Below are 144179 nucleotides of genomic sequence, written 5' to 3'. Positions count from 1 at the left end.
AACAGAATGACCTCCTCCATGCCAACTGGCATTGATTCTGAAAACATCGATCATGTGAAACTCAACTAGTACTTTTGTCATATGACATACTGAAAGCTTTGGATCAAAGCAGTCAGATAGATGATGTAGTTCTCGATTTCTGAAAGTCATTTGACTCAGTACCACACCTATGCCTATTGTCAAAAGTTTGACCATATGGGGTATCAAGTGAAATTTGTGACTGGATTCAGGACTTTTTTGTAGGGACACAGCTTGTTATCTTGGTTGGAGAGCAATCATCAGAGAAGTAACTTCTCATGTGTCTCAGGGAAGTATGTTGGGACCCTTGCTATTCATGTCGTATATTAATGACCTTGCAGACAATATTACCAGTAACATCAGGCTTTTTGCAGATGATGCAGTTATCTGTTATGAAGTACTGCCTGAAAGAGGCTGATAATTATTCAGTCACATGTTGATAACATTTAAAGTACTGCAAAATATTTGAAACTTGCTTCAAATGTCATAAATAAAAAATTGTGCATTTCACAAAACAAAAAAAAACCTAGTATCATATGAACATTGCTGTTAATGACTCACAGTTGGAATCGGCCAACTCATACAACTACCTGGCTGTTTGTGAGTAAAGCAGGTGGCAGATTTCAGTTTATTGGAAGAATACTGGGGAAGTGCAATCAGTCTACAAGGGAGATTGCGTACAATCACTTGTGCAAACCACTCTAGAATGTTCCTCAAGTGTGTGGAACCCACATCAAAAGGACTAACAGGGAGTATTGAACATATACAGAGAAGGGCAGCAGGAATGGTCACAGGTTTGTCTGACCCATGGGAAAGTGTCACAGAGGTGCTGAAGAAACTGAACTGACAGACAATTCAAGATAGACATAAATTATCCCAAGAAAGTCTACTAACAATGTTTCAAGAATAAGCTTAATTGATGATTCTATGAATACACTGTAATTCATTATGTATCACGAGGACAAGATTACAGTATTACAACATGCACAGAAGCATTCAAACAATCGTTCTTCCTGCATTCCATATATAAATGGAATGGAAAGAAACCCTAATGGCTGGTGCAACGAGTTGTATCCTCTGCCACACACTTCATGGTGGTTTGCAGAGTATACATGTAGGTGTAGGTGTAGATGTAGGCTGTCAGAACGTTTTTGAAATGTTGTTTTCATATGAAGTTAGAAAATGGGAAGAGTGCCACATGGTTCTAAGACATGGAAAAAGCTTAACCACAGAGTATTAGAGCATGAAAAAGTTACCATTGTGAAGCACTTGAAAATTAGGAAAAGCTTAAATTGCAGCTACATAAATGTGAAACAATCGATGATACTGTTCAATTAAAACATCAAAAGTAATTTGAGAAATGAAAATCTGTATTACCAAGAATTCTTGATTGTGTATTGTATTTAGCCAGAAGATCCTTATCCTTGCATTGTCACTCAGATCTTTGTGGAAGTGATAAATGTGGAAATTTCCTTGAAGCTCTCAACCTACTTGCCAAACCTGATCCAGTTTTGAACCACCATCTTCACGAAGTTCAGCAGACAGACAGCTCTGTTGTATCTTATCTTTCTTCATGAAATCAAAATGAATTCATGTCAGAATAGAGATATTTAAGGTAATTTCTAAGGCTAAGAATTTCTCCTTCAAGTTGAATAGTACACCAGATACAATGAATACCAATCAAATGCTTCAAGTAATTCATTATGTACATATTGAAGGTCCAAGTCACAGGAGAGGGGTCTTTTACAGATGTCATTCTATTACATGGGAAATCAGCTAATAAAATTACAGAACAAATTTGTGACAAATTGCAAGATGATTGACATAACTGAAGTATTTTTATGGACGTGGTTATCACAATTCTGTGACCATGGCTGGACAAAGCAGTGATGTTCAGAGATTTATTTTAGATCTGAACCCCAAAGCAGTGTTTCTGCCATGTAACGATCACTCAATCTCACTGTTGTATATGCAGCTACTGTTGGAAGAAAATCAGTGACTTTTTTGGCACTTTGTAAAAATGTATATATGTTTTTCTCAATTGTTACATATAGATGCGATGTTCTCAAACACCATGTTACAATTACTGTGAAGCGATCCTATGATACTAGGCCCGTACAAAAAGTTCCGGAACATTGGAGTGAAATGCGGTTGGCATCCCTGCAGACGCCTGTGTTTAATGGGTAACTGCAGGAAGTTTCATTGCTGTGTGTTCAGTGTTGTACTGAGTTGAATGAGTTTGCGTATTTTGAGATGGCAGAGTTAGAGGAGCAATGAATCTGCACTAAATTTTTTGTGAAACTCAAGAAAACCTTTACAGAGACACGCCAAATGATGCAGAGAGCTTACAATGATTAATGCCTAAGCCATACTTTATGTCACAAATGTTCACATGGTTTCAAAATGGCCAGATGGAAGTTAAAGATGACCCTCATTCAGGACTCCCTTCGACATCTACTGATGATGCTCATGTCAGGAACGTCAACGAAATTGTGCGTGGAGACTGACTCTCCAAGAGACTACAGTAGAATGTCACATTTCAGTTGGATCATGTCATGAAATATTCACACAGCATTTTGGAATGCATCATCTCACTGTCAAGTTCTTCCCACAGTTCATGAGTCAAGACCAGAAAGACCTTTGCCTCCCAATCTATGAAGAGCTTTTGTATCATGCAAATGAGAATGAGATGTTCCTTAAGAGAATCATAACTGGTGATGAGATGTGGGTCTTCAGTTAAGATGTTGAGACCAAGGTCCAATCTTTGCAGTGGGTCAGGAAAGGTTCTCCAAGACCAAAAACGAGCTCATCAGGTCAGGTCAAATGTCAAAGCCATGTTGATAGTTTTCTTTGACTTTGAAGGATTAGTTCATCATGAATTCATGCCACAGGGACAAACTGTTAATCAATGGTACTATTGGGATATGTTGCAGCCCTGCGAGAAATTGTGATAGGGAAACAGCCTCAAAAGTGGTGAGACAATTCATGGCTTTTGCATCATAATAATGCACCCTCACATTCGTCCCTGTTAGTGTGTGACTATTGGACAAAAAACGAAATCACTGAGTTGCCTCATCCTCCATACTTCCCAGACCTGGCCCCTGTAGACTTCTTTTTACTTCTGAAGTTGAAAACCTCATTGAAAGGATGAATATTTGCAATGACAGACAAGGTAAAAGAATATTCACAGATGGGGCTTTGCATGATCCAGCAAGAGGCATACCAAGACTGCTTCTGGAGGGGTAATGGCATTGGGAGCAGTGTATTAATTGTGGAGAAGAGTACTGAGAAGGACACCATGTACAATAAACAAAACATAAGCATAGAAAAATTTTGTGGACAAAGTCCTGGAATTTTTTTAACAGACCTAACACAAGATGGAGATCAAAGTACAAATCTGTACCTGTGCTTGCTGAGCACACTGAAAGCATAATGAAAGCTTTGGAAGTCTTGAGAGGTGGATCAGAAGAAACCCCAGGAAACAAAGGAAATGCAGGTAGTTTGTTGGTTTGCGTTATGACCTATGCTTGCTTTGCATTCTTTATTATCAGAGCCCAGTGATTACTGAAGTGAGTGATGCTAAGATATGCGTACAACAAATAGAAAGAGGATTTGGACTTCACCAATGTGTCCAAAAAACTCTATTTTGTGAAGAAAAGTGCGATTTTCTAGTCACAAAATCATCTGGGAGAGCCATGGAGATATGCAGTATATTTGATATTTCAGCAAAAAGAAGAAATGGAGGATGAAGGGAAATGCTTGGTGAGAAAAGTATCAACTTTGGCTTTTTTCTTTCTTTTTTTAAAAAAATATCCATCATGTACAGGGTGACAATTATTTATTTATTTACATATTTTACGCCCACATTGTAGCACTTTATTCAATCCATGTACATTTAAGTCTTAATACTAGTTGTAGATTTAGCCTTCCTCTTCTGCTCCCACAAATTCATCCTTTCCGACCTGGCTGCCCTTTCTTCATCAGTTATGGTGTATTTTTTGCATGTAAATGTCTTTTAGTTTAAGTCTCATGTCACTATGTTTCAGGATCTTCTTCTCTTCTCTGCCTTCAATTTGTTGCATTGTCAAGCCTAACTCATCTAAATTATCTTGAACTTCTTTCAACCAGTTGCTCTTGGTCTTACTTTTCCAAAAGTAGGTGAACAGTTGTTTCAGTAGCCTGGTTTCTGGTATTCTGGAGATATGGCAGAAAAAAGCAGCCTTCCTTTTCCGCATCGTGTCAGTTATTGACTCATTTTTTTGGTATACAACTTCATTAGGTAATAGTCACCACTGTCCGTCTACTTAGTGATTTTTGTTTATAAGTGTTATAAGGATTCTTCTGTCTGCCTTCTGTGGTTTATTTGGTGTTCATCTTGAACAGTGTTTCACTAGCATAGGTTGCTTCAGGTTTAATAGCAGAGTGGTAGTGTCTGAGTTTTGCGTTTATCAAGAGACATTTTTTCTTGTATACTCACCAGGTGATGCATTGCAGTTGTTTCGGTTTAGTTATTCTGCTTTCTACTGACATTTTCTCATTTGAATTCCAACTTATAACCTCCCCAAGATTTTTGAATTTATTTACAGTTTTAATTTGTTGTTATCATTCAGTGTAATGGCTGGTGTTTCAACCTTGAAGAATGGCATCATTTCTCCCTTTTCAAATGAGATCCGTAGTCCGACTTTTGCTGCAATTTTTTCAATTTCTTCAATTTGGTGTTTAGCCTCTTCCCCACCATTTGGAAGCAGTACTAGATCATCAGCAAAGGCCTGGCAATTGAGTTTGATATTTCTGCCATCTTAATGTTTGGTTGGCATTTCTTATTCCACTCTCGCATGACTTTCTCCAGTGTACAGTTAAATATTAATGGTGAGAGACCATCCTCCTGTCGAAGGCCCATCTAGATTTCAAATGATTCAGATAGTTCCCCCCTAATTTAACTTTTGATTTAGAGTTCTTAAGGGTGAGTCCAATTAGATTAATGAGTTTCAGGTGCAATCCAAATACAGCGAGGATTTTAAGTAATAACTCACGATGAATGCTGTCAAATACTTTCTTGAAGTCAACAAAAGTGGTGACCAACTTCTTGTTTCTCACTCTTTGATGTTCCATGATCCACTTAAGGGTGATAATTTGATGTGGACAGCTACTTCCAGGACGGAATCCTCCTTGATATTCTCCAAGTTCTTGGTCGAGTTGTTCCTGAATTCTTGTAAAGATAATTCTAGACAAGATCTTATATGTGATATCAAGCAGCGAAATCCCCCGGTAGTTGTTTGGATCCGATATATCAAGCTTTTTGTGTATTGGGTGGATCATTTTTTCAGAATTCCAGATGTCTACTATATGCTTATGGAGGTTCTGAAGTGTTTGTTTATTTGCATTCTTCCACAGCTCTGCAACCAGTTGATTCTCCCCTGCTGCTTTGTAGTTCTTAAGCCACCTAGTTGCTTCGAACACTTCACTGAGACCTGGTGGTGTAATCTTCTCTGGATGTGTTTTGTTTTTTGAATGTGGTTCGAAATATAGGTATTCTTTTGGTTCCTTGGCATTTAGTAATTATTTGAAGTGATCAGATAGCATGTTGGCATTGTCTTGATTATTGTGCATTAGCTTTCCATTTTTATTTTTCATCATGAGTGTGGGTGAAGTATACTTTGATTGACATTTTCTGAATATCCTATAGTAGTCCCTTGTTTTATGTTGTTTGAATGATTCCCTTATGAAGTTTAGGGTTTCTTTTTGATGGTCTCTTTTGATTCTTCTGATTTCCTTAGCCGTTTGTCTTCTGGCAATGGTTAGATCTTCTTGAGATTTTTCAGTTTTCTTTAGCTGGTCATTCAGTCATGCTTTGTGCCTTTTCTGTATTGCTTTGTCACATTCTTCATTCCATCAGGCATGTTTCTTTCTTCTTCTAACAGGGGCAATCCCTTCAGCAATGTTTTTCAGTTTATTAATAATCATTCCCAGTTCATCACTTGGAAGTGTTTTGGATCCCTCTGAATACAACACATTATTTATCAAATAGCTGGGGTCATGTTTTCTCCTCCTGGTGGATTTTGATGGTTTATTTTTCTTTCTTGGAGTTAACTTAATTTTTATCTTTGAAATTTAATGATCTGAATTGATGTCTACCCCACAAAGGACTTTATGGTATAGATTTCCTTGTGGTACTTTTTATCCATTGTGACACGATCTACTTGCCACTCCCCCATTTTAACATTAGGGCATTTCCACATCATTAACTTGTGCAGTCTTCTCTTAAATCTTGTAGTTATGAGAATAAGTCCATGACCTATGCAAAGTTCAATTAGTCTTTGACCATTCTTGTTTGTCAGTTTACGAGCTGGCCATTTACGAACAACACTGCGATATTTTCTTTCTTTCCCAATTTTTCAATTGAAATCTCCATGCCAGATTTTAATATGGGTGTCAGGGATGGTTGATATCAGTTTATCCAGTTATTCCCAAAATACTTCTGTTCCTTCCTTATCTTTCATCTTTTTGTCATTTGTTGGGGCATGGACATTAATCAGTGTATACCGGTATATTTTGTTCTGTACTTTGATTGTTAAGGTAGCCATTCTTGTGGAGTTCGATGAGAAGTCCTCCACTGAGCCTATTATGAACCAGAAATCCCATGACCTATGCAAAGTTCAATTAGTCTTTGACCATTCTTGTTTGTCAGTTTGTAGAGATGGCATCCCCCAGATTCAAATTGGTCCTGATCTACGTTTCGAAGTATTTTGTGTTGCTTCATTCTGTCTGTTAAGTGTTTCAGTTTACCAGTTTTCATTATTGAATTTATATTTAATGTTGCAAGAAAAGAGAATTTTCAGGGTTTGCTGAATTTAAGTCTCTGTCTGCCTTTTGTCTGTTGGGTTGCCAGTTGCTCCAACTCACCACAATCTTCTAAGTGACACCCCACTGTAGCTGAGTGGAGTCTTTTCTTGGACCCATGAAGCTCTGTATCCGAGATGGTGGATTCTTTTGTTAGATGACTCCATGTAGAGGTTGACTGTCTGACCAATGATCAGTGTTCTGACTGTGGTCAGGATTTATGATTCCAGGTGTGATCTGGAAAAGTGATAAATGAAATATGGTGGGATGATGAATGATACTGTGGAGTGTATTTAGTCTGTGAGAGCTATTTTATTTCACTCAAGTCTGTCAGCAAGGCTGGTTAGGACCCCCCTATCCAGCCACGTTGGAGCATCACATCTCCGCCTGCTATGACAATGTAGTAGGTTCGTGGAGGGTGACAATTATTGAACAATAGGAAGAAAACATAAATTAGTTACAAAATATGGCATACACAAACTTTATTCAACTTGTAAACATCACTACAGACCCTCAGATTTAGATTGTGACATGTGCCTGCCATCATTGATGATGATGTGGCACAGATGAATAGCGAAATTGTGCATGACTCACTGAAGTATCAGAACTCTGATGCTGTCGCTGACCTCCTGAATGGCTATTTTCAGTTCAGCAATGTTTTTGAGGTTATTGCTGTACATCTTGTCTTTAATATAGCCCCACAAAAAGGAGTCACATGTGTTCAGATCCGAAAGAATATGGTGGACAATCGTTGCCCATATCAGTGGTCTCTGGGTATCCCAGAGCCAGAATGAGGTCCCCAAGGTGCTCCTCTAGGCCGTGAAACACTCTCCTGCTTCGATGGGCTCGAGCTCCATTTGTATGAACCACATCTTGTCAAAATGAGGGTCACTTTGAATAATGGGGATTAAATTATATTCCAAAACCTTCACATACCATTTGGTAGTCACCATGCCATCAACGGATATCGCACTGATTATTCTGTGACTGGACATTGCACACCACACAGTCACCCTTTGAGGGTGAAGTGACTTCTTTATCATGAAATGCCACTTCTCAGTCCCCCAAATGTGCCAATTTTGCTTATTGATGAATCCATCCAAAGAAATGGCTGACAACAACAAGACACATGCACACACATACTAATTCCCATAATGCCCTGTGCCTAACCATGCAGTTTGAACATCCTAACACAAACTGTTCAGAAGTTATGACAATTTTATTTCATATAGTTCAATAATTGCCATCCTGTACATTACAAATGCATATATGTCATGAGCTATTTGCCTTCCTCTAAATTCAAATACTACTGGAATCAGAAAAAGATGAATTCACTGTTTGAAACATTCAGAATTTATGTGAAAAATATTCCGAATTGAATGCCTCAGCTATGATTGCTGATGTACATCATATTAAATGCCAAATTTCTGTATTTAAAGAAATTCATACTGAAGAGGATATTTTTGGATGGACAACTTTCAAATTATTAAGCTGGATAATTAAGTGGGAGATGCAATAGAGTTTATTTAATTTTGTTATGGAACTAAGAACTTTTTTCCCCACAGTCACTGTGTCAAATGCTTTCCAAATTGAAGTTAATGATGAGGTATCAGAGCTCACTATGAGCCAAGAAAAGTTAAGTTATCTTCAAATTTCAACTGAAAGAAAATAAATGTAAATTTTAAACATGTAATTGAACAATTTTCCATAAATAAATCCCGAGGATCTTAAATAACAGCCATTTATATACTAAAATTTCTACTATTTAATATTTTCTCTTTACCTATTTTGTTATACTTGAATTGGTAAATATAAACTTATACAGTTTTGAAATAAACATTAATAACTTTAGAGAAGTAATTTGAGTTTATAATTGTAGGTTTAGAAAACAAACAGTTTCAAAACTTGGATTTGTAACAGCTTACGAGGGTGCGCAACATTTTAAATTGCCCTGGGTGCTTAAACCCCACAGTACTGCACTGGTTTGTTAAAAATATCTCTGTAACATTCTCGCAGTGGCTAAATGACCCTATGATACAACACACAGTTCTTCACTGGATATCTCTCTCTCTCTGATATATTTCTTCTCCTATATATGCATGGACATTCAAGTTTAGAGACATGGCGTCCTGTAACTGATTTTTGAGAGTACTTGGAAAAAGGATTCTTTATTGAAAAAATACACATTTTTGTGCTGTTGACCAACACCTCCAAACTATTGCCCATAGTCTCCCATCCTACATTCAAGACACTGCTCACATCCTTCATTGCCTCTCCCTAGTTCCGGTCCTGTTACCACTTCTTGTTGATCTCTGTGGATGTGACATCTTTATACGCCAACACCCCCTATGGCCATGTCCTTGCGCCATGAAACACTGCATTACCCAATGTTGTACTGATACTAAACTGACAATCTCTTTTCTAATCCTTCTAACCAATCACATCCTGACCCACAATTATTTCACTTTCAGAAACCAAATCAGCAGTCAGTTCTTCCATCTCCACTATAGTACCGTAATCACAGAATCGAGTGCTATTACTGTGAATGCCAGTGATCCCAATTATCAACTACACGAGAGCTGGAAAACTGGAGTATTTAAACAGAGCTAGAGCAAGGCTATGAGGTGAGGCTTGGTTTGTAATGACCATGTGTGTCCTCCATATTCTGCTGTATTCACTTAACAGGCTGTTAACTACTGTGCCGGTTCCTTGCTATGTACTCTTGTGAAAAAGACAGAATTTCTTGCAACACATCTTACAAACTAACAGATACATCTGTCTTCCTTCCTTTGGATTTCTGTCACAGTCTTCTTTCTCCTGAATGCATAGCCGCACTCAACAGACAGAGTTGTAATGTGTCTATGAACTGACGCACTAGAAACGTACCGGCTCGCTTCCTGTTTCAGCCTCTGTCTGTGCCATGATTTGAGTTTGCCTGTGGCAGTGTGAGTGAATTTTAATAATTTTTTTCCTGATTTCTACTGCTTACTATTCTGTGCTATAACAACACTCTTAAAAAGTATGTGGGGTGCTTAAATTTAGGGAATTGTTTGGGCATAATAGTCGCATTTCCCCACAGCTACTCTTCAGCTCTGCAGACAGTACACTATTTCCACTAAACTTTCTTTTATTTAATTCCTTCCTAGTCTATGTTAATTCATCTCAAATTTTCTGCAATTCATTCTCCATTCTACGTGTTTCTGGATAAGAATGAGGTGTACCTACAGACAATTCAATCTTTTCTAGTACTTTAAATCGACTAAATCAAATACATGCATCTCCACACTAGCAAGTATAGGACTTGAAATAGCAGTTGCGTCTGAATCTTTGCTTTGTTGCAAAGCTCTTAACCTTACTTGTGTGCCTTAGGTTTGTTTGTGCTCAGTGTTGTTGTTGTTTTTATTTCAATTTACTAAGCTAGCACATAATTTCACTATGTCAGTACTTTATTGTGCACTAAACATTTTAAACTAAAGCAGCACTTCACCCCACTTCTTGTCACCACAGGCATACAATATCTAAAATAATGTGTGTTTAATTAAACTCAACTTAATACTGTAACAATGCCAGCCACGATGCTGTAGTACATCCATAATTGCTAGTTGTAAAACCAATGGCTGTTTATGCCACAACACAAACACCAACATAATTTTTTTTCCCAAAACTAATCAACTCAACCACAACAGAGGGGTTCTGTTGAGAGGCCAGACAAATGTGTGGTTCCTGAAGAGGGGCAGCAGCCTTTTCAGTAGTTGCAGGGACAACAGTCTGGATGATTGACTGATTTGGCCTTGTAACAATAACCAAAACGGCCTTGCTGTGCTGGTACTGCAAACGGCTGAAAGCAAGGGGAAACTACAGCCGTAATTTTTCCCGAGGGCATGCAGCTTTACTGTATGGTTAAATGATGATGGCATCCTCTTGGGTAAAATATTCCGGAGGTAAAATAGTCCCCCATTCGGATCCCCGGGCAGGGACTACTCAAGAGGACGTTGTTATCAGGAGAGAGAAAACTGGGGTTCTACGGATCGGAGCATGGAATGTCAGATCCCTTAATCGGGCAGATAGGTTAGAAAATTTAAAAAGGGAAATGGATAGGTTGAAGTTAGATATAGTGGGAATTAGTGAAGTTCAGTGGCAGGACAAACAAGACTTTTGGTCAGCTGAATACAGGGTTATAAATACAAAATCAAATAGGGGTAATGCAGGAGTAGCTTTAATAACGAATAAAAAAAATAGGAGTGCGGGTAAGCTACTACAAACAGCATAGTGCACGCATTATTGTGGCCAAGATAGACACGAAGCCCACACCTACTACAGTAGTACAAGTTTATATGCCAACTAGCTCTGCAGATGATGAAGAAATTGATGAAATGTATGATGAGATAAAAGAAATTATTCAGATAGTGAAGGGAGACGAAAATTTAATAGTCATGGGTGACTGGAATTCGAGTGTAGGAAAAGGGAGAGAAGGAAACATAGTAGGTGAATATGGATTGGGGGTAAGAAATGAAAGATGAAGCCGTCTGTTAGAATTTTGCACAGAGCATAACTTAATCATAGCTAACACTCAGTTTAAGAATCATGGAAGAAGGTTGTATACATGGAAGAATACCGCAGATACTAAAAGGTATCAGATAGATTATATAATGGTAAGACAGAGATTTAGGAACCAGGTTTTAAATTGTAAGACATTTCCAGGGGCGGATGTGGACTCTGACCACAATCTATTGGTTATGAACTGCAGATTAAAACTGAAGAAACTGCAAAAAGGTGGGAATTTAAGGAGATGGGACCTGGATAAACTGACTAAACCAGAGGTTGTGCAGTGTTTCAGGGAGAGCATAAGGGAACAATTGAAAGGAATGGGGAAAAGAAGTACAGTAGAAGAAGAATGGGTAGCTCTAAGGGATGAAGTAGTGAAGGCAGCAGAGGATCAAGTAGGTAAAAAGACGAGGGCTAGTAGAAATCCTTGGGTAACAGAAGAAATATTGATATTAATTGATGAAAGGAGGAAACATAAAAACACAGTAAATGAAGCAGGCAAAAAGGAATACAAATATCTCAAAAATGAGATCGACAGGAAGTGCAAAATGGCTAAGCAGGGATGGCTAGAGGACAAATGTAAGGATGTAGAGGCTTATCTCACTTGAGGTAAAATAGATACTGCCTACAGGAAAATTAAAGAGACCTTTGGAGAAAAGAGAGCCACTTGTATGAATATCAAGAGCTCAGATGGAAACCCAGTCCTAACAAAAGAAGGAAAAGCAGAAAGGTGGAAGGAGTATATAGAGGGTCTATACAAGGGTGATGTACTTGAGGACAGTATTATAGAAATGGAAGAGAATGTAGATGAAGATGAAATGGAAGATACGATACTGCGTGAAGAGTTTGACAGAGAACTGAAAAACCTGAGCCAAAACAAGGCCCCAGGAGTAGACAACATTCCATTAGAACTACTGACGGCCTTGGGAGAGCCAGGCCTAACGAAACTCTACCATTTAGTGAGCAAGATGTATGAGACAGGCGAAATACCCTCAGACTTCAAGACGAATATAATAATTCCAATCCCAAAGAAAGCAGGTGTTGACAGATGTGAAAATTTCCGAACTATCAGTTTAATAAGTCACAGCTGCAAAATACTAACGTGAAGTCTTTACAGACGAATGGAAAAACTGGTAGAAGCCGAGCTCAGGGAAGATCAGTTTGGATTCCGTAGAAATATTGGAACACGTGAGGCAATACTGGCCCTACGACTTATCTTAGAAAATAGATTAAGGAAAGGCAAGGTATTGAATAGAATTGGGGAGAAGAGGAGTTTGTGGCACAACTTGACAAAAAGAAGGGACTGGTTGGTAGGACATGTTCTGAGGCATCAAGGGATCACAAATTTAGCATTGGAGGGCAGAATGGAGGGTAAAACTCGTAGAGGGAGACCAAGATATGAATACACTAAGCAGATTCAGAAGGATGTAGGCTGCAGTAGGTACTGGGAGATGAAGAAACTTGCACAGGATAGGGTAGCATGGAGAGCTGCATCAAACCAGTCTCAGGACTGAAGCCCACAACAACAACAACATAATCAACTCAGATTTTATACAGCTCGAATCTCAATGGTATGAAATGGCATCGGGAAGCTGGATTGTTCAGACTGCATTGTCAGACTACACTGCTGTAGGTTGACAAGCTGCAGCTGCTGCTGTGATCTGCAACAACTGCAATACTCTTGTTGTGAGATTAATACATTTCAAACCCTCAATAGTTGTAATAAAAAATTTTCTAACTCATCGACTAGATAGTTTCTTCCTTCATTGTAATTGTAGTCCAAGGATTTAATAATTGTTCATCAACTATTCAAATGTCCTCAAAATTAAATTGCAATGCCGTCAGTTGCTTTTCCATCACAGGATAATCTTGGCTCTTGACCTACATTGCTAAGGACACCTCCAGCAAACCTCTGAACAAATATTAGCAATCTTCTTAAACCATTCATATTTCTGGTAATTATTATTGTTCACTGTCAATTTTATATGTTCCCGAGCCGTATTTGTTCTGGGCTATTGTCATCAATCACAACATGTGAAGTTCCATTGCTTCTTTATCTGATATTGATTGGCAAGGTAAAGTCCGCTTGGGAGCTACAATTCCTATTATCTAATTCTGCTCACCCTGTTATTTCTTCACACTTGCCAATATCAAGAATACAATCCAACATCCAGATCCTCAAAATAAATAGAATGTTTCTCATAAACAATGTGTCATACACTGTACAAGAGTACCATGACCATGTGTAACAAAGTTGGTTTGTTATTCAGAACATCATAAATTCACCAATATAGATTATGGCCAAGATGGTCCATCCCAGTTAACAGATACCAACTGAATATACAGATAGAAGCTTTTCTCTCGTACCCGTGACATCGCAGGGACTGTCGTAGGCGCCATTCTTCCACAGCTCACATCAATCTCTAAAGCTGGACCCAACGACATGGAATAAACCTCCCAACCCTGGTACTGCGAAAGTAGTAAGATTGCTATCGTCATCCCAGCTTGCACACACTCTGTGTCCATCCGCTTCAGAGTACATGAACATAAATAACACACGCACCTGAACAACAGGCTATACCAGTACATTACTGAAATAAACTTTTCATGGTGGCGACTATCATTCGTTGGTGTGGTAAATGCTTGTGCAACATAGCATTTCACCAACATCGTATGTTACATTACAGAATAAAGAAACACCTACCCAAAATAAAAGCAATAGAGAATGATCCAGTGAAAGACAACAAAAATAAATCAGCAATTCCAGAACTGTGTGGCTTCTACTGAAAAGCTATTGCATGACAAACTTTACATGATTGACATCTAAATGCTACACTACTGGCCATTAAAATTGCTACACCACGAAGATGATATGCTACAGGCGCGAAATTTAACCGACAGGAAGAAGATGCTGTGATACACAAATGATTAGCTTTTCAGAGCATTCACACAAGGTTGACGCCGTTGGCAACACCTACAACGTACTGACATGAGGAAAGTTTCCAAGCGATTTCTCATATACAAACAGCAGTTGACCGGCGTTGCCTGGTGAAACGTTGTTGTGATGCCTCGTGTAAGGAGGAGAAATGCGTACCATCATGTTTCCGACTTTGATAAAGGTTCGATTGCAGCCCATCGCGATTGCGGTTTATCGTATCGTGACATTGCTGCTCGCGTTGGTCGATATCCAATGACTGTTAGCAGAATATGGAATCGGTGGGTTTAGGCAGGTAATACGGAACACTGTGCTGGATGCCAATGGCCTCGTATCACTAACAGTCGAGATGACAGGCATCTTATTCGCATGGCTATAACGGATCGTGCAGCCACGTCTTGATCCCTGAGTCAACAGATGGGGACATTTGCAAGACAACCACCATCTGCACGAACAGTTCGACGACGTTTGCAGCAGCATGGATTATCAGCTCGGAGACCATGGCTGCGGTTACCCTTGACGCTGCATTGCAGACAGGAGCACCTGCGATGGTGTACTCAACGACGAACCTGGTTGCACGAATGGAAAAACATCATTTTTTCGGATGAATCCAGGTTCTGTTTACAGCATCATGATGGTCACATCCATGTTTGGCGACATCGCGATGAACGCACATAAGAAGCGTCTATTCGTCAGCGCCATACTGGTGTATCACCCGGCATGATGGTATGGGGTGCCATTGGTTATACGTCTCGGTCACCTCTTGTTCGCATTGACGGCACTTTGAACAGTGGACGTTACATTTCAGATGTGTTACGACCCTTGGCTCTACCCTTCATTCGATCCCTGCAAAACCCTACATTTCAGCAGGATAATGCACGACCGTATGTTGCAGGTCCTGTACAGGCCTTTCTGGATACAGAAAGTGTTTGACTGCTGCCCTGACAAGCACATTCCCCAGATGTCTCACCAATTGAAAATGTCTGGTCAATAGCGGCCGAGCACCTGGCTCGTCACCATACACCAGTCACTACTCTTGATGAACCGTAGTATCATGTTGAAGCTGCATGGGCAGCTGTGCCTGTACACGCCATCCAAGCTCTGTTTGACTCAATGCACAGGCGTATCAAGGCTATTATTAGGGACAGAGGTGGTTGTTCTGGGTACTGATTTCTCAGGATCTATGCACCAAAATTGCATGAAAATATAATCACATGTCAGTTCTAGTATAATATATTTGCCCAATGAATACCCGTTTATCATCTGCATTTCTTCTTGGTGTAGCAATTTTAAAGGCCAGTAGTGTATATTGGAGAAAAACAATTCTTACATGTGCACAGAGTAGTTTATAAACTTGTTTTTGAAGGTTTGTAATCAGTATTTTTACTATTTTGCTCCATTTGGTTCAACTACATGCAGCAGTGAATAAGGTCTATGTATAAAGTTGATCCAGGAATTGGAAAATGGTCCAGAATGGTTACTTTCATAAGTTGTATATTGACAAAATTTGAGAATAATTACATTGTTGGAACAAGAAGCTTTGGAAATTGTGTGGAGACTCAGAAACTTTAGGAAAGTCCTGTGGGAGTACAAAGCTGTTACAAATGCAGATTGTAAAGCCCTGTCATTTTTGAAGAAGCATAAATTGTAGCAGAGTAAGTTACGTTATATGTTCTTTGTATAATTTACAACTTGAATTCCATTACCCCTCTACACCTACCACTTACTTCAGGTACTCACTCCCTCTTCCATGCCACACTGTGTATTCTCTCCTGTATATCTATCTCAACCTGTCCCCAGCCATGCTTCTCAGTACATGTAGCCCCTGCAATACCGTTCAATAAAACAGGTTGATACTACTCCCACAACACACTTGTCATGTAGGGCAGCATATACACCAGGGGCTTGAAAACCTTTTATTTGTCCCTGACTTTCTGACTGCCATGCAAAGCAGGTTGATAAAGCATGTTGATTACACAAGCCGATACTTCTCCAACACGACATGCCTGCCATGTAGGGCAGCCTACATATCGGGACTCGGAAAACCATTTCTTGCTCGTGACATGTAGGTTGCCCTTTAAAGAAGGTTGATTGGAAGGCTGGTACTGTTCCCATACAACATGCCTTTCAAGCAGGGCAACCTATCCAGGAGCTGGATAAAAACACGTTTTTGCCTGTATCTCCACCCCTATTGGACCTAGGAGGTTATAAAGCACAGCTGACACTGGTGAAGCCTGCTGTTTCAGTCCCAAATTTAGTAGAAGGGGCTTTGGCGGGAGATACCATCCATACACACATACATACACTCTGCTTTATATATACAATTCACAGATAACAGTATCCATCACTGTAGATTCCATACAGCAACATTTTGTTTAGGACATGTCATTTGTGATTTCAAATCTTTATAAATGCTAGAATGATTTTGCTTCAAAATTATCTATGAATATGTTAACACTGATTTACTTTCTTAAAAGTAATTTTGCTTAGAAAATGAAAAAAAGAAACAAGTAGTTTCAGTTTCTTAAAATCTCTAGTTGTTAATTATACAGCACATGGACAACAAATTGAATTGGAAAGAACTACGTGTCAGTACTACATTTTTTTTTCAAAAAAATAAAGTCATGTAACATAGCTCCTGCTGGCACTAGCCTCTCCCCCCTCCCCCTCCTAGTTATATAGTATTATTTGGAAACACACAATTAAGCTACATACAAATTCCATTAATAACAATCAATGGGTGGTTTTTTCCCAGAAGTGCCTTTGCAAATTCACACAATTCATGCCCTCTAAACTGGACAAATACAGGCAAACATATTGAATGGCAGTAGATAAAGTCACCAAGTGGATGGTTTCCCATATCAAGGAAAAAATGAAACTGGACCGAGTGATGTGCATCTTGGCAATTTTGTTGCAACAAAATGTATGCAACCTTGCTTGAATAAGAGAAGGAATGTCCCATGTGACTATTCTTTCACCTACTTTGCTCTCTGTGAAACCTAGAAAGCAAATGCTGCGAGTATTATGGCCTCCAGAAATTGATCTCACAGGGAAAGACTAGTGTCTGTCAAGAAGGCAAAAGAAGAGTTATATAGCACAGCACTGTTGATGAAGGAGGACAGCACAGTGACTGCTTCTCAAGAAAGGAACTGCAAATCTGTCCTAATTCTCAACACTATGGATCCATATGTGAAAATTGAGGCTGGTTTGAAAAACAAGCCACCTACAGTTACAGTTTACACCTGCTCTAAACTTGGAGTGGATGTGCTTGACCGAACTGTACACAAATACTCGGTCAAAGCATCATTCGGACATTAGCCTGTTCACGCATTTTACAACTTACTGGATTTGGCTGGGATAAATGCCTAGGTATCGTACAATGCTCTAAATGAGAAGAAGTTGAAATGCTGGGATTTCGGGCTGCAGCGTGGGGGAGGATCTTGCACCGATGCCAGGGAGCATGGGGAGCGACGCCTCTCCCTCCCTCACTCCCAGCTCTCAGGAAAAGGAAAAAAAAAAGTGTAATCAGGTGTTTTTCTTTCAAGAAAATTATTTAAAAGTTAGTATAACATAAATTTTTAACTGGGTTGCTACTGGAACTTTTTTATGACTATTTACAGACTTGTAAGTTCCATCTTACAAACTATCATATATGTGTTCTTACTGAGAGGTACACAGCAACCAGAAAAACTACCTGCATCACTCTCAAAGATATTCCTGAGAGATAAGACAAGCAAACACATTGACTGTAAAGTCTGATTGCAATGGAACAAATCATTTGTAAAGTGTCATATATGTAAAAAACCTGTCTGCAACAAGCACATATCAAAAGACTATTATTTGTGCTCATTATGTGATGTTATTCAGGCAAAGCACCCAGTAAACGTGTGTAAATTTTCTTAATAATAACTGATAATTTGTGAAAAGATACTTTATTTTTGTTGATTTTATAATAAAACTAGCAAACCCGGCAATGCTTCATAATTGCTAATTATGTATGGGAATTGCATATACATCCTAAAATCTGTCTTCCCCCTTTCTCTGTCTACCTCCTCCTCCCTCTCTCTTTGTCCATATCCTCCAAACCTCCCCCCACCCCCTCTCTCACTGTCCATCTTCTTCTTCTCCTCCTCCTCCCAATCTCTCCTTCTCCCTTTGTTCATTTTATCTTCCTCCCCCTTTCTGTCCTTTTCATCTTCACCTCTCTCTCTGACCTTGAGCATTGTTTATTGTTATTCCAGAATTTGGAAAATAAAGTCATTTAAAGTGAATGGGTAAATCGATTGGCATAATTAATATAAGGTGTGCAGGAGAGACCTTTCCAGCTGCTGTATCTGTAAGGATAGTAGCTTTAATGACAGTATTTCTCATAGATTTAATCTGTGAATGGGTAGGATGATTCACATTCCATAGTGTGATTCTAACAGTCAATAAGCCATAAGCACAAGATTCTTCTTTCCTCTTAACATTGACTGTAACATAGAAAACAAAACAGCTCACTGTTGGGTATACAATTTTCATTCAATGTTATGTACAAGGGTATGCCGAAAAGCAGTGCCTGCAAATCTTTTACATGAAAACTCTTCAAACTTTTATGATAAAACAAATATTATTAACATTCTACATCTTTATTCCTCATGTTCACATATTTATTTATCAACATAAGCAAAGTTGTGATGAGCACATTTCTTCTGAGGAGAGACCAATTTGTTGATATTGTCACTGTAGAACGTTTGACTTTGTTGACAGAGCCACAACCTTACCTCTGCTTCCACTGCTTCATTACTATCAAATGAAGTCCTTGAAGGCATTCTTTAAGTTTGGAAACAGATGAAAATGAGGTGTCATATTGCTGCAGCACTTGAGTGGTCTGGCTTTTTTGTACTGAAGGACAGGGATCCATGTGTGGATGAACTCTTCAAATTCGAAATTTGATTACAGCACTCCGTGTCTCATACACTGACATAGTTAAGTTACACACTGCCTTGTTACACACTACAATTTAGAGTCCTCCAGAGGCAGAGGGCTGCAAATATGTAACCATGAAGAAGAAAGATGAAGAACGTTAAAAGCATTTAGTTTTACTTTAAAAGCTTTAAGAGTGTTCAAATATAAAATCTGGAGGCATTACTATTCAACATGCTCTCCTATAAAGACAAATAATATATGTGTTGCCTAATGGTTTAAATGCCCTGATATATAAGTTAAAACTGGCAGCGAGAAGGAAAATGAAACTGTAAATTTTCACAGCACAGCATTTTCTTCCTCCCAGTCGGTTCTAACAAAAGATCTGCACATTGTTGTTTAACACAATACAAAGCCTTTGTCTGCCTGAATGTTAGTAGCAATTTTATGAGAAGGAAGTTGCTGCTCATCTTATAGTGTATAACACTAACATATATCACTCTGAGAGGTTTTTGAAGATTGACTGCACGTATGTCTAATGGACAAAGTTATCAGACTATAATTTGAATCTAGTGAAATTAACAGAAAAACCAAATGGACTTTAACCTTCGGAGTTAATGAAAGTGGTAAAATCATAAAAGAATGAAAAAAAAAAATTGGTTGCCAGCCCAATTAGGCACTTTAAGTTGGAAATCTATGTATAAGAAAACTGAATATCGGTTATTAAAGTTGCTTTCGTTGAGATTTCCCATTGAATAGCAAACAGGATACAAACTGACACAGTGCACTCTGAACTGTGTGCAGCAGCAGTTACCAGCAATGCACACACCAGTAAATTATAGGAAGTAATTTTCCACCAAGCTCATGCTGACAGCTACACTCAAGAGCATTACTTAAACCAAATACTAAAATGTTACTGCATGTAGTGCAGAACTAAATTTGGACATGAGGAGCTTTTATCTTGACTGACATGAAAATAAATAAATAAAATAAAGATGCATAATATCATAAATGCATTGATTAAGCTCCTCTACATATATCAGTTTTCCTTAGCAACAGTAATAGTTCAATTTTTTTCCTAATATGTGGAGAATATGATGGGGACCCATAAACCAGTATAGTTTCGATAGTCAACACTATTTGATTATTACATTAGAAAAGACTACTTCAAAAAGCTAATCATTCACTTCACTTGGAGTAGTACATAATTTACTTTGCAAGACAGTAAAATACAACACTGGTTGTAACAACACCAACGCTATACTATTGTACATATGAAAATTTTTTCTTCTGATTTTCGATAAATTAGTGTAAGCAATGTTTTGATTTCATTTCTTTTTCTTTTCATGTCATTATGTTAAAGAAACTGTAAACAACTTTCGATGTGAATATTAATATTTATGTCAAATTTCAAGCAATGCTATAACAGAATTGAAGTGTAACCCATGTTGAAACTATTGTAAGATGTTAAAATTGTAATTGTGCGTCTGGTCCATATGTAGGCAATGTATTAGGATATGTAGAATGCAAAACCTCTGGTGAATACCCTGTCTGTAGGGGAGCGGTAAAAGGTGGATGGCAGGCGAGCGCGGGAAAATGCACACGGGCGCTGCACGGCATAACGGGCTCAGCAGTAGTAGTCGGAGTTGGGCATCGGTCTGAGTAACACGTTCTGGATCGAGGAGGCTCTCCTGGAAAACGTGATTTCGTTGAGCCTCGGATGTGCCGTTTCCGACGCCTATGCAGCATGGCAGTATTCCATAGGCACTAAACGGAAAAATATTGCGACGCTATGAAGAAGTAAAGTGCCAATACAGCAAGAGCCATAGCTGTGATTGTATGTGTGCTTTGCGCCTCGCCATCTCGCCGCCCGCCAACCACCGCATCGATACGAACAGGTTGAAACTTTTAGTACTGTATTCGTGTGGACCAGTGTTTTTTTTTTTGTTCCTGACTGTTCAATAACAACTTAACTTTTACCAGAACTGTCCTATCATTTAATTATCCTCATCACTAACCTAGACAGGGTCCTTTCCACATGTTGTGCAATCTGAGTGTCCCGAGATGAAGATTTAAAGTTTATGTTAATAATAATTACCTGCAGACCTATCTACGTTGGAATGATGTTTAAAGAACTTTGTTGTTAAAGAATAGATAAGTAAATATTATAGGTCTGACAAAGTTGGAAGATAATGTTGAAATGGGTTTAGTAATGAAGTTTAATTAATTTGAGACAAAAATAATGGTAGTTAAATGAGCAAGAAATAAGACAAAAAGAGTAGTAAATCATATATTGGAATTCTTGAGTGCTTAATGATTTAAATAACCAAAATTTCAGTACAGTGATCATAACAGTTTCAGGGTCCCCCCCCCCCCTTTTTCTTTTCTATTCAGTTAGATTCTGAAGTGTACTGAACTGATTTGACCAGCAAATTTAATGTCAATATAAAACCAAAATTTATTAGTGTTTTACCTTTTTGAAAATTAACATTGTATGTGTGTTTCGAAAGTGCTATTTCTAGGGTAACCTATGCCCGATTTTAATCAGATCAATAGACAGTACGAAGTTTGTAGTAAACATTATAGTGTATTGTTGTGTATTTATGGCTTGTCCATATTAGTACAGAAAGTGAAATTATTAGTTCAGTAGAATTTTGGTTCTAAAAATTACCATATTATGCAGTGTTATTACGTGTTGTTTTGTATAAAAGTACATCAACTTGTACAGGGGAGAAACTCAGTTAATGCCTAATTAGGCTGGCGACCGTATTATTAACAATTTGGTAGCATCTGCTGTGTTGTTTCTTGTCCGTCCTAACGTGTAGTTGCACTTCAGACTTGCTTGACGTATCACTGTTGTTACTGAGTGGGTGAAAGTCTGATTTTGCCTCCATTCAGGTACACGCGGTCAACATATATACCAAAATCCTTTCTTATAAGCTGAAGTCCGTCAACTTACCATAGTACAGGCTTTAATAAGTATCGTGCGCAGTAGCGTAGGGTTACAAGGTCTTAATTAACTTCAAAAAACGAACCATTCATGATAGAAATCAAAACCACACTATTTTTGAAAATGAGCACAACTTATTTGCCTTTCTATCACCTGTGAAGCAGGTATTCTAGACAATAATATTTACACAATCTTGCACTGTAATCCTACAAAACTATATTTTGTAATGAACTAAGGATACTTTAGCAAAACCCTATCCAACTTCACTTTTGTGGTTTTAGCTTTAATTTTTACTACTCCTTCTACATTAGATAAAAAATTACTTTTAAACACTTGAATACAAGAATTGTTCATTTAAATCAGGCTACTCGGTTTTAGTAGCACTTAGGTGATGACCCTGCATAGGTTCGTGATCAGGATAGAAAATATGGGTCCAGACACGAATTTATGATTCGTGATTATTATTAAAACAACTCACAAATTAACTGGTCCATGCCCGTACACTTTACTGAATGTATGAAGTTAGTGAAGCAGTGGCCAAGGTTGGCGGCAAACGACATGGCGGCTAACTGTACTCGAGGCTCTTCGATGTTCGAATGCTCTATAAAATCTCTTCTTGGCATCGGATTTTCAACATATTAGAGCCATTCCTTTATGCCAATAAAACCAAATAATAGCCAGATCCACATCCGAGGCAAATCCTTTCTAAAGCAGCTTCCAACTGCCTCTCTTAGCACCGTCGAAGTGTATCGTGCAACAGCTAGCCACATACTGTGTGCCTTTCACAGAAAGGGGTGCTCAGTTCGACTGCCAAAACCACCTTTTACATCGCGCCATTCCACTTCCATTGTGGGGAGACTTTCCTACAGCTTTTACATGTTACAAATACAAGTGCCCTAAGCATGAACCAGCTTTCAATAAACATTTTCTTTTTTTGAACATACACATATTATAATAATTTATCATTTTAACATATCCTTTTGCTTTTTTTGTATATACATTACAAAACTCTGATTTTCTTGCCACAGATCAAGGAAGTTAAATAACACAGAATACACACTTCATAATTGCAGATACATAGTTACGAAATATAAACCTACTTCTAATCGATATAAGTGTTACAAGTGAAGATGCTGTTGCAGATAGGCACATCATAAAGTGTCTTACAATTACAGCTTTCGGCCGTTAAGGCCTTCGTCGACAATAAACACACACACACACACACACACACACACACACACACACACACACACACACACACACACACACGAGACTGCAGTCACAAGCAACTCAACCCGTCCTTAACATTTTGAAGTAAAATGTTCAAGAACTTTTTGAGATTTCTGCTAACAATATTTCCCCTTTATACGAGGGTAAGTCATTTATTATCTGCAAAGAAGTTATAAAACTTTATTGTCATCAAATAGGAAACTTACAAGAACATCATTTTTTGACATAGTCTCCTTGCATTTCAATGCACTTGGTCCATCATTGAACAAGCTTCCTGATGCCCTCATAAAAGAAGGTTCTTGGTTGAGCTACAAGCCAGAAATGCACTGCTTCTTTCACTGCTTCATCTGAGGCAAGATCGGGACTATATGGAGGACGATTCAGTACTTCAAATTTGAGTTTCTGGAGCATTTCAGCTGTGTGGGTTGCAGTATGCAAACGGGCATTGTTGTGCAACAACACAACACCTTTTCACAGCAATCCTGGGCGTCTGCTTCCAATTGCAGGCTTTAGCCCGGCAGTAAGCATCTCACTGTAACATACACTGTTTACTGTTGTGCCCCCTTCCCCATAATGTTCGAGTACTGGACCTTGTGCGTCTCAAAAAACTGTAAGCACCAGCTTTCCTGCAGACGGTTGGGTCTTTAACTTTTTCTTGCATGGCGAAATTGGAAGTTTCCATTCCATACTCTGCTGTTTACTCTCCGGCTCATAATGACGGATCCAGTAATGATCCTATCTAAGAAGTTGTCCCCTTCGTTACCATAGCGATCCAAATGTTTTTGCAGATGTCCAAGCGCATTTGTTTATGCAACTGTGTGAATTGTTTTGGGACCCATCTGCAACCAAGTCTGTTGTGGATGATTTCATAGGGAGAACCATGACTAATTTGCAGATGTGCCACTTTGTCAATAGTTAATCATCTGTCAAAGAGAATCATTTCACGTGAATGCTCATTGGTTTCTTCATTTGTAGCAGTAAATGGTTGTCCGGCTCCTTCATCATGTGTAACACTTGTGCGACCATTTCGGAATTTTTCAATCCATTTGTAGACACTCCATTATGGCAAAAACACTGTTTCCGTACTGTACCGAAAGTCTTCGATGAATTTCGGCCCCTGATATGCCTTCTGACCACCAAAAATGGATCAGTGAACGTTGCTCTTGTTCGGTGCAGACAGACAGCGGAGCAGCCATGATTAACAGCATAGCAGCAATAACGAAACTAATCTAATACCTTGAAAATTGCAAATATATAACAACAAATAAACAAAGCATGCGATATCAACGTAAAACGACAGTACTATCAAAATAAACAAAAATATAACTAAACTGCAGATAATAATTGACTTACCCTCATATCTTAAATATGTATTTATATATTAGACTACATATATTTAAAAAAAAATACAGCCAATACCTGTCCTAACGTTTATTAGAGCATCGAGTAAAAATCTGAAATAAATTGCTGACAAATGTTCAGAGATTTTTGTGAACATTTCTGCTTCATTCATATTAGATGTATATTTATTTACCACATATATTTAAAAAACATGTTGCCTATGGCCATCTGCAACTTTATATGAGTATCATGTAAAAATAGAAACTATATTGCCCAAGAACTTAGAAATACGTAACATATGTCCATGCAAAAGTGTATAAGAGTATCATGTATAATTTTGAACTAAATTGGTTAAGAACTTTTCGACATATTTTCCAACTACATTTTCTCCTTAAGTATTATATATACAGGGTGAAGCAAAAGTCACACACTTTGGCTTTGCAGCGTGACTCCTCATGTGCCAGGGATAAAAAAAATGTCTGTCACAAAACTTCGTCCAGCAAGTACATCCGGCGGAAAAAGGACATTAAAGATTAGCAATCTGGCAACACTGTAATCATGTGTATGGTAAGTACCTCGGTCAGCACATTTTAGTCGTGCCATACAGTTGGTGCATTGGATAGAGTTTTAGGTTAGCGTTCAGGTGGTCGATGGTTCGATCCGGGGTTGAGGCACGTTTTTTATTTGGTAAATGTAGCCCAGGAGGTGCAGCATCTGACATCTTAATAGTCAACAGCGATTGCAGCAGTCCTCTAGAAAACATTTGCACTTACATACTACAATCGTAGAAATGGAAGATCGGTTAGCTTTCAAAGAAGCTCTTTCCACATCATGGGCGTGAATTTATTGGCACCACTTCATCTACTAGGTGCGAAACCTGTTTTCTTTGTACCCTCCTCCAATGGTCCCATAAATTAGTACCAACTGTTATTCTTGTCTCATTCGAGTCCATTACATTTTGTTAGGGCCTTACGTTACCAGTATCGCTAGCAACATGCTTTGCAAATAATGTCCAAACTTGGTTACTATTTGTGTGTGTTATCACCATGGTCGCACTAATTATGCCTTTCAACACTGAGTCTGGTAACCGCATGCTGTTTAGCACATATCTCAATGCATTATTATTATTATTATTATTACTACTTCTATACTACTACTACTATTATTCTATCAATGGGATTGTGGAAACATCACGTCTAATAGCGAAAATTTCACAATTAGCGGTGTTGGGATGAATCATGCAGAACAATATCTGTCAGAGGGGTAATGCATGTTAGGTGTAACAGTGCACAGGACTGTCGGCATGTTTATACTGTATGCACTGTCCACCAGACAGGGACTAGTTGCGAGTGGAGTAACGCGCCCGTGACAGACTCCAATGTACATGCGTACACGTATTGAATTTTCTCATTGTAAACATTTAAACCAGTGTGGCAGACATATGGCATGCACAAACGATGAATATGTGGATATGCTTCTAGTTCTTGGTGCATTTGAAAACTGGGCTGGTGTTGCTGTTCGTGAATATGCTGCTAGATATCCTCGTTGACGTCCTTCAGGTAAAAATGTGTTTCGTCATCTGGAGCTACACCTTCAGGAGTCAGGTTATCCTTCCACCATCGTGTGACAGAGGTCATCCACAGACTCGCCATACTCCAGCTACCGAGGAAGCTATTTTGAAAGTCATACACCAAGAACCTCAGCGAAGTACGCGTAGCTTACCAAGGCAGCTGCGTGTCTCGCAACAAACACTCGATAACGTGCTGCACGAGCGTGGGCTGCACTCCTATCATTATGCTTTCATGCAACACTTGCATCATACAGATTGCCATCGGTGGATGCAATTCTGTGAATGGTTCCAACAACAGGAAGCCTATGGTGACTTCGTGAACACTGTAATATGGCCGGATGAAGCAGCATTCACTTGTAAGGGTGTCTTCAATATGCAAAATGCCCACCATTGGTGCGAGGATAACCTGCACGTCACCTGCAATCGTGGATATCAAGTTCGCTTTGGGATCAATGTTTGTGCCGGAATATTGGGTGACAGATGTTTGGGCCCTAGAGGTTGCCTACATGAAGGTATCATGCATTCCTCTCAAACTATATGCCTGATGTGCTGCAAGATGTTCTATTACATGTTCGGCAGAGGATATGGTTCCAACATGATGGTGCACCTCCACACTCTGGAATTAATGTGCGACAATATTTGGACAGAACATTTCAAGGGAAACGGCTCAGACGTGGAGGTCCAGTTGTATGATCACGTGTTTACCTGACCTAAATCCCCTTGTAATGGATCTGGGAGATGTGTTATTTTCTACCGGATTTGTCGATACCAAATTGTAAATGTTTTCTTATATTTTTGTCAGAATATTTTTTTTATTGTAATTTGCCTTATTATATGCTAATTTACTAATATTTTTGAGAGTGACAGCATATTGATTACTATTAGTAAATGTGACGAAGAATATCAAAGAGACTGATTACAAGTGGAAGCTTGTGTGTTGTGTAAAATGTCTTTGACGCTGGAGTTGTCTTTGACTGTAGTCAGTCGGCAGTGAACTCTTGGTGTGTGTTGACGGTAGAACAATGTGCAGATCGCCGTTATAAATATTTGTTAGTGAACAGAAAAAATGAATTATGTTACTACTTGTTTTATATAAGCTTTAAGAAGAAACCACATTCGAAGGAATGGTATTTGAAGCAACAAAAATGAGGCAAACGCATTGAACCAGGTCATTTCTGCAGCCGATGAAACTGCATTGTGGAATCATAATTCCACTAGACAAGTGAAGCCAAGACAAATATCATCTTGTAAACATTTTACGGAAAAGGTACTGTCACGAAATATGCCAAATTTAAGTAAATAAAAATAGTGAGCATATTTCACCCTGGATATCTACCTGTGGGGACACCTTCAGGGGCAAGTGTACTTTAGTCCTCTGATGAATGTGCAAGAAGTGGTAGTGCGTGTTATGCTGCTTTTGTTACTGTGGACACAGCTTTGCTGCGAAGGGTCCAGAGCTGTATGATCCAGCGGGTTGCGCAATGTTTGGATCTGCAGGGAGGGCACTTTGAGCATCTGTTGTTCTGAGGACAACGTATTCTGTTGTGAAGGTCATGTGGTCATTAATATGGACATTAATTTCGAAATTGATATTGTTTTTGTAGTTATTCTGTCCTATGACAGGTCATTTGTTTCAATTGTCTATTTCTTATTTGTCTAACCATATATTCGTTATGTTCAGCGTTACAAAATGTTGTAAATCTAGGATACATGTGACCTAACAAATGGTGCATATTACAGTATGAAATGTCAGAATAAAATTAGCAAATAAAAAGAATGCGCCCCAACCCAGGAGCAAACCCTTGACCTCCTACATGCTAACCAAAAACTCTATCCACTGCACCAACTGTACAGCACAACTAATATGTGCTGACAGAGGTACTTACCATACATGTGGTTAAAGTGGGTTACAGTGTTGCCAGATTGCCACTCTTTAATGTCCTTTTTCTACCAGATGTACTTGCCAGACAAAATTCTGTGACAGACATTTTTTTATCACTGACATGTGAGGAGTAGCACTGCGAAGCCCAAATGCATGAATTTTGCTTCACCCTGTATATTTTTATACACCTTATATACCAAAAAATATCTAGCCAATGTGTCTGAATGTTTACTAGAGCACTGTAAAAAATTTGAAGTAAATACGTCACGTAGTTTTCAAGATTTTTGGTAACAATGTTAATTAATGACTTGTCTTTATGCAGTAAGCGCACGCGCGTGCACGTGTGTGTGTTTTTTTAATATTTATTAGAGCACTTTGTAAAAATTTGTAGTAAATCAATCAAGAATTTTTAGGGAATTTTGATAACTTTAACAATGAGTTGTCTTTATATAGAATAAAATACTATATTTATTTAAAAAAATATGTGGCCTATGTCTGTCCAAAGGTTTATCAGACTATCATGTCAACATTTACTAGAGAACCGTCTAAAAATTTCAAGCAAATCGGTCACAAACTTTTAGAGATTTTTGTTAACAATGTTATAACTATGACTTGTCTTCATACAAAAGTGTGTGTGTGTGTGTGTGTGTGTGTGTGTGTGTGTGTGTGTGTGCGCGCGCGCGCGCGTGTGTGTGTGTGTGTGTGTGTGTGTGTGAGTGAAGCCAATGTCTGTCCTAATGTTTATTAAACTATCGTGTAAAAATCTGAAGTAAATCCATCAAGAACTTTCCAAAATTTTTGCTTAAAACTTTTTCCTTTTTATATATATAAACTGAGATGACAACAGTCATGGGATAACTCCTAATATTGTGTTAGACCACCTTTTGTCCGGCATAGAGCAGCAACTCGACATAGCATAGACTCAACAAGTCGTTGGAAGTCCCATGCAGAAATATTGAGCTATGCTGCCTGTATAGCCATCCATAACTGCAAAAGTGTTGTTCCTTCAAATGTTTGTAATTAGTACACAATTACTGATTTTATCCTATAACAAAAGATACTAACTAGCCATAATGGAAATAAATTAGAAAATCAATTACATACATAAAACTAAGCATGAAAATAGATCTGGTGTTATATTCTTTAAAACTGAGGGCCAACCTTTCTCTCTTATGGAAATGCAGATTATACTCATGTATGTTAATGGTAATTAGTTAAAAGAGAACAAATTTAAGGAGGCAGATGGCAAAACGAGGGGAAGTAAAAATATCCCAACTTGCTTTGTCTCAGGCTACGTGGAGTCTGCACCGCACTCAAACCCTACCAACAGCCTTACTAACTGAAATCAGGATTCATCTGACCAGGCCATGGTTTTCCAATTGTCTAGGGTCCAACTGATATGATCACGAGCCCGAGAGGTGCTGCAAGTGATGTCATACTGTTAGCAAAGGCACTCGCCTGGGTCACCTGTTGCTATAGCCCACTAACATCAGATTTCACCACACTGTCTTGATGGATACATTCGTCAAACGTCCCACACTGATTTCTGCAGTTATTTCATGCAGTGTTGCTTGTCTGTTAGGACACACCTCTACGCAAATGTCACTGCTCTCAGTCATTAAGTGAATACCTTTGGCCACTGCGTCTTCCATGGAGAAAGGTAATGTCTGAAATTTGGTTTTCTCGCCACATTCTTTACATTTTGGCTCTCGGAGTATCGAATTCCCTACTGATTTTCATAATGGAATGTCCTATGTATCTAACACCAACTATCTGACTACCATTTCGCATTCAGAGTTTGTTAATTCCTGTTGTGCGGTCATAATCACATTGGACACCTTTTGACAGAAGCTACTACTTAAGAAAAAAGTTGCTGCTTCCCCAGTTATAGTAAGTTACTCCTGTTTATCAGAAGTAATTGCAAGAAATATCAGTCATTTGTGCCATTATCTTCATCGACTTTGTGTCTTTTTTGGTGTCTTCTCTCAGTTTCAGTGTATACTAACAAATTAACATGAGCGGAAATCATTCACAGTGAAGAAATTCTTGATTTCATTACCATAACAAAAGAACAATTGTCAGTGAATAATTCTCAAGCTTACATGAAACTAACTTACTAGATTACAAAACTTACTGCAAAAAAATAGCAATTAATTGCAAAACTTGCTCTTTGATAATTTTACTTGCCTAGATGTTCTTTTTATTGTGTAGTCACAGCTACATACACTTAAAAATCATATCCCATAAGTCATATTTATGACCATAATCATGGGCCTGGAAAGATTTAATAATCTTAAGCTAAACTTTTTAATAATTTTTAGAGGCTATATATTTCTTACAGCAGTTTCACACTTTATTACATATATATGATACAAATATCAGTTGATCAAACAACCATCACAGTTATATTTATTACAACAAATGTGCTAAATGTTTAATTACAAACATTCTAAATTACACATTTGAAACATAACTAAGTCACCTGACTTAGTTTTCTCCTAATAAGGAAACACAGAGATGCACAGAATGTCCAACACACATGTAAATATTATAGACACAACATATCAAGTTTCCTCAAGAACAGCCATGTCATCAAAGAGACTGTCATATTCAGCGACAATTTGAATATCATCATCACTATCCACTTTTTGATCATTTTGTTTTTCTTCTTCTTCTTCTTTAATGTCTGGGAGTATCATCTGAGACCTCACCAGGACACAATTAAGTTTCATTTTTTGGTACCCCTGCAATGAAAATAATGTAAGTATTATGCCAGATTCATTTAAAATACTAAACATGTCTCATCATATGTTTCATTAACTGCAACTGTACTTCAATCACATGAAGAATCTTACGGTTTAATGGTTAATTTACTGTCCATATAAAAGGGAGTTAGAACGGAAAAAAAAATTTCACATTTTCGGATTTTTATCTCATTATAAAATTTGCAATTTTCTGAATATACACACACACACACACACACACACACACACACACACACACACACACACACACATTGTCTGCTTGTGTCTGTATATGTGTGGATGGATATGTGTGTGTGTGCGAGTGTACACCTGTCCTTTTTTCCCCCTAAGGTAAGTCTTTCCGCTCCCGGGATTGGAATGACTCCTTACCCTCTCCCTTAAAACCCACATCCTTTCGTCTTTCCCTCTCCTTCCCTCTTTCCTGATGAGGCAACAGTTTGTTGCGAAAGCTTGAATTTTGTGTGTATGTTTGTGTTTGTTTGTGTGTCTATCGACCTGCCATCGCTTTCGTTAGGTAAGTCACATCATCTTTGTTTTTAGATATATTTTTCCCACATGGAATGTTTCCCTATATATCGACCTGCCAGCACTTTCATTTGGTAAGTCACATCATCTTTTATATATATATATATATATATATATATATATATATATATATATATATATATATATATATATATATATATAGATATATATAGGGAAACATTCCACGTGGGAAAAATATATCCAAAAACAAAGATGATGTGACTTACCAAACGAAAGCGCTGGCAGGTCGATAGACACACAAACAAACACAAACATACACACAAAATTCAAGCTTTCGCAACAAACTGTTGCCTCATCAGGAAAGAGGGAAGGAGAGGGAAAGACAAAAGGATGTGGGTTTTAAGGGAGAGGGTAAGGAGTCATTCCAATCCCGGGAGCGGAAAGACTTACCTTGGGGGAAAAAAGGACGGGTATACACTCACACACACAAACACATATCCATCCACACATATGTCTGCTTGTGTCTGTATATGTGTGGATGGATATGTGTGTGTGTGCGAGTGTATACCCGTCCTTTTTTCCCCCTAAGGTAAGTCTTTCCGCTCCCGGGATTGGAATGACTCCTTACCCTCTCCCTTAAAACCCACATCCTTTTGTCTTTCCCTCTCCTTCCCTCTTTCCTGATGAGGCAACAGTTTGTTGCGAAAGCTTGAATTTTGTGTGTATGTTTGTATTTGTTTGTATGTCTATCGACGTGCCAGCGCTTTCGTTTGGTAAGTCACATCATCTTTGTTTATATATCTGTGTGTGTGTGTGTGTGTGTGTGTGTGTGTGTGTGTGTGTCACGTGTGAGTCAATGAAGGGTGCTGCAAACCAAGCTGTTGAAATAAATGATGATGTGACTGGCATACCAGTAGCTTTTGATGGCAACGGATGGACAACCCACATCCTTTCGTCTTTCCCTCTCCTTCCCCTCTTTCCTGATAAGGCAACAGTTTGTTACGAAAGCTTGAATTTTGTGTGTGTGTTTGTGTTTGTTTGTGTGTCTATCGACCTGCCAGCGCTTTCGTTCGGTAAGTCACATCATCTTTGTTTTTACATATATTTTTCCCACATGGAATGTTTCCCTCTTGTGTGTGTGTGTGTCACGTGTGAGTCAATGAAGGGTGCTGCAAACCAAGCTGTTGAAATAAATGATGATGTGACTGACATACCAGTAGCTTTTGATGGCAACGGATGGACAAAGTTCACATTGATAAAACAGAAAATGCAGCACAGTTGGCCACTAAGGATCCCAGAAAGAAGAAAAAACTTGGAAAAAGATCAAGAGGACGACATTGCTTCAAGATCAAATAAAATTGATAATTTTCTATATAGAAGGCTGTGGACTACTGTGTTATAAAGGTTAAATACTGTGTTTGTATTGGTAGCACTGTCAAAAACAGTATCTTATTATTTCGTAGTATAAACATGCGTTGTATGTCACAGTGCTAATGTTTTGCCAAGGAAAAGTGACAAAAAGATTGGTAAATCTCTCAAAAAGTAAAGTATGATGCCAATACGAAGTGTTTTTAAGAAACATGGGTTTCATGGTAATAGACTTTCGAATAAAGGGAAACACTGTGTTCAACATGTGGCATGTGAAGTTACAGGCAATGAAATACAGGCAAACTTGTCAGTATCTAGAGAAACAGCCACTAGTGCTTCAAAGATTAAAATAAAACATTCTGATACACAGTTTTCTCAAAATGAAAGTGATGTAAATGTTAGGTTAGGTTACGTTCTGATAGATTTACACATCTTAACAAGAGTGTTAGGCAGATGTGTATGTTGTAAAATATGGAGGGCCAGTAGTTTACATAAATACAGTGAGGTATCAAATGGACTAGCCAGGAAACTTATCATTAATTGTGCCAGTTGTAAATATACTTATTCATTTTGGAATTCTATTAAGTGTAAAGATAATTATTCTGAAGTAAATGTTAGGTGGTTTTGTGGATTGAGAGCTATCGGTAAAGGACACACTGCAGCAGAAACAATGTTTGCTGTGACGAATATGCCATGCCCACCTTACAGGATTTATTGGAGCAGCTGTGGAATCTGTCACGTGTGAGTGAATGAAGGGTGCTGCAAACCAAGCTGTTGAAATAAATGATGATGTGACTGACATACCAGTAGCTTTTGATGGCAATGGCAGAAGAGCAGCTACAGTTCTAAGAATTCTGTTGCTACAGTGACCAGTGTGGATACTGGAAAGGTAATACATTTCCAGATTTTAACCAAACATTGCTATAATTGTAAATCAGGGAATGAAGAAGGGCATATCTGTGACAGAAATTATGAAGGAACAAGTGGTGGTATGGATGCCTCTGCAGCTACTGAAATTTTTAGTCGATCTGTGAAGGAAAGGGGAGTGTGTTACACTAAGTTCTTACATGATGGAGACACAAAAGCATATAACAGTATAGTAGTTGCTCAGCCTTATTGTGAGAAGATTATCACAAAACTGGAATGTGTTGGTCATGTCCAGAACAAGATGGGCACCAGGTTGAGGAAGTTGAAACAAAGTTTGAGAGACAAGAAACTTTCTGATAGTAAACCCATAAGAGGCAGGCTGACAGACAAAATGATTGATGAACTACAGCAGTTTTATGGGATGGCCATTACAAATAATACTGAAGATTTGTTGAAAATGAAGCAGGCAGTATGGGCTACCTTCTTCCACAGACTGTCAACTGATGAAAAACCAGTAACCACCTTTGCCCTCCTGGACCTGATTAATGGTGCAATTACCATAATGCCAAGCACTCAAACAGTTCATACAGCCATAAACATTCCATCCCAGCAGCAGTCATGGATATCATAAAACCTATTTACAGAGACCTGACCAATCCTGAATTAATGAAGAAGTGTCTGCATGGTCAGACTCAAAATCCCAATAAGTTGTTCAATAATCTTATACAGACTTCCTTATCAAAAAATTTTTGTTGTTGGAATGAAGACACTGAAGTGGGGGGTCAGTGGTGCTGTTATTGCTTTTAATGACGGCAACACTAGTAGGGTGAAAGTGCTACAGCATACGGGAATTAATCCTGGAGCAAACTGCATCAGAGAACTTGAACGGATGGACAAAGTTCGCATTGATAAAGCAGAAAATGCAGCACAGTTGGCCACTAAGGATCCCAGAAATAAGAAAAAACTTGGAAAAAGATCAAGAGGATGACACAGAGTATGGTGCAGGGTGCTTCTGAGTGACTAAAAATAAAAAATTAAGCATATACTGAGTTACAGTCTTTTGAAAATTTAGAAGTCATTCCTGAATATTTACATTTTCTGTTGCATTTTTCCCTAACTCTCAGAAACCACTTCGAGTAAAGTATTCAAATTTTCAGGGAGTAATAACATACATATCCTGAGTCTACTGAACTAAAAGAAGAACATAATGTTATGTATAATTAAAATTATTTAGGATAACGTACTGTAATATTGTGCCCTGCCCGTGACGTAATAACATACCGTTTTCTTTTCCTATTGAAATATCAAGAGTTAAAGATGTAATTTAACCACTGAGTCAGTGAACTGCGCTGCAAGTCAGTGAATACGTACGCCTAGGATAATGAGAGTGGCATAGCATTACCATCTGTATTTTGTTCTATATAAGTATGCGTGCTTGTCTTTTCTTTCTCTTCTTTAGTCGTGCACCTTTCCGACAGCATATTACTCTATCAGACTCTTATTTTCTTCAAATGAATTGAAATTGTATTCCTGTTAGGAATTTGTTTAATTGTGCCATTATTACCGCCAATTGCGATTACTGATATGACTTTACTATCAATACTTTTTTCTTTCGCCACAGAGTCAGGCTAAGATTATTGTTATTTCAATGTATTTGGCCGGAGTACAACAAAAATTCTTTGTTACGTTCAAAACTGTGAGATGTCAGTATAAAAAACTTCTTTCATTAAATAATAATTATTTAATTTGGCATTTCTGCTTTCATTTCATAGTAACGATCATCAATCCACAATTTATAAATGTTACAGATTTTGCTTTACTACATTTTTTCTTATGTTGCCAACACAATACCCATGAAATTAAATTAAACTATTCTGAATTTTCTCGCGAGGCGAGAAGACAGTTAGTAATTTCCCTGAGATTATAGAAACCCAAATTAAACGTTTTTCAGTACGCCACGACTCTACCGACCTTCACTTCAGACAATAAAAAAGGTAAAAAAGAGTAGAATTAACTAAGGAGTGAAGTGATTTTTTTTTATGTAGTTCTAATATCATGTGCATTTTCTGACAAAAAAATAATTTTCATTATGGAGACTAAGAAAGTGGCGTGTGTGCGTGTGAAATATTTAGGTTCATTTTACTTTTCATTTTGTAGATTTCCTTTTAATTAATTATTTACTTAATTATTATCAATTGTTATTATTACAGAACAAAACAAAGTACACAAAATTTTAACTGTGTAATTAAAAAATTGTATTTCCAAAATCAGTGGCTGAAATGCAATTATTGTAGTTGGGTAGACTCAGAACATCTAGATTAATGTCCTGTAAAAGTTTCATGTCAATGGCTACAGTGGTTCCTGAAATACAGGGAAGCCAAGTCACTAAATTTAACACTGTTGGGATAGGGCGTTCCAACTCTCCCTAATAATTTATTTTTGAAAAGAAGGGCACATGGGCATGGTCAGATAAACGTAATTGTTCTAATATTTGTTTTCTGCTGTTGAGAAAGAGCTCTTGATTTCAAACACTAGACTGACACAGAGTATTTAAGATATTTCATACTCCTTTACAAATTCTTGTATACAATCACAGGCAACATAATTTCACAATAGCAATAATTACAAAGACTTGAATTTTCCACTTAATTTATAGTTCCAGAGTTATACTACATAATCAGTTATCAAGTATGCTATAATAATCTATTACAGCTTGAGGCTGCGGCCAATTGGCATCACAGCGGGAAGTGGGGCCATGGGCATGGGACATGGGGATCCAAGTAATCCAAGCATTCTATGGTCTAATGTTAAATTCACAAAAATTATTACCTGAAAAGAAAGTATATATACCTGAAAACACAGTATAGAATTTCTTTTTCATGAAACCTAATCAGAGGTGGTGAACATGGCCCCAAATAAATCCTCAAATTAGTTTTTCTTAAATAAGTAAAAACTATGACTTTGAGTGAAAAAAATGCTAAACAAGAAAGTTGTAGGCTTTAAAAAATTCTATTGATTGCTTTTTTGTAACTAACAGTTGCTTTCTTGTGTTTCAATATACATAAAAAAAGTTAAAAATCTGGCTCACTATAACTTGTTAATATCCATGTTCTCATACTCCCTATTTGCTGTTAAGCAGCACACGCGTGAGGGAGAGAGAGAGAGAGAGAGAGAGAGAGAGAGAGAGAGAGAGAGAGAGAGAGAGAGAGAGACAGAGAGAGAGAGAGAGAGAGAGATGCATGTGCTCCTGATGATTGGCTAGATCTGCTCAGGGGATGGCTATACAATAACAGTTTCGGCTTATTTTCTTTGCAAAGAGTTTTGCTTTATCAATTGCAATTATTAAAAAATATCTTTGAAAACCTTGCACTTTTGTTGGGAATGTTATTACTAACTATACGAAATAACTTAAAAAAAAAAGAAATTGCTGACAACTAGATATAAAAAAGTCTAGTGAATGGCATTAACATTTTACAGCAATGCCCTTGATGGAGGTTAATGTTGAATACCTACATTTTCAAAAAAAAATACTAGGATATGTTTCACTGATTTTTAGCATTAATTGAGTATAAAGTGAAGCATGTAAGTGTGGAATGTGTCAGCTGCAGCAGGCAGTGGTGTGGGGGCAACTAGCACATGCTTACTTAATCTTTCATATCTTGGCTTCTGGACAATTTAGAAAAATCCTTTAGTACTTACTCTTTGGTAGCTTGAACAAGATAAACGCGAATGTTACAGAAGCAAAATAGCCCAAGAAATATTTAATTTTTATTTAATTTACATTTTATCTATTTTTATCATCATTTTAACAATTTTGTATCTGTATTTTTCAAGTAATAAATTAAATGTTTTGCTTAATTAATGATACTTATGATATACTTGTTGCTGGTTTCTTTAGCACTTACTTCATTACTTCAGTATTTAATTACTTTTAGTAAAAAAATTAAATGACTGCAACATATCAGGATTAGTTTAAAATATTTTATTTATTTACACATATATTGCTTGTTACGTCTCCATATTGCTTGGACTAAAGTTTCTGAGGGGCCAATTAGAGGCCTCTCAGTTTCATCTCATGAGCAGGTTTCAGGCACTGCCTATGTTTGATAAATATCCCAAGCCTAATGCAATTTCTTACCCTATTTCAGTGGAAGCCTCTCAGCCTGAATGATCTAGGTAGTCCCAGAAGGTGAGATTAGGGAGTTCTACCATTAGGTGCTTAATAGGGCCTCTTGGGGATACGCTGTCAAGGAGGAAAAAATCCAGAGTGCACTCTGAGTGCATACAGGGAGGAGACATCCCAGATGTAGAATAGGTGCTTCTGGATGCCTTGAAGCACACAGAGTGCAGCCAGCTGCAGGTGGTGGCTCTACATCTACATGATTACTCCGCAATTCACACTTAAGTGCCTGGCAGAGGGTTCATCGAACCATTTTCATACTACTTCTCTACCATTCCGCTCTTGAATGGCATGTGGGAAAAAGGAACACCTAAATCTTTCCGTTCGAGTTCTGATTTCTCTTATTTTATTATGATGATCATTTCTTCCTACATAGATGGGTGTCAACAAAATATTTACGCATTCGGATGAGAAAGTTGGTGATTGAAATTTCGTAAATAGATCTCGCCGCAAAGAAAACCGCCTTTGTTTCAGTGACTGCTACTCCAACTCGCGTACCGTATCAGTGACACTCTCACGCCTATTGCGCGATAACACGAAACGAGCTGCCCTTCTCTGCACTTTTTTGATGTTCTCCGTCAATCCTACCTGGTAAGGATCCCATACCGTACAGCAATATTCCAGCAGAGGACGGACAAGCGTAATGTAGGCTGTCTCTTTAGTGGGTCTGTCGCATCTTCTAAGCGTTCTGCCAACAAAGTGCAGTCTTTGTTTCGCCTTTCCCACAATATCATCTATGTAGCCTTTCCAATTTAAGTTGCTTGTAACTGTAATTCCTAGGTATTTAGTCGAACTGACAGCCCTTAGATTTGTGCGATTTTTAGTATACCCAAAATTTATCGGATTTCTTTTAGTACCCATGTGGATGGCCTCGCACTTTTCTTTGTTCAGTGCTAATTGCCACTTTTCGCACCATACAGAAATTCTCTGTAGATCATTTTGTAATGTCGGTACCAATGATATGTGTTGGTTCTGAATGGAAGTGATTCTCTCTGGTTTTGGGCTGCTATTTGAAGGGTATAGAAGGCTAGTCTTGTTGGCAAGATGAAGGCAGAGCTCAACATCTGTAGTATTGTCGAAAGGATTAACTGCAGACCTTTGGTACTGAGCTGAGTGGAGGGTCTAAATGAGAGGCTCAAATGGTGCTGCAACTGTGTGGGCTGCAGATTCCTCGACTTGCGCCGTACAGTGGTGGGTTTTCTGATTCCACTTAATACATCAGGGATCCACTAAACACATGGAGAGCCTACACAGGTAGCAGAGGCTATGTGGAAGGGACTGGGTGGCTTTCTTTTTAGGTCAGAGGGTCTTGGAAAACTATAGGAAGGGCGTTAGTCTAAAAGTATGAAGGGCAAACACATGGAGAGGGTAGACCTAACAACAACTGGTATTGCAGTTTAAACTGTCACAGCAGTGTTGGGAAATAACACAGCTCCAAGCACTGGAGCTCAGATCATTATAGGTACCGAAAGCTGGCCAAAATGTTAACATAGGATCTAAGGTGTTAAAAAAGGACAGATTAAATACATACAGTTGATGATGGAGTGTTTATTGCTGTCACAAGTATTTTACCTTCTAGTGATTTTGAAGTAGACAATTCTGTGAGCCAGTATGGGTTCTGACAACCAGAATAACTGAGTATTAGTGACCAAAAGATAGTTGTACTGGGAGGGGCAAATCAAAGTGGCCCAGATCAGTGGATACCACTTTGGCAGCATTAATGGAGGAGGAAAAGACCTACAGTTACTTCCAACAGGATGGAGCAACTGCCCACACAGCCGGCCAAACCTGGAAACACATTTACACAATATTCTCAGTTGTTAATTGAATATTCTCAGTTGTTAATTGAGGTCAGTCTGGTCACAGCCCTAGCTGGTCACCCAGGTCACCTGATCTGTCAGCATCCAATTAAAACTATGTGCCCGACCGAGACTCGAACTCGGGACCTTTGCCTTTCGCGGGCAAGTGCTCTACCAACTGAGCTACCGAAGCACGACTCACGCCCGGTACTCACAGCTTTACTTCTGCCAGTATCTCGTCTCCTACCTTCCAAACTTTACAGAAGCTCCCCTGCGAACCTTGCAGAACTAGCACTCCTGAAAGAAAGGATATTGTGGAGACATGGCTTAGCCACAGCCTGGGGGATGTTTCCAGTGTGCGCTGATATGAAACTTCCTGGCAGATTAAAACTATGTGCCCGACCGAGTTCGGAGTGAAAATCTCATTCTGGAAACATCCCCCAGGCTGTGGCTAAGCCATGTCTCCACAATATCCTTTCTTTCAGGAGTGCTAGTTCTGCAAGGTTCGCAGGAGAGCTTCTGTAAAGTCTGGAAGGTAGGAGACGAGATACTGGCAGAAGTAAAGCTGTGAGTACCGGGCGTGAGTCGTGCTTCGGTAGCTCAGTTGGTAGAGCACTTGCCCGCGAAAGGCAAAGGTCCTGAGTTCGAGTTTCGGTCGGGCACATAGTTTTAATCTGCCAGGAAGTTTCATATCAGCGCACAGTCGCTTAAGAGATAACTTCCATTCCTTCCAATCTGACAATGCAAGCATACTTCTACATCTACACAGATATTCCACAAGCCATCGTATGGTGCATGGTGGAGGTTACCCTGTTCCATACTAGTTATTTCCTTTCCTGTTCCACTCACAAATAGGGTGAGGCAAAAATGACAGTCTATATGCCTCTGTCTAAGCCCTAATTTCTCATGTCTTATCTTTGTGGTCCTTATGAGCAATGTATGTTGGGGGCAGTAGAATCGTGTGGCAGTCAGCTCCAAATGCTGGTTCTCAAAATTTTCTCAATGGTGTTTCTCGAAAAGAGCTTCACCTTCCCACCAGGGATTCCCATTTGACTTCACAAAGCATCTCCATAACACTTATGTGCTGTTTGAGCCTACCAGTAACAAATTTAGCAGCCTGCCTCTGAATGGCGATTGAGAGATATATACCAAATAAATTAATAAGAGATGGCACTGATCCCGCATGATACACAATGCACCACAGCATTATGCTTACTACCTGAGCCCCCATATTATTCTGTTACTCGCTCCTGTGAATGGGAACGCGTTATGCAGATTTTGGTGTCACTCGCGTCCATCTAGAAAAGTTTTTACTGAGTTTAACGAAGGCGATGTTGGCCTGATATATTTGATGATGCCCTTTGGCTACACTGAATAAAGGATCCTTCTAAGAAATACCAAATGAAGATGTATTTGTTCTCTGTTTTGTATGTATATAACCTGAAGATGCCTAGATTAGGCAAAACGCATAGTTGAAAAATAAATAACTAAAATTGCATACAAGACTGTTTGTAACGAGTACTAAATATACTAGCATTCTGCAGTTGAAGTATCATCCAGATTCAATGACTTCTTTTTTACTTCTATTAGAAGGAACAAAGTAAACAATGGTTGCAGTTTTTTAATTCAGTGTCGGGGCTTCAGAGTTGGTGAATTAAGTCTTGAAATAAGTGAATTTTATGTCTAAATAGTTCCACTTTTTTGTTTTCAAATAGAGATACTAAAATTTTTACTTGCAATGGCAGCGGATTTGGGACAAAAATAAACTGCTATTTTGCTTAAAATGAACATTGAGATACTAAACAAACATGATACAAAATAAAAGTTAAACACAGAAATTTGTAAATATTTAGGCACTGCTAATTTTACACTGTTGATAATGTTTAAACATAGGGAAAAAATTGTAGCAACATTTGAGTAAACCCTATATTTGAGCCAGAGAGAAAATGAATAGAGAATGAGAGAGATCAATGCAAAGACTGCTTTGCTCATTTGATTCAAATAAGCTACCTCTCAGAATGTCCCCTTTATGTTGGAAGGAACTAATGAACTTTAACACGAATGTGTAATAAATTTTCTGAAAATACAGACGAGCTGGAGCATTTCATGAAAAGAAATGACAGAGTTAAAATCAATTTATTGACTCTGGTTATGAGTTATGTAAATTCTACATTGCTTTCAATATTTGAACAATACAACGAGAAATATGTCTTCAACTCTGATCAGCCTGGCGTACTTTACCAAGGTGTACCCAGCAAGACTATAATTTGAGGAACAATCTTTCCCAGGGGAAAAACACCAAGAAAATAATTACAGTATCGGTACAATTAAGTTTACAAACATAATGTTAAAAAAAATGTAAGAAAATTACAAGCTGAATATATGATAGACAAAAAACAGTGGATGGTAGCAGCTATGATCACTGGTTGATTAAAAATCACAATCCTCTCCAATACTTTGTGCAAAATCTGTCTTAAGTGAAAGTGAATGAAACTAAATGTACAATACAATGTTTATACAATAACTTGTAGTGATGGATTTCATCAGTTCTTAAAAATCACAGATGTGTAACAGCAAATAAAAGCTCATCAAAAAAATTGAAATTGGTATCTGGGTACAAGGTAATCGAGCTATTTTCCAACAAGCTATGATCATAAGTTGTTTGTTCAAAACATGCATTTTTGAGATATGATTCTTTGTGCTCACCCAGAAAAAAGCAAAAATTGAAGAATGTGTTGCGTTAAACCAAAAACATCACAGCAGCTATGTGGTTAAACCATAAGCATACATGTGCTCTGCTTAATGATAAATTTTGGGACTATTTCTGTTATTGTTCAACACATTTTTTACGAGCCGCACTTCATATGCTCAGCACTGTTAAAGTGTTATTTTAAACTTGCTGAGAGAGAAACAGAGATGTGATAAAATGAGTTTACTTCCGCAATTGATGTTACAAGCTTATTACAAGTCGGTTCGGTGAATTTCCGTACACAGTGTAAAACATAAATTTGAAAGAAAACTCAGGTGCTACAGTTTTGCTTCATGCCCTCTATCAATGCTGCGCAGTGTGTGTGGTCCAAAGTATATACGTGCTTACTGTATGTAGTTGTTGCAACTGTATCGTGTCAGATTTGAACACGGAAATCTTTAAAATGTGCTGTCGCAAAACTGTTGTTTTATTTCCATGTGACATCTCTGACATAGTACATCATCTGCACAGACAGTATATTTTCAGCACTTCACAAAATGCTTTCACCTCTACCTGCACTCTGGTTGTTGAAGGGTCACTCCCCTCTCCACACATCCAGTAGGTGAACTCATTTTAGTGTGTTAGTGTGGTGTGATGGCTGCACTGGCTATTGGGTGACTGAACAAGTCGCCAGCCAATAAGAGTTCACTACCCAGAAATGGGCAATGTTTCCTTGAATATGACGAGCACATTCTTTGAGACTCAGTGTTCAAACTTAAAAGGTTGTTGATTGACACCGTTGCTGCATACAGAACATTGGAAATATGTGCAAGAAGACGAGACTGAGTTATACATGCACAAGGAAACATGGTGGCTGGTCCCCTTCATCACATATTGGCACGGTCTGGAACACTTGGCGTTGACTGTCTTGTTTTTCCATTACTGCTGCAACCTAGCAGTAGTTGTATCATAATCGCGCAATGAAGCTAAATATGCAAGTTGTGTTGGTAACACTGTTCGGGGATTACGTCGGCATTTCCTCTCTCACGTCTCCCCCCTCTCCACAATGGCATAAAATACCCCCTTAACTCTGCTGCCATCCGTGTAGCAATCCATTTGTCTTTTGTGCGACTTATAACTCATTCAGTCACATTAAATGTCAGTAGGACGGAAACGGGATGAAGTCGAGCAAGATGCCGAGTAAGAACTTAGTATTGAGGTAAACCTTACTAGGAAGAATCAGGGAATTTTTAGCATTATCTTCACGTGTGTTTCACAGAGGCTGAAAATTTATGGTTGTAGAGCTACGGAAAATGAAAAATCGGAGAACATAAAATTGAAGTTGCACTACATTTGCATATGAACAAGACAACTGTTTTACAACCATGAGTCAAGGCAGCAAATAAAATCTGAAATTGCAAGACTGAAAGCAATTACGCCAAAATTATTTACTCAAATTTAAAGAAAAAGAATATTTCACCAGCATTTTATTAGATGCACTGCATATGTGACAGGCTCCGGGTGTATACGTGGATATGGAAAGAAAATTCCCGGATTTTTCCCGGATTTCCCGGTTAAAAATACACTTTCTCCCGGATGAAAACACACTTTTTGCGTGTTATTAAGTGACAGTATATTTTCCTTCGGAACTGTAAAACTTATCAATTCTTTGAATGTTACTCATGGAAGAAAACTTTTTTTTTTTTTTTTCCAGCAATATGTACGCTGTATATTTTCGTATCACGAAAGTATAAATTCGAATCCCACCAAACACCGCATGTTACTTTCTGAACCATGTAATAGAGATTGCGATAAGCTTTTGTAAGCGAGTCATTGCTCATGTCACGTGATCACGCCAGCCGGGACAGCGGATATTCAGAGCGTAGGACACATGATGTAGTCCGCTAATAGCAACATCACTGTTAAGTAGCGCGGATACACAAAGCTGAAAAGTTAATGTTATAAATTAATATACATAGTGTTGCTACAAGAAAAGCAAAGCTTTCACGTATAAAATTGGTCTCTAAGGTTAATAAACTGCAACAGAAGCTAAGCTTTCACATATAATGTTGATTTTTCTTGCCCGTGTTACACTTTAAGATACATCACACAAATGTGCCAGAAAAATTTTTAGCCGAGTCCAGTGAATTCTTATCAAAGTTTTCCACAAATAAATTAGCTACCGCAGAGGAGCGAGAGCTTCCCGTAGCACTACATCAATTTGCTCATAATAACGACACGATTGTCTGATCTGGCCTCGAAATACTTCTAATGGCTCATCATCAAACGCTCTGTGATTTAAGGAATTCATCGTACATTCTCACACACAGTTCCACTTGCGAAAAAGGAAATTTACTTTGAAAGTAACGTTTTTCAAACCACCATTCGCAATTTTTCCCGTGACCTGTTAGAAACATGTTCGTTTCAGCAGTCGTCAGAGAGCGCCAGACAACAGACGCCACCGCGCTTTGGCAGCTACGATGACGCAGGAAGCCCGTACGTTCGTATGTGTAAGACATTAAAAGATCTTACGCTACGTCATAAAAGAAAAGAGGCCGAAAGATCGTTCTCATACTGTGTAAACTGTTAATACAAATAGTACCCATGACTGGTGCGGTTTCTCGATCTGGTTACGTTTGTCACTGTCGGCTAGATAAAACAAAATAGGTCTTTCTAACACTGCAGAAATTGTAACACACACCAAATAAACGAGACTGTTCTGGCACAAATGGTCATTTTTATAACACGACAGAATATAATTCACGAAGACCAACATAAAATGCCTATTAGGCCTACTACAAGCAAATAATTTAATGTTAGAAAATAGTTTCACATTTCATTCATACGCCCCAGTTTCTCGAGCATGAGATAGAAAAGTAGTAGTACGAGATTTTTACTTAAATTTGGAATCGTCATATTCTTCCCTAATTGGTTTGATGTCCCCGTTTCTTCTCCTTCCTCGTTCTAACAAACAATCTTGTCATGACTAATTCTGGAACTATTCCTGCCTTTGTCAAAATTTACTCGCCGGTTAACTTCACTAACCCTGTCAGAATCACCGGTTTAGTTATCCCTGATTATTCTCCGGTTAGGCGTTGTTATGTTCGTACAAACCACTTTCCGCGCTACTTCCAGAATATAAGTTAAGCGACTGCTAGACGGGGACTGTACAACTAGCCCTTACTAGTGTAGCGATATGGCCAAAAGTTTTCTGACAAAATTTCATTTTCTTGGATACACCGAGAAGATAATACGTAATCTTTCTTACCTGTTATTCCTGTTAGTCGTTTATTTCCACTCTGGTAGTCTGACTATGAATTTCGCTAGTAATTATAACAAAGCTGATCATTCCAAACCCAATCAACCACATAATCAGACAGCGGTTGGCGTTCACTCGTTCGGCTTTACTCCGCTCAGCTCGTATAACCCGGTCCCCTTTTGCTTGCAGGAAAGTTTATTTCTAGATGCGACGAGGATTACCCTGACAGACATCACGTACACTAGCACGCATTCAAAAATTAACTTATGATTCATTCATAAATCAACTTACAGAGTGTGTTCAAAAACCAACAGGGATGCATTTCACAATCATGAGTAATCGGTAGACCAACGTGCGCTGGGTGCTAGGCTCTTTGTGAAACATTATTTTCTTCTTCTCAAGAATATGAATTTGGCGCCCCCTCCTCTCCCCGCAATTGTCATTCGGGTCAGATCAGCACCCCCTGTAAAAGTATAGGGGGTGCTGGTCAGATACATCGGTTTGCCCTGCCACTCAACTGCGCATGCGCATGAGCCCGCTCGTAACTGCTATAACGAATCTAGTTAAACAGTTGCGACGTCACGCTCATCGGAGACATTTTGTTCTTATGAAGCATTGCATAGTCTTCCTAACGCCTTTGACACATTTTGCTGTTGGCAAACGTTTGTATGAGCACTGTGTTTTGTTGTTGTATATGGCACATTTCCTTTGCAATTTATGTTTTATTTTCATATTTTTTTTCTCGTTCACGTTTTATTGTTGTTGTATTATTCTGGAGTAGCGGGATAGAGTAATATCCTTTGTTAGAGTATCGATTCTTACCAGTCAAGATAACAAAAATTTAACTGAAACCTAAAATAACGAAAGATTCCCGGAATTCTAAAAAATTCCCGGGTTTTTCCCGGTTGTCCCGGGTAGTATACACCCTGCAGGCTGGCTGGAATGCAGTGATACCAAAGAAGATTGACACTGGCTTTCGTTATGGGGGTTCAAAGTATCAGATTCACTGGCATCTCGATGATCAGCAGACATTAACACTGAGCTGACTTTTACTGAAATGTCTGGGAAAGTTTTTACATCATTAAACCCTCCTACAGCCTCACAAGATGAATTTGTTGCAGTCCATAATGACGTGTGCACAGTGCTAATTATGACTGATGGAGACTTTTGGAGTCCATACAGACGTCAAAACCTAAAAAAGCACATTGCAGTTCGTGTCCACACTACATCAAAATTATGAAACATAATTAAAAGTACATGCAGATATTTAGATGTGCGTTTGAATGGGGAAATGAATATACAACAATTTGTTGTAAAGTTTAATGCAGAAAAAAGCTCAGCAAAGATCTCCCCCCCCCCCAAAAAAAACTGTATATGAGCTTTTAGTGTATTATAAGTCACTACAATTGTAAATTTTAGCAAGAACTCAAATTGTTGTAATGCATTAAAATTTGATGAAACAAAAAGTTCAGTATTTCTTTTTTCATGCATCATTTAACATGAAAAAATATTTAGGTCTCTTCTGTTTCGTGTTTAATATTTATCGCTAAAGCATAAAATTCTGACAAAATCTAAAAAAACAAAAAAGGTATTTCAAACAAGAGTATTACAGTTCACAAAATGGAAAACGCTAAAAGGCAGATCATGATCTATTTCCCTGTACTTTTATTTCATTTCGACTGATGTTATGATTTTTCTCACTAATGACTACTTTTCTTCCTTGCACCAATTTCTTCAGTAATTATCACCTCAAGTTAAATCAGCTATTAAGGGACACGAGAGAGGCAGAATAAATGATGATAACTGACATTTTGATGAAAACAGACATACAATCATATATTTAATTTTAATAAGGTCGTCATTTTTCAGACCTCAAATAGTAGACAGAAGTACACAACTTTATTTTCTTGGTCACTTCAGATTGGTGATGTACATAATAAGAGCTACCAACAGAACACGGCTGGCAACTCTCATTCCAGTAAGCAACGAAGTCAGTGGACGAAGTCAATTGTTACCCTGCTTTGCGGCTGCAAATATAACAATTCATGTTCTATGGTATTCCAAGATATTTTACAGTAGGGAATTATTGTTGACATGCTAACTGCAGAAGTCAGAATGCAAAATGAAATGTAAACCCAAGCAATTTGTAAATGTATTTGATTGTAAGATTCTAGGTATAGCATAGTCATAGAGTACATAAGTTTCATAACTATGGTAAGGAAATTAGTGACATCTTCCCCATGATACTTCCCATACTTCCTGATGTGGTATTCCGGAACCCACACAACCTAAACAATATCCTGGTCCATCCCTATATAATTCCCACTCCTGACCCCTTGGCAAAGCGGTCATATCCCTGTGGAAAACCCGGCTGCAAGACCAACACGATTAACCCACTCAGCATGTCTTACACTAGTCCTGTCACAGGTTTATCCTATTCCATCAGTGGGAGGGCCGCTTGTGAAAACAGCCATGTCATACATGAGCTCTACTGCAATTTCTGTACAAAATTTAATATGACAACCAACCAGCTGTCCACCAAAATGAAAGGCACAGAGTTGACCAGCCAGAGATAGAACTTGCTGCTATGCATAGCATGCTCAAGTTCAATGGCTGCTGCGCAAACTGTACCATCTACATCATTGCCCACAAAACCAGCTTTTCTGAACTACGCAGATGAGAGTTATCCTTGGAAGACATCCTTCATTCCCTTAATCTTCCTGGCCTCAATCTCCACTAACCCACTGCACTCTCCAAATTCACTCCTACACATCAATGTCATCATGCACTGCACAAACTTTGTTGTTGTTTTGAAAGACCTTTGATGTGCAGCAACATGTACGCTGCATATGTTCGTATTACGAAGGTATAAATTCGAATTCCACCAAACTCCGCATGTTACTTTCTGAAGCATTGAAATAAAAATTGCGATGTGCTTTTGTAAGCCAGTCATAGCTCCTGTCACGTGATCTCGCCAGCTGATGACAGCACACAACACGTGATGTAGTCAGCCAACAGCAACATCACTCTTAAGTAGTGCGAACACACAAATAAGAAAAGTTAATGGTTTAAATTAATATACATAGCGTTCACATATAATATTGGTCTCTAAGATTAATAAGCTGCAAGAGAAGCTAAGCTTGCACATATAATGTTGATCTTCTTTGTGCGTGTTACACTTTAAGACACATCACGTAAATGTGCCAGTAAAATTTTTTAATAATGACCTAAATGTCTAATCTTCTGGGCTCTAAAGTCTTCTAAACGGTCCTCCTCAAAGTCAAATGCTTTGTGGCTTAAGAAATTCATCGTACATTCTCGCACACAGTTCATCTTGAGTAAAAGGAAATTTGCTTTGAATGTAATGCTTTTCAAATCACCATTCGCAATATTTTCCCGCAACCTGTTAGAAACAGGTTCATTTCAGCAACTGAAACAGGGCGCCAGAAAAAAAGGCATCAGTGCACTTGTGCAGCTATGATCACGCAGGAAGCCCTTATATTCGTATGTGTAAAACACTAGATCTTATATTATGTCATAAAAGAAACAAGACATCAGAAGATGTCTTCAAGAGTATCGGGATTTCGTGCACCACACTAAAATGCATAATTCAGCTTAAAGTGCACATTCGTATGTCCAGATTCGGATGTAAATTTTCTTGGAGCACCAGTACTGTATTGCCTCGTGTTCGGTTCTTTATTATGGCATAGTGCCATAAGCGTACTTGAAATGCAGCGAACAATTGAAACTAGGCATAGTGTGAAATTAAACACTTCATTTCAGATAAATTGACTGCCTCAGTGGAAAAGATTAATAAAAGCCATATCTCTTTAGCGAACCTTCAAAAATAACTTCATTGGTCTGCAACGTAATTAATGCTTGACTATCAGAAAGGTTGAAATAAAACATGAAACTAATAACATATTTTAGCCTTCCGTAATTATGCGAACGTATTTTCATGCATTTGATAGCTCCTGGTCACAAAAATCCGTTTCGTTTTCATTTAAAGTGAGAGCAATAAACGAAGAGGAAACAATAAAATCACTGACCATATACAAAGGTCACGTCGAGACGACACACCTCCCCACAACAACTCAGACTGCTCCATGCATCAGGCCCGGATTTACTATATTTCCGAACCGGGGCAATATTAGATGGTGGTGCCCAGCCACACTTCTGTAACCAGAAGCGGGCGAAGGTACTACTCGTACGCGACTCAACTACGCATGCGCAAGACCCCACCCGCAACCGCTCAAACGAATCTAATTTAAACAGTTGTCACATCACGCTCATCGGAGGCAATTTGTTGTTACAAAGCATTGCATAGTCTTCATAAAGCCTTGGACATACTTTGCTGTTGGCATACGCTTATATGAGCACTGTGTTTTGTTGTTGTATGTGGCACTTTTCCTTCGCAACTTAAGTTTTATTTTCGTTTTTTCTCTCTCATTCGTGTTTTGTTGCTGCAGTATTATTCTGCAGTAGCGGGATACAGTAATATCTTGTAATACAGTATTAGCTCTTACCAGTCAAAATCAGAAAAATTTAACTGAAAACTAAAACAATGAGAAATTCCTCTAAACAATTCCCGGGTTTTTTCCCGGTTTTCTCCCAGATGAAAAAATTGCCGGGTGTTTCCCGGATCTCCCGGGTCATATACACCCTGACAGAGCATAATTTAATCATCACTAACATTTGGTTTAAGAATTGTAAAAGAATATTGTAGATATATAACAGAGATGGGGAGCTGGAAGGTTTCAGACTGATTATATAATGGTAACGCTAAGACTTTGAAACTACATTTCAAACAGTAAGACATTTCCAGGCATAGATGTGGGCTCTGACCATAATTTATTGCTTATGAAATGCAAACTAATACCAAAGAAATGGCAAAAAGGTATACAATTAAGGAGATGGGACCTAGATAAATGGAAAGACCACATATTGTTGACAGTTTCAAAATGAGCTATAGGCAACAATTGACTCATGCAGGGGAAAGGAACATAACACAGGAAGAGTTGGGTAACCATGAGAGATGAAACAGTGAAGGCAAAAAGGTAAGGCTTTGTAGAAATTCTTGGATAACACAGGAGATACTAAATTAAATGCAGTTAAAGAAGCAGGCAAAAGGAAATAGATGTCTAAAAAATGAGGCTGACAAAAATCGTAAAATGGCTAAGCAGCAACAGCTAGAGGCCAAATGCAAGCCTGCAGAAGCATGCATAACTACAAGAAAGATAGTCGCTGCTTGTAGCAAAATTAAAGAGTCCTTTGGAGAAAAGAGAAGTGATGCATGAATATCAAGATCTCAGACAGCAAGCCATTACTAACAATGTAGGAAAGATGAAAGATGGAATGATTATATAGAAGGGCTTTGTAAGCGGAACCTCATATAGAAAGAGAAGAGGCAACAGGTGAAGATGAGGCAAGAGATATGATACTATGAGAAGTATTTTGACAGAGCACCGAAAGAGAGAGATTAAAATAAGGTCCCAGGAGAAAGTGACATTTTCTCAGAATTATTGAGAGTGTGGCAGTGATATTTTTCATGTCTGGTGCAAAGTGATATCAAAAGTGCGCGAGAGTTTTTTTTTGGTCATGTGTTGTTTTTTATCTTTGCCGTAAGACTATAGGATCTCCTAGTTTTTGTTACTTCTCTGTTGTTTTTTCTAGTTTCTTCTCATTGTGAGTTTTCACGAATAAATATGTTTTCGTTAACTCATGATACCGGACGGCTATGCAATTATTTGTTGTAGGCAAGTCGCCTACATAATTGGTGACCTCCGATTAAGGAACTTTAAATCTTTCGTTAGCTACGTCGAATATTAACTGCAAAAGCAATGAACGACGACGGCAAACGATACGGTTCAATAACGGAAGAAATTCATAGGCTTCAGAATGAGATAGAAACTTTACAGTTGCATATTTCGAAAGATATGAACTTAAAGCATATACCAGACCAAAGGAATGACGTTGGTTCAACAACCATGGCAGCACAACCACAGCAAGTAACAGCAATGGAAGTACCCGCTGGTTTCAATGCTTCACCAACTCAATGGTTGCAATTACGGGCGCCCCCATTCATGCCTTCTCAGCCACACACATGGTTCGCGGTAATGGAAAATATATTTCTACAACAAAGAATAGTCAGTGATCACGAGAAGTTCACCTTGGAGATAAATAATTTGGACCATCAGACTTCGGTTTTGATATCTGACATTCTAGTGAACCCGCCTACTGAAGGAGCATACTGTAGACTGAAAGAATTAATTTCTCGGTGTGTGAAGTCAGTCGACATCAGAGTCAAACAAGTACTGTACCAAGAGAAACGGGGAGATAGGACCCCGTCAGAATACTGGCGTCATTTACGCAGCCTGGTAGATAGATCGACAGTCTCTGATAGACTGTTACTCCACGTATGGCAACAACAGCTACCAATGCAAGTAAGAACTACACTAGCTATATACAACGCAAGATCAGCTGACAAACTGCTGCTCGCTGCAGACAGAATCTACGAGACGCACGAGCCTACTGCGACAGTCGCAATGACGTCGACAGATGCCACGTACGGTAACTACCATTACCAGCAAGACCAAACTGACGATATAACAGTAAACTGTGCAGCGGTCGCAACGCGACAAACAACAAAAAGTTCAAACGAAGTTAGAGATTTAAAAACTTCAATAGAGGATTTGCGAGCGCAACTACGCAATACAGCCACGTTTGAAGGCAGTGAATAACTCGGTGATTAACACGTACGAATGTAAAGTGTGCAAGATTGATGTGGGTTTTTCCAAACAGTTTACCTGGTCTTTTGTGATAGCTGGTATATCAGAACCTATTTTGGGCACTGATTTTCTGGCACATTTCGAGTTGGCGGTCGACTTACAAGGAAAACGTTTGTTAAATCTGACGGACAACAGTGCAATATCAAGCACTAAAGGGCACACAACTTGTGAGAAGCTACAGGCGATTGGCAACTCTGTAGCCGAAGAGAAGATTTGGAGATGTTCTGACGGACAGACAAAAGAAGTTAAACATAGTACGGTTCACTATATTCGTACCACGCCAGGACAATCAGTTTCACAACGAGCACGTACAATTGCACCAGAGAGATTGACAGAAACAAAGGCGATATTCGAGGAAATGTTGCAGGCGGGAATAATTCGCCGGTCAGACGGTCCGTGGTCTTCACCCCTACACTTAGTACGTAAGAAAGATGGATCATGGAGACCGTGTGGGGATTACCGAGCATTAAACTCAAGAACCATTCCAGTTAGATACCCAGTACCTAATATACAGGACTTCACATGTGCTTTGGCCGGCGCGAAAATTTTTAGCGTCCTCGATTGCAAGAAAGCATACAACCAGATACCGGTGGCTCCAAGAGATGTTCAGAAGACAGCAGTGATTACACCATTTGGATTATTCGAGTTTTTATTTATGCCTTTTGGCCTTAAGAACGCAGCACAGACTTGGCAGCGATTTATCGACGAGGTGATAAAGGGATTAACATTTTGCTTTGCTTATCTTGATGACATCTTGGTTTTCTCTCCGGATAGTCAAACACATGAACAGCATCTGTGTCGACTTCGCAAGCGTCTATCTGACTACGGAGTCGTTTTAAACGAAAATAAATGCGTCATGCACAAGAACCAAGTCACTTTCCTCGGCCATACTGTGTCATCAGAAGGTATATTGCCTCTGCCAGAGAAGATCGGGGCGATACAGGCCCTTCCGAAACCGACAAACTACCAAGAGCTACGACGATACATGGGATTAATAAATTTTTATAGACCACACCTACCAGCAACGGCTGCGGTGCAAGCACCACTCACTGATGCACTCAAGGGACACGACGCCAAAGGTCGACGAATAGTTAAGTGGACACAAGAAATGGACAAAGCATTTAATGATCTTCAAGCAAGCCTCAGCAAAGCAGTGTTGCTCGCTCACCCAGTTCACTACGTTGTTGTAGACGCGAGCCAGTCAGCAATAGGGGCGGCGCTGCACCAGCGTGTAGAAGGACAATGGCAACCACTACGGTTTTTCTCTAAAAAGTTACGGACTGCACAACAGAAGTGGAGCGCGTATGACAGAGAATTGTTCACGATCTACGAAGCAATTCGATACTTCCGCCCACAAATAGAGGCTAGACCAGTGACTGTGTTTACAGACCACAAACCCATAACATCGGCTTTTAAAAACACCAGTGATAAATGCTCACCAAGACAGTTCCGTTATATTGAGTTCATAAGTCAGTTCACGACAGATATACGCCATTTAAGAGGCGCAGAAATTTAGTGGCTGACTGTTTTTCATGTATTTGCAGGATTTCAGAAATTATAGACTATGATAAACTTGCAGTGGAACAGACCAAGGATGCAGAGCTACGACAGCTGTTAAACGACTCATCTACAGGTCTGAAGTTCGAGCAAATGCTGGTGCCTAACCCCAAGCGGAAGCTGTGGTGCGACTTTTCTCAAGGCAGACCAAGACCATTCATTTCATAAATACTGCGCAAGACGGCATTCGACAGTGTCCACACACTATCGCACCCAGGAGCCAACGCTACAATAAAGCTGCTGACGGACCGCTATGTGTGGCCTTCTATGAAAAGAGACGCGCGCCTTTGGGTACGTTCCTGCATTCCTTGTCAACAGAGTAAAGTAGGACGACATGTGCGTGCTGATATTGGAGATTTTCAAGATACCTCTGCTAGATTCGCACACGTTCACGTGGACCTGGTTGGACCTCTCCTACAGTCAAAGGGTTACAGATATTTGTTTACGGCCATAGATAGGTGCACAAGATGGGCAGAAGCAACTCCAATAGTCGATATTTCAGGCGGAACTACTGCTAAGACGTTTCTGTGTACGTGGGTTGCCCGTTTTGGATGCCCCCTTCATGTCACAACTTACCAAGGACGTCAGTTCGAATCTACGTTGTTCCTCGAGCTATCCAAAATGTGCAGTTTCCAACGCCACAACACGACTGCCTATCACCCTGCCAGTAATGGTATGGTTGAACGATGGCACAGAACACTCAAAGCAGCATTGATGTGTCATCAAGAGAGATGGACGGAAGCATTATCATTAGTGTTGTTAGGCCTGCGGACAGCTCACAAACCCGATATTGGTGCATCAGTTGCCGAGATGGTTTACGGCGAGCCGCTACGGATTCCTGCAGATTATTTAGTACCAACCTTACTACCTGGATCAGAGGGCCTCACACACTGGGTGCAGCAGCTAAAACGTCACTGCACAAATATACGTTGCCCGCCACCTTCTCGCCATGGTAACCGTAAAGTGTTTGTACACAAAGACTTGTACAATTGCTCTCACGTAATGTTGTGAACAGACTCAGTCAAATCGCCTTTACAGCCACCATATACGGGCCCATTTCAGGTGCTGAGTAGAAATAAGCATACCGTGGACATAATGTACAATGGTGTTCCGACAAAGGTATCGATTGAACGTGTCAAGCCAGCATGGGTTTTACCCTCTCCGACCTCTGACACCACGCCTGTGCATCAACACATGATGGACGCACAGCATACCAAAACACCGCTCAGTACATCGTCCGAGACAGGTGAATCACCACCACAAACAACAACGTCACCGCCCCCGAGACACCCGACGCACACCAGAGCTGGACGTCGAATAAAATTCAAGTATCAAGATATCCCTGGGGCTCCGCACTTTAAGGGGGGGGGGGGGGGGGGGCTGTGTGGCAGTGATATTTTTCATGTCTGGTGCAAAGTGATATCAAAAGTGCGCGAGAGTTTTTTTTGGTCATGTGTTGTTTTTTATCTTTGCCATAAGACTATAGGATCTCCTAGTTTTTGTTACTTCTCTGTTGTTTTTTCTAGTTTCTTCTCATTGTGAGTTTTCACGAATAAATATGTTTTCGTTAACTCATGATACCGGACGGCTATGCAATTATTTGTTGTAGGCAAGTCGCCTACAAGAGCATTTAGAGAGCCAGACATGACAAAATTATTCCACCTGTTGCACAAATATATCAGATGGGTGAAATACTGCCAGATTTCAGGAAGAATATATAATTTCAATTCCAAAGAAGGATACACTGACAGCTATGAATACTACAGAAGCATTAGTTTAATAAGTCATCATTGCAAAATATTGGCACAACTGTTTACAGAAGAATGGAAAAACTAGTAGAAGCTGAGCTCAGGGAAGATCAGTGTGGGTTCCAAAGAAATGTAAGAACACGAGCCAATACTGACCCTATGACTTAGCTTAGAAGATAGGTTAAAGAAAGGTGCAGCAAATGTTCACAGTATTTGTAGCTTTTGACAATGTTGACTGGACAACACTCTTTGAAATCCTGTAGGTTGCAGGGATAAAATAGATAAAATACAGGGATCAAAATGTTATTTACAGTTTGCACAGAAATCAGACTGCAATTATGAGTAGAGGGGTATGAACGATAGGCAACGGCTGAGAACGGAGTGAGAAAGGCTTGTAGCCTATTGACGACGTTATTCAGTATGTCGATTAAGCACGATGTGAAGGAAACCACGAAGAACATTGGAGAAGCAAATGAAGATCAAGGGGAAGAAATAAAAGCTTTAAGTGCATTTCCAGCAGTGTGTTACCATAAAGGACCAGCAACTGAATTTATTTATTACCAATACCATTTTCTGTCACAGTTGTGAATAAACTTGAATGGTGACATTTTCATACCATTACCTCCATCAAAAAGTACAATATTAATAAAAAATAAAATCAGTATGTTAATATTATGAGAAGCATAGATTGCTAATCTCCTTATACAGGAGAAATTGAGTCACAGACAGCCACAACAAAATGACTGCTATACATTCGAGCTCGCAAACAAAAAGCCTTCTTCTAAAGTAGAAAACACACACACATTCAGACAAACACAACTCCCAAGCACATGACCACTCTCTCTGGTTGCTGATGCCAGACTGTGCACAACAACTATGGCTGATGGGGAAAAACAATCTTGGATGGTGGGAGTAAGGAGTAGGCTGAGGAGGGGAGGGGAGGGGATGGGGAGGGCGAGCAGGGTAGGGGTGGGGGAGGTGTAGGGCCGTTTGTGGGAGTGTGTAGAGATATGATGAAGACAAGGTAGTTATGCTAGGTGCAGTTGGGTGGTTTGAGGGTTGGGAGGGGGGAGAAGGGGTTGGTAAAGGACAGAAGTAGAGGAGGGGAAAGAAACTAGTATGTGTGTCGGTGGAACAGAAGATTGTGTGGTGCTGGAGTGGGAGCACGGCAGGGGATAGGTGGGTGAAGGACAGGGACTAGCAAAGGCTGAGGCCATTCAGCGCCAGGGTTTCGACTATCTCTCATCATTCAATCCCTGCTCCCAAACTCTTGCCTCCAGGCTTGTATCCCGCAATCTCTAGATGCAAGACCTGTCCCATACATCCTCCCACCACCATCTACTCCAGTCTGTTCACAGGCATCAACACCCCATCAAAGGCAGGGCTACCTGGGAAAGCAGTCATGTGACCTACAAACTAAGTTGCAACCATTGTGCTGCTTTCTATGTGGGCATGACAAACAAGAAGTTGCTGTCCACACAAACAGACATCAACAAATAATGGCCAAGCGACAGCTGGATCAACCAGCTGCTGAACATGCTACTCAACACAGCATGCTTCACAGCCTGCGTCATCTGGATCCTTTCAACCAACAGCAGCTTTTCTTAACTGCACAGGTGGGAACTCTCCATGCAATATATCCTAAATTCCCACGTTCCCTAAAGCCCGTCTCACACGGAGCAAGGTTCGCCGCAAGTTGGCGAGATGGCGTGCATGCCAGCCGACTTGCAGGGAAGAAGCCGACTATCTTCCATGCCGAAGCTCTCCCATGGTGCAAGATCGGCAGCTAGTTGTGTTGTGATCGGCTGCATGTTGTATCGAACGAAGATGGCTGCTTCAGGTGCAGATGTTCAGAGCAAACTGATGTTATTAGCTGTTTCGGTGCTAAACGATGCAGAAATGCATGGTACTGAGAGAAGAAGAAAGAATGGACGAAAAACTGGATTAAGAGCAGAAACGCTGGAAAAAGTGTGCTCTCCATGCTTCATAAAGAGTTGAGGTTAGTTCACGTAACACCTACTTTTGTTTAAAAAGTATCACCATTTCATTACTGTTTGACTTTATAAATATACCAGTAATGACTGTTATATACGACTTTATTTTATAGGATAGAAGATCGTACATCCTTTGCAGATTTTATACGAATGGATGTATTGGTATTTGAAGAACTGCTTTTCGATGATTTTACTTTGGCATACTCCACTTTAAATTGAGTACGTAACTTGTGCATTTTGCTATAGCACTCCTTGCTCGTCGTATATGGTCGAACAAGACACAAGGCACTTGCAACTCTTTCGAGTGCTTCTGCACGCAAGTGTTTATTATAATAGTTTGCGCTTTTCATGACATACAGACACTGTTCTTCCCTATAAGTACATATCAATGCTTCAATCGCTTCCTTGGACCACTGCGGTGTCATTATTTAATAATTATAAGAACTTCCTACCGCACCTCACAACAGCAGAAAAGCGACTGTCAACAAAGACTTCCCGCCCAAGGTTTCCGCGTCTGACGTCACAAACAAAACGTCTCATGATTGGCCAACGCAGGTAGCACGCAGGGAACCTTACAAGAAAAATAGCACCTGACCTATCCTGGAAATCTTACAAGGTTCCCAGCAAGGTAACCCGCTAGCAGACGACGGAGCCCGCAAGGTAGCCGTCGCGTGAGCCAGCAAGGAAACTTACAGCGAATCTTGCTCCGTGTGAGACGGGCATAAGCCGTCCCCCTTACCGATCTTAACCTTTGCTGGTCCCTGTCGTCCATCCACTTATCCTCTCCTCTGATCCCACGCCAGCACTACACAGCATTTTATTGCACCAAAGCAGTCATCAGTCTTTTTTCCTCCTCTGAACCCCCCCCCCTTCCCCCCTCCCGCCCTCAAGCCTCCCGACTGCACCTAACGGCCCTCTGCTGCCCCCAACATGTCCCTGCAGGCTCCCACAAGCAACACTACTTCTTCCCTCATCCCTACCCAGCTGTCCCTCCCCTTACCCACTCCCACAACCCACATATTGCTTTCCCCATCAGGCACAGTTGCTGTATGCTATCGGCCTCTGCAGTGATGATGTGTGTGCGAGTTGTGCTCGTGCATGTTTTATACTTTAGAAGAAGGCCTTTTGGCCAGGAATTCATGTGTATAGCAACCTTTTGTTGTAGCTGTCTGCGACTAAATGTCTCCTCTATGTGGAGAGCAGTGGTATATCCTTTTCATAATATTGTTGTTATTCCATCCTGGACTTTCCATTGTTTGAAATACAGTATGTTAAAATACATAAATAGTTTCCAAGGACTCCGTATCCACAGATCACAATAGCATATACATCGGTTATGACACACCTGTGTCTCCAAAATTTGACTGTAATGTAATTTCAGGGAAGCATGTAAAAGATTTGTTCTCACACCAAGTCAACATAACAAATGTAATTAGGAGAATGTGGTTGGTGCCTTCAGTTTTCTATTTACATTCCCAAATAAACTTGACTTTTTTTTTTACAAGTTTTCCTCTAAAGCTATTCCAGTTTTCATCATATGTGATTGTGACATTACATATTTGGTTAAAAATTAAAAATATATGTCTAATGTTTCATGGTAATACAATGAAACTATTTTCTATAATCATAGACATACCGGTACTGATGAATGACGACAGTGCACATGAACACACTACTTAACTGAGGGTGCTTGTCAAGTTCCCCCAGCCACATTTTTTATGTTTTTATGGTATATCAACAAGTCTTTAGAATGTTCGACTGGAATTATGTTACAGTCAAATATCAGATAGGTAGTTATGTCATAACTGATGTACTGCACTAATGTGATCTGTGCATACAGAATGTTTGAAAACTATTTACATCTGAGCTGGGCCATGAGCTGCCAGTGAGGCTACTCAAAGGCAGTGTGGGCATTGTGTTCTGCCATGTGGGCACGATGCAAACGCAGTTCGCATTCTGTTCTGGCAAAAAGCACTGAAGGCTACCGATAACACAAGAATGACAGCAGAAACTTGAGTTTGTAGTCCTATTAGTATTCTTCGCTTGTCGTATTTGTTACAGTACCACAATGCAGCAATGAATACTTGTGACACAATATACAATGTGCACAGTATTTGTGGAAATGTAGCCTTAGAGACCAATAAAAGTGAAATATCATCACATAAGGCTTTGTATGTCAATTATTACCTTGTAAAATGCTCACATTTTTCCTATTTTGGGCAGTGAGTGAAATTTTATACTTTTTAATTTTTTCTCTGTGCAACCAGCTTGTACTTCACATTCCACTTTCTTCTGAGTGTGAATGTATTGTTCCATCTTTGTTCGAAAAACTGAAGGCAGGTACACACATTCTGATGACAACAGCAGATGACAGAAAAGTGGTTCACCAACTGCAGTTTGGTAGAGGCACAACATAGCGACAAAAAAAGAAAAATTATCCTTTCACTACGTAATTCTGTAATGAGTACTGCAGTGCTGCAAACAAACACATTGCATATGTTGACAGCAATTACAAGCAGTACAAAAAGTTCCAAGTTCTGTCATTTTGTACAGAGGGGAGGGGGGGGGGCAGTGGGATCAGGAAAAAGAGGGGATCAACAAAAAGAGAATAAAATACCATTGTCATCGACTTAATTTCCTGGTCACAAATACAACACAGACTAAGTAATAATCAAAGACGACATGATTTTTTGTTAAACCTCTGTTAATATAATACATGCAGCCTCCCTGAGAAATGTTATGTATGGAGCTGGCCTAGTACTTGTGATAAAGAATGGAACATTTATTTTCATCACTCTACTGTTGTATTAAAATGTTTCACTAGTAGCCTCTAGTTGTTTGGAATGAGATGACATGTCATAAAAGGAATTCTCCAGTCAAATGAATGACAGTAAAACTACTACTAAAATTCGATTTTGTTAATTTCATTGTTGAAAAATCACTTTCACACAAATATGTGGTCCTGAACAAACTGATGACTCGAGCAGATATTCAAAACCATTGCAGAAACTGTTCTGCTGGGAAGTTCTTGTAAAACATTTCAATATTTCATGCAGCGCGAAACCTCTCCATGACTACAAGACTATAATGACAGTCATTGAGCTTCAACTAAGTTTCAGGATGTGCACTTTGAATGTCCACTGCAAAAGGAGTTGCTACGACAGCAAAATCAAATTCAAATTGATTTAAACTACTAAATGTACTATCATAGTTTTGTAACAAAGCCTGTAACACCGTAACAAATTCATCAACATGTCCGCTCAGTGTCTCCTTTTCAAGATTTATTTCATTTATAAATTGTGCAACATTAGAAAAGTGCACAAATGACCTTTCTGAAAGTTGCTTTATCCACAATAGCAATTTTCTTTTAAAACTCTCACCTGATGCCACAAACATCGGTAATTAGTTTATTATCTACCCTGCAAAGTCTTAATTAAGGCATTCAGGCACTTTTTAAGGTCATTTATAAATGCAAGATCTAATACACACTAGGAAAATTGCCCCAGTTTAATCCTCGTACCACTGAAAAAAAATGAATGAAATAAGTATTAGTGTTAGTGGTGCTGAGAAACAACTGAAATCGTTGAAACTGAACAAAGCTCCAGGCCCTGATGGAATCCCTGTCAGATACTATACTGAATTTGCGGCTGGGTTGCCCCTTTTCTCACTATAATCTATAGTAGATTCCTTGAACAAAAAACCTTGTCCAGTTCTTGGAAAAAGTCACAGGTCACACCCGTCTACAAGAAGGGCAGTAGAAGTGATTCACAAACCAACCATCCAATATCATTGTCACTGAATCTTAGAACATATTCTGAGCTCAAACAGAATTAGGTATCTTGAACACAATAACATCATTAATGCCACCCAGCATGATTTTCAAAAACATAAATCATTTGATACCCAACTCACACTTCTCTCACATGACACACTGGAAGCTTTGGATCAAGGGCAGCCAAGTAGATGCACTGTTTCTTGATTTCCAAAAAGCATTTGACTTGGTACCGCACCTATGTTTATTGTCAAAAGTATGACAATATGGGGGTATCAAGTGAAATTTGTGACTGGATTGAGGACTTTTTGGTAGGGAGGACACAGCATGTTATCTTCAATGGAGAGTCATTGTCAGATGTAGAAGTAACTTCAGGTGTGCCCAAGGGATGGGTGTTGGTACCTTTGCTGTTTATGTTGTATATTAATGACCTGGCAGACAATATTAATAGTAAAACCAGGCTTTTTACAGATGACACACTTACCTACAATGAAGTACTATCTGAGAGAAGCTGCATAAATATTCAGTCAGATCTTGATAAGATTTCAACATGGTGCACAGATTGGCAACTTGCACTAAATGTTCGGAAATGTAAAACTGTGCACTTCAGAGAAGGAAGAAATGTAGTATCCTATGTCTATGATGTCAATAAGTCACCGATGAAATTGGCCAATTCGTACAAATACCTGGCTGTAATGCTTTGTAGGAATATGAAATGGAATGATCACATACATTCAGTCATGGGTAAAGCAGGTGGTAGACTTCAGTTTATTGGTAGAAAACTGCGGAGCTGCAATCAGTCTACTAAAGAGACTGCTTACAAATAACTCATAAGACCAGTTCTGGAATATTGCTGAGGCGTGTGTGACCTGTACCAGATTGGACTAACAGGGGATATTGAACGTGTACAGAGAAGAGCAGCACGAATGGTCACAGGTTTATTTAATCCGTGGGAGAGTGTCACAGAGATACTGAATGAACTGAAATGGCAGACTCTTGAAGACAGACATAAACTATCCCCAGAAAGTCTATTAGCAAACTTTCACGAATCGGGTTTAAATGATTACTCTTGGGATATACTACAACCCCAACCCCCCCTCCCCATGTATTGCTCACACAGGGATCGTGAGGATAAGATCAGAATAATTACTGCACACCCAGAGGCTTCCCACACTCCCAAACATGAATGGAACAGGAAGAAACCCTAATAACTGGTACGTTGGGACGTACCCTCTGGCATGCACCTCATGGTGGTTTGCAGAGTATAGATGTAGGAGTCAACAAACTCTTTCACTGGCATTCCTTTCATGTCTAGGAATGATGGTATCTCTTAACACAAGTTGAAATACCTTCTATGATGACACCTCAACACAACCAGTGTACTTCACAAAAACATGCTACATTGTCATAGTCACACCCCAGATCTGCCAGGAAGGATTTAAACTGCCAATGTCCCAAATCATGTGATCTCAGGTTATTATCTGTTTCCACATCATCATCCACAATGCCACTTATTTTGCCACATTTTTCCAGCACATTAACACAATGTGGGACATAGTGCATCGCTGATATTTCCTGCTGGATGCCAGTTTCTTTTATCTTACTTGTTATCAAAGCAGCAATACCAGACTTTTGACCAATAGTTGCTGGAACTCAATCTCTTGCAGCCAGCGAAAGTTTTTCCCGAAAAGTTCATATTTGTCAATGATGTTTCATAAGCAAGAAAATAAGTTGTCGATTGTAGCTGTATCATGCATTGGCAAGAAGTTCCTCCATCAACTTGAATTCAGCGTCAACACCTCTCACAAACACAGCAAGCTGAGCAACATCTGGTACATACATGCATTCAACCAAAGCCATAGACATAAAAAAAATCCGTATCTTTCATCTTATCTTTCAGTTGCATTTTTAACTTGTTTGCCCTTTCTTTGATGCAACTGCGAACTGCCCTCTGTGAAAGAGGGACCGTTTTGAAAACTGCATGAGACCCTAGACACAAGATTGTTGTGGCAGCAACAAAATACTATTTAACAAATTCCCCAGGGCTGAAAGGATGCACCGCTATGTGATAGCTCACTCACACTGCATCATCACTGTGGGTGACACGTTTCTCTTCCAGTACACAGAATAGAGGGCAAGGCCACATAATGCTTTATAAATAATAGTAACATTTTCAAGATATCACATAAATCTATATGAACTTTCTTTCTTCGTTCTCTTCTGTTTTAGCTCAAGAAGTCTGGCCTTCCTTTCTTGACTAACCAAAGTGATCACAAATTTCTCACAAAGTAGTTGAAAATATTACTTCACACTGTGCTTCCTTCATGCCGATAAAACAGCATTACAAAACAAACACTGTGGCCCAGTTTGTGTTTTAATAAAAAGTAATCTTTTCCCCACTGTGCGCTGAAGTGTAGGGATTTAACCGACTTTTGTTTTCACGATCTTAATTCCTCCTCAGCTATTTTCCCTCACACTAACTTTGTCCTACAACAAATGCCTAAGATACTTCAATACTGAAAACACTAATGACACAAAGTAAACAGGTCTGCCTTGTGTGTGTGTCAATAATGAATAAGCAATGTTAGCAGAGGGGTGGAGGGGCAACTGCTGGCTGACAGTGCCTGTGGGCACTCATGAGTGTCCGCGCCCAAATTAGCGCATCTGTCCACCCCTGATTTATGTAATTTAACTTACTGTACTTTTAATTTTTACTAGCTCCCCCCCCCTCCCCCACAGCTTTTCATCCCTCCCCCTAATTGTATCCATCTATTTCTCCCCCTGTGTCCACCTCACCCTGCCACCTTTATCTGTCTATCCCACAGTCCCCACTCTCCCTTTGGCCATTTCCTACGCTCCCCTCTCTCTGACCATATCTTCTCCCCCTCCTTCTGACCATGACTTCCTCCCCCTCTCTTTCCATTTCTGCTTCCTCCTCTCTCTTTTCCACCTGCCCAGAATTCCTCCACAACTACCACCTGCCTCATGCATCTCTCCTCCCTCCCCTCTCTCTGTCCATTTCCTCCTCCTGTTCGCTTTGTCCATCCCCTCCTCTATCCATCTCAACTTGTCTGCGGCCATGCTCATTGACACATGTAGCTCTTGCAATACAATTCAATAAAGCAGGTTCATACTACTCCCACAACATGCCTGTCATGCAGGGGAGGCTACACATCAGTGGCTTGAAAATCATTTATGTGCCCCTCACATACAGACCTCCACGTAAAGCTCATCGATAAAGCAGGTCGATGCTACTCCGAAACAACACATCTATCATGTAGGGCAGCCTACATGTTAGGATCCAGAAAACTGTTGCTTGCCACTGACATGTAGGCTGTCTGGCAGAGCAGGTTGATTTGGGAGGCCGATACTGCTCCCACACAACATACCTTTGCAGGGCAGCCTGCGCTCCTCAGGCTGGAAAACCATTCTTTTGCCTGTATCTCTGCTCATATTAGACCTAGTCTGTTATAAACACCACAGGACTGACTGATACTTTTCAGGTTTGCTACACACACACACACACACACACACACAGATATTTCAGATTAATATTGCAGGTCTTGATGTGGTCAATGGCTTGAAAATGAACACAATTATTCGAAACCAGGCATCATTAAAGATTATATGCAACTATGACTGAAAACTAAATAAATATATAAACTTTAAGGTTTGTTGATGACACTGTAATTCTGTCATAGACAGAAAAGGATTTGGAAGAGCAATGAACGGAATAGATAGTGTCTTGAAAAGACAACAACAAAAATAAATAAGAGTAATGGAATGTAATTAAATTAAATCAGTCACTGCTGGGGAATTGGATTAGGAGATGAAACGTGAAAAGTAGCAGATGACCTTTTTTATTTGGGCAGCAGTACAACATGATGGCCAAAGTAGGAAAGATATAAAATGCAGACTGGCAATAGCAAGAAAAGCATTTCTGGAAAAGAGGATTTGCTAACATCTAACATAAATTCAACTGTTACAAACTATTTTTGAAGGTATTTGTCTGGAGTATAGGCTTGTATGGGAATAAAACATGGACAGTGTGCAATTCAGTTAAGAAGGGAATAGAAGCTTCTGAAATGTGGTGTTATATGGAAGAAAAAGTGAGTGTGTGTGGGTGTGCGAGTGGGGAGGGGGCATAAACTTTTAGAGGAAGACCAAGGCTTGAATACAGAACGCAAGTTCAAATGGATGTAAGTTGTGGTGGCTATTCAGAGATGAAGAGGCACAGGATAGATTAGCATGGAAAGCTATATCAAACCAGTCTGCAGAAAGGCCGCAACAACAACAACAACAACAACAACAACAACAACGACAACAGGAAAGGTAACTATTTGACAATAAAATTTCCAGTTTATTATACTGTAATAACAATTTGAAAATCATGCCTTTAGTCATTTCTTGCAATGACATTGCATTCAAACAATTGCAACCAAACATAGTTTGAGTTGCTATGTTGCACAACAAGGAAAGCTGTTATTAATCAATAATCAGTTATCATTCATATGAAAGCAATGTATAAATGTCATGGTATCTGGTGCTTGTCAGGTGCAGCCCTCAGTGCCATAATTAATTTAAAAAAATAGCTCTCAATCCACAGCAGCTGTAACGGATAATAGTGCCAGTGGGTAGTTGTGTTTCATGAACTTCATAAACATCCTTGCTACTTTTCACCATTTCTTATAAGTCTCCTAAAAATTTCTTGTTTGTTCAATATTCAGGAATTACTGGAAGTTGTTGGGGGAGAACTGAATTATTCTGGAACAGAGGGAGAAATATCTGAGTGAGCACAGAATGAAAGAGATTCATGTTCATGTGAGTTACTGTTTGGCACATATTTGTTGTTGTTGTTACTTTCTTACTGATAATGCAGCTCATTTTAGAAATTTGTTACAGTTTATTGCTCTCTGTCTCATATTTTTCACAGGGAAATTTACTGACCATCCTCCAACTGTTCTCTCAGCTGCATTCATGTGTATCTCCAAATGACAGCAAACTTTTCTAAACAAGTTAACTGGTATTGCATTAGGTGGGACATCCATTGTCCAGCTTTCTCCTGTGACATAGTTTTCAAAAATATGTGGAGTAAAAACAGCACTTGAGTTTCATTCTGTTGAATGTATTTTCAATATTTTTCATACATTTTCAATTTTATTTATTATTTTCGAGGCATGCAAAATCATTAACAAACAGGCCACAATTTCAGTTTATGATATACTGAAGATAGGATCAATGTCATTGTTGTTGTTGTGATCTTCAGTCCTGAGACTGGTTTGATGCAGCTCTCCATGCTACTCTATCCTGTGCAGGCCTCTTCATCTCCCAGTACCTACTGCAACCTACATCCTTCTGAATTTGCTTAGTGTATTCTTCTCTTTGTCTCCCTCTACGATTTTTACCCTCCACACTGCCCTCCAATACTAAATTGGTGATCCCTTGATGCCTCAACACATGTCCTGCCGACCGATCCCTTCTTCTAGTCAAGTTGTGCCACAAACTTCTCTCCTCCCCAATCCTATTCAATACCTCCTCATTAGTTATGTGATCTACCCATCTAATCTTCAGCATTCTTCTGCAGCACCACATTTCGAAAGCTTCTATTCTCTTCCTGTCCAAACTAGTTATCGTCCATGTTTCACTTCCATACATGGCTACGCTCCATACAAATACTTTCAGAAACGACTTCCTGACACTTAAATCTATACTCGATTTTAACAAATTTCTCTTCTTCGGAAACGCTTTCCTGGCCATTGCCAGTCTACATTTTATATCCTCTCTACTTCGACCATCATCAGTTATTTTGCTCCCCAAATAGCAAAACTCCTTTACTACTTTAAGTGTCTCATTTTCTAATCTACTTCCCTCAGCATCACTCGACTTAATTCGACTACATTCTATTATCCTCGTTTTGCTTTTGTCGATGTTCCTCTTATATCCTCCTTTCAAGACACTATCCATTCCGTTCAACTGTTCTTCCAGGTCCTTTGCTGTCTCTGACAGAATTACAATGTCATCGGTGAACCTCAAACTTTTTATTTCTTCTCCATGGATTTTAATACCTACTCCGAATTTTTCTTTTGTTTCCTTCACTGCTTGCTCAATATACAGATTGAATAACATCGGGGATAGGCTACAATCCTGTCTCACTCCCTTCCCAACCACTGCTTCCCTTTCATGCCCCTTGACTCTTATAACTGCCATCTGGTTTCTGTACAAATTGTAAATAGCCTTTCGCTCCATGTATTTTACCCCTGCCACCTTCAGAATTTGAAAGAGCGTATTCCAGTCAACATTGTCAAAAGCTTTCTCAAAGTCTACAAATGCTAGAAACATAGGTTTGCCTTTTCTTAATCTAGCTTCTAAGATAAGTCGTAGGGTCAGTATTGCCTCACGTGTTCCAACATTTCTACGGAACCAAACTGATCTTCCCCGAGGTCGACTTCTACTAGTTTTTCCATTCATCTGTAAAGAATTCGCGTTAGTATTTTGCAGCAGTGACTTATCAAACTGATAGTTTGGTAATTTTCACATTTGTCAACACCTGCTTTCTTTGGGATTGGAATTATTATATTCTTCTTGAAGTCTGAGGGTATTTCGCCTGTTTCGTAAATCTTGCTCACCAGATGGTAGAGTTTCGTCAGGACTGGCTCTCCCAAGGCTGTCAGTAGTTCTAATGGAATGTTGTCTACTCCCGGGGCCTTGTTTCGACTCAGGTCTTTCAGTGCTCTGTCAAACTCTTCACGCAGTATTATATCTTCCATTTCATTTCATCTACATCCTCTTCCATTTCCATAATATTGTCCTCAAGTACATCGCCCTTGTATAGACCCTCTATATACTCCTTCCACCTTTCTGCTTTCCCTTCTTTGCTTAGAACTGGGTTTCCATCTGAGCTTTTGATATTCATACAAGTGGTTCTCTTTTCTCCAAAGGTCTCTTTCATTTTCCTGTAGGCTGTATCTATCTTACCCCTAGAGAGATAAGCCTCTACATCCTTACATTTGTCCTCTACCCATGCCTGCTTAGCCATTTTGCATTTCCTGTCGATCTCATTTTTGAGACGTTTGTATTCCTTTTTGCCTGCTTCATTTACTGCATTTTTATATTTTCTCCTCTCATCAATTAAATTCAGTATTTCTTCTGTCACCCAAGGATTCCTACTAGCCCACGTCTTTTTACCTACTTGATCCTCTGCTGCCTTCACTACTTCATCCCTCAAAGCTACCCATTCTTCTTCTACTGTATTTCTTTCCCCCATTCCTGTCAATTGTTCCCTTATGCTCTCCCTGAAACTCTGTACAATCTCTGGTTTAGTCAGTTTATCCAGGTCCCATCTCCTTAAATTCCCACCTTTTTGCAGTTTCTTCAATTTTAATCTACAGGTCATCAGAAATAGATTGTGGTCATAATCCACATCTGCCCCTGGAAATGTCTTACAATTTAAAACCTGGTTCCTAAATCTCTGTCTTACCATTATATAATCTATCTGAAACCTGTCAGTATCTCAAGGCTTCTTCCATGTATACAACCTTCTTTCATGGTTCTTGAACCAAGTGTTAGCTATGATTAAGTTGTGCTCTTTTTAAAATTCTACCAGGCGGCTTCCTCTTTCATTTCTTACCCCCAATCCATATTCACCTACTACGTTTCCTTCTCTCCCTTTTCCTACTGCTGAATTCCAGTCACCCATGACTATTAAATTTTCATCTCCCTTCACAATCTGAATAATTTCTTTAATTTCATCTTACATTTCTTCAATTTCTTCGTCATCTGCAGAGCTAGTTGGCATATAAACTTGTACTACTGTAGTAGGCGTGGGCTTCGTATCTATCTTGGCCACAATAATGCGTTCACTATGCTGTTAGCTTGCCCGCATTCCTATTTTCCTAATCATTATTAAACCTACTCCTGCATTACCCCTATTTGATTTTGTGTTTATAACCCTGTAGTCACCTGACCAGAAGTCTTGTTCCTCCTTCCACCGAACTTCACTAATTCCCACTATATCTAACTTTAACCTATCCATTTCCCTTTTTAAATTTTCTAACCTACCTGCTCCGATCCGTAGAACGCCAGTTTTGTTTCTCCTGATAACGACATCCTCTTGAGTAGTCCCCACCCGGAGATCCGAATGGGGGACTATTTTACCTCCAGAATATTTTACCCAAGAGGACCCCATCATCATTTAACCATACAGTAAAGCTGCATGCCCTCGGGAAAAATTACGGCCGTAGTTTCCCTTTGCTTTCAGCCGTTCGCAGTACCAGCACAGCAAGGCCATTCTGGTTAGTGTTACAAGGCCGGATCAGTCAATCATTCAGACCGTTGCCCTTGCAACTACTGAAAAGGCTGCTGCCCCTCTTCAGGAACCACACGTTTGTCTGGCCTCTCAACAGATACCCCTCAATTGTGGTTGCACCTACGGTACGGCTATCTGTATCGCTGAGGCACGCAAGCCTCCCCACCAACGGCAAGCTCCGTGGTTCATGGGGGTGGGGTGGGGGGGATCAACACTAAAGCTATAAAGTGTTTGATGTTCGTGGGTACAGGAAAATGAAGAAAGATTAGAGCTACATAGAGGTCATTAGAGATGAAGCACAAACTAAGATACTTATCCATCTGTGTATCATGAAGAACTCAAACTTGAGTGACTACTGTTCATTTACTGGAGGTACTGAAAACCTCATCACTGACAAAGACAAGTGTGTTTCACAGAACAATGATATTTAGTGTGAGCACACTTAAAAAATTAACAGAGTGAAGTGCTACATGTAAAATACAGGAGTTCACTATTTACAATGGATTATACATGTGCACTGATAAAACATCACAGGATGATAGGAAAAGGGTTGCTTGCTGAGTACTCAAGAAATGGTCACACTGTTCATTTGAGCAGATTTCACAAGTTTCCGGCAGTTTTTCTATAGTAGAATGCAACAAAAGTTGTATAAACATTCATGGCTAATCAAAATGAACTGCCATGACAAGTTCTGTTACTCCTGTCTGTACAAAGGGTGATATCAAAACAATTTTTAAACTAAATGCCATTCTTGATTGCAATATGCATGAAACAGATGTGGTAAACTCCTTGGAAGAATACAAATAATGAAAGGAGTAAAAGTAACAACTCACCACATAGTTGAGGCATTGATTAATCAGTGGGCACGTACATAAGACGGAAAACATTGCTAACCCTCTGGACCAGTCTTTTTCAGAGCTAACAGAATACACAAACACACATGTGCAACTGCACAGCTACAGTGTATCGGCAGTCAACTGGAATAAGTGTGAGAAGGTCTCACCTGAAATATTAGCAACACTTTCAGTCTTGTTTACATTCGTACTGATCACTCAACACTTTAATTATATGGTGAATTGTTACCTACACTCTTTCCATTATTTATATGTAAAACAGAGGTTGACAGGAGTTTTCAGAAGACCTAAAATTAGTCATTCAAGAACAAACTGATGAAGTGGTAGAAAGTCCTTTCCTCCCAAGTGCTCCTTATGACTGCAACAAATGCTTTTGCTTTGTTTTGAACTGTGAGACTGGGAATCTTAAACAAAAGGAACTATTGACATTTTTCCAAATTTTGTTCCACACTGGAGAAGGAATTTTTCAAAAAGGCAAAAAGACAAATTCAAGAATGTGCTTCTAATGTAACTAACGGCACTGGACTCCCAAAAAACACATTCAAGTAAAATTTGTGATTCTTCAGCTTCTACCGGATTAGATGACATAAGTCATGAGTGTATCTAGGGGTCCAACAGACATTAGGGTCCAGCCGTAAACCCATGAGTTAATTTATAAAATTTGTTTGCAAAAGAGGAGAGAATCTTGCAGGAATGCAGGTAGGAATAAACAAAGTTGTTGTTGCCCCGTCTATATACCTCTCCGTTTCAAACTGTTGTAAAACAAAGCCAAGTATCTGTAAAAGTACTCAATAACTTCAAACACATTTCTTACCTTGCACTTTATTTCTGCATTATTTTTAAAACTGTGATTAACCAGAATCTTGAAATAAAAGGTATAAAATAAGCCTTCAAGCTTGCTTTTTTGCCGTAACTATTGATTTGTAAGACATATCACTTGCAAACTTTCCAGTAACATTTAAAACTAATTATCAAAGGCTGCTTTCTAGACATGCAAATGTCTAGGTGACTGGGATTCTTAAACCACAAGGTAAAAACTGGTGGAAACAAATTATTGCCACAAATTCTTCAAGAAACTTGAAGGACTACAATTGTTGTTCAGCGCCCTGTATAACATTAGAATTTTCTGTCACAGATTTGTTTTTCTGACAATATCACTTTGTTAAAACATAAAACCGAAAAGGAAGGAATCATAACACTAAAATGAATGGTAACATATGGAAATAAATACCTGATAAAGAGGTTTAGCTTCGTCCAGGTGATGTATTCGCAAGTATCTGTCTAAACTCACACTGACTACATATGGTTCAGTAGCACTGCAAGCAATGGATCGTATGCCCCCAACTGGCCCTTTATAAGACTTTGCAATATGACTTTTGCCACGGAAGTCAATCAGTTTCATCTGTCCCCTCCCGCTGCCAACAACCACACACCTGTAAGACATTTAAAAGCTCAGATATTGACAAAACTGTGTTTGTAAAACTAGTGAATGAAGAAATATTAATAACAATTCAGATGTTAATAAAATAGTTGACATGAATTACTAAGGCATCTCAATGAATATATGAAGTTTATCAATATAATAGAGGGAAACATTCCACATGGGAAAAATATATCTAAAAACAAAGATGATGTGACTTACCGAACGAAAGTGCTGGCAGGTCGATAGTCACAAACAAACACAAACACACACACAAAATTCAAGCTTTCGCAACAAACTGTTGCCTCATCAGGAAAGAGGGAAGGAGAGGGAAAGACGAAAGGATGTGGGTTTTAGGGGAGAGGGTAAGGAGTCATTCCAATCCTGGGAGCGGAAAGACTTACCTTAGGGGGAAAAAAGGACGGGTATACACTCGCACACACACACATATCCATCCACACATATACAGACACAAGCAGACATATCACAAGCAGACATATTGAAAGACCAGAAAGAGAAAATAAGACGACAGAAAAGATTTCGAAATGCAACAGTGACAATAACAAACGTGATTGTTGGGTTCAAATTACTGATATCAATATAATAGAGGGAAACATTCCACATGGGAAAAATATATCTAAAAACAAAGATGATGTGACTTACCGAACGAAAGTGCTGGCAGGTCGATAGACACACAAACACACACACAAAATTCAAGCTTTCGCAACAAACTGTTGCCTCATCAGGAAAGAGGGAAGGAGAGGGAAAGACAAAAGGATGTGGGTTTTAGGGGAGAGGGTAAGGAGTCATTCCAATCCCGGGAGCGGAAAGACTTACCTTAGGGGGAAAAAAGGACGGGTATACACTCGCGCACACACACACATATCCATCCACACACATACAGACACAAGCAGACATCTCACAAGCAGACATATCTTTCAATATATGCTAAATAATATGTTACTGGCATGTCTCTACCTAAAGAGATAATTCTTTTCATCTTAAGGATATAGTGCAGAGTCTAAGAACTGGAACCTTGAACTACAAACAACAACTAGTAAGTACAGACTTCGTGTCCCCTTGTCCTCACAATAGGAGGGTCCCTCGCATAACAGGGTCTGAGTAACCTACCCCGCCATTCTAATCATCCCCAAATTCTTCCTATTTTCTCTCTGAGGAGGATTAGTTTTTCACATTTCAATGTGCTGTTTATTGGCAGTACTTAAATTTCGCCTCTTGAAGGGAAGTATTGGCCAGCCATTCTGTCTCCATGTAATTTTACAAATATATAATGTTCCTCATTAACAAGAAGGAAGCTTATTACAGACAATTATAATAATTGTTGATTAGCTTGCACATGAACCTATTTCTATTGATTAACCACAAAATGCTTTTTCTACTACACATTTCAAACTTGTTCTTTTATGTTTTAGGACCTTTCAGTCATTTCACATTAAAATTTCCAACTGCCTCACCCTATACCTTCCACCCCCCCCCCCCACCCCCCTCCCTTCCGCCTGACATTATAAACTCAGTAACAATGAAATGACAAGAGAGTAGAAGTTGTTGTTGTCATCTTCAGTACAGTGACTAGTTTGATACAGTTTGTAATAGATCTTTTAAGGGAAAAGAAAAATTCTATATGGAATAAATACATCTAGTAGCAGCAAATAATTAATTTATAATGTCTCAGATAATTTTATTTCTACAACAAAGGACAAAAACTTACAATTCTTCTTCTTCTTCTTCTTCTTCTTCTTCTTCTTCTCTGTCCATTAGAATTTGAAGAGGAACCTCCTAGTATAATCTACCAGATGCTGTACAATTACTTAGCTGATAAAGTAAGTCATCAAAAATATTGGTGTTTATTTAAAATTACAATATAACAAACCTAATTGCTTGTGTCATAAACAATTTGTATTTGAGTAGTAATATTTTGCAGCAATCAGCGTGAAGATAACTGATGAACCATAATGGCCATTAACTATCATTTTATTAGTAGTCTTGCATCATAATCCACCATTTGCTCGAAACTATCCGGACACCCCTAAAAACATATGTTTCGCATATTAGGTGCATTTTACTACCACCTACTGTCAGGTACTCCATATCAGCGACCTCATTAGTCATTAGACATCTTGAGACAGCAGAATGGGACACTCTGCAGAACTCACGGACTTCGAATGTGGCTAGGTGATTGGGTGTAACCCTCAGTCATACATCTGTATGCGAGATTTCCACACTCCTAAATATCCCCAAGTTCACTGTTTCTGATGTGATAGTGAAATGGAAACACAAAGGGACACGTACAGCACAGAAGCGTACAGGCCGACCTCGTCTGTTGACTGACAGAGACTGCTGACAGTTGAAGAGGGTCGTAATGTGAAATAGGCAGACATCTATCCAGACTGTGACACAGGAATTCCAAACTGCATCAGGATCCACTGCAAGTACTATGACAGTTAGGCGGGAGGTGAGAAAACCTGGATTTCACGGTTGAGCGGCTGCTCATAACCCACACATCACGCCGGTAAATGCCAAATGACACCTCGCTTGGTATAAGGAGCATAAACATTTGACAATTGAACAGTGGAAAAGCATTGTGTGGAGTGACGAATCACGGTACACAATGTGGCGATCCGATGGCAGTGTGTGACAAGTGCCCAGTGAATGTCATCTGCCAGTGTGTGTAGTGCCAACAGTAAAATTCGGAAGCGGTGGTTTATGGTGTGGTCATATTTTTCATGGAGGGGGCTTGCACCCCTTGTTGTTTTGCATGGCACTATCACAGCACAGCCCTACATTGATATTTTAAGCACCTTCATGCTTCCCACCATTGAAAAGCAATTCGGGGATGGCGACTGCATCTTTCAACACGATCAAGCATCTGTTCATAATATATGGCCTGTGGCAGAGTGGTTACATGACAATAACATCCCTGTAATTGACTGGCCTGCACAGAGTCCTGACCTGAATCCTATAGAACACCTTTGGGATGAATTGGAATGCCAACTTCATACCAGGTCTCACCGATTGACATCGGTACTTCTCCTCAGTGCACCACTCCGTGAAGAATGGACTGCCAATCCCCAAGAAACCTTCCAGTACCTGACCGAACATATGCCTGCGAGAGTGGAAGTTGTCATCAAGGCTAAGGTGGGCCAACACCGTATTGAATTCCAGCATTACCAATGGAGGGTGCCATGAACTTGTAAGTAATTTTCAGCCAGGTGTCCGTATACTTTTGATCATATAGTGTACGTCCTTTCAGACCAGCAACTTGTATCTTTTAAATATCGAAGGCTGATGTTCCCTTGTCCGGCGACCGTAGAAATTCTATTTGAGAAATGTCATTTTATGAATAACCCAACATTTAAGCTCTCCATGCTAGTCTATCCTGGACAAGTCTCTTCACGTCTGCATAACTATGGCAACCTACATCCGCTTGAACTTGTTCACTGTAGTCACGCCTTGCTCTCCTCCTACAATTTTTACCACTCACTCTTTCACAACCATTATCAAATTAACCATCCCACGATGCCTCAGGATGAGCCCTATCAACTGACTGTGCATTGTACTCAAGTTCAACAGTGCTTTTACTTTTCTATTATTAGATTCAGTGCCTATTCACCAATTATTTGATCTACCAATTTAATATTGAGCATTCTTCTACAGCAAAAGTTCCTCTTTTCTTCTTGTCTGTAGTGTTTACGCTCCAAGTTTCACTTCCTAACTCTTAATATTTACATTAGATACTAATAAATTTCTATTTTTCAGAAAAGCTTTCCTTGTTACTGCAAACCTGATTTTACATCATCTTTATTTCTACCATCATTAATAATTTTACTCCCCTAACAGCAAAAGTCCTCTACTTTTTTAATGTCTCTTTTCCTAATCTAATCCCTTCATCATCATCTGATTTAATTAGAATACATTCCATTATTATTGTTTTGTTATTTTTTTAAATCTTCATCTTGCAGCCTCTTTTCAAGACACTATTCACTCTGCTCAAGTGATTTTGCAAGTCATTTGCTGTCCCTTGCAGAATTACAATAACATCAGCAAAACTTTAATATTTTTCTCTATTCTCCCTAAACTATAATCTTTCCAGATTTCTCCTCGGTTTCTTTAGTCACTTCTCAATGTACAGACTGAATAACATGGGAGATAAGCACCATCCCTCCCTCACTCCCTTCTCGACCACTGCCTCCCTTTCATGTTCTTCAACCCTTATAGTTGCAGCCTGGTTTCTGTACAATTTCTATCACTGCCTCCAGATAGCCATAATGTAGGTACAACCACATCAAAGGTGTTACTGTGTAGAGGTGAGACAAAGATGTGGATCCTGAAGAGGGGCAACAACCATGTCTGTATGACTGACTAACCTGGCCTTGTAACATTACCCAACATGCCCATCCTAGATTGGTATTGCGAATGGCTGAAAGCAAGGGGAAACTACAGCTGTTATATTTCCCAAGGATATGCGGCTCTACTGTATGGCTTAATGATGATGGCATCCTCAATGGTAAAATATTCCAGAGATATAATAGTAAACTTGGATAGCTGAGTGGGGACTACTCAAGAGGATGTTGACACTAGGAGAAATAAAACTGGTATTCTATGGGTCAGAATGTGGAATGTTAGCTCCTTTAATTGGACACGTACATTAAAGAACTTAAAATGAAAATGGATAATTTGAGGTTAGATATAGCAGGACTTAATAAAGTGGAGTGGCAGGAAGAACAGGATTTCTTATCAGGTCAGTGCAATCATGTCAGTCTGGTCCCTTCTCTCTATTCCCTGGGTTAATTGCACCTACAATACAGCCGTATCACTGCCCCATTGCAACAAGGTGCATGGTTCATAAGCAAACAGTGCAACGTAGAAGTAGTAAAAGAAAATAAATGAAACAGCATGCAATGAAAGAGTATATGGTATCGTGAAACCATAACAATACAGAATATCGTAATGTTTGGTATCTACACTGAAGAGCCAAAGAAACTGGCACACCTGCCTAATATTGTGTAAGGCCCTTGCGAGCACAAAGAAGTGCTGCAACACAATGTGGCATGAACTCAACTAATGTCTGAAGTAGTGTTGGAGGGAACTGACACCACAAATCCTGCAGGGCTGCCCATAAATCCATAAGAGTATTGGAGGGGGGTGGGGGGTGGGGGGGAGATCTCCTCTGAACAGTATGTTGCAAGGCATCCCAGATATGTTCAATAATGTTCCTGTCTGGGGAGTTTGGTGGCCAGCGGAAGGGTTTAAATTCAGAAGAGTGTTCCTGGAGCCAGTCTGTAGCAATTCTGGATGTGAGAGGAGTCACATTGTCCTGTTGGAATTGCCCAAGTCTGTCCAAATGCACAGTGGACATGAATGGATGCAGGTGACCAGACAGGATTTTTACATAAATATCACCTGTCAGAGTCAAATCTAGACATATCAGGGGTCTCATATCACTCCAACTGCACATGCACCACAGCATTACAGAGTCTCAACCAGCTTGAACAGTTCCCTGATGACATGCAGGGTCCATGGATTCATGAGGTTGTCTCCACACCCGTACACGTACATCCGCTTGATACAATTTAAAATGACTCGTCCAGCCAGGCAATATGTTTATAGTCATTGACAGTCCAACGTTGGTGTTTACAGGTCAGGTGAAGCATAAAGCTATGAGTTGTGCTGTCATCAAGGGTATAAGAGTGGGCCTTCGGCTCCGAAAGCCCATACTGATGATATTACGTAGAACGGTTTGCATGCTGACACTTGTTGGTGGCCCAGCATTGAAATCTGCAGTCAGAGTTGGTCCTGTTCTTGCAGGATCTTTTTCTGGCCGCAGCAATGTTGGAGAGCTGACGTTTTACCGGTTTCCTGATATTCATGGTACACTCCTACATCACTACCTCAAAGATGCTGTGCCCCATTGCTCATATGCCGGCTATAACTTCACCTTAAAACTCCCTTAAATCTTGATAACCTGCCATTGTAGAAACAGTAAAGGATCTAACAGCTGCACCAGACAGTTGTTGTCCTATATAGGCATTGCCGATTGCAGCACCATATTCTGCCTGTTTACATATCTCTATATTTGATTATGCATGCCCATACCAGTTTCTTTGGCACTTCAGTGTATACCTTGACAAGAAACATGGAAATTGTGGGATTGTATACTGGTGCCATAAAATATATCTTCTTTCACTTTTTATGTTTGTGAAATGGCATTTTACTATTTGTGTTCTGTGACATGAATCTCATGCAGAAGATTCTGAATACACCAAAAAAATCTATAAACATTACATTACTAGAGCAGTTCTGTAACCAGGGCTGATGCAAGCTGTACAACAATACTATGTTTAAGTTGTATGTGGACTCATTAACATGAATTATGTTGCATCCTGATGGGTGGGTCCTACAGAGATATTATTTCATTGCCTGAAAGCATACGGTGTTCCACAGTGTACAAATGTGGATGAAGATTATGTAAAACAGAGTTTAAATTGATTGTTTAACATCAATGTGCTATGTCACACAAATGAGATATGGATCAAATGACTGTAGTATCTAAAATCTAAGAAAAATTCAGGTGTATAAGAAGTTACTGGCATGTTGAATAAAATGCTCAGACGGAGAATTACAACCAATAAGGTATTGCAGGGAAAATATGAGGTCTGTTTAAAACATTCCAGAATATTCGTAAATTCACGCCAATGGTGTGTTGGAGCGAAATGCGGTCGATACCTCTGCACATGCCTGTGTTTAATGTGTAACTGTCAGAAGTCTCATTGTTGTATGTCTGTTAGGTATTGTTCAGTGGTGCATTGAGTAGAACATTGTGTCACATAGTTTGCGAACATCGAGTTTCAGAGTTAGAAAAGCAATGTGTCTGCCCTAAATTTAGTGTAAAACTCAAGAAAACCTTTACAGAAACACATCAAATGATGTAGGAAGCTTATGATGATGAGTGCTTATGCCTACTCGGTTTCACGAATGGTTCACATGGTTTAAAACGGCTGGATGGAATTTAAAGATGACATTCGTTCAGGAGGCCATTAGACATCTACCAATTCCACTCGTGTCAGGAATGTCAACAAAATTTCCATGCCAATCGAAGACTGACTGCCCAAGAGATTGCAGAAGAATGTAACATTTCAATTGGATCATGTCATGAAACTTAACAAAGCTTCTTGGAACACATCGTGTTGCTGCCAAGTTCACTCAACAGCTCATGAGTCAAGAAAAGAAAGACCTCTGCCTCAGAATCTGTGACAAGCTTTTGGATCGTGCAAATGAGAGTGAGATGTTCCTTAAGAGAATCGTAACTGGTGATGAGACGTGGGTCTACACTTATGATGTTGAAACCAAAGTTCACTCTTCACATCGGGTTAGGAAAGGTTGTCCAAGGCCAAAAAAAGCACATCAGGTCAGGTCAAATGCTGAAGCCATCCTGATGGTTTTCTTTGATTTTGAAGGATTAGTTCATCATTGATGCCATAGGGACAAACTGTTAATCTGTGGTACTATCAGGACACATTGTTATGTCTATGAGAAGAAAACAGCCTGAAATATGGCGAGACAGTTCATGGTTCTTGCATTGCGTCAATACACCTGCACATTCATCCTTGTTGGTGTGTGAATACTGCACAAGAAACGAAATCATTGTGCTGTCTCGTCCTCTTTACTCTCCAGACCTGGCCCCTGCAGACCATTTTTTATTTCCAGAGTTGAAAACCATGTTGAAAGGATGAAGATTTGCGACAACAGATGAGATAAAAGAAAATTTGTAAATCGTACTTTTCACAATCCAGCAAGAGGTGTACGAAGACTGCTTCCAAAAGTGGAAACAATGTTGGGAGCAGTGTATCAATTTTGGCAGAGTATTTCAAAGGAGATATGTACAAAAATTAAAAGGTAAGTGTAGAACAATTTTGTGGACAAAGTTTCAGAATTTTCTGAAGAGACCTCGTACATACAATGTCATCTACTCTTACCTAGAGTATGCTCTTCCAGCTGTAGGAGCATAAGCTTATCAACATTAGACATGTATTCTTTGCCGAGATCCCAACAGTTGAATTATGAACTCAAAAGTGACAACACAACTGGTTCATTTACTACCATGTGATGGTCAGACTAAAGACAACACATGTAATTCAGAAACAAAAGGTGTACTGGTCAGCAGCTATGCACTAAACAAAGTGTTGAGCACTTTAATTTGCAGCAACTGAACTGCTGTATATGAATAAAAAGGGGGTGGGACTAAGTAAGATAGATGGAGGATGGGAGGAAGGGGCTGAGAGGGAAGCAGGGATGGGGGCTGGAAAAGAGAGGAAAACAGTATGGGGAGAAAGACAGAAAGAAAGTAACAATGAAAAATCCACTTTCTACTGATGCTGTGTCCTAACTAGTGTTTGTGTGTATGTTTTCATACAAAAAATTAAGTCTGAAAGCTAAGGTATCTCACATCATCTCTTAATAGTGCTTTTCCACCACTCGACACCTCTTCCATATGGCTGCCTTCATTCATAATTTACTTCGTATACAATTTTGAATTTACTGTTATTTAAGTATCATGCCTCCTATCATTAAACTTAAAACACAATCACTGCAACAATAAGTAATGCTCTGTATATATTATTTAACTAGCTGGGGTACCCGGCTTCACTCGGGGAGTTGATATGAAATTGTGTGGTAATTGGAATAAAGGGATAAACTTTAAAGTATAAGAGATATATAGATTTTATTGAAAGCATATTCAAACTATTTACAATACTTGCTTATAAACAAAATTTTTCGTTTTGTTATCCGGGTTATGTATGTACAAATTTTTCGAATTTCCTACTCGAGAACATGCTACGTTAGTTGACCGTGAGAGAAGTGAGAGATTATCCTTGTTCCATTACACAGTTTTGACGAGTTGATGTTTCTGAGCAGTTTTATTGGAGGTTCAGTTCTAAGTCAAAGGCAGTATAATGGCATTCCTGGTACTTGCAAAGAGTTTAGAAATTCTGTAGGTAAGTTCACACTTTCTTCAACGTTTACCGTCATGTCAATCAATCTGCATGTTCTCTCTTCACTGGGAATTTTCTTTTGAATATTGAAGTTGATATCATCAACAATATTATTTTTAGTTGCCAAAATTGCCCTTTCAAATAGTCAGTCCAGATTGGCATAGTTGTGAACAATGTTTGGATAAACTTGGTCGATGAGTTTGTTTTCAGGAGTGGCTATGTAGCCGAAATCACTGTTGAGTTTAATCAGGCCAGCCATCTGGTCAGTAGGATATGTGCCTTCATCTATTTGTAAAATTTGTTGAGCAAAATGTGCAGTTGTTTCGTCTGTTAATAGTTCAGCTCTCATATTTTTCGTTAGTTGCAGTACTTGTACGTGTGGCCAGAGATGTGATTATTCCCCCCCCCTTAAAGCATGAATTGATCCCGTCTGCTGGTGTTGATTTGGTGATAAGTGGAAATGTTTGTCGAAAATCTCCTGAGAGTATGAGTACAGCTCCTCCCATAACTTCAGAATTTCCTCACAAGTCTTATAAAAATCTGTCCGTGACTTCGACAGATTTTTTATGTGCCATTGTGCATTTGTCCCCGGAGATAATTTTAGCTTGCTATAAAAGTTCACCGAATCCAGATGCTCTTGAGATTTTACATACCGGGAATTGTTCATCAGCTATATTCCATGGCAGTTGTACAGTGGAATGGACAGTTTGTCCTCCTTCCGTAAGTGTGGCTGCAATGCTGGATGATGCCAGTGCAACCGCGAAATGCTGTTTACCGTGTATTTCTATCAGCAATAGATTTAAGATTTATTAAAATTCTTTTCCCAGTGCCGCCTGGTGCAACCAAGGAAATAATCCCGTCAGTGTTGTTGTCGATTCAGTCCATGATAATGTTGCAAATTTCATTTTTATTGTCACTGAGGAGTGGTTTGTTGTGAGCAATGTACTGAAGTAGTTCATTGATGTTGTAGCTTTTTTCTTTTGTACGTTTGAAGTGTAGCACACTTATTGCACCTTTTTGTGGTGCTTGCATCCCAAAAGTTGTACTACGTTCTGGTTGCTTAGTTATAAAACATTTATCTTCTAGACAAATGAGTGTTTCATTGAAGATGCCGCCACTGAGTTCGATGGCCAGTTCAGCATGAGCTTGTTGGATTTGGTACAGTATGGCATCATCATATTCTCTTTGAAGGAGTCCCACAGATGTTTTGGATTTGATGGGTTACATGTAGTTCGAATTATTGTGAGTAAGTGTCTCGTTTGTTCTGCTGAGGCTATAAGTGAGGCTTCCTGTAGTGTTAATACCCAGTGGTGGTTGTTTTCCGGTAGTCCTAAGTGTTGGCATGCTTCTCTGTATGTCTGGCTTAGGTAACCATCAACAGTCTTGAGATCTGTGAAACTTGTTGGTTCCTGTATTTCATGTGGCAATGTCTGGAGGTAAAAAATTTTGCGTTGTTCAGATGTACAGTGTATACTTGGCTTATGTATGCTGGCTATCAATATTACTGGATGATCTTCTACTGAAATTCCTTGTTTTTGTTGTTGAAAGATTCTTCTTGTCGCATTCCATGTATGATAGTAGGGATGTTGACATTACTATAATGTTTTCGCGAATGGATCCATTTGGCACATTGGTAAAAAGCTTTTAATGTTGTGTTTTGGGGTTGTTCAATTGTAATTTTTCTGGCAATGTCTTTTATGAAGTAAATTCTCTGTCCATTGTCCAAATGTACTGCTCGACGTTGCACAGCTGGTTCACATTCATATACGAGAAAACCGAAAATCGACCAAGCTGCTTCATTACTGGCGATGTATCTTCCTATTTGGTACAAGAGGATCTCATCATTTCTATTTTGTTGTTCACTGTCTTTGGCTATTTGAAACACTGCTATGTCACTGCCTTTGTTCATATACAGAAATATTTGATGGATTCCACTGAACTGCAGATTCTATGTTTATCTGTGTTTGGAATGTTTTGGAAAGTGCTGTGTTAAGTGGTACGACCCAACGATAGCTATTTCCAGTTCATCGCTGCCTTGTACTCATATTTTTGCTGTGAAGCCACTGTTTTCAGGTAATTATCTTCTGTATTTGGCATAGCCATTAACTCCGATTTTTTTCTCATCCAGGAGTGGTGTGGCACATTTTTTTGTACATTTGACATCACTCATACATTGTGAGATGGGGTTTTAATGGCCTGCATGGTCCATGAATTATGTTATTTACTACTTTGTCATATAGTTCTGGATCTTCTCGTGAACTGGGAAATTCAGCTTGGATTATTTTGTAGATATCTGTGGGATGAATCCTGTGATGCAGCCATACGAGATGAGTGAGACAGTCCTCGTTTGTGCCATCTGATTGTTTACATCCAGCATCTAACAGCTCCAAAGCTGTAATATTTCGTGGTGACATCAATAAATCTTATTTGTTTTTGTCGGAAAACTTGGGATATTATGCCGTGTCAATGCATAGGGGCTTGTCTGTATCTTAGATGCACTTTGATTTCTGCCCACAAAGAGTTGCATGTAAATGTTATCAAGAAGTCATGTCGTCCATATTTTCTTATGTATGTCATGGCATATTAAATGTATTTGTGCATGTCTTGGACTTCTGATGTATGATGAGAGTAAGATTACCATTGTTCCAATGTCATCAATGTTTCTGTCACTTATGATTGCACCTCGAAGGTAGATGTATTCTTCCATGTGTAGTTTCTTGTGGTCCAGTCTTGTCTAAAGTATCCATTCAACTTCTATTTTTGCATACATATCTTCGAGGAATTATTGGAATAAATGGCAAGTGTTGAGAATGTGATTGTATGTTTCATTGCCTCTGATCATTAAGCAGTAAGCATAGAACTCCTTGGAAGTGACTTTTTTGTTTGTTTCTACACCTGTTACAGGTTGGATTTATTTCACATTACAATGACATCCATCCTCTCCATGCAGAAATACTAATGGATATTGGAGGGCACCATACAAACCGCATCTCTTCTTCACTGTACAATTATGTCATGGCTTGTGTTTTCATTGTCCACAATTATGGTGGTGACTTCGTCTATCTGAGGAGCATTAAATCAATGTTCATGTTCTCTGAGTGGTCTTTTGTTGGCTCAACTTATAACTTTATAGTCATCAGAAATCGGGCTAGTGCTGTTTTGAAAATGTGAATCAGTTTATTGTATCTGTGTAAGATCCTCTGTAGATCTTGGTTTACTACTCTTATCAGTCCACTCATATTTGTGCATCGTTGATCAACTGCTGTTTCTTCATTTCTGATGAAATATGCTTGCAGAAATTTATGGTCTTTGTTGGATAGGATAGTGGTAGTAATGATATCATGTTGTGATAGATTTGTCATTGGACAGGAAAAAAAAAAAATTAAAAAATTAAAAAATTAAAAAATCAAAAAAATCATATTTATTAATGTTGATCGAAGTGACACCAAAAGAAGTCATTTGGAAGCAGATGTTGTAAGCTTTTATATTCTGAAGCTAGTGTTTTGATTCTGCAGTTTCCCTGGTCATGTAATGTAAAACTTCCTGTGAAGGTGCTTTTAGTGGTGGTAATCGAATTTTTCCTTTCATGCAACAGAGTCATTGTGTTTCTCTATTGATTTTTTTTCGCATTGCAAAACTGGCAGATGTCATCCGTTTTTCCGATTACGATGTGTTTGTGTGTGTTACATTCTTTTGTCGGGCTGTAGTGGAATGCTTCATTTGTTAGGTTGTACTGTTTGCTTGTCCTCGTCTGCATTTCTTGTAGGGTGATATTTTCATGGCTGGCTTGAGTTCGCTATTGTTTATTGTAAGATTGTGTCACAATTCTTGGTTTTTCAAACCATTCATTTTGTCGTTCTTTAGTTTCTCTGCTTCTCATGGTGGTCATTGTCGCTTGTTGAGAATGTAAATGAGCATCCGTTTCATTTTTTTGGTAAATGTGCTTCACACTCTTCATCTGTCTCATTTTTCTCTGTTCTTTTAATTACTGCCATTTTGCTTCAGAACTAGCAAGATCTCCTCCTCTTTTACATTTGTGTATTGTCTAAAATATAAATCAAATCAACTTTTTATTAATAAGTACACTTTATACATTTTTCACACTTCATTTTCGATTTATATTCAGTAACTGTGCCACTTTGACTACTCACACTTCGTTGTTTGTTTTTATTCACTCACTGCACTACTTTTTTGATTCCTTCCTTCGTCATTGATAAGAAACTGATGTTGAACCCATGATGGGTCTTGCTCTATATACCACTACCAATGGGTGGTAGCACCACCAGCGGCGAATTCCAGAACATACCAAAATGGCTTTGAATGGTCCACACTGTTTCACACCATTCCAAAACATTTGAGAGTGTTCTGGAATGTTCCACAATGATCTGGGATGATCCCGAACATTCTGGAATCTTCCCAAATGTTCCAGAGTATTCCTAAACATTCCAGATCATTTTGGAACATTCTGGAATGTTGTGGAATGCTGTCGAATGATCTAGAATGTTCTAGAAATTTCTACAGGGTGAAACTCCCCAGCCCTTATATCTTCAAAAGCAAGACCTTCAGATAAAAATAGATGGAGGATAGAGGGCTACCACACCATATAACTCCCCTGATCGTACCAGGACTAGTTTCTGAGTTTTCGCAGCACACAAACTGTACACTTATTTTTATAATATATATTGAGTACTGATTAGTATTGCTGACTTTAGGGAAATCGTGGTTTAAATTAGGACTTATGACATCACTCTTTTCATTAACTGTTTTGATTTTTTTTGTTCTTAGCACATGTTCTATTCCAATACGATGTAGAGTTAAAAATGATAGAGACACCAATTAACAGTAACCTAAAGATTAGTATGTAGTAAAGTGACATATATTTAGTCGTTATTCTTCCTACCTGTCCTTCATGGTAGATGACATGCATGTAAGGCTGCACATTTCTCTCCCAACAGATGACTTAGAGGGAAGACTTCCCAGTGGAATATCAACACTGAGTACTGGTCGTTTTGCTGGCCCTTTTGTGTCATAAAGACGTACCTGCAAATCATACATAGTAATAGTGAATTTGATGAAGTGCAACGCAAACAGAATTGCAGTTTTTAAAGAAGTATAACCATAGCTTAATTGTTTACCTGTCCATATTTTGTACAAACAGCCACACTGCGGTCACCATCTGGTAGAAAAACGAGATCAGATGGCCAAATTGGAACTTGCAGCTCAAGCTCATTCTTTCTTACCTAAAAAGCAATAAGTATATTACACTGTAATTGTTAGGATTGCAAAAGGTGAATCTACTAACAAGGGAACCTCCCCATCGCACCCCCCTCAGATTTAGTTATAAGTTGGCACAGTGGGTAGGCCTTGAAAAACTGAACACAGATCAATCGAGAAAACAGGAAGAAGTTGTGTGGAAGTATGAAAAAAATAAGCAAAATATACAAACTGAATAGTCTATGCATATGATATGCAACATCAAGGACAGCCTGAGCTCACGAGCGCTGTGGTCCCGTGGTTAGCGTGAGCAGCTGCAGTACGAGAGGTTCTTGGTTCAAATCTTCCCTCGAGTGAAAATTTTAATTTTTTATTTTCAGACAATTATTATCTGTCTGTCCGTCCGTCCGATGCGATCACTTTTTTGGGAGTGATTATCACATCCACAAGAAAACCTAAATCGGGCAAGGTAGAAGAATCTTTTTACCCATTCGCCAAGTGTACAAGTTAGGCGGTCGACAACATATGCCGTCACCAGTGTCGTATAGAATATATCAGACATGTTTTCCTGTGGAGGAATCGGTTGACCTATGACCTTGCGATCAAACTTTTTCGGTTCCCATTGGATAGGCACGTCCTTTCGTCTACTAATCGCACGGTTTAGCGGTGCGGTCGCAAAACACAGACACTGAACTTATTACAGTGAACAGAGACGTCAATGAACGAACAGACAGATAATAATTGTCTGAAAATAAAAAATTAAAATTTTCACTCGAGCGAAGACTAGATCCAAGGACCTCTCCTACTGCAGTTGCTCACGCTAACCACGGGACCACGGCACTCATGAGCGCATATTTTCCAAGATGTTGCCTACCTTAGCATGGACTACTCAGTTTGTATATTTTGCTTATTTTTTTCATACTTCCACATAACTTCTTCCTGTTTTCTCGATTGATCTGTGTTCAGTTTTTCAAGGCCTATCCACTGTGCCAACTTATAACTAAATCTGAGGGGGGTGCGATGGGGAGGTTCCCTTGTAAGAACAGACAGACAAAAGATAGTGTAGTGAGTTACAGTCTGCTATCCTCTTGAGTAAATATATGTCACATCACATATAGTAAATAATTGAGGAGTAAAGGTAACAACTCACCGAACTGTAAAAGTGTTGCATCACGTGCAAGGGTGACAGCTCCCACCCCTCCCCCTCAAATGCTCAACCACACAGTGGAGACAGAGACCAGGAAGATTACGGGAATGAAGGATATGTTGTACGGATAAATCCCAGCTAAGTAATCTGCCAGGAAGTTTCAGTTCACAAAAGTTAGTGCTGAGGGGAAGTAGACAGATAACACAGGTTTTGAAGCAGCCATTGAAATCAAGCATGTTGTGCTCAAGGGCATGTTGTCTGCTCTTGGCCACAGTTTGGCATTGGCCATTTATTTGAGTGGATAGTTGGTTGGTGGCCATGCCCACAAAAATGCTATTCAGAAGTTGCAGCAGGGCTGATATATGTCATGGCCTCTTTAACAGTTGGCCTTGCTTCTGACACAATAGGATAAGCCTGTGATGGGTTGGAGTAGGATGTGCTGGGTGAGGGAACCAGGCAGGTCATGCAGCTTGGTCTCAACAGTGATATGAACCATGTGGCATGGGATCGGCATAGGATGGACCAGAATATTGTGTAGGTTGAGTGAGCATCAGAATATCATTTGAGGAGGGGCAGAGAGGTTTGTACATATGAGTCCTTAATTTCTGGGCATGATGATAGATAGTCGAAGTGTTGGCAAAGGATATGGTTCAGTCGCTCTAATCTGGGATGAGTCTGAGTGATGTGAGAGGTGCTCCCCTTCTCTCCTGTTCACTTACCTTTATTCCTAAATTATTTACATTCTGCCAAAACTTTCCATAACCTATATTACAATGATAGACTGAATATTAAATGGTAAGACTGACATAAGGTCCTAAGTGTCTGCCCTGATAGTTAAGTGGTCAGCGTGACAGATTGCCATCCTACGGGCCCGGTTTCGATTCGTGGCTGGGTCGGAGATTTTCTCCGCTCAGGGACTGGGTGTTGTGTTGTCTTCATCATCATTTCATCACCATCCGGCGCACAGGTCGCCCAATGTGGCGTCGAATGTAATAAGATCTGCACAAAGGCGGCTGGACCTGCCCTGCAAGGGGCCTCCCGGCCAATGACGACAAATGCTCATTTCCAGTTTCCAAGGTCCTAAGTTCTTTAAGTAAAAAGACCAATGCAGAAGTCAACATACAACAGAGTCTAGAAAAGTAATAAAGAAAAAAAAAAGTCCACAGTGGCAACAATGTAGGCCTGTAGCAAAAGATGAAGTTTTCAGAAAAAATGCCTCATTAAACAAGAACCATGAAGAGTCTGTATTACAAACTCAGTGAGAAAGTTGTACCTTGTACTAATTAATGATGGCACTGGAAACATTGCATCAAATGGTGTTCAAAAAGGAAATACCACTTTTGATGGATAACAATGGTAACTGTGGGCAAAAATTTGTGTCATTAAAATCATAATGAATAATTAATTTGGTAATGGAGGGAAGTGTGTGGGCTAAAAATTGTAGAGAGAGTCCAAGGTTTGACTATAGTAAAGAGGTTGAAATTCATGTCTGCTGCAGTAGTTACGCAGAGATAAAGAGACTTACGCAAGACAGACTAGCATGGTGAGTTGCATGAAGTCGGTTTCAGAATAAGGACCACAACAATAACAATAATATTACTTTCAGACGATTTGACAGAGGAAACATGAGAGGAAGATTTATGATTTCACACCTGCTTAAACACAACTGTCAAAAGTCAGCAAAATAAAACAGAGATTCACACACTGATGTCTTCTTTACGTACATCAGTGATGAAAGAATAGTTATATTACTGGATGACCTGTATTCATTGCTTAAATTCATACAAAAGATGAAACATTTACTTTTTCATATTTTCCACTAAGAAAATACTGTACAAATTAAATAAAAGTGCAGCAACTAATTAGTAGGAAAGGTTATGGGTTTTACAGAAAAATTTTGTGGGAGAGATGAGTGTCAGAGGTTACCAAATCAGATGAATAAGGTTGATCTTCCAACACTATGTTCAAAAGGCCTCACTTTTACTATGGGCAGATCAATTATTCTGGGAAGTGAACTTTTTTTTTGTGGAAACTTCCTGTTTGGGACATTATTCAATGTGGATTGTGTTGAAGAGAAGTACAGTCACATTACATTTTGTGAATGAAGGACCAAACTCCTTATAAACCTTTAGTAACTTCTCTTAAACTTTCCAATACAGAGAATCTGATGACAGCATGGTATTTCAGTCTATCAATAGGAACAAAACTCATGCAACATGACTACCTTAATAAGCAGTATAAACAAATATACTCTACAGACTGTGGTGACACTTGACTTGCGTAATTGCATAACATATAGCAACATTTAAAAACAATTATTGGATATCCAAGTCATCTCTAGTCCATGCAGAGAACATTACCCTTTGTCCTTATTATCAATTATAAGGACAACAAATATAAGCTCAACAGCAACAGCTGATTCTCTCTCTCTCTCTTTTCTGTCTGTAGGGGTGTCAAATGTGATCATTATTCATCACATTTTATTAACTGAGAGATTCTTAGAAATGTTGTTGTTGTTGTTGTTGTTGTTGTCTTCAGTCCAGAGACTGGTTTGATGCAGCGCTCCCTGCTACGCTAACCTGTGCGAGCTTCTTCATCTCCCAGTACCTACTGCAACCTACATCCTTCTGAATCTGTTTAGTGTATTCATCTCTTGGTCTCCCTCTACGATTTTTACCCTCCACACTGCCCTCCAATACTAAATTGGTGATCCCTTGATGCCTCAGAATATGTCCTACCAACCGATCCCTTCTTCTAGTCAAGTTGTGCCACAAATTTCTCTTCTCCCCAATTCTATTCAATACCTCCTCATTAGTTATGTGATCTACCCATCTAATCTTCAGCATTCTTCTGTAGCACCACATTTCGAAAGCTTCTATTCTCTTCTTGTCTAAACTATTTATCTTCCACATTTCACTTCCATACATGGCTACATTCCATACAAATACTTTCAGAAACGACTTCCTGACACTTAAATCTATACTAGATATTAACAAATTTCTCTTCTTCAGAAACACTTTCCCTGCCATTGCCAGTCTACATCTACATCTACATGATTACTTTGCAATTCACATTTAAGTGCTTGGCAGAGGGTTCATCATACCGCGATCATACTATCTCTCTACCATTCCACTCCCGAACAGCGCGCGGGAAAAACGAACACCTAAACCTTTCTGTTCGAGCTCTGATTTCTCTTATTTTATTTTGATGATCATTCCTACCTATGTAGGTTGGGCTCAACAAAATATTTTCACATTTGGAAGAGAAAGTTGATGACTGAAATTTCGTAAATAGATCTCGCCGCGACAAAAAACGTCTTTGCTTTAATGACTTCCATCCCAACTCGCATATCATATCTGCCACATTCTCTCCCCTATTACGTGATAATACAAAACGAGCTGCCCTTTTCTGCATCCTTTCGAAGTCCTCCGTCAATCCCACCTGGTAAGGATCCCACACTGCACGGCAATATTCTAACAGAGGACGAACGAGTGTAGTGTAAGCTGTCTCTTTAGTGGACTTGTTGCATCTTCTAAGTGTCCTGCCAATGAAACGCAACCTTTGGATCGCCTTCCCCACAGTATTATCTATGTGGTCTTTCCAACTGAAGTTGTTCGTAATTTTAATACCCAGGTACTTAGTTGAATTGACAGCCTTGAGAATTGTACTATTTATAGAGTAATCAAATTCCAACGGATTTCTTTTGGAACTCATGTGGATCACCTCACACTTTTCGTTATTTAGCGTCAACTGCCACCTGCCACACCATACAGCAATCTTTTCTAAATCGCTTTGCAACTGATACTGGTCTTCGGATGACCTTACTAGACGGTAAATTATAGCATCATCTGCAAACAACCTAAGAGAACTGCTCAGATTGTCACCCAGGTCATTTATATAGATCAGGAACAGCCGAGGTCCCAGGACGCTTCCCTGGGGAACACCGGATATCACTTCAGTTTTACTCGATGATTTGCCGTCTATTACTACGAACTGCGACCTTCCTGACAGGAAATCACGAATCCAGTCGCACAACTGAGACGATACCCCATAGGCCCGCAGCTTGATTAGAAGTCGCTTGTGAGGAACGGTGTCAAAAGCTTTCCGGAAATCTAGAAATACGGAATCAACTTGAGATCCCCCGTCGATAGCGGCCATTGCTTCGTGCGAATAAAGAGCTAGCTGCGTTGCACAAGAACGATGTTTTCTGAAACCATGCTGATTACGTATCAATAGATCGTTCCCTTCAAGGTGATTCATAATGTTTGAATACATTATATGCTCCAAAACCCTACTGCAAACCGACGTCAATGATATAGGTCTGTAGTTCGATGGATTACTCCTACTACCCTTCTTAAACACTGGCGCGACCTGTGCAATTTTCCAATCTGTAGGTACAGATCTATCGGTGAGCGAGCGGTTGTATATGATTGCTAAGTAGGGAGCTATTGTATCAGCGTAATCTGAAAGGAACCTAATCGGTATACAATCTGGACCTGAAGACTTGCCCGTATCCAGCGATTTGAGTTGCTTCGCAACCCCTAAGGTATCTACTTCTAAGAAACTCATGCTAGCAGCTGTTCGTGTTTCAAATTCTGGAATATTCCATTTGTCTTCCCTGGTGAAGGAATTTTGGAAAACTGCATTCAATAACTCCGCTTTAGTGGCACAGTCGTCGGTAACAGTACCATCGGCACTGCGCAGCGAAGGTATTGACTGCGTCTTGCCGCTTGTGTACTTTACATACGACCAGAATTTCTTCAGATTTTCTACTAAATTTCGAGACAATGTTTCGTTGTGGAACCTATTAAAGGCATTTCGCATTGAAGTGCGTGCGAAATTTCGCGCGACTGTAAATTTTAGCCAATCTTCGGGATTTCGTGTTCTTCTGAACTTCGCATGCTTTTTCCGTTGCCTCTGCAACAGCGTTCGGACCTTTTTTGTGTACCATGGGGGATCAGTTCCATCTCTTGCCAATTTATGAGGTATGAATCTCTCAATTGCTGTTGCTACTATATCTTTGAATTTGAGCCACATCTCGTCTACATTTGCATAGTCAGTTCGGAAGGAATGGAGATTGTCTCTTAGGAAGGCTTCTTGTGACACTTTATCCGCTTTTTTAAATAAAATTATTTTGTGTTTGTTTCTGGTGGATTTGGAAGAAATGGTATTGAGCCTAGCTACAACGACATTGTGATCACTAATTCCTGTATCAGTCATGATGCTCTCTATTAGCTTTGGATTGTTTGTGGCTAAGAGGTCAAGTGTGTTTTTGCAACCATTTAAAATTTGCGTGGGTTCGTGGACTAACTGCTCGAAATGATTTTCGGAGAAAGCATTTAGGACAATCTCGGAAGATGTTTTCTGCCTACCACCGGTTTTGAACAAGTATTTTTGCCAACATATCACGGGAAGGTTGAAGTCCCCACCAACTATAACCGTATGAGTGGGGTATTTATTTGTTACGAGACTCAAATTTCATCTGAACTGTTCAGCAACTATATCATCGGAGTCTGGGGGTCGGTAGAAGGAGCCAATTATTAACTTTGTTCGGCTGTTAAGTATAACCTCCACCCATACCAATTCGCATGGAATATCTACTTTGACTTCACTACAAGATAAACCACTACTGACAGACACAAACACTCCACCACCAATTCTGCCTAATCTATCTTTCCTGAACACCGCCTGAGACTTCGGAAAAATTTCGGCAGAACTTCTTTCAGGCTTTAGCCAGCTTTCTGTACCTATAACGATTTCAGCTTCTGTGCTTTCTATTAGCGCTTGAAGCTCAGGGACTTTCCCAGCACAACTACAACAATTTAAAAACTACAATTCTGACTGTTGATCCAAGCACGTCCTGTATTTGCCATGCACCCTTTGAGATTGCAGCCCACCCCGTACTTTCCCGAGGGCTTCTAACCTAAAAAAACCACCCAGTCCACGCCACACAGCCTCCGCTACCCGTGTAGCCACCAGCTGAGTGTAGTGAACTCCTGACCTATTCAGTGGTACCCGAAACCCCACCAGCCTATGGCGCAAGTCAAGGAATCTGCTGCCAACACGGTCGCAAAACCATCTGAGCCTCTGATTCAGACCCTCCACCCGGCTCTGCACCCAAGGTCCGCAGTCGGTTCTGTCAATGATGCTGCAGATGGTGAGCTCTGCCTTATCTCGTTAAGCAAGACCGGCAGCCTTCACCAAATCAGATAGCCGCTGGAATCCAGAGAGAATTTCCTCAGATCCAAAGCGACACATGTCATAAATGCCGACATGTGCCATCACCTGCAGCTGGCTGCAACCTGTGCTCTTCATGGCATCCGGAAGGACCCTTTCCACATCAGGAATGACTCCACCTGGAATGTACACGGAGTGCACACTGGATTTCTTCCCCTCCTTAGCCTCCATATCCCAAAGGGGCCCCATTACGCGCCTAACATTGGAGCTCCCAACTACCAATAAGCCCACCCTCTGCGATTGCCCGGACCTTGAAGGCTGAGAATCATCCTCTGAAACAGGGCAGGCAGCTGCATCTGGCTCAGCCAGAGACAGTACCTGAAACCTGTTTGTCAGACGCACTGGGGAGGCTTTCTGATCAGCCTCCGGGGACGTCTTTCGCTGTCTGCCACGCCTTGGAACGACCTCCCAATCAACCACAGGCGAGGGCTCAGCCCCAATGCGGGCAGCAACCAGGGCAACCACAGCGGCAGACCGATCTGGGGACAGACGGGACGAGGTTGACATCCCCGTGATACCCAAGTCCGGCTCACCACAGTGGTGCCCATTGGCAACAGCCTCAAGCTGTGCGACCGAAGTCAGCGCCGCCTGCAGCTGTGAGTGAAGGGATGCCAACTCAGCCCTCATCCGAACACAGCAATCACAGTCCCTGCCCATTCTAATCGATGTTGAACAACAGTTACTGAAACACGAGTCCGTGCCTAGATAAAGCAAGGGAAACACGCAAAGAATATATGAACTAACCTGTACAAATGCCTAACGACTGCGCTACAATCTGCCTGAATTTACGATTACAGTAACTAAAACTCGAAATTACACCTCCTATACGAAACTCACACACAATTTAAGTAAGAATCTATGAAATAAACACAGAAAAGAAGCCATATACGTATCTTTCTGCACTTTATATTATGATATTATATATCATTAATTTGGAATGTTTCCCTCTATTGTAATCATATCATTAATTTGGAATGTTTCCCTCTATTATAATCATATCATTAATTTGGAATGTTTCCCTCTATTATAATCATATCTTTCTGCACTTTCTTAGAAATACAAGCATTTTTTTCTTTTTGCAGATTAAATCTTTATGAAGAGTTAATTCAATGTAAAACTCGGCAAACTTTTCAATGTTGCTGTTTTCTCCAAATGTGTTCTACATAATCTAAAGTCCTAAGCACTGAAATACTGAATTCTTGAACTGTCTCATTCTCTCTTTTCTGCTGCCACATTTAAATAATAATAATAATAATAATAATAATATCAGCAGAGACCATGTGCACCACTGCAGATTTTTGAAGGCATGCAGCTCTATAGATAGACCATCACTTATCCAGGAACTAGAAGAGAGGGGACTTGATTAGAAAATAGAGAACATTATCAGGCAGACACTAACAAATGCCACATCCAAAATTTAATTTACGTTAGAGTTATCAGAGTCCTTCAAGGTTAGGACTAGAGTGATACAGGGCGATGGTATTTAACCATTACTGTTCAATATATTATTACATAAAGCTGTCAGGGAATGGGAAAAAGAACTGAAGATACAGGGACTTTACAAATCAACCAGGCTAGGAAGAAAAACAAAGGACCTACATGTTGGCTGTCTGAGACTGGCTGATGATCTGGTAATACTCACAGATAACAGAGAAACTAGAATAAAACAAATCTAGGTCCTGCAAGAGAAGGCTGAAAAGGTCAGAATATAGATCACCTTCAATAAAACAGAACACATGTCAAACTAAAAAGATAATGACAAAATGTTGAGAGGCAGATTATGTCAACTGGGTTGGGTGACTTTAATTCATCAATGCAATTACCTAGGACTGAGATACAACTTGGTGGAGATAAAATTTCTGATAATGTTCTCTGGATCAGGTGACAGAGGATTTAGGTTCACTCTGTAAAGGATTTACCAGGGAAGACACCGTGGTTATTGTGGGAGGGCCAGGGAACAGCATCGACACAGATCCTGGGTACAGTATAGAGTGTGAGCTGGTAAAGATTGCGTCGGCATCGAGACACACCAATGTTGAATTTGTATCTGTCCTGAGACGCCATGACCGGCCTCATTTGAACTCTTCTGTTGGGAGAGTTAATTTGGAGTTGGAACGGCTGCTTGGGTCGGGTGCGGGGGCTCATATTGGTGTGGTTCCTGTTGATTATCTCAGTAGGTGGGACTATACCAGGCACGGCCTACATCTCAACAGGAAAGGGAAGGGGAAACTGGCTGGGGTAATAGCAGGAAATTTAAGGGGGGGAGGCACTGCCATGAATGGTAAAATACCAGTGGTTATAGGTGTTGGAGCAGCACCTTTTTTAGGATAGGTAAGACAGAAAGATGTCAAGTTCTACGAGAGGTCAGGATTGAAACAAATCTTCAGTTTAGGAAAGAAATTAAACAGCACAATTCTAGCACATTGGATCACCAATCACAGCTATCAATTATAAATTTTCACCAATCACCAGAAATTTTATCTCCACCAAGTTGTATCTCAGTCCTAGGTAATTGCATTGATGAATTAAAGTCACCCAACCCAGTTGACATAATCTGCCTCTCTGAACGCCGTGTGACCACTGGTATAGGAACTAGGCCTAAGCACAATGAGAAACTCAGACAGGAGAGTACTGCAAATGTTAGAATAAGGAAAGGTTCCCATAAAAGTATAATTAAAAATAATGTAAGTATATTTCATCAAAATACTGGGAGTTTAAAGAATAAAGTAGATGAGCTTCTGGTTTGTTTAGAAGATTTAGAAGCTGAGAATGAAATAGATATACTATGCCTGTCTGAGCATCACATTGTTACTGATATGGATAAGGTAAATGTAAGTGGATATAAGCTCTCTGCACATGTAATGAGAGAAAATATGGAGAAAGGAGGAGTTGCCATATATGTCAAAAGTTATCATTGTGCAAAAAGTATAGAAACAAAAAAGTTTTGTGTAGAGAAACATATAGAAGCATGTGCCTGTGAGCTTAAATTAAATAAAGGCACATTTATAATTGTATCTGTATATAGGTCCCCATCAGGAAATTTTCATCTATTTCTGAAAAATTTGGACTCCTTGTTGTGCTATCTGTCAGACAGGGGGAAGTAAATTATTATTTGTGGGGACTTCAATGTAGATTCTCTGAAAGAGGGTAATAGGAAAAATGACCTTGAAGTATTACTCGGTTCTTTCAATTTGACACCCGTTATTGATTTTCCTACTCGGGTGGTAAAGGATAGCAGCTCACTGATAGATAACTTCTTTATAAACCAAGATAAGTTTAACCAGATAAATGCTCAGCCTGTTGAGAATGATCTTTCTGATCATGGTGCACAGCTAGTTACAATATATGACATAGCTCCATTCAGCAGTACTAAACAGTCCTCCAAAGTAGTACGTCCAGTCAATGATTTAACAATTGCAAATTTCAGGGAAGGCCTACAGCAGTTAGACTGGGATGAGGTGTACCGTGAACCTGATGCCAATTTAAAATATAATTTATTTCATGACATTTTTGTAAATGCATTTGAAAACTGCTTCCCCAAGAAAATAGTTAAATATACTCGTAAGAAACCTTGTAACAAACCATGGCTTACTAAGGATATAAAAATATCTTGTAACCGGAAAAGGGAAATGTATCTGACAGCAAGAAAGAGTAGTGACCCAGAAACTATCAAACATTATAAAAACTACTGTGTTATATTAAGAAAAGTTATTAAAAAATCCAGGAGTATGTGTATCATGTCTGAAATCAGCAACTCTGATAATAAAATTAAAACAATTTGGAATATTATTAAAAGAGAAACAGGTCAACCAAGAGCAGAGGAAGACAGTATTACCATCAAATTGAATGAAAACTTTACGAACAAAAAGTCAGAAGTTGAAAATATTTTTAATAATCATTTTCTAAATGTTGTGGATATAGTAGGATCCAGGTGTTCATTAGAAGATGCTAGGCTGTTAATGGAAGAGGCCATACCTATGCAATTTGATACAATTGAAGTCTCACCCACTTCTCCCTCTGAAATTAGGAAAATAATACACTTGCTTAAAAGCAAAAACTCACATGGAATTGATGGCATTTCCAGCAAAATACTAAAAGCTTGTTCTCAACAGATAAGTAAGATTCTCAGCCACCTGTGTAATAGCTCTCTGGAACAGGGCATTTTCCCTGATAGACTGAAATATGCTATTGTTATACCTTTGCATAAAAAGGGGGATAGATCTGATGTCAACAATTACCGTCCAATCTCCCTTCTAACAGCTTTATCCAAAATTTTTGAGAAAGTAATGTATTCAAGAGTAGCTTCACATATCTGTAAAAATGAAGTACTAACAAAATGTCAGTTTGGTTTCCAGAAAGGTTTTTCAACAGAAAATGCCATATATGCTTTCACCAGTCAAATTTTGAATGATCTGAATAACCGAACACCACCCATTGGGATTTTTTGTGATCTCTCAAAGGCTTTTGATTGTGTAAATCATGAAATTCTGCTAGACAAGCTCAAGTATTGTGGCATGAGTGGGACAGTGCACAAATGGTTTAATTCGTACCTAACTGGAAGAGTGCAGAAAGTTGAAATAAGTAGTTCTCGTAACATGCAAAGATCAGCACATTCCTCAAACTGGGGAACTATCAAGAATGGGGTTCCACAAGGGTCAGTCTTGGGTCCTTTGTTGTTCTTATTATATATTAATGACTTGCCATTCTATATTCATGAAGAGGCAAAGTTAGTTCTCTTTGCTCATGATACAAGTATAGTAATCACACCTGACAAACAAGAATTAACTGATGAAATTGTCAATAATGTCTTTCAGAAAATTACTAAGTGGTTCCTTGTAAACGGACTCTCACTGAATTTTGATAAGACACAGTACATACAGTTCCGTACAGTGAATGGTATGACGCCATTAATAAATATAGACCTTAATCAGAAGCATATAGCTAAGGTAGAATATTGCAAATTTTTAGGTGTGTCCACTGATGAGAGATTAAATTGGAAGAAACATTGATGATCTGCTGAAACGTCTGAGTTCAGCTACTTATGCAATAAGGGTCATTGCAAATTTTGGTGATAAACATCTTAGTAAATTAGCTAACTACGCCTATTTTCACTCATTGCTTTCATATGGCATCATATTTTGAGGTAATTCATCACTGAGGAATAAAGTATTTATTGCACAAAAGCGTGTAATCAGAATAATAGCTGGAGTCCACCCAAGATCATCCTGCAGACATTTATTTAAGGATCTGGGGATATTCACAGTAGCTTCTCAGTATATATACTCTCTTATGAAATTTGTTATTAACAACCAAACCCAATTCAAAAGTAATAGCAGTGTGCATAATTACAATACTAGGAGAAAGGATGATCTTCACTATTCAAGATTAAATCTAACTTTGGCACAGAAAGGGGTGAATTATACTGGCACTAAAGTCTTTGGTCACTTACCAAATAGTATCAAAAGTCTGACAGATAACCAACAAGTATTTAAGAAGAAATTAAAAGAATTTCTGAATGACAACTCCTTCTACTCCATAGAGGAATTTTTAGATATAAATTAAGGGAAAAAAATATATTAAAAAAAATAATAAAAAATAAAAAAAATAAAGAAAAACAAAAAAAACACAATAAAATAAAGTTGTTATATTAACTTAAGTATGTTGTTAAATTAACCTAATTATGTCATGTATTGGAAAATTCGACTCGTTCCACATCATTACGAAATATCATATTCATGATCCATGGAACTAGTATTAAAGAAAAAGAAGAAGAAAAAAGAGATCAGGAGAGTTCACAAATGATACAGGCAAATGGGATAGATGAAGAAGTGCACTTATAGAGAAATCAAACAATGACTAGAGCATTGTGGAAGAATGGCAATATTTACAATAAATCATGCTTAGAATGTAATGTAAAAGTGAGGCATTACAACAATTCATCAAGCCATTAACCTTACAGCATCAGAAATGCTGGTCATGGATTGGAAATATGCATTACAAAATATCAAGAAACTCGATATAAGAATCAGTCAAAATACTACAGCCCAATAAGAGAGAACAAGGGTACACACTGCAGAGAAGACAGGAGACCGAGCAGATATCTAACATACTATGTAACGTGAAGAAACATCAATTGAAATTTTACGGGCATATCGAAAGAATGCCAGACACCCAACAAACTAAACAGATCTTGGAGTACACAGAAAGCATTAAGAACATAAAGTGGATCCCCGAAGTCAAAAAAGTCCTGGTATAACACACTCAGAAATATGGAAGACAGACAAAGATTCAACCAGAAACTTCTCAAGTGGAATCTAAGCCAAAAGTGCAAGAGATTCAAGACAGGAAAAACTTGATTGGAAGAAAGGAAGAAAATGCACAGTGCAAAGATGAAAGAAGAATGGTGCCTAAGAAAAACTCTCACGAAGTAGATGCTTCATGCTGTCATCTAGTGGCCTTGTAGGTGTGACTTTGCTGCACCTTAGTAAGTAGAAAGCTTTTGTATCTTCCTTCGCAAATCGTGTAGTACCACTGACAGACGATTACTAAAGTAAAGTGTCTGTCAGCAGTACTAGCTTGCATCTTAGCTTGCATCTACTCGAAACAGCTATGTACATGCTAAGGTTATGTAATAACATGTACATTTACAAGCATATTGAGGCTCATGACTCAGTTCATATGCACTGATTGATAGCTATACTGTTGCTGAAATTTAGATCTGCAATTAAGTACAGACTGAATTGTGACTGACTGCTGACTTCCTTCGTGTTTGAATTACATCACATTCGCTGTGCACAATGGTTACAATGGAATCCAACCTGATGACTCTAAAACAGTTTACTTAGGAAATCAAAATGTTGTGGCATTAATGACATCTTATCAGACATTTATTCAGTCTTGTCTTCATACCAGAAACCAGATATCATAACATCATTAGCATTTAGCCACTAGCAATACCAAGCAAGCATTGCAACAACACTTTTTAAAAAGCAGATAGATAATTCAGAACTTTGCATAAGCATAAACGAATTCTTTACATAAGAATTGAGCCACTATAAAATTATTTTGTTAATGCCAGCAGAGAGCTTCACAAAACTACATAAAATATTCATCATCATCTTACATAGTTTCCAGCCACTGGCTGGATCTGCTTGGAACCTAAGCCTTTCTGTCACCTACCTTCTTCCCATCTACAGGCTAATCCAGTTTTCGCCTTTCTTTTCCACACAGTCCTTCACTCCTTCCAGCTGTCTGTCTCTTGGTATTCCTCTTGATATTTTCCCTTTCCTTTTCATCTCTCTTATCTTCCTGGGTATCCTCTTCTGCTCCATTCACTTAACATCTCCAGGTCATCAAAGATTTGATTCCTCAATCCCCTCCTATGATGGTTCCTTCTTTACTAATTCCTTGATACTCTCATTCCTTAACCTATCCCTCTTTGTCTTTCCAATACTAGTTCTCAAGAATTTCATCTCATTAGCTTGTATTTTGCTTCACTCTCTCTCTTCTTTTCATCACCCAGGTCTCTGAGGCACACATCAGGACTGGAAAATCGTATGTCCGACATATAACCTTTTTGCTGTTTTGAGGTTCATCCTTGCTCCACATATACTCCTATAAAATGCTTCTTCTTGTCTGCAATGCTCATTTATTTCTCTGTCATTTCTTCCATTTTTCTAAACTAATCTTGCCATGCACTTGAAACTCTCCACTTTTCTCAGTTGTTCTCCACCAATTGTTATTCCAGTTATGACTCTCCTTCTTCCTAGTTCTAATTATCATTTCACATTTACTTATGATAAATTTCATCTCATATCCTTCTTCTATTTATTGCCATATGTACAACTGCTCCTATATTTCCTCCTTGTTTCCCCAGATCATCAACTCATCTGCAAACACCACCACTTTCACGTTCCCTTCGCCTGTTACTTGCACCACTCTGGTTATTATCTCATACATCACCAAAATGACGAGCAATAGTGAAAGTGCACATTCCTGCCTAAAGTAATTCTTCTATTCCACCCAATCTGATCTCTCTGGGAGCTAAATGGTAAGGTTACCAGTGCCTCCCACTTTCAAACAGTAACACTACCATCATAAATTTCTTGTATCCTTCATATAGTCTAATATAACTGCATAAATAAAAAATCTACTAGCCAAGCAGCAGCAAGAGGAAAAAAATGGAAATACACAGGCCTTCAGAGCCAGTGGCTCCTTTTTCTGGCAGGATGATTGAAGGCAAATGAAGAGGGATGAAGGAAAAGGATTGGTGAGGTTTATGAAATGAGGAGAGTTACAGAAAAGTCGCCCAAAACCCCAGGTTAGGGGAGACTTAACGTTTGGGATAAGAACGAAGTCTCCATATAATCTGCTTTTCTACTCCTGTTCTCCAGGGACTTCCATACCTTGTTTCTACATAAACTACCATAAGCTTTTCCACTGTCCAGGAAGGCCATCAGTAGACCTTTTTATATTCATATTGGTGTTCTGGTAGCTGCCTTACAGCAAAAATAAGAGCTATTGTGAACATCCCTATTCTGAACCCATGTTGTTGTTCTTCCTATATTTTTGCCCGATTCCACGTTTCCAAAACTTTCTAAAATATCTTTGCACAATGGTTCACAATGTGATTCCCCTACAGTTATTGCACTCTTTTCTATTACCTTTCTTGAAGATCGGGATAATTATTCCCCTTCTTCCACTTTTTTGGGATCCTCTTTTCTTCCCAATCAATTTTCATCACACAATAGAGCCTCTCCTGCTGTTATCATCTCCACACTCAGCTCATCAAAATCTGGTACCTTCCCTCCTTTCATCTTCCTTATTTCATCTTCCACTTCTCTTCATATCACATCCTTTTCTAATAGCAGTTCCTCTCCCTTCCTCCTCAGCCCAGTCTCCTTTCATGTTCGAGAGTCCTTCAAGAATATTGCCTCCTCATCTTCAGTTCCTTCTCATTTTCTACCTCTTTGTCACCTTCACTCACCATTTAAACATTGTCCGTTGTATCATTCTGTCTCTTATTTTTAACCATCCCATACAGGACCTTTCTTGAACATTCACTGTCTTCCTCCACCATTCTAGTCCATTTTCCCACAATAGTCTTCTCTCCACTGCTCTTTCTTTCTTGTCTGGTATTCTTCTATTGTCTTTACTGCCCTATTCTGGAACCATACTCTACAGGCTCTATTCTTCTCCTGCACTATACCTTCATTTCTTTTTGTTGCTTGTCCTCTCTCCAACTACTTCTGCCACATTTACTAATGTTCTCTTGAATCTACCCCATTCCACTTCCATGGTTTTTTGTTCATCAATTGGAATTTACTTTATTCCGCTTCCTTCATCTTTCAGCTTCCGTACACTTATGTGGCTATGCTGGTTTTATATTCCTTTCTTATCCTTAGCCCCTTTCTGGTTAATCAAATCAAAAACTGATTTCATTAGTGTTGAATCCATAGTCTTCAGGATTGTGGGACTCGTTGGTTACACTCCTGATAATATAATCGCTAGAGGTGGAGGCGGCAGTAAGAAGGGGTGATGTGTAAAGCAAAACTCTGGAAGATTTGGAACAATTTATACAAAATATGGTGCACCCATGACTTCCTGTTTGCTTTAAAATTAGATTGGTATAATTAAGTAACTGAGCAATCTCAGTAATTAGCCAGTATATAAATACGAGGATTGGAACTTCAATGGCAACTATTTATTTACAGCTTGTAGAAAACAGATGTGTGTTTCAAAGTTTTACTGACCTTCAAAGTAGTCACCAGCACTGTGTATAACTCATTGCCAGCGATGTGGAAGTCGTAGGATACTCTTAGCAGTGCCAGTTGTGTTCAGTTCAAGCAGCGCGGTCTATTGCCCAACGAATTTTTAGCAGTTCTGAAGTGAATGCCATGAAGTGTTTCCTTCAGTTTAAAAATCGAATTGAACTCACGAGGTCTTAAGTCAGGGGAGTGCAGTAGATGATATAGCACTTAGCAGCCCCATCCGTCAAACAAATCAGTAACAGCTTGCATCCACACACTGTCCCGTAAAATGATGTTCAGATCCTGCAGAAAGTGTGACCACTTCTTTCTCTATGCTGTTCATTTTTGGAACACAACCTACGACAAGCTTAGAGACAGAAGTGATGACACTTTCTGCAGGACCTAACCATCATTTTGTAGGACAATGCTCAAGCATCTACAGTGCAAGCTGTTACTGATTTGTTTGACTGATGGGGCTGCTAAGTGCTATACCACCTACTGCACTGCCCTGACTTAAGCCCTCGTGAGTTAACTCGATTTCTAAACTGAAGGAAACACTTCATGGCATTCGCTTCAGAACTGCTACAAATTTGTCGGGCAACAGACTGCGGCACTCGAACTGTGAACACAACTGGCACTGCTAAGAGTATCCTACGACTTCCGCATCGCTGGCAATGCGTTATACACAACGCTGGTGACTACTTTGAAAGTCAGTAAATCTTTGAAACACACATCTATTTTGTATGAGCTGTAAATAAGTAGTTGCTTCTATTAAAATTACAATCCTTGTAATTGCAGAAGGTGAAAAGTTAGATCCAGTGCCTGAAAACACTGAACTATGAGCCCTACGATTAGCAGTTTGACACTAACTGGATAACAAGTAATTTTTATGTCTAGAAAATATCTTGCAAAGAGTAATGATTGCTCCCACACCTATTTGTTACCTTTATTGCACAAAGGCTTGATACAACTATAGCAATTTACTCTTGGAAGCTAGCTTCACACAAACATGACTGCAAAGATTCTATTTACCTACTGCCTGCCAACAGCAGAATATCATTTGTGAGATGTTAGAGGAAAGCATACAAATCATCTTTGTTTTCTTGATGATAACACTTTAATACACAGTATTTTCCATGGATTATCTCACTCTTCTGCAAATATATTTTTGCCCATTATTTGTTTCAAAATAGTTTATTGCTCAAAATACTTAAGTATATGCCTGAAAGGACAACAGCAAAATATGGAACTAAAACAGATGCTGTGTGGGAACAAAGTTTTAGGTTCCTATCCTTTAGCAGCCAAGGAAAAATTTTGGAATGTAATAGAAAGGAATATTAGGATCTAATGTACCATCGACAAGGAGGTCATTAGCAACAGAGCACAATGTTGGATTAGGGAAGGGCATGGAAGGATATCGTATCCTGACCAACATTACAATGAATTTTGGGCACAAGCTAAAAGTGCAGTCAGTTCTCTATGTGTATTGCTATAGCTCTAACTGGTTCTTGCCGAGTGTTACTTAAACACTGTGTTCAAGTTGTTAATGCTTCCCTGGAATAAATCTATGTTCAGTCTGCTGGCCATGTTGTACTTATACCAAATTACAACACTATTGGCGACGAGTGTGGTCCTGTTCTCCGTGCGAATTTCCACTCTGGTTGGTACTCCTTCTATTCTCACACTGGCTGGTGGTGTTACAAAGGGAATTTTACTTCAACTTGTCAAAAAGCAAGAATCATTTGAGACAGTGTAGCACTATCAATCACAGGCACTGTAAAATCAAACTATTGCCAAGAATGTATCAATTTCTATGTCAATTCACCCTTTTGCAGGATCATCCATCTTCTGTAACATTTGAACAAATATGCGAACTTCTTTCAAAATGCTGCTGTAAGCACACCCACATTATTGCATCCCGGGTTGAGTTTTACCGCTGTAGGAAGCAACCATATCAATTCTATCGAGCACGGGTGGCTGAACTCCACGGCTTACATCGCCGTCTTCATATTACGTCCGATGTGCATAAAGAACCATATATAGTGTGAAAACCCATCCCTCCCCAAGTTTTAGCTATTGCACAGTCATTTGAGATGTCACAAGCTGTGGGCAACCAAACTGAGTCATGGTGTGAGGTACCAGCAATCCAACCCTCTCCTCCACACCACACGCTTCATATAGTTCGCAGGGGCAAAATACGGCCGCAGCGGCCCGCACAGGATCACAGCGTCAAGGCTGCTGGCCTCACTCCCAGCAGCAGCTGCACTGACAAAGTAAACAGCAACATACACATTTGCACACTCCTTTCCTCTCATTACTGTTTCATTAAGCATGCACACCCAGACTCTCCAAAACACTGGGCTACACGTCATAATCGAATCAAAAAAGATCACATTGCTTCTGTTTGTAATGCATAAATTCAGTACACCAATCCTGATGCAGATATGGACTAAACACTGTATCAGCTATTTCTGCCACACCAAACAAGCTTTTCATTGATGTTATGGTTTTTCATTAAGTTCTGCATATGCAAGTGAGTACAAGTGCTGCGGTCACGTTGTCACAAACTTATAAGGACTTGGGCTCCCCTTCACTTCTCACTGTGTTACAAAAGTTAGTAAACAGCAATAAATAGAGTATTCCTATTCTCCGTATGCCCGATTAGCTGAGTGGTAATGTGCTCGCCTCCCATGCAACGGGCCCAGGTTCGATTCCCAGCCGGGTTGAAGATTTTCTCCACCCGTGGACTGGGTGTTGTGTTGTCCTTATCATCATCATCTCATCCCGATCAACGTGCAAGTCGCCCAATGTGGCGTCACATGCAATAAGACTTGTAACACGGCACCCGAACTTCCCCGGATGGGGCCTCCTGGCCAACAATGCCATACGATCATTCATTCATTCATATTCTCTGCCAATTCTCTGCTCCACTGACATACAAGTCAGTAGTCCAGTCACTTACATTTCTTGTTGTAGATAACACACATACGGAGAATCTTTTTGGGTTAGATGCTTTTAAATGTTTTGGTTTTACCATTTCAGATGAAGTGAATTTAGTGTCTGAACAAGTGCCATATACACAGTTAGATGCATTATTTTGTGAATTTTTCCTCTTCGTTCCCTACTGGATTGGGATGTCCCAACACTTTTCAAGTGCACATTACCATGAAATCTTCAGCTCAGTTTCACTTTTTCTGGGACTGTCTGGTTCCAATCGTACTCAGGGAACAAGTCGAAGATGAATCATATTGCCTCACAGAATCCGGCACTGTTCAGCCTATTGCATCATGTGGATGGTCTACCCTCTTAATTATAATAAAGCAACTGTCTCATTGGTTAAACCTCTGTAGTGATTTAAAAGTTTCTGTGAATGCACCATCTATAATGGATGCATACCTGATACTGTGCCCAGACGACCTCTTTGCAAAATCAGGTGGTCAATATTTCTCAAAAATTGACTTGTTGGATGCCTATTACAAATCCCTTTAGATACAGAGTCACAACATATGTTAGTTGTCAGTAGTACTTTTGGACTGTACCAATACCTGTGGTTGCCTTTTGGAGTCACCAGGACTCCCACTATTTTTCAGTGTTTTTGGAACAACTTACAGCGTCTGTGCCGGGTTGTGCAAACTATTTAGATAACTTTGTATTTTCCAGCACCTTCACTGTGGGACATTTACAAAACATCTGAACTCTTTTTTCTATCCTCCAAGTGGTTGAGTTGAAGTGTAATTTAGAAAAATGTCATTTTTTTCAAGCTTCTATTGCTTATCTTGCGTTTGAAGTTTCTCACGACACTTTCAAACCCCTGCATCAACATGTTTCTGCTATTGTGTCACTTCCATGCCCTATGCCAGTCAAAAAACTTCAGTTATTTCTAAGCAAAGCTGCCTACTAGCAGAAATTTTTGCCTAGGGTAGTGACAAATGCATAGCCGTAACATGCTTTGCAGCACAAAGGGACTGAGTTTCGGTGGCTGCCGGCTTGTGAAACCACATTTTCCACCCTTTTCCAAGCATGGGATCTTGCCATTGGTGGGGAGGCTTGTGTGCCTCAGCGATGCAGATAGCTGTACCATAGGTGCAACCACAATGGAGGGGTATCTGTTGAGATGCCAGACAAACATGTGGTTCCTAAAGAGGGGCAGCAGCATTTTCAGTAGTTGCAGGGGGCAACAGTCTGGATGGTTGACTGATTTGGTCTTGTTAACATCAACCAAAACAGCCTTGCTGGGAATGGCTGAAAGCAGTGGGAAACTACAGCCATAATTTTTCTCGAGGACATGCAGCTCTTCTGTATGGTCAAATGATGATGGCATACTCCTTGGTGAAATATTCTGGTGGTAAAATAGTCCTCCATTCGGATCTCCAGGCAGGGAATATTCAGGAGGACATCGTTATCAGGAGAAACAAAACTGGCGTTCTAAGGACTGAAGCATGGAATGTCAGATCCCTTAATTGCACAGTTAGGTTAGAAATTTTTTAAAAAGGAAATGGATCAGTTAAAGCTAGATACAGTAGGAATTTGTGAAGTTCGGTGGCAGAAGGAACAAGACTTCTGGTCAGGTGAATATAGAGTTATAAACACAAAATCAAAAAGGGTTAATGCAGGAGTAGGTTTAATAATGAATAAAAAATAGGAATGCAGATAAACTACTATGAACAGCATAGTGAACACATTATTGTAGCCAAGACAGACATGACACCCGACACAATAGCAAAAGTTTATATGCCAACTAGCTCCACAGATGAGAAGGAGACTGAGAAAATGTATCATGATAAAGGAAATTATTCAGATAATTAAAGCAGATGGAAATTTAACAGTCATGGGGGCTGGAATTTGATAGTAGGAAAAGGTAGAGAAGGAAAAGTAGTAGATGAATATGGACTGGGGGAAAGGAATGAAAGAAGAAGCTGCCTGGCAGAATTTTGCACAGAACATAATTTAATCATAACTAACACTTGGTTTAAGAATCATGAAAGAACGTTGTATACATGGAAGAGAGCTGGAGACATCGTAAGGTTTCAGACTGATAGTATAATGGTTAGACAGAGATTTTGGAATCAGGTTTTAAATTGTAAGACATATCTAGGGGCAAATGTGGACTCTGACCACAATTTATTGGTTATGAACTGCAGATTAAAACTGAAGAAGGGGTAGGAATTTAAGGAGATGTGATCTGGATAAACTGAAAGAATCAGAGGTTGTAGAGAGTTTCAAAGGGAGCTTTAGAGAATGATTGAGAAGAACAGGGGAAAGGAATACAGCAGAAGAAGAACGGGTAGCTTAGAGAGATGAAATAGTGAAGGCAGCAGGGGATCAAGTAGGCAAAAAGGCAAGGGCTAGTATAAATCCTTGGGTAGCACACGAGGTATTGAATTTAATCAATGAAAGGAGAAAATATAAAAAATGCAATAAATGAAGCAGGTGTAAGGAAATACAAACATCTAAAAAATGAGACCAACAGAAAGTGCAAAATGGCTAAACAGAAATGGCTAGAGGACAAATGTAAGGATGTAAAAGCATACATCACTAAGGAGTAATAAATATGCTGCCTTCAGGAAAATAAAGGGTTCTTTGGAGAAAAGGGAACTGTCTGTGTGATTATCAAGAGCTCAGATGAAAACCAGTCCTAAGCAAACAAGGGAAAGCAAACAGGTGGAAGGAGTGTATAGATGGTCTATACAAGAGAGATGCACTTGAGGCCAATATTATGGAAATCAAAGAGGATGTAGATGAAGATGAGAAGAGAATATGATACAGTTGTGAAGAATTTGACAAAGCACTGAAAGATGTAAGTCGAAACAAGGCCCCAGGAGTAGACAACATTACATTAGAGCTACTGATAGCCTTGGGAGAGCCAGCCATGACAAAACTCTTCCATCTGGTGAGCAAGATGTATGAGACGTGCAAAATACCCTTAGACTACAAGGAGGATATAAGAATTCCAATACCAAAGAAAGCATGTGGTGACTGATGTGAAAATTACCAAACTATCAGTTTAATAAGTCAAGGTTGCAAAATATTAACATGTACCAGTCTCATTTACAGAAGAATGGAAAAACTGGTAGAAGCTGATCTCAGGAAAGATCAGTTTGGATTAAGGAGAAATGTAGGAACACGCAATGCAATAGTGACCCTACGCATTCTCATAGATGATAGCTTCAAGAAGGCAAATCTATGTTTATAGCAATTGTGGACTTAGAGAAAGCTTTTGACAATGTTGACTGTAATACTCTCTTTCAAATTCTAAAGGTGACAGGGATAAAACACTGGGACCAAAAGGCTATTTACAATATGCACAGAAATCAGAGGGCAATTATAAGAGTTGGGGGGCATGGAAGGAAAACAGTGGTTGAGAAGGGAGTGAGACAGGGTTGTAGTCTATCCCCAATGTTATTCAATCTGTATACTGAGCAAGCAGTAAAGGAAACATAAGAAAAGTTTGGAGTAGGAATTAAGGTCCTGGGAGAAGAAATAAAAACTATGAGTTTTGCTGATGACACTGCAATTTTGGCTGAGACAACAAAGGACTTGGAAGAGCAGTTGAACAGAATGGACAGTATCTTGAAAGGAGGAAACAAGATGAACATCAGCAAAAGCAAAATGAGGGTATTGGAATGTAGTCGAATTAAATCAGGTGATTCTGAGGGAATTAGATTAGGAAATGAGGCACTTAAAATAGTAAATGGTATTTTGCTATTTGGGAAGCAAAATAACTGATGATGGTTGAAGTAGGGAGGATATAAAATGCAGACTGGCAATGGCAAGAAAAGCATTTCTGAAGAAGAGAAATTTGCTAACATCAAGTACAGATTTATGCATCAGTTTTTGGACTGAAGACCACAGCTGCCGCCACCACCACAACAACAACAACAACAACAGCAAGACCACATTGCAGTCTGTGCCCTGCTTAGTGATGTGCCAACCTACCAACCAGGCCTCCACCTGGTCCTTACGACTGACACCTCACAGTAGGGGTTGGGGACAGTACTGGCTCATAGGTATCCCAATGGCTCTGGGCAGCCTATTGCTTATGCCCCAAAAATGCCAACTCCTGATCAAACTAGGTGCTGTCACATAGAAAAAATTCCATGTTTTTCTCTTTGGTACCAAACTTCACCTGGTCACTGATCACAAACCACTGGTTTCATTATTCAGTCCTTCTGTGTCGTTACCAGATAAAGTGACACATCGCATTCAACACTGGGCTCTTTTCCCTTCAAATAACAACTATAACATTCATTTTCGCCCTATGAAATGCCAATGCTTTGCCCCACTTGCCAGCTGGTCCGGACCTAGAATCTGATCCAGAGGAATTGCTTTGTTTCCACACTGATGTCACCACACAGCAGATGGTTGATGGTTTTCCTGTAACTAGCAAATGGATTGCAAAGGCTGTAGCCTTGGAACCCATTTTGTGGAAGGTCATAATACCAGTACACCGTTGTTGGCCAGATTCATCACCTTATCATGCCTCCGACCCCCTCCATAATTATCACATCTTTTGACATTGATTCCCTGTTGTGGATAGTGTTCTGCTTTTAGACACAGATCACACGGCTCCTCAGGTAGTGATCCCCTCAGTGCTTCGTTCGGAGGTTCTCCATTTATTACATGCAGAGCATTGGGGTTTATCACACACAAAAGATATGGCTCATCAAAAAGTGTTTTAGCCCGGCTTGGATGGTGACATTACCTGTCTGGTTGCCTCCAGTTCACAGTGTGTGATGCACCAAGCAGCTCCACAGACATCATAATCTCCTTGGGCAATGCCGTTGCATGCATGGGACCATTTGCATGTGGATTTCACTGGCCCCTTTCTCAGCGCTTGTTTGTTGTTGGTTGTTTACACATATTCTCATTTTCGGTGTGTCATTCATTGTGTTTCCACATTCAAAACTGCCACCATCACAACCTTGCCCAAAATTTTTTCACGCAGAAGCTTGCCCACAATGTTAATGGCCGATAATGGTCCACAATTTTCATTGCAAGAGTTTGTGGCATTTTGCTATACCCGTGGCATCTATTATACCCTCGCATCATTCCATCCACAATCTAATGGTGAGGTGCAATGCCTAATGCAAACATGGAAAACTCAGATGAAAAACTATGTTGCCAACTCTTTGTATGATGTTGCCTTAGATTGGTTTCTCTTCTTATACCGTTTCACCAATTCAGCGAGAAGAGCCCAGTGGAGCTACTCCATGGGCACCAGCTGAGGACACTGCTACATCTTCTGTATCATCCACCTGGACATCAACATGTGCAGCTGCCATGCCTCTTCTAGCTAGGTGTGGCTGTCTGGGCATGCGATTTCAGATATCACCCTAAGTGGATTCCAGTGCCAGATGCCACAGGCGGCATCTCTGCGACATCTACACAGAAGACAGCTTTTGCTCGAGGCACCATGATCAGCTTCATCTTTGAATTGATGGCAGGGCACCTCCTGACATCACACCATCACCTCTGAGTCCATTCCATTGTGTCACATCACCTGCTGCTGCCAGCTCTCTACTGCTGCGTGGGCAAGGGCATCCATCCTCGGTGGCTGAACCAACAGTTTCTCTATTGCTTCCAACAGCATTGTCACGGATTCTGTCACTTGTTGCTGAGCAACCACTGATAGAAGTATTATCAGCATTGTGAGCACCACCAACAGGACCAATGTCTGAGGTCGACATGGAAACAGCCCGGGTGTCGCCCTATGGTTTGACACAGGAGCGTCGGCGCATAATGTTTCCACATCCGAAGCCTGCCAAGGGCCACAGTCTATTTAATTCTACCTGAGCTATGTTTGACCAAGTTCTCTGTGTGTATTGCTACACCTCATTGTGTACGTAATTGGTTCCTGCTGAATGTTACTTAAATATTGTGTTCAAATTGTTAACACTTCTGTGGAATAAAGTTGTGTTCAGTCTACTGGCTGTGTTGTACTTATACCTAATTACAACAAAAAAGAAACCTGATGAGACTGGGCCGATCAGTCTGGGGTCAGGAAACAGTGAATCATTATGTTTGAACACAAAATACAAACCGCAAGGAAATGGACATGGGAAGACAGCATGACAGATAAACAAAGTCAGATGAATGAGCTGAAAAGAGAAAACCTGAGAACTAGCAAGAGCAGAGCATTATGACAACAAGATGATAGTTAAGCGAGCACACCACTGAGTCTCGTGTTGGTGTGCAGTGGAACTTATGTATCGGTTATGAGATCTAATTGGTCAGTACAATGGTGTGTGGAAGATGACAATAGCACTGACAGTCTTCTGCTCTGCCTAGCAGCCTAGGTCGAGTTCCAAGTTCTGTGGCAGGTTTTGAAAGTTGCTGGGTTGGATACCAGAAACTGGCTGTGACCTTTAAAAAGAACCATCCTGGCATCTCTATTACGCAATGAAGGAAAATCAAGAAAAACTTAACCCACATGGCCGAATGGGGATTTGAACCACCATCCTGTGTTCTAATACAGCACTGTTTCACCCAGTAGAATGTAATAGGTTATACCTAGTGTAACATAATTCATTAGTGCTGGATAGAGGAACAGCTTCATTTGTATTCAAAGAAAAACACAGCACAGAATGGCCACCAACAAGAGATATACTTCACTTAGTCAATTTATACATAAATTGAAATGCAACAATTCCCTTAAAACTAATAATGTATACAAACTATTAATGTAATTTTACAGAAAATTACAGCATAATTTTAACTCCAAAGTAAAATCCCTAGTTGTTGGGAGTTTCATTCAACTGGAGGAAAAGACATTCACAAGCTTCTCCACAGGAATTTTTAGGCCACTGATGGAACCACAAATGCATGTGCCTCATATGCTCCCACAGGCAGAAAGTAAATTAACATTGCTTTCCTGCAGGTCAGTGCCACATGCTGACAGGTTTCAGCTATACAACAAATGATGAAGTGTGTACCTACCCATTTTTAACACCTGCTTTTCAATAGACAGATGATCACTGCCATGAAAATGATCACTCAATTCAGCAGAAATCCACATTATTTCAACAACAACATTGCCTTTACAGCCTAGGTCTTTTACCAAGTGAATTTATGTTTTTGATAATCCAACAAAACAGGCTAGACTGCTGGACAAACCTACCTGACAAAAAAAGGAGAAGCACCCAGAAGCCATGGCTGTATGTCAGTGCAACACATTGTTAAGATATGTAGCCTAATTTCCATAATTGTAATACAGCACAGAATGGCATATTCATTTGTATCAACAATGTAGGAAGTAGCCTGCTGTGTCAAAAATGTAAGAACATATGAGTGGTAACTAACACTGCACATCAACTTCACTTTTAAACCAGCTCTTGTGTGAAATTTTGCTGACTGTTGTCTTGGCCTGGCACACATTTAGTTTAGTTTTAGAATCACTTTCCATAGTGTGCCTCTTGTATATATTCATGAGAAAGTTGGTTTCCTCTTAAGCAACTGTTTAATGGCATACAATACGGAATTGTGTGATGAAAAAGTATTAATAAAAATCTCAAGTCCAGTTGTATCACAGCACTTCTTTGTTAATCAGCTGATGAGTCTTCAAAATTCAAATGTTAGATACTACAAATCACCCTGCTGTGGTGCCCTCTGAAAGTGGTCCATGTATTTGGAAAGATACAAGGGTGTTACAATACAGTGAATTGTGCCTGGACTCTGACACCATGCAATATTCAGGATCGGGCAAAATCGATGAATGATACTGTGTCAGCACTTTGCAACTCAAGTAGGATACAGGACAACACTGATTAAAGAGTGAACAAAAAAAGTGGTTAGGACAGTGATTTCTTTGCAATTAATAATATGCTTGTGAATAAGACAGACAGACAGTGTAATGGAACGTCGAGTCAATGGGAGTGAAGATAGAATGGTTAGCATGATGGAAAACAATTGGGACATAAAAGTAACTGAAAACATCTCATTTTATGGACAGTAAAGTTATTCAGGAATAAGAAGTTACAGTGTAATTAGCAGGCAATCACAATGCAAACCAGGGCACCAACCTCATGTCACCATGAACTGACAACAGATAATGATGGTAACAAACTTCTAATGCAAATACTGCAGACTGTTAAAGGCAGCATCCACTACCTGAACCATATGTTAGAAAACTGTCCTCGTCAACTAATCCAAGTTATCACATATTAAGAAATTTATTAGTGACAAGTGAGAAAAATGTCAATGCTTTGGAATAGTAACAAAAAAAATCAAGGCTTTTGTAGAAAGAGATGAAGGTGTTGCTGCATGTATACAGTTTAAGTTAATCTATGTGAGAAGAGAGATGTATCACATAATATGGAAAGGAGAGAAGATAATAATGATGAGCGCAATGCCACTATGGAAGTTAATACACTTGGTGTAGTTGAGAATAAGGTGGAAAAGCTTGCTGAATAGTTTGAGGTGCTACTATATGAATTGATGGAAGTTCTGAAAACCCATACTCAATAGCACCAGCAGACAGAACAGCAGTAGAAGCATAAATATGTGTTTGAAACCCATGGCCAAGCTAACAGAAAATTGTCACCATTACCTGACACAAGGCAACAAACAGAGAAGGAGCTGATGTGATGGAAGACTCCGCCCTGGCAATAGAACAGTTACCATACATCCAGCCTCAACGGGGCTGACAAGTCTGGAATATTGCTGGTGCAGAAAAGAATGGGAGCCTCACTGTAGCAGTGGTGACCTGGACTGCCACACATCTGAGCCTATGTGATGAAGGATGATGTCCTGTCAAAACAGTGGTGCACAATGACTCCATCAGATGGGATGAGGCTACTGCTATGATGCTCAGCAAAATGACATCATATAGAAGGAAACAAGCATCATCCTGAAATCTGGAGACGGTTTCACAAAAATACATGTTTAGAAAGAAAGAGCACTTATTCAAGAAACTGATGAAATGGAAGAAGCTAACCAACACCTCTGAAGTTGTGCAAAAAAATTACAGCTCCGGATAGACTCCTGTAGGAGCTGTCTGAACAGGAAAATCAGAACAAATGAAGTCAGTAACATCTGCTGGCAACACCTGGCTGCTACAGCCTGTTTTCTCTTCTGGAATTTTGGGTGCTGCTTGCTGCAGGAGAAATATTGGCCATCAAACTCTCACCTATACCTCCCCCCTCTCCCAAAAAGAAATCAGACCCTCACACTCAGATGTTCACTGATATTCTTTGTATATGGTTAGGATGTATATGATGCTGAATACCACTATCTTTATCAGCAGTTTACTTTGAGAAGAAGACCTCTATAGTGCCAGATGAAGAATCCAGTCATCTTCCAGGAACTTTGTCTCCAGTAGCAGCAGGCACCACCTTAGCTGGGGACTGGATGCAGACGATGACTTGGTGCCTTCGCACTGCTGGGTCACCTGCCAGTGGCTATCTTCTGCTGGCGACCACTTCTCCAGTGGGTTGCATGTTCGAGCTTGGATAAGTGGCTGCCTAGTCTCTCTGTTGCTATTCACTGGTTGCTGAGGGCTATCCACAGTTGCTGATCACCATGCACAGCAAGCATACTCCTTTGATTTGGCCATGCTAGATACAGAAGTTTAAACACTACCCTTCCCATGTGGTGTGCAGCGAGCATGAGGTTGTCGGGCAGCCAGGAGCTGCGCATGACACACATCAGCAGCAACTTCACTGACACCAACATGACAGTAATGCCCACTGATACTAATGTGTGCTGTCTCCTGAGTCAGCAGTTGCTGACCTTGGAAAATGGTGCACAGAATAAATGAACTAATGCCTTCATTGCCTCTATGATTTTTCTTCAGACATTCACCTGGCTCCAAGTACCTGCTGCCCTGCTAACCAACTCACATCATCCCAACGTGTAATGGGGTGAATAATCGCACTTGCTATCCCAGCCCCTGAGAGAAACATAATTTTCGCATTTTGGTTACGTTATTTCCCTAAGGCATACAGACATTTTTAAGTGAGTGCATTTGCGTATACCTGGGCACACAAAAATGTTAGCTTAAGTACTGTACATACCTTTGACTATTTCAGAAACTTGACCTACATCGGGTGAAATGCATGTAGAGAAAGTAATTCTTAATTCCTCATTTGTTTATAGGATGAATTTACTGAATTAGTATTTTGTATGGTATATTTTAAATATGGTATTTTGCTTTGTTTTTTGAGTATGAACAGTAATCTCTCCAAAGATTTTGGGAACAATTTATCAGCTCAACTATTCTCCAATTCTAGAAGAATGTTTTGCTTTTGTACTTTTTAACCCTAAAAATTAAATTTTCTGCTGAGGGGAGATGAAGGATATTATTATGATGATGATTATTATTATTATTATTATTATTATTATTAATATTGTTGTTGTTGTTGTTGTGGTGGTGGTGGTGGTGTTGGTGTTGGCGATGATATGATGGTGGGGTCACACAACAGCAAGATCTTTAGTGCTCATACAAAAATGTAGTGTCGATAAAATATAATTCATAGAATCAAAAAACCTCAACTACAATTGAAAGTATAGTTTTCAATGCGATAGGGTCCGCAGCTGCGATGAATTTTTTGAATGATTTCTAGAAGCCTTCAGATGCCATTTTCTTTATTTCCTGTACGATTGTACAATTTCGGCCTTAGGCCATTTTCAAGTATTTTATGGATGATTTTTTGGTAACAGATTACGTCATATACATCACTGCTCCTATGACATCATGTTATGCTCATAAATTAGTTCTAGGTGTTCACTTGAAACTGGCCTAAGGCCGAAATTGTACAATCGTACAGGAAATAAAGAAAATGGCAGTTGAAGACTTCAAGAAATCATTCAAAAAACAACTGTAAGTAATAAAAAGTCAGCAAAACATCTGCATACACACTGGTACATGTGCAACAACACACACATGCACAGAGAGAGAGAGAGAGAGAGAGAGAGAGAGAGAGAGAGAGATGAAAATTATGTAGTGTGTCAGGTCTAAATATTAGACTAAAGGAAAAAAGTGGTGGGAAGAATTAAAACAGAATGTCTGGCTGATCAATGGCATAAAAAGGATGAGCTACGCACTCTGTAACACACTAAAATCTCCAGCCCATAACTTTAGGCTGGTATCCAGACACTTCACAAACTTTAAAATCATTCCCACACTTGTCTCAGCACCAGCTAAAATAGAGGACAGATTCCCACCAAAATTTGCATCTGCCCTCTCATCCCAACAGAAAATTCATCCATTTAAAATATGGCATACAGTATTTTCCATGCCACAGGCATCAGAGACTGGGGGGGGGGGGGGGGGGGTTCCCTCTCCCCAGAGTAAAATACCACTCTTTAGGGGATGGTGCCCAATTAGGTGGTGGTCCAGGACTTCATCCCACTGGAGTGACCTACTTCATGACTGCCATGACCAAGTAGTCAGCTTCAACAACTACAGTTAATTGTCCACTGCAGCCACTCCCCATCCCTCAACTGTATGGATCCCTGACTCACCAGTGCTTGCAGGGAATGACTCATTGTGTAATGTCATATTTCCTGCATGCCTCCTACATTATGCGATAAGTATCTGGAAACCCCCCAAAATAGAAGTTTTTCATATTAGGTGCATTGTGCTGCCACCTACTGCCAGGTACTCCATATCAGCAACCTCAATAGTCATTAGACATCGTGGGAGATCAGAATGGGGCACCCCGCAGAACTCACGGACTTCGAACATGCTCAGGTGATTGGGTGTCACTTGTGTCATATGTCTGTATGTGAGATTTCCACACTCCTAAACATCCCCTGGTCCACCGTTTCCAATGTGATAGTGAAGTGGAAATGTGAAGGGACACATACAGCACAAAAGCGTACAGGCCGACCTCATCTGTTGACTGACTGAGACCACCAACAGTTGAAATGGTCCTAATGTGTAATAGGCAGGCATCTATCCAGACCATCACACAGAAATTCCAAGATGCATCAGGATCCACTGCAAGTACTATGAGAGTTAGGCGGGAGGTGAGAAAACTTGGATTTCATGGTTGAGCGCCTGCTCATAAGCCACACATCAAGCAGGTAAATGCCAAACAATGCTTCGCTTGGTGTAAAGAGCGTAAACACTGGACAGTTCAACAGTAGAAAAAAGTTGTATGGAGCAATGAATCACGGTATACAAAGTGGCGATCCGATGGCACGGTTTGTGTATGACAAATGCCCAGTGAACATCATCTGCCAGCGTGTGTAGTGCCAACAGTAAAATTCCGAGGCAGTGGTGTTATGGTATGGTCATGTTTTTCATGAAGGGGGCTTGCACCCCTTGTTGTTTTGCATGGCACTATCACAGTAAAGGCCTACATTGATGTTTTAAGCACCTTCTTGCTTCCAACTGTTGAAGAGCAATTCGGAGATGGCGACTGCATCTTTCAACATGACTGAGCACCTGTTCATAATGCATGGCCTGTGGCAGAGTGGTTACATGACAATAACATCCCAGCAATGGACTGGCCTGCACAGAGTCCTGACCTGAATCCTATAGAACACCTTTGGGATGTTTTGGAATGCCAACTTCGCACCAGGCCTCACCTACCAACATTGATACTGCTCCTCAGTGCAGCACTCCATGAAGAATGGGCTGCCATTCCCCAAGAAACCTTCCAGCACCTGACTGAATGTATGCCTGCAAGAGTGGAAGCTGTCATCAAGGCTATGCATGGGCCAATACCATATTGAATTCCAGCATTACCGATGGACGGCGCCACAAACTTGTAAGTCTTTTTCAGCCAGGTGTCCGGATACTTTTGATCACATAATGTATGTGTCCTGGTACCCAGCAGAATGACACCTCCTTTTCCCGCCACTGTAGGATGTACAGTTGGTCATGGATCCACTGAACCATTTTGTCTGCTGGTTACATGGGCTGCAATGATAATACAGCGCTAAGAAAACTGGAGCAGATGAGAAACTGTTTGCCCTGAAGACACCCCATCTGCTCCATTGCCTTCAGGACCATTCTGAGTTCTGCAGAAAAGACAGTATAGTTATGGAAAAGAACATCCTAAAGATGCAGTCAGGGAATACTACAGAACAACCAAGGGTAGTTGGTAGTTGGTTGTGGGAAGAGACCAAACAGCGAGGTCATCGGTCTCATCGGATTAGGGAAGGAAGTCGGCCGTGCCCTTTCAAAGGAACCATCCCAGCATTTGCCTGGAGCGATTTAGGGAAATCACGGAAAACCTAAATCAGGATGGCCGGACGCGGGATTGAACCGTCGTCCTCCCGAATGCGAGTCCAGTGTGCTACCACTGTGCCACCTCGCTCGGTAACAACCAAGGGAGTTAACTTGTTTGAGACATCAGCGTACACAGCTTTAAAACGACGACATCTATGTAAAAGTTAAAAAACATTTGGAGTGCAATCTTCCGTATAATTTGTCAAGCCTAAAATAATTCTGAGCCTCTGGAGGAGCCAATGGAGATCTGCTCCAACCATGGTGTAAAACCAGACACACTAATCTCTAACAGACAATCCTCCACAAAATTCCCACAGGGCCCCATTGCTTGGTGTCGAGTACAAAAGAGCCTTTCCAACAGTATGGTATGCAGCTGTGTATAGTGTGTACAGTCTTTTATAGGCCTATCGCAAAATGAGGAGTCATCGTATGATATGAGGCAGCCACCCACTTTTCTCAGCACAAAGGGTCAGTGTACGGCTGATTCTAAAGGCCCCAGTGGCCAGTCGAATTCTTAGATGTAAGATACGAAGCTCAATTTCCTTAATCATAGCACAGAAAAGCATATTCATTCATATCAACAATGTAAGAAGTAATTTTAAGTTCAACAATGCAAGAGTATACAGGAGGCAGCTAGCACTGCACATCAACTTCACTTCTGTTAAGAGTTCACTTGACTTTGGCAACTGTTATCTTGGTATGACATTATAATCACTCTCTGCAGTGTGCTCCTAGTAAATACTTGTAGAAAAATTGCTTTCTCTTAAGCAGTTGTTTAGTGGCACATGATATACAATTAGTGATGAAAAAGTATTAATAAGAAATCTTAGCTGATCACTGTGCTTTTGTTGTTAATTAACTGATAGCTCCTCAAAATTAAAGTGACAGATACTACAAATCATCTTGCTGTGGCACTGTCTGAAAATGGTCTACATATTGGGAACAAGAAGGGGATGTTGGATGTTACAATGTCCATACTATTGGTGGGTATGTAAATGATTTGTTTTAATTCTCTGTGACATGCAGAACAGCCACCAGAATGCATTAGTTTAGTTACTGTTGTTACCAGGTGTGATACAGTGTACAAGTGTGGTGTCGTCCGAAGTGTGAGGTCCTACAGTAAAGTTGATACCTCACTATGGAACCACAAGCTAAACACAGTTATTGCCAGAATTTAATTAGTCAGATCAGTGTACTAAAGTTTAAAGGTAAATGCCAAGAGTTATTAGACTATCATGCAGTGCAAGAACTAAACTGTTATCACTGTGTTCTGTTTTAAATGTATGCCATTACTCATATGTAAATGGATTTCTTCTGACGTTAAGAATCCTGTAATAAAGTGTTTTACTGAAACTGATCTAACATTCATTACATTATGTTGTAGCATCCACTCAACCTCCTCTAGAAGTAAAATATTAAAACTGTCACCAAGACTTGCTACAGCAGATAAAAATAAGGCTGTGAATAGCATTATAAATTGAGTGATCACTGTGAACGACACAGAGATGTCACGTATTTGTGGGAGACAGCACTATCAGCACCTGACAAGAGTATGAAAGGGGCCTCACTGTAACTCTTCTTTTGGCTGCCTAGTAGAATTTTGCAATATCTGATTTTTGGGGTGTTTGGATATAACAGTGGCCTGATGTTGGATTGCATAGGAGAGTGATGGCAAGTACACCTGTCAAGTTTCCGGTCAACTACATTTGAACCACCACAAGGGAGAATTGCCATACTGTGCACCAATCACAAGTAACCCCTTCAGAAGTATGCCTGCCATCCAAGAGCAAGTAATGGACTTTCTGCAGCATTCTGTGTCATCCAGTGCCAACGGTCAGAGACTAGCAGAAGGCAGATTAAGAATTTCCATCCCACGGGCTGCCATTAACAGAACATGTACAGCAGTGTTTGGAGTGGTGCTCTGGCCACAAAGCATGGACTGCTAATGAATAGCATCACATTGTGTTCAGCAATGAACTGCAGTTCTGCGCTACACTGGATGACCATTTTTGGTGAGTATGGCTGCGACCTGGAGAGAGGTCCCATCCTTCCGATGTTACTCCTGGTATCACGGTGTGGAGAGCCATTGGGTATGACTTCGAGTCATGGCTGGTAGTGGAAGAGGGCACTCTGACAACGCAACAGAATGTCACAGACATCTTGCATCCTAAAGTGTTACATCCCATCCAACGATATTGTAGTGTTATTTTTAAACAAGACAATCCATGTCCAAACATTGCACATGTCTCTGTTAACTGTCTGCATTACATTGGGATTCTCCTGTGAGCAAAAAGGTCCCCAGACCTGTCCATGATAGAATGTGCGGGATCACTTCAGATGTCAACTCCAGCCCAGTGCCGGTATCCATGATATCAATGAACAGTTACAACAACCAGCAGTGGACCAGCTAGCCTTAGGAGAGGATACCAGGCTTTATGACACCCTTTCAAATCAAATAATGTCACAAGCCCTTTCCTTGTGTGAAGTTTTATTTTACATCCTCCTCTCCTCATGTCTGCTTCAGGTTTTTGTCAGGTAGTGTAATTTAACTGTCCTAACAGCAAAGTCAACCTATTTTTTTATTTTTTCTATTGTTTAAATTTTGTTACGTTAACAAAATGCATTAGTCTGGATTTTAGTGTGCTCAAGTTAGTCACACCTTTTGTTCTTGTTCAGTTTCTTTAAATTAGAGGCATAATAATTTTGAATACTTACATTTTTTGATATGAAAGTATAGTGCTTTGTATTTAAATCAAGCAGTTTCAAATCCGCATGATTTTTGCTGCCAAATGCCACTATATTTTTATTTACTTTACTGTGTTTCATTTTCTGAATTGGGCGTCCAGAATTAAACACATCACCTTCTTTTTCCTTAAATCTCCATACTCTTATATGTCCTGATTCAACAGCAGTTAAGAGACATCTGAAAGAAATAAAGCATTGACATCTAAACAATTAAAACTTCCCATTAATGGATTCTTGCATCACAGGTTGATAGGATAATTTTATTTTTATGAATGAAAAACAAAACTGGGTATGCCTTACAAAATTAATTTTTGTACTTAACCAGTTTTCAGCTTACCAGGCCAGACAACTTCTTTCAATTACAGAGACTAGGATGTTTGTATTGTTTACAAGTATAGTAAATATGTACATACCTATCATATTTGCTTAGACCACAAATCTGACCTTCCCCATATTCAACATTAACAGAACTTGTGAAAGCCTTGTAATCAGTGTCATATGTCTTTACAGTCTTGTTCTTCAGCCCTATTAGAATGTCCACTTCATCGTCATCACCCCAGCTCAAATGTGTGATTCCATTATCTTTTTGCAGAGACCCAACTTTCTGCAAGTTTTTTGCAAATACTTTCCATTCACTTTCATCTCCATGGAACTGCAGTCCTAAAAAAAATGACAGTGATGGGCAAAAACATAAACAAGCCACTCCTGAAGAAATATTATATTATTATGACACTCCTGAGGGAACATTACACTGAAGTGTAAGCTTGATTGTGCAGGCAAGTTTTTCAACCATAGGAGAGGGAAAAAGAAAAAAAAAAAAAAACACACACACACACACACACACGAGAGAGAGAGAGAGAGAGAGACGGAGGGAGGGGGAGGGAGATAGGTTAGAGAGGGTAAGAGGGAAAGATTGTACTGAAGTTAGATGGAAACTAGTGAGTACATCTGATTTTAAAGTGTGTCTAAACTCCACCCACCATTAATATGCAGGTGAGTTATTACATGTTCTCATTTTTTACATTGTTTACACTTGGGGCTTCCACTATTATTACACTACTGGCCATTAAAATTGTTACACCAAGAAGAAATGCAGATGATAAACAGGCATTCATTGGACAAATATATTATACTAGAACTGACATGTGATTACATTTTCACGCAGTTTGGGTGCATAGATCCTGAGAAATCAGTACCCAGAACAACCACCTCTGGCCGTAATAATGGCCTTGATACACCTGGACATTGAGTCAAACAGAGCTTGACACAAAGGATGATAAATATGGTGTTGTCCCAGACTCTTTACTACTGAATATCTTGGACTTCCTGCAGGGATCATTGAGGGTCACACAAATCAAGAGCCTTGTTGCCTGCATGTGTACTGGCCCAGTCTCTCACCGCATGTAAAAAAAGAACACTCACACATGCTGCTCATATGCTAAAAATTTCTCAACACTTTTCTTTATGTTCACCCCATGGCTCACATCCCCTGAGTCATGGGATCATGTCACCATTAATTTTGTGAGAGCACTCCTCAAGTCCATGTATCTGACTGCAGTTGAATCACTTAGATTTTTCAAACATGGTGAGTGGGCAGTCACACAGGTCACGACCATTACCAAATAGTCCACCATCTTTGCAAATGAAGCATTAGAACAGATATTAAATTCAGACAATGGACCTCAATTCTCATACACAAATATTTAACCAGCTTTGCCAACAGACTAGAATAATTCACTTAACATTAGCACCTCTTCATACTCAAAACAATGGAGATAACAAGAACCTATTAAGCACTTTGGTTGGTTGGTGGATTTGGGGGAAGGGACCAAACAGTGAGGGGATCAGTCCCATCGGATTAGGGAAGGGCAGGGAAGGAATTCGGACATGCCCTTTCAAAGGAACCATCCTGGCATTTGCCTGCAGAAATTTAGGGAAATCACTGAAAATCTAAATCTGGATAGTCAAATGCATGTTTGAACCATCATCCTCCTGAATGCATTAACCACTGTGCCACCTTGCTCGGTAAAGTACTTTCCAAACCCAATGATTACTATACTGCCCGCGTCCACATTCGTTAATGCAGCACTAACATTATTTTTAAACTCCTACAAGAGCATACTGAGAAATGACAGAAGTCTGTTGGAGATCCTCTATGCCTGGGAATCATGTACTTTGCTGTCTGCACCTGCAAAGAAGCAGTGTCCCAACAGTTACTGCCAGGTACAGTTATTTGAGTCAGCACTTTCTTAAGGTGACTGAGATGGACAGCAGCCATGTTGCGGCATCAAGTGGTGGCCTTTGTGAAATTGGTGGCCTGGGGCACTCGCAGTTGTGAAATTATGTATTCATAGAGACTACTAATGGCATTTGTTTTGACTGACAAATCTCAACCACTACAGTAATTGGCCATATCGCAAATTATGGTAAGAGATATTGTGACGACATTACACCTTCAATCTCATTGAAGCACTGAGCTCCAACTAAATGCAGAACTCCTCCCCTTTGAGTTTTATTTATCATCGATATGTCTAGCTATGTGGACCAAGTAGTTAGTGTAAAAAACAGGGCATGTGCAGATCAAGAAACTTTTCTTTCACTGTGTGCACATTATGCATATTGGCAAAGTGTCAAATTCACACAGATAAGGGAAGGATTGTTTTATGTGGTCATTGAAACATGAGAAAACAAGCAGTTTAGTTTTAGTATCAATACTTTAAAGTTTGCAGTTTGGTTCCAACTTTGTTGCTCTCTTCCATTCCTTAGAATACGTACAGCAGCCCAAAGTTCTATAAGGATATCTTGGTGAGTAAATTAATTATATGACCAATCTGTTTATATTATTCATTATCATTCCATCACTTAGCATCCACCTATTTTATTTTCGCACCAATTGCTTCTGTTTTTTCCTTCGTTTATTTCTGATTTTCATTGGTATCTGGTAATATTTTGTTTTTTATTTTTAATTTTATCTGCCATCTCCAGGCTGTTGTTTGCCAACAACTCATTATTTAGCTGTAATATTTAATGTTACTATCAATAACTCTTGAAAACTTCTCTTCTCCTTGTTTTTATCCTGATTTTGCATCTTGAGTGTCTTTTCTTCCTTTCATAGTTATACATACTTGTAGAATTTCCACAGTCTGGTATACCTCTTATGGCATACTGTCAATAAATCATTTGTTCACATCGCCTGAACATTCAGTACTTGGCGTTGGTTTTGATCCTTAACATAATAATGATGTGGCATGTAACATCTTATATGATGTGGCAGATCCAAAATGTAACATGTGTTGCTTGTGGTGGAACTCTCTACTGTTGAATTTCAATGTGAGGAAAGTGTTTGTGTTACTTGTAAAAGTTCATTTTATGAAAAGGAAAGTTGCTACTCACCATGTAGCAGAGATGCTGAGTTGCAGGTAGGCAATTGTGCCTACCTGCAACTCAGCATCTCCACTATATGGTGAGTAGCAACTTTCCTTTTCAGAATGTTGTTACAGTCCATCCTAGATTTTCCATTGTTTGATTTAAAAGTTCACTTTGTGGGGTATCACACCTTGCATGAGACTTTAAAACATAGACATCATATGTGGAGCCAGGTGATGGTCAATACGCCATGTATGATCAGTTTTCTGTGAAATTAAAGTGTTTTGGCAGACTAAATTGCAAAAAGGAATGGAAGTGATGAAGATTTCTTCATCACAGATTTGATGACATGAGGACAACATGTGGAGACACATACAAGGTGATTCATGAAGATATGCAAATATTTTAATATGTTATTCTAAAAGTAAAACCAAAGATAAAAATTCAGACAAACATAGGTCTTCAAATGTTTAGTTACGGAGTTATAGCTAATAAAAGATTTTGCCTGAAATTTAATAACTTCACTAATATGAAGCCATCGCAAAACTGCACGAGGTTAAAGTAAAGCACAATGTCCATTTATTTTGTTGTTATTGGTCTGGTGAATCTAATAAAACATGTCCCAGACGTGTATCTGCAGTAGTTTTCAAGCACATCCAGAGAAACAAAGACGTAATTTCGTAAAATTTTTAATTTATTGACTACTTGGAGCGATTTGTTTTAATTCCAGACAATTGCACAAAGTTTTGAACATGAATACACATACAGCTAAGACAATAGAATATTACAAGGGAATTTACCCACGGCTGAACCAGCTCATCACTGTCCAGCCAGCTGGGCCGTAAGTGACGCAAAGTCTGCCTCTGTCAGTACCATCGCTGTAACTCAATCACATTAGGGTTGCAAACCATTAACTGCCACCTGTCTGCCCAGCCTGGATGGCCAACACTCCACCAGCCACCTGCTCCTGCTCTCCAGTTCAAATTTGTTCAAATGTGTGTGAAATCTTATAGGACTTAACTCCTAAGGTCATCAGTGCCCTGCTCTCCAGTTGTGAGTCCACATATCAACCTCGGCCAACACCATCGCCATCCCCCTCGGACATTGTGGCCTGCTTTAAAGACAGATGACGATGCTGCTGCCTGGCTTAGCTCTGCACTGCAGCCACACGAAGACTCGTGCGGTATCTGCGTCACTGTCACTGAGACAGCACACCAGGCTGATACTCCACTTGGTAAGTAGTTCACCTCTCTGTGCCACTGGTCTTACTACTCCTGCCGCTCAGCACGGAATATTACACGAAGATGGAAATGCGCTTGAGTGACTGTACGAGCCGGACTGAATCATTAAAGATTTGTTCGTGTTCACGGGCGACTCGAGATGAATGGTCGGATAAAAGACTGTATATGTCCACCAGTGGGCTGTCTGCCACTTTCCTCAAACATCTCCCATGTCTCTGAAACCATCTATGGCCACAGGAAGACTTGAGCCCATCCTGACAAGTAAGAACTGCTCGTGTTAACTTCAGTTTACTTGTTGCAGCTATCGCTGCCCTGGTACATTTTGTTGTCCAATATGGACAATTCTGTATTCTACCATCTATATTTGATGTCAAAACTGAGATGGTTTGGAGTCTGATGAACCAACAACAAACAAGAAAATATGCAGCATACTGATGGCAGAAGACTACAAGTAGTGATTCAACAGGGACAGCAAGATATGTAAGCAGCAACACGAACCTTTTTACTTTCCCTCATGGGGTTCCCTACATTCTCTGGTTTGACATTTCCTTACCTTTTTATGTGATTTCAGGGCTAGATAATGCTTTGGAGTTCCGTACAGAACTGAGGGTCGAATCGTTAAATCCAGTTACATGCACCCAGTGCAATTTACCTGGACACTCTGCCCTGTGCATATCCCATAGTATGTTGGGTTTGCTATAAAATATGGCACTACACCAACCAGTGAAGACAGTGTGCCTGGCTCAGGCACGGAAAATCTTGGGTACCCATAAACTTCGGTAATTTCATACGGATAAGCGAGAGAAGGCATAAGGACTTTTGCTGTAAATAAGGAATTGTATAAAGTAGAGGTTTTAGGATGAGAAAGGACAATAAGAGTATATCAGTAATTAGAGATAGGCATAACACAGGATTTAAGATCATGGCTAAGGTAGGAATGTCAGAAAATGTAATCTGGAGAATGTGACACCCAGAACAAATAGTTAACAGGTACTTCCGAGGTTGTTAAGATAGGTCTAAGCCATGGTAAAATGTCAGTTAGTTAGAACTGGAATAAAGAGTCACAATGGTATTGTTAGATTAGGTTTTATTGTCTTCATATCATGCATCACAATAGTATTGTTAGATTAGGTTTAATTGTCTTCACATCATGCGGCATTGTTTGAAAACAGCCAAAGTGCTAAAGTATCACACGGATGCAAGATGCATCGTAAGCTGTAATGTCGTCAATTAAATCACTGCAGGTGCCTCAAGAAGCAATGCTCATAATAGTGGTAGATCCACAAGCAATAGCTGACAGAGATAAAGGAATGACATAGTGCGAAAATCTATCAGAAGTTGGAAGAGAGGTGACAGTAAAGAAATTAAGGAGATTTTTTAGTGTATGACACATGTGGGGCTGTTATAGAGCCTTTGATCGGGGAAGAATTACATACAGCACAGGTGCGTCTGATACAGTGCCTGTGGCTGGGAAAATGTTGGGGTTTTTGCACAGCACAGGTGAAACTGCTGCAGCTCCTAGGGCTGGGTCAGTGGTATCAGTGAGCTCTTGAAGCAGGGCCACTGGATAAATCTCTCAGAGCAAAAGGAATTAATTAAGGAATCAATAAAGGGTGAAAAGTGGAAGAAAGTTCAGACAGATTCCCAAATCATGATGTCTTGGAATTGTGACCAAAGCTAGGTTACCATAGATCTCTTACTGTTGTCCATAGGTCAGTCCTGTTCCCCCTCAGTTAAGGTAAAATGTAGCCCACAGCACATGTATTCTCCTTTTTAATGTATTATGATAAGCTGTTTAGTTCTAGGATACTAGTGTAAACTTGTTGATATATTTCATTATTCGCTAGATCATGGTGTTAAAGTAACCAGGTAGTATGCATATAGATTAATGAAAAGAGAATTGTGAGGTCAAGGGATGCCTTTTATTTTAATGTTAGTGCTGGATAGCATGTCATATTGTTTGTATACATGTGGGGAACATCTTAGTGTAGTATTGGAGAATTATATTTGATTTAGTTAGAGGAACATTATGAAAGTAACTGAGAATATGGGAGATGTGAATCTTCGTGGGGAAAATATAAGGTCGACTAGCTGACAGGATGCTATTCCTAGTCCATGCTGTGAAATAACACTGCTGCTATCAGGACTGAAAGTAAAAAGTGTGCAAATGAGGACATATGGACTCAGTGAATGTGAGAAAATGCAGATAACTGCTAGTGAAGTCTGTCAAATGATGTACAGTGTGATACCATGATTGCAGGAGCAAATATGAATTTAAATAAACTAGTGTTTTTATGTCAGTAAAATTCAGGGGTGAATTTTTTTTCCACAGGAGAGAGGAGATTGTAACAGGGAAAAAAATTTAGGAGACCTTGAAGCAGAAGTCAGAGCCCATAACTGCACTGAGGTCACAGCAAGACAGCACTGAGCTGTGTGGTCGGCTCCAGTGTCATAAGACTGCAAACACCAGAACCAGTCAATAGCCCAATGACATGTAATCAATGAAGCCAGACCGACCTACTGCCATCCTGTTATAGTGGGGTTAACAGATTTTTGGCTTTGGTTCATATGTGACAAGAGGTGTGTCATATTTTTCATTTGCCACAACTCAAAATTCCACAATTCCTACTTGTGTGACATTAATTACAAAGTCTCTTCCTGTTTGTCATGTATGATGTCACATGCCGTATGAACTTTACTTCTTGGGACAACAGGCTGGCAAACATCCCCAGGGCACTAAAATCCCTTATTTAATGTTTTCACTATGTTACCTTATTCCTGTAAATCATCTGTCAAAATTACATCAACGTTAAGCATATATATATCACTGATCAATAAACTCAAGTATGATTTGTTTTATAAACCTAATGTATTTATTGGAATCATGCTACCATACATAAAACCACTTGCTTATTATTAAACAATGCATGTAAGTCAGAATGAAGGAGTGTTGTTTAAACTGTGGACAAAGTGTATCATCAAAGTAACTTGAATAGTACACTATATGTATTAATAAACAACATTCCAAAGTTTGAAAAGTTATAACAAGCAGTGACACTTCATGTTAACTGTAGCTTTCAACCAACTGCAATTACACATCAGTCATCAACAGCCGACACTCAATATTAGTTATTCTTGGAGAAATGTGAACAAACTATTTTTTCCAGTGTGTATAGTTGAGCATAAGACACTTTGTGCTCAGTGCAATGATGTTATATGGTTGCTGACTGGCAACGAGATCATATGCATAGCCTATATGTAAAATGTGTTCATGTGTTAATAAAACATAAGTGTTATTTTGTTCCTAAACATTTTTTCCACGTCACTTTGCTGCACTAAACAAAGAATCTAACATGTTATGGGCCCAGCTCTGAATTAAAGTGAGTTAACAAATTTCACGGTGACATGTTTTTGCACTAAAGTGTGCAGAAGTTCATATAAAGTTCCATTGACTGCACAGTGAATAAAAGTGACTGTTAATATGAGTACAACACAAACACCGCAAATAGAGTGGCTCATAGATCGTGAGAATTATGCAACTTGGAAATTTGCTGTTGAGGCGTATTTGCAATTGGATGACCTTTGGGATGTCGTAATTGGTACACTGAAACCTATGAAATCAAGTTTTTCTGCTAAGGAATGGAATGCGAAATCAAAACTAATCCTTTTGATTGAGCCAGTAAATTATGATCACATAGAAAAGGCTATGTCAGCAAAGGAGGACTGGGACAAACTGAAAAATGCATTTGAAGATGGAAGTTTAACCAGTAAAGTAGGATTACTTTGTGAGCTGATAACTACAAGATTAAACAAGTACAAAAATGAGGATGAATATGTAAATAAAATAATTTCAATCTCACATCATCTGAGGAACACTGGTTGTGAAACCGCAAAGAATGATTTGGCACTTTATTGCTAGCTGGACTACCAGATAAATATTCACCAATGATTATGGGTTTGGAAAGTTCAGGAATACCCATTACAGCAGACAGTGTGAAGGTAAAGATTCAACAGATGTGAAAAATGAGCCAGTTTCTTATGATCCAAAGATAGAAACAGTGTCAACATTACACTCTAAATACAAGAAGAAGAAACCAATACAATGTTTCAGATGGCAGAAGATTGGAAATTTTTCTTCACAGTGTAACAAAAGGTTGAGTATTAATGAAAAGAAGCACTTTAATTCTAACAGTCCTGAGAGGAAAACTACCCATACAAGTAAGGCACTTTCTGCTTTTTATTCTTTCAGTGAAGCAAGCGACAATCATGCAGAATGATTTCTAAATTCAGGAGCATCTGTGCATATCATTAAAACTCCACCAGTTTTGTATGGTACAATTCAAGGATTGACATTAGAATTTCCACAGTTGAGGGGTCTAAGTTAAAGTGTGAACTCGCAGGAAAAGCTGATTTTAATTTGCTTACTGAATGGGGAAAAACAAATTGTTACTGCTCATGATGTACATTATGTGAAGAATATTGCAACTAATTTGGTGTCAGTAAGCGAAATAGTAAAGAAGGGTAACAAGGTTATCTTCGATATAGCAGGCGCCAAAATAATTGACTCATGTGACGACATTGTAGCTACTGCAACTAATGTAAACTGTACTTACACATTAAATACAGTTCAAGATATTGCTGAAACTGGAAATCACCCTGTTTATGCTGTATAATGTTTCTTGTGGCATAGGAGATTTGGACATCTTAATAGACAAAGTATGGCATTATTGGAGAATATGGCAACTGAAATGCCAAACTGTGGAAAGAATAACATAGAATGTGAGGCATGTTTGCAAGGGAAGCAGGGTAGACTGCCATTTAAATCAAGTCAAATCAGATCTACTCAAGTCTTGCAACTCATTCATACAGATCTCTGTGGACATACGGAGAATAAATCCTTAGGAGGTAATACTATTTCCTGACATTCACAGACGACTGTTCTAGATACATTCATGTTTACTTTGTAACCACTAAGGATCAAGTGAGTGATGTATCTGCTGTTTATTGCAAAATGGTCAAGAGAAAGATGGGAAGGAAAAATTAAAATTATTAAATCAGACAATGGATCAGAATATATAAACAGATAGTTTAAGGTACAGTTGAATGATATTTGTATCAGGTATGAGACTACCATTCGCTACAGTCCCTCTCAGAATGGAATTGCAGAATGTGCAAATAGAACTATTGCCGAAAAGGTAAGAATTATGCTAAGTGATGTTGAGCTACCTATGTGTTTCTCGGCAGAGGCATATCAACAGCAGAGTACTTAATTAACAGATCATCTACCAAAGCTGTGAGAAACCAGACACCTTATGAAGTATGGAGTTGGAAAAAATTGGACCTAAGGCACTTGAAAATCTTTCGATGTGAAGCCAAGATTCAAATTACAAAACCATTAAGAGGTAAACGGGGTGCAAAATCGCAGAACGATATTTTTGTTGGATACTGTGAGAATTCCAAAGGATACAGATTTCATAATCCTGTGAATACGAAGATAATAAGCAGTAGAGATGTAGTACTTTTAGAGGATTCTAAACATTAAATAAAGGAAAACAGTCAAAATAATACAGAAATTCAACCAAATACAAGGTGTGATAATGCTTAAAAAGAGATGAAAACTGAAACAGAGGAAGATAAGGATGAAGAGCAAACTGATATGCTACCAGAGAGTGAAACTGAGGATGAAGATTCAATAGTAGAAGTCAGTTTAAGGTGTTTCCCACACATAATAAGACCAAAATGATATCCAGAGTATGAAACGTATGCTGCCGAAACTTTCAGGCAAGTGCCAATGCTCAAAGTTGGAAAGAGGCAATGGAAAAGGAATTACAGTCATTTTTGGATAATGATACATATGAATAGGTTGACATGCCTGAAGATAAAAAGCCACTAAGAACAGGATGGGAACTGAATATTAAAAATCCTGAGAGTGCAACACAAAAATTCGAGGGCAGATTGGTAGTTACAAGATATTATCAGAGAGAAGGAATAGATTATCATGAGACTTTCTCACAGTAGTGAAATATTCACCATTAACAAACGTTTTAGCTCTTGCAGTAAGAGAAGATCTATTAATTCATCAAATGGATGTGTAAACAGCCCATCTGAATGGAAAGCTGGAAGAGGAAATACATGTGATCCCACCTGATGAAGTTAAAAGACCTTAACAAGGGAAAAGGGAAGTTTGGTGTTTGAAAACGGCATGTACAGATTAAAGCAGAGTGGCCACTGCTGGAATAAATGTTTCTATAAAACTTTGGTAAAACTGGGCCTGCCACAGTCATAATCAGATCAAAGTATAAATTATAAAAGATGCAAGGAAGATATTACAAGCATGGCCATATGGGCAGATGTTTCTTTTTTTTTTTTATTGTGGCCAACAGTGAAAATAAAATGGACCCTTAAAAAACAGTTACAGTCAGAATTTAATATGCATGACTTAGATGAAATTAGACAATACTTAGGCATCAAGATTCTAAGAAGTACCAACATGGAAGAATTATGGATTGATCAATCTCTGTATACAAGAAAACTGACCGAGTTAGGTACAACAGTGGTTAGCACAATCAACTCGCATTCGCAAAGATGACGGTTCAAACCCGCATCCAGCCATCCTGATTCAGGCTTTCCATGATTTGTCTAAATTGCTTAAGGCAAATGGTTCCTTTGAAAGGGCACATCTGACTTCCTTCCCAATCTATATCTGCATCCATACTCCACAAGCCACCTGACGGTGTGTGGCGGAGGGTACCTTGAGTACCCCTATCAATTCTCCCGTCTATTCCAGTCTCGTATTGTTCGTGGAAAGAACGATTGATGGTATGCCGCTGTGTGGGCTCTAATCTCTCTGATTTTATCCTCATAGTCTCTTCGTGAGTTATACGTAGGAGGGAGCAATATACTGCTTGACTCCTCGGTGAAGGTATGTTCTCGTAACTTTAACAAAAGCCCGTACCGAACTACTGAGCGTCTCTCTTGCAGAGTCTTCTACTGGAGTTTATCTATCATCTCTCGCGATTACTACATGAACCTGTAATGAAGCGCGCTGCTCTCAATTGGATCTTCCCTATCTCTTCTATTAACCCTATCTGGCACAAATCCCACACCAGTGAGCAGTATACAAGCAGTGGGCGAACAAGTTAACTGTAACCTACTTCCTTTATTTTCGGACTGCATTTCCTTAGGATTCTTCCAATGAATCTCAGTCTGGCATCCGCTTTACTGAAGATTAATTTTATATGGTCATTCCATTTTAAACCACTCCTAATGCCTACCCCCAGATAATTTATGGAATGAACTGCTTCCAGTTGCTGACCTGCTATATTGTAGCTAAATGATATAAAGGATCTTTCTTTCTATGTATTCGCAGCACATTACACTTGTCTACATTGAGATTCAATTACCACACACAAATTTAGAAGGGTACAGTGACGCAGACTGGAGAAGTAACCTGGAAAGCAGACACTATCACTGGAAACTGCTTTAAACTAATGTGAGGCTTGATATTCTGGTAATGCAAGAGACAGAGAAAAGCTGCTTTGAGCATTGTGGAAGCTGAATATATGGCTTTATTGTCCACTAGCCAAGAAGCTCTGTGGATCAGAATACTGATGGGTGAAATAAATCTCTTACATATATAAAACCAACTGTGATATTTTGTGATAATGTGGGAGCTGTTAAGCTTGCCAACAATAATGTCACCAGTGTGAGAACCTGCCATATTAACATAAACCGACACTTTACCAGAGATCATCTGGAGCAGGAAAATAAACCATCAATTATCTGTGCACAGAAGAAATGTTATCAGATCTCCTGAACAGGCCTCTAAATAAAGATAAGTTTCAGAAGATTGTGAACCATTATGGTCTAATCTGTGATGTGTAGTGTTCCCTATCTAACAAACATTTGTTCAAGCGACAGTGTTGGAGAAATGTGAACAAAGTATTTTTCTAGTGTGTATAGCTGTGCATAGGACATTTGGTGTTGAGAGTATTAGACCTCTGTGAAATGATATTCTATGGTTGTTGATTGGCAATGATACTGTGTGCATAGCGTGTATGTAAAATGAGTTCATGTGTTAATTAAATATAAGTTTTACCTTGTCCCTAAACAATTTTCCAAATTTTCAACATCATTTCATTGCACTAAACAAAGAATCCAACAGTTGAAACTTCCTGGCAGATTAAAACTGTGTGCTGGACCGAGACTCAAACTCGGGACCTTTGCCTTTCGCGGGCAAGTGCTCTACCAACTGAGCTACCCAAGCATGACTCACGCCCCGTCCTCCCAGCTTTACATCTGCCAGTATCTCGTCTCCTACTTTCCAGTAGCTCAGTTGGTAGAGCACTTGCCCGCGAAAGTCAAAGGTCACGAGTTCGATTCTCGGTCCGGCACACAGTTTTCATCTGCCAGGAAGTTTCATATAAGCGCACACTCCGATGCATAGTGAAAATCTCATTCTGAATCCAACAGTTGTCTGTAGTGCAAATAAGGTTACAATTCAAGTATGTATTAACACAAAATACTAGTAAATAACCAGCTTGTAGCCATATTTAGATACGAAAGTGTAAGTTGAATGTAAACTGACTCATTCCACACCATCACATTTAATTGCACAAATGATCCATGGAACATCAAAGTAACTCTGGGAGGGGAGGCATGTGGATCGAGTTAAAATGGCGATAACAGGCAGAAATAGCCAATACAGATTACATCTGCAAAACAATGAACATAAGTAGTGAACAATGAACATACGTAACAACCGAAATTTACATTGCTAAGTTTGGAGGGCTATACTCGGGTAAACTGTATAAGGACTGGTTGACAAAGGGGCCTGGTTGAAAAGGACTCTCTATAGAAATAGATTATGTATATACGAGATTTTGCTGTAATTTCATTAACATAGTGTGGCAGACCACGTGGCATATATAAATCAGTAATGGTAAAAAACGTTGTCAGTAAGATGTTGTAACAGGTCATAGATTTAGACAATTAGGCTAGAACGGAAACATCCTTTTATTCAACACAAAAACATCATTAGATCATTGGATTTGTGGTTCCGAATTCGCCATATTATGAGTCACTGAATTTAATTGGTCTTATTTCTCACTATTACACGTGTGTCCGTGTCGCATGAAATCGCCAGCAGGAGGGGTATACATGGTGTTTATGTGGGGAAAAAAGGTCCACATACAGTTAATGAGGGGAGAATCTTCACAACCTGTTGTCACTCAACTAATGTCATGAAAGATCAACCACATGGAACAGGAAAGGAAGTTAGTTTTCACTATTTTATAAAATACATTTATCGGAAAAACAATTTCTAAGCCGCAGTCACCGGCGTTTAGTGGCTGTTGAAAATGCTGCATGATTTTTAAGCAAACGGTAGACTTACCTTTAAAAGTTCCTAAAAGACAACCGGCAAATATATTCGAATCTCGCTTGTAAGACATGGTGGACAACCTCTCGACTACATCTGTAACATACACAGTTACACACGCACTGTAACACAACTTCAAACAATAAACACGCACTACAGCACGTGTTCAATTCAAAATATTTACATTCTGCCTTACAAGCAAGAGCAAAGATAACAAGAAGTTATTCTACTTGAACTAATTTCTGAGCATAGATGTTGTGCAGAACAATAGTAATCGTCACAATATGCTGCATAGTTTGACTAAAGGCGAGACATCTTTACGTATATGGCCCGAAACCCGTCATTATGTTATTTTCATGGAAAAAATATTTAGTTTCTTCGTTACTTTTTCAAACTCAGACATTAGATTTTATTTTCAACCAGCTCGTTCCAGAGTTAACGGAACGGAATGCGTCGCCGTCAAAAAGAGGTACGTGCACAGCAGACAGAACGTCAATGCCTCATTTCTCCTGATTTAACCTAGCACCGAAAGGTAACGTTGTGGTTGTCATTAAGGTACGTTTACACTGGGATACATGTATCGCGACATGTATGAGCGACATGTCAATTTGACATGTCGCGATACATCACCTCATACAAAAATTCACGGAACTTGTATGCGGACCCTCGAGCTCATACATGTCGCGTATACATTTTGTATATCGCTTTTTGGCCATATACGCGACATGTATGAGCGACATTTGAAGAGCTCGCGCATGCGCAGTACTATCATTTCCTGTCGTCTTGTCGACTGCCGCTTATTTCGACGATTAGCGCATGCGTAGTACCAGGCTCTTTGGCGGCTGTTTGAGTTTTGAAGGCGCCGACTGTCGTTTCGACGTCAATGTATCTGCATAGAATATCAAAAAGTGCCATATGCAACATTATTCTTCGTGTTTGCGAGGCCATTGTGCAAGTTTTATCGCAAGAAGTGAAGGTAAAAGTTTTATATATATCAGAGTATGTAATACATTATATAATTTTTTCATGCATCTGGCACGTATATCAATGTTTTGCTGTTATTCCGGCTGCCTCGCGTGATAATGTTGACAACGGATGCCGACAATCGTGTGTGAGACGTTGGCATTAGCAATCGCGCGACAATGCAAATGTTTTGTCATGAAATCTTCGTTTTACGAGGAATCCCCAGTGGCTAAAAAACGGAGTGTTACTGCCAACTGATCCTCTGGTGGAATCGCTTCCCGAAAGTTTGTGTTGGTTTTGGACACAAGAGGAGCCACAAATGATAACAAACCGCGGAAATCCTCCATACTCATCCTAACATAATTTCTAAAATATGCGCCATCCTCTAGCGTTAATTCGCGAGAAACTCTCTGTGCCACCATCTACGCTTCCTCCGCCTTTTCTTCCTATCATCTTCCAAAAGAGCAAGTGTATCAGCACATAAAAATGTGAAAACTTCCAAATCGTCGTCGGAAGCTATCGCACAGTGATACATATCAACCAGTGTAAACGCACGCTCATACATGTATGAGGTTGATACTTGTCAACTCATACAAGTCGCGATACATGTCGCAAAGTCGCATATACATGTATCTCATACATGTGCCGATACAAATCGCAGTGTAAACGCACCTTTAGATGGAATGACATGTCTGTATTTGCATATACGTCAGGAGAGGTACTATTGCTGCGTTCCTTTCCGAGTTATACTTCCGCTTTCTCGAAGGAATCAATAAATGTCTGTGTTGTCAAGGTATCGTCGTGACTCCGGCAGCCATACTAGAAGAATTAAGACATACTTTGGACTATTCCAGTCACATATTTCATATGGTCTTATTATATGGGGGCACTCCCCTCACATCAAAAACGTATTGAAATTACAAAAAAAAGTCATACGTATAATATGTAAAAGAGGTCATAGGGAGCACTGTCGTCCTCTTTTCTCCAGACTCAGAATACTTACAGTTATAAATTTATACATCTATGTGTCTGTACTCTATATTAAAAATAATATTTCAGAATTTATTGCCAGAAAGGAAATACACGAACACAACACCCGGGCGAACGGTAATTTAGACATACCGCGCCACAGATTAGCGAGAACAGGAAATTCCCACAAAGTTAACCCACTCAAAATGTTCAATAAACTGCCAATTCATGTTCAGTCTATGGATACAAATTCTTTTAAAATTAAGTGGTACAGCTGGCTGTCAGATCATCCATTCTATGACATTAAAGAATTCTTTGAGATGCCTGAGGAGTATATAAGCATTTAAAAGTTGTCTGTAGTTAAACATATTATTTTGTGCTGTGGTTAATAGTGTGTAATTACAAAGTTTATACTATAAATAATAAAATACCTTATTATATTAGATTATAAGATAGCTTGTTGCGTTAGCTTTTAAAAGCTATCCTTTGTAATTTGGTACACTGCAATGCTTCAAATGTATTTATAATGTATTGACAGAAGTTTATTTTGTTATTCTGTATGTACTAGTACATCTTGTATGACGAAGCCAATATCATTGTAAAATGATCTATGGTGAATAAAATTCTTGAAATTCTTGAAAATTCTTGAAATCGTATCTTGATATTGTATTCCTGTAGGAATAGCATCCAGTGCATCAACATACTGTGTAGTAAACATCTACTCATCAGAAAGGATAAAGCTTGACGATCTGTATAAATATGGATTTCTGAACACCATTCTAGTGTTTGAAATCTTTGAATACTCCACACAATCGCCAAAAGTTCTATTTCGGTAGCTGTGTAATTTAGTTCGTGCTTATTTAGGCTATGGCTAGCAAAAGCTGTGGTACTGTGTTCTACATTACCCGGATCCAATTCTCCTTGAAAAACTTCGGCAGCAATACCGTAATCAGATACATCTGTCGAAAATTTAAACGTTTCGCCCACAACTGGATGATGTAGTATGGGTGCCTCAACAAGCGCTCTTTTAACGTTTTCAAATGCATCATTTGCACCTTGAGCCCAAGTCCATGATACTCCCTTTTTTAATAAACGTAAAATTCTCGGGTCATTTAACTCCTGCCCTCGTATGCACCGTCGATAGTATCCAGCCATACCTATAAATCCTTTTAATTTTCTTCCATTTCTGGGATGCAGACGTTCTTTGATGGTTTTATGCGTTCAGGGTCTGGTCTAATTCCCTCTACCCCTACAATATGTCCTACGAACTTAAGTTCTTGACACTCAGAAAACGATTTTGAAAGCTTCACCATAATACCTTTCTCTTTAAATTTTTTAAGAGTCTTGTACAAAGTTAGACAATGTTCCTCCCAAGTAGCTGATATTATTAGGATATCGTCTACATATATTATGAAATCCTGTCTGCCTGCTTAGCTGGATGGTAACGTGCTCGCCTCACATGCAAGCGGGCGCGGGTTCGATTCCTGGCTCGGTTGGAGATTTTCTCCGCTCAGGAACTGGGTGTTGTGTTGTCCTCCTCATCAGTTCATCTTCATCACCGGTGCGCAAGTCACCCAATGTGGCGTCGAATGAAATAAGACTTGCACTTGGTGGCCGAATTTCCCTGAATAGGGGTCTCCCGGCACCGATGCCATACGATCATTTCATTTTGCATTATCAAATCCTTTAATAAGTCTCTCCCAAGAGCTTCGTCTAACGGACATATAAATAAGGACACAGAGATATGAAGTCCAAATGGCAATACACTGAAATGATATGATTTTCCATCATACAAAAAGGTTGCATAATTTATTGATTCTAGGTGTAATTTTATCTGCCAATATCCCTTGGTCAAATCCATCACGCTAAAGAATCTTTTCAAATCTGGATAACAATTCGTCGATATTAATCGGCCAGTCCCTTTCCATCTCTATATCTATATGTCGGTTCAATGTACGAGCGCCTAAGACAAATCGTACCCTGCCTGTAGCTTTCTTCGCACTACCAGAGGATTATTCATTACACTGGAACTTCGTTCTATAATATTATTATCAATCATTTTGTTAATCTCATCCTGAACTGCTCCCTTAAAACTCACTGGTATTGGATACAATTTGCAAAAGAATGCAATGTCATCTTTGATTCTGAACTTACAAATATAGTCGCTGATGTTGCCTGAACAATCGGAAAATACCACTTCATACTCCATTAAAATTTTATACAAATCTCGTCTTTGTTGATCGGTTAATAGTAGGGATTCATTAACTTTGTCTTGTTTGATGGGTTCCTTGATCAACATTATCGATTTTTAGTGATAATTGTGCTGTAGCTGTTAATCGCATACACTGGCGCTCTGTTGTTTGTTCTTCAAAAAATGGTTCAAATGGCTCTGAGCACTATGGGACTTAACTGCTGAGGTCATCAGTCCCATAGAACTTAGAACTACTTAAACCTAACTAACCTAAGGACATCACACACATCCATGCCCAAGGCAGGATTCGAACCTGCGATCGTAACGGTCGCGCGGCTCCAGACTGTAGCGCCTAGAACCGCTCGGCCACTACGGCCGGCGTTTGTTCTTCAAAGTGACTATTTGTCACAAAAGGTGTCCAGTATCTACTGTTCCCTTTACCAAAACAAAGATGATGTTCTTCAAAGTTTAAGATGACTTTAAATTCTAAGAAACTATCTAATCGAAACAGTATGTTTCCGTTAATATTCTCTACTATCAACAGCGTTTGACGAAATAACATATTTCCAATATTGCAGTTCACCTTAGTTTCATATTTTACAAGTTTACTTTTTGTTCCCGTTATCCCAATTATGTATACTCGAGTCACTGGCAATAGCAGTAAGTGCTGTTTATTCTGTATCGAGTTAAAAAATGCGTTTGATTCGAGTGATGCCTCACTTCCAGAATCTATAAATATGTTAAACTCGGAATTTTCCCCTGTCCCTGCTATTATAGGTTATGGGTTATTAGTAGCTAAGCTTGGTTCTTCAAGCAACAACCATTCCTTTGTGGGAATTTTGTGCGTAAAGTTAACATACTTATATGGAATACGGACTCCTAATGTGTTTCCACGACCTGGGCCCCAACCCTGGATCCAGGTAGAATAACGTTCTCCTCATTACTGCTAATTACGGGTTGGTTACCATAATGAAGTACTACATTCCCATTTTGTGTGTTTTGGTTACTCGGCACAAATTTCTGAGAAGTTACTGGATCTAAATTTGAATGAGGATGCTTCTTTTGATAATTACCATTACAACTTTTCTTATTACACTGGGATACTTCTGTTAAGTTTGCCTCATGCATTTTAAAATTATTCCCACTATTCTTTTTATAGTTCGAACTTTCACTCTGGTGTAAAATTTCGTTGAGGTCTTTATTTATTGCATCAAGTGCATCAGCATAAGACAACAACTCTTCTACCTTTTTCCAACCACTACATAAGATGTCTTTTCTCACACAGATGGGCAACCATCTAGTTAAAAACTGTACCAAACCCTCTTCTTCCATTGGCTTATCTAAATATTTTGCTCGTGTTAAATGCCAATCGAAATATTTCCACTAGTACCCCAAGTATTATTGTAATATTTTGGGTTCCATAGATCTGATATCAACTTTTCTTGAGCACTGGCAGACCAGTATTTCTCTTTAAATTTCTTTTGAAAGTCCTCCCAAGAGGAAAAATTCGCAATATTTACTTTACCCCATCCTGAGACTTCCCCTAGAAGGTACCCCACAGCAAATTCGATCTTCCTAGAATCTTTCCAATTTTTTGGTAATGCTTCGTTAAACCTTTTTAGGAAATGAGTTGGATGTATGTCTCCATCCAGTTTAAATTTAGGGAATTGTCTGGATAACCCTGAATTAACTCCCCATTGTAAATCAGTCACAGCTTCACTAGTTAATACAACGTTAAGTGAAGATACCCTTTTTTCTACTTGATCTTGGATAAGCTTAATCTCTTTCCACAGGTCGACCATACCCTTCCTGATACCATTATGTTCAGAAGAAGGTATATGCGATACATTCCCAGATGTTATTCTCTCGGTAACTTTTCGATCTACAAGTTCCCCAAATTGTTCCTCCAAACTAATTACATTTATAATATCAGAGTTAGCTATTTTCTCTTTGAAATTTCTTTCTACATCATCTACTTGTGTATTGACACCTCTAATTTGCGACTGAATGGCTGGCATTAACTCATTCTGCTTATCTACACTCTCTTGCAAAGTATAAAACCCATGCCTTACATTATTATACTTAATACTATACACTTTTTCAAAGGATCCTAACTTTTCAATAAATTCCGATTCTACACTATTACATTTGTTGTCATTGTAAGTTCTGAACTTTTTGACAAATCCTGAAAGGTATCATTCTGTTTCTGCCTAAGATCGGTAAACACATGTATGATTTATGTGAATCGTCAAAGAGTTTGTCAACTCATTCTTTAGATCTACTTTTAAATTCTCTACTTTAGTACTTATAGTGTCGAACTCAGTCTTCAAATCGCCCATGCCTTCGCGCAGATTACTATATTCTTCACTTTGAGGGTAGACCTTGGCACTTAACAAACCTAAATTTAGCGTTTGAATATTTAGAGTTTCCCTCTGAGCACTTAAATCATCACTCTGGGTATTTAACTGAGAATTTACTAAGCCTAGTTCTTTACTTAGAGTTGCACTTTGAGCTTTGATTCAATTTACCAACTCAGCCCAGTCAGGCACTTGTTTGCTAATTTTCATGGCCATAGCTGGGTCTTCAGTTTCCCCAACCTGTTGTATTTTGCATAGTCTTGTATGCTTTAGCTCTTGTAAGCACTTAAAACTACATTTAAATATGATAACTACACAAATAAATTTCACTCAACAGTATCTTGTGCCACTTCGTACTAAAGTAATGACGTTTTGTTTCACGCTCAACTGGCGTAGAATTCTCGTTGCGTAGGTGAGCGGATGTGGAGGCAGGTCAGCACTGGTGAACAGCAGCTGGTGCTGGCGGTGTCAGATGTACGTTGGTTTCCGAGTCTTTATCCCCGCGACGTGTGTTTATTCCCCGCACTGGATGTTCTTGGTTGAAGCGTTCTATGCGTATATCTTCTTAGACAAATACGCCGAAATCTTCTTTGCTGTTTTATCGTTGTGAATTTTTCATATCTTCACCATTTTACATTCAAATTTTGCTCCATTAGATACTTGAACATATTCCAATGTCCCTGAGTAAATCCATTGTAGTACTATGTTTGGTTGCTATGGCAAAACACAACAGCTTCTTTTCCCTGTTTTGACTGAAAATTCCTGATTTTTCGGTCCTTTCACACAGGTCGCCCCGTTCTAACGTTTTGACGACTTAAAGTGTGAGTGTGGGTCTGGGTTATACTGGTTTATTTCCCCAAACCACTTTCCACTTCTTTACAAGATGACTTACTTGAGGTTTGCAGCCACTCTTCTTTACTGGGTAGCCGGTTGCTAGAAACTATATTCACTTCTCCATCGAATAACGCTAGGTACAGGAACTTTCAAGCCTCTTCCTACTAGTGAAATAAGTGGCCATACATACTTTACATTTCGTCAGTCAACGCTGTACTTGACTTTCAAGCACAATAAAAATTCTCACTTTCAACATAATACGTATCTTCAGCAAGTCTCTAGTACAATCATATGTTAGAAACAAATTGATTTATATTCGAAAGAAAGTCTGCTTGGACAGCATCACTTTCAGGAAAGGAGACTGAAAAAACGTCTTGCATCTAACAAGGCTGAGTCAAGAATCTACACTCCTGGAAATTGAAATAAGAACACCGTGAATTCATTGTCCCAAGAAGGGGAAACTTTATTGACACATTCCTGGGGTCAGATACATCACATGATCACACTGACAGAACCACAGGCACATAGACAC

At 39.4% G+C, this 144179-nt stretch overlaps 1 protein-coding gene across 2 annotated transcripts; it reads right to left on the bottom strand.

Moving 5' to 3' along the window:
- Nucleotides 1–30545: 30545 nt before the first annotated feature.
- On the bottom strand, nucleotides 30546–137058 carry LOC126236159 (WD repeat-containing protein 74). 2 transcript variants are annotated; one of them, XM_049945258.1, is made up of 8 exons: nucleotides 136964–137058; nucleotides 136349–136429; nucleotides 122761–123007; nucleotides 122318–122525; nucleotides 86214–86318; nucleotides 85979–86118; nucleotides 71879–72080; nucleotides 30546–30960 (listed from the first exon to the last, which is right to left on the bottom strand). In XM_049945258.1, exons 2-8 carry the CDS (start codon nucleotides 136404–136406, stop codon nucleotides 30781–30783), a joined length of 1140 nt encoding a protein of 379 aa, XP_049801215.1. In that variant the 5' UTR covers nucleotides 136407–136429; nucleotides 136964–137058; the 3' UTR covers nucleotides 30546–30780. The 2 variants fall into 2 exon arrangements, with proteins under 2 accessions (XP_049801215.1, XP_049801206.1); XM_049945249.1 differs by lacking the exon at nucleotides 136964–137058 and having other exon boundaries at nucleotides 136349–136560.
- Between the last annotated feature and the right edge of the window lie 7121 nt (nucleotides 137059–144179).

The sequence above is a fragment of the Schistocerca nitens genome, chromosome 1 (genome assembly GCF_023898315.1).
Source record: "Schistocerca nitens isolate TAMUIC-IGC-003100 chromosome 1, iqSchNite1.1, whole genome shotgun sequence".
Taxonomy (NCBI): Eukaryota; Metazoa; Arthropoda; class Insecta; order Orthoptera; family Acrididae; genus Schistocerca; species Schistocerca nitens.
This window is presented reverse-complemented; position numbering and strand designations above follow the sequence as displayed.

Bases quoted from the DNA above. Each gene is read 5' to 3' on its own strand.
- LOC126236159 (XM_049945258.1), bottom strand. From the start codon at position 136,406: ATGTCTTACAAGCGAGATTCGAATATATTTGCCGGTTGTCTTTTAGGA. The intron at 123,008-136,348 runs GTAAGTCTACCG...CATTTTTTTTAG, and splicing joins TCTTTTAGGAACTTTTAAAG to GACTGCAGTTCCATGGAGAT. The intron at 86,119-86,213 runs GTAAACAATTAA...TATGATTTGCAG, and splicing joins TTTGTACAAAATATGGACAG to GTACGTCTTTATGACACAAA.